We start from the raw sequence: 126,515 nt of genomic DNA, 5'->3' as shown, positions 1-126,515 counted from the left end.
GTGACAAACTTGGAGATATGATTTCAAACTCGACAGTGAAACTCATTACCCCAGATCAGTAGCTCCCAACTATTTGTACCTGGTGGCACAACTACAGTCAAAGTTATGTGATATGATCTCAAAATGTAAAAGTTTTTCCTGATTTACACATGATCTGCCTCGAGAGAATATCAGACAAAAATCATGAAAGCCTTGAGATCAAGTGTAACAATCCATCTCTGTGGCTCATAATTCCTTGTGTGTGTGTTCTAATTGGCCTCACAGGCTTGTATTTTGCATTTCATATAATGTGTTTTTTACTCGAATCATTTTTGTACCACTTCTTGAGTTATGCTGTTTAGTCCTGAATATCGTTGCAGTTGTAGTGTATAGTCAAGTTTATTTTCTAATTCCCACTTTTATGCATATTGCAGATGTAAATTAATTCTTGGTGAGATGAGGACATAACGACATGTCAAACATGTTTAAAAGTTTATTTCAGTTATGTTGTATTTTTTTTGTGTGATAAAAATAAAATATGTCAAACCCCTTGAAGTTACTTTATTTTGTATGTCTGTGGTAAAAAAACAAAAAAAATTGTAGCAAATGGGCCCAACACAATAAAGGATAATAACAGATAAAAGTGACCACAACAATTCTGAAGAGGATGTGCTTTTAGACAAAGTCAATATGCAAAAAATTACAGCTGTTGCTACAACATAACCATAACTATGTATGCGAAAAAACGTTTTAATAAAAATGTTCTCTTTTGGTGATAAAATGTAAAATATCATGACCATATGCTCTTGGCTTATGCCGATAGAGCACTTTACTGGAGGCACCTTGCTGTGAATTGCACAAAGCTCACTGCTTGCGGTTTGAGCACTTTGGCAAGATTGGTAGTGGTGCCATTTTTGGAGCTTGGGTTCCACAAATCAGAAAACGTCACACGGAGGTATATTTCTTTTTGGCCATACCCAGTGTACCTACTGCACTGAGGAGACTGGAAGGCTAAAACGCCCTTCCAGCCAGCCTCCGGCACTGTCTGCAGTGATAACCATATTAGATACCATATTCATGAATATGTTATGTGGAAATAAATGTTGGAGGCCTAGGCTATATATATCATAATAGCCTTAATTGCCTAACATTCTCATATCAACCAACAGAAGAAATGTAACAGTTTTGTCAAAGTTTGTCAACTACAAAAGACCCTAAACATTTGTATAAAGCCTTTGAAATTCGAATTTCCAAATTCTATAAATTTTGCTTGATTATACAGAAAAATAGGATTTTATGACATAGTCCAGGAGTCACCAAACTACGGCCCGCAAACTGATTTTATCTGGTCCGCCACATGTTGCGGAAATAACAGCTGCACTACAACTGTTAAGGCAAAAAGTTACCAAACTTTTTGTAAAGGACTCACATTGCTGTTGAGCTACACGCAACCTGCTAATGATTTTTCCATATTGTTTCTTCTTTTGACATTACAAACTTTTTGTTAAAAACACCAATGTTTCATCAGTGTAATGTTTTTTGGGTGCAACCTAGTTCGTACCCTGAAAAGATCGAGAGAAAAAATTAAAAAAAGCCGAAGTCGCTGATCGCAGTTTAATAGCACAAAGCCGAAGTCGTTGATCAGAGTTTCCGCAAACAACTCGAGGGTTAGGGTTAGCGGAAACTGCGGAAAAATATTTGCGGAAACTGCAATCAGCGAGGGTTAGAGAGCATAGATTACTCGATGGTTAGCGTTAGGTAAGCGAAAGCTGCGGTTAGCGAAAACTACGAAAAAATGTTTGCGAAAACTGCGATCAGCGAGGGTTAGGGTTAGAGCATAGATTACTCTATGGTTAGAGTTAGGGTAAAAGATAGCAGAAACTGCGGAAAAATGTGTGCGGAAACTGCGATCAGCGAGGGTTAGGGTTAGAGCATAGATAACTCTAAGGTTAGGGTAAGGGTTAGCGGAAACTGCGGTTAGCGGAAACTACGGAAAAATGTTTGCAAAAACTGCGATCAGCGAGGGTTAGAGCATAGATTAGTCTATGGTAGAGTTAGGGTTAGCAGAAAGTGCAGAAAAATGTTTGCGGAAACTGCAATCAGCGAGGGTTAGCGTTAGGATGAGTGTTACGGTTAGGGTTAGCGGAAACTGCAATCAGCGACTTCGGCTTTGTGCTATCTTTTTCTCGATCTTTTCAGGGGAAAAATTTTAAAATGTTTGCGGAAACTGCAATCAGCGACTTCCGCTTTTTTTAATTTTTTCTCTTGATCTTTTCAGGGTACGAACTGAGGGTACAAACTGTTCAGGGTACGAACTAGGTTGCATCCATGTTTTTTCAAGAGCACGATGCCCTGTAGTGTAGGCCTATCACAGCAGGGAATAACTTTTCCAGCAACCTTTCGATTTTCATCACAACTTTGCTATTCCACCGCCGACTTTGTTATTTATTGTGCTCAAATTCAAGTCAATGGAGGTTCTAAATAGCTGTATATCTTTTCGCAATTTGCATCCGGCCCGCAGCTGTTGATCTCGCAGCAATCCGGCCCTGAGAGAAAAAAAGTTTGGTGACCCCTGACATATTCTGATACGCCAAAGAAGGACATGTATAAAGTATCATCTAAATCAGTAATTAGTTGGCAATGGTAATTCTAACCAATGCAATTATCTTAAAGTGAAAATGCTTACTAATATTGTTGCCAAACAAAGTTGCCCTAGGTAACCTTAAAACTAAAGATCATGACACTTGTTTGATAGATAATGGGACAAAAATATTTAACAAATGATCCAAGCGGGAAAATTCACGCTTAAAATTATTTGATTGAAGTAATTTATGATTGCCATTGTAAGTTTCTATACTGATAATCATAACCCTGCTTCCACAAAAGATGCAGCATAAACAGCGTGTGCAAGCACTATAGCAACAGCACTCCTCTAGTGGCTAAAGTTTATACAACAATAAAAATTTGCAAAGTAAAACGAGTTGACCAAAATGTCACAGATCGATGAAAAGTCTTAAACTTATGAAGGGTAACAATAAAAATATTGACAAAGTTTCTACTGATAGCCAGAAACAAGAAAATCAAATGCATTGCAGATTATCACTTTCTATTGATCGAAAGAGTGAGCTATTTATCTTTAAACTGAAAAGTCGATTTCGAAAACCGAAAGTCTTGCTTTTGTAGCCTATATTTTGGAAGTTGGATGAAGGTTTGGTTTTGAAGGTGCAGAGCAGTCTTCAAACGTTAAAGCTAATAAATTAAACTTTACCAAGATGCTAGATGGACAACCGGCTACCATTCCAAAGTTAGATAGTAGCCTAAGCCTAGCCTAGTAGTAGTAGCCTACGTAGTTCTTCTGCTTCGTGGTAGAGAGCGCTTGAAAAATACTAAAAAGGGAAGTCGATTTAAACAGCTTGAAGGCATGCGATTGCATCGTGGCAACAAAACTCTATTTGGGAGCAGAAAACGCAATAACTGTTCGTGTTGGCTATAGCCTACTCGTTTGCTGCTTTCAGATGTCTGCAATTATAGTGTCAAGTAACCTGTAGGCTACCTGTATCAAAAGCCTTTACAAGTATGCGAAACTACCAGGAATAACCTATCAAGGCTTTGTCAGTCCGAGGATAAAAGCTTAAAACCAACCAACAATGCAGCCTGCTGTAGGCTACATATTGCCACAATGGACAGTGGACACTATAAATGTATCATCATTTGTTAATAAGTTAGGCTATTGTCCCAGATTTTAGAAAAGGGTTGTTCGTGACTTCTTCAGCTGGCGACATATTGTTTCATCAGCTCTTGACGAATTGCCATTAGGCTATGTGATTGCTGCCCATCAAAAATGCCTTTTTATTTTGATAAATACAGGAATTTGACAGTTTCTTTGGAACAGTAGGTTCACAAATTTTAATTTAATCAGCTCCAACATGATCAGCAACGTAACTAGAAAAAAATTTAAGGGGGGCAATCGTCATTCAAAAAGAATTATAAATAGTATTAAAACATATTTTTTGGGAAGGCCGATTACTCCCCGTTGCTACATCTCTGAACTTGATAATTGCGTTTTTTATTGCGTTCGTAACCATTATCCAGGGCAGTATTTTTCAACCTTTTTTGAGCCACGGAACACTTTATGCATTAAAATAATCTGACGGAACACTAAACGAAATTTTATAATGATACAATAAAATAAACAACACAACAACAATTCATTTACTTTTTGCCAGTGCGATATCTGGGTTTGTTTGGATGATCACAAAGTTGATATTCGTGCAGAAATTGCAGAAAACAAACGCAAAGCTGTTGTGATTTTCGACCAGTATTAAATTTGGGAAAGATTTCACTGTTCTACACCGAGAAATATGAAGAGTTACATGTACAAAATGTCAATCTCAGTGTATTTTACTCACTCAGTGTGAACTTGTGCCTGTTTGGAGAAACAAAGAGCTGATACCATAGGCGCCGATTTTTCAAAAAACCTTGGGGGGCGAGAAAGGTGATGACGTCATAACCATAACGCTATTTTACTCAATTAAAATAGTCTTTGATTAAGCTTAGTGTCTTGTTTATATTGACACCTAGGTCCTAGGTCGCAAACCGAATTTATTAGAACCGCTGCTTGAAACGATTAGTTTTACGCATGCTGTACGCCTAGTCGTAAAAATTTTGATATTGTTAGCTCATAATTGGAACAGTTGGAAAACAAGCCGATTCATATCCTTTTCGTGCGAGTGAATAACAACGATCAAGACAGTGAAGTTATCGAAATAAAACGCAAAAAATCATGATCTCAAGTAGAGTAGAAACCCGCTATCAGTTTTATTAACCTCGTTTTGCTAATGACTTATTTTCAAAGCGCTAACAACGACAAAGTGTTTTCTGTTTTTTATCAAAAGTCTTTACTCTTTATAGTCTTTTATCGAATACCGTATATACTCGAGTATAAATCGAGATTTTCGCAAGTGATTTTCACCTCAAAAAGACAGGTTCAACTTATACACAGGACAAGCTGTTGTCTCCAGCTCGGCAGTTTTCAAAATTTTTGCTGGGGCGAAATCATTGTCGACGTAGATTACGGAGTGTGTAACGGCGTAGTCGTCGGCTGAAGTCAAAATTTTGAATACGTTTATTTGCAGTCATTCAAACTTAAGTTTCAAATTTAATGATTACTTGTCAATTCTAAACCTTATGCAATGTTAAGCAATATGCAAAGCTCACGAGACAAAACCAGCGGAAAGAGCTGTTTTAAGAGATCAATTTTTTTATTTTTGCGTGTAGGATATAACTTAATCGTTTTTATTACGTAACATTCCATGATCGTTGAAGTCGATGTCAAACCTTAGCGGCCGCATAAAACAATGATGTCAGTTGGCTTGGTGATAATAGCGGTAAGAGGCGTCGTTAAGGCAGGCAATATCTGCGACCAAAACCATTGAACACCTTTTCTTTTATCGGTTTTCGATTTAATTCTCACACATTGCGAACAAAACAATGCGTTCTGTTGAATCATTGATCTCACAGCGGGAAGACCTCGTTGAAAATAGCGCGTCTAATTTAGTTGGTTTAGTTAATATTGCAGTGAAGAGTTACGTGACTATTCCAGCAGCGTAAGTTACTCTACCATCTACTTTGAAATTTCCATACCGTATGAGAAAGCCAGCTGCTGTTTTGCGGGCAAAAGCAACGTAGGCTATTTTTCGCTTTCGGTATTCCCTAAGTCCGTTTAAATGATCTAAATCGCTTTTGCGAAGTGTTTTATCTTTGAAACAACACTTGTAATCAGGGCCGGATTAGGCTGATGGGGGGCCCGGGGCACTTTTAGATCGGGGGCCCCCGTGCAAAAAAAATTTTCGCGCCCACGGCGCGAAAAACCACCTTTACGTCTACAATAGCATTAATCCAGCGCTGCACAGCATTTTGCAGAAACTTCAAAGGCTGAAAGAAAAAAATTAACACAAAATCACATTTTTTCCACGTAGGGGGGCCCTTCAAAAGTCGGGGGGGCCGGGGCACCTGCCCCCTTTGCCCTCCCCTAAATCCGGGCCTGCTTGTAATAACCATTTTTCTTGCCCCTCAACCATAAATTTACGGGGGGCGCCGCCCCTTCCGGAAGTCGGCGCGTATGGCTGATATCCTGGCAGAAATTGAAGAAAGACACACACGAAGCTCTTCCTCAACAGCTTTCAGTCGCTCTCTGTTTTTAGTTTTCATGGCAGTCAGGCTCGAGAAGCTCACCTCACACAGATATACCGTGGAAAATGGGAGCAATGTCACAATAGCTTTGTTTGCCAGAATGGGGAACTCCTTGGCAACAGTCAACCAAAAACTGTCCAAAGGCAGATCAGCAAAGCTTAGCTCCAGACTACGATTTTGGCTCAGTTCGGTTAGTTCCTCCTGCAAAGTCATGTTCTTTTCCAAAAACTGCCCGATAGCTCAATTGGTTAGCGCGTCACTTCTGGAACGAAGAAACTTCAAGATCAAGCGGCGCTGTTTCGACTCTCGGGGTGTGCGCTTGAGCAACGCACGTTAAGGACTGCTCTCCATTCAGCGGCATCTAATGGATGGAATAGTTCCCCGGCAACAAGACTTTAACAATCGGAAACTTCACTCTGTCAATCTCGGTGACCGGCCCGCGAAATTTTTTTTTCCACGAGATTTCTGTCTCATTGATTCTAGGCACTCTAAAAGTAAGATTTTCCAAAAGTGTTTTGAGAGATTGGTTGATTCAGATTGCGAAATAACTATTTGCCAATGAAATTCTGCAATGATAATAAAATATAAGCTTTCCCTAACCCTACTTTTTTTTGAAAAGCTCTTGTGCACGCAAAATTAATTTAAAGAAAAAAAAAGTTTGACTTTGACGGGCGTCGAACCCTCGTTCGCACGAACACTAGGCAGAGGATGAAACCACTGAACCAACCGTGCCAACGAAAAATGTTGCATTCACACGGTTTTAATACAAACTTTTACCAAAATATGTAAATGAGACAGAAATCTCGTGGGAAAAAAAATTTCGCGACCGGGCCTGCGTCAGTGATTCAAAGCCTCTACAAGTATGAGAAACTGCCAGGATTAAGCTCTGCAAGAAGCTTTCCCAGTCCGAGGATAAAGATTCAATCAATCAAAACTGCTGAGCTGTATGGGTCCCTAACCCAGTCAAGACTATCAGTCACTACTGCAGCACGTACACTCGACAATGGTATATTATTTGCAGATAATAATTAGCCTAATTGGTTTTCAAAAATATTTTTTAGACCAATTAGGTGAAATTGGATAATTTCACACGGCACACTAGTGTGCCGCGGCACAGTGGTTGAAAAACACTGATCTAGGGCTACCACTGCATTTCAACAGCAATGTTTTAACCCGAAGAGCATGTTGGTGACATTTTTTTCACAAACAGCGATTGTTTATATCAGGCTACAATAGTGTTTGGTCAATGGCTCACTTGTTTGAAAACCTGGAGCAGCTTTCGATGAAATAGCAGAAAGTAGGGGCAGATCCAGCAAGTAGTTTTAGGGGGAGATTTCCGATCTTGCAAACACACCTCGAATAGCAAGAGTTTCAATAAGTTTCTTGTCTTAATCGTGTGTAACTATAAGCTTCATAAAACCAAAACATCTGCACGATATTTTTATGGAACTATTCATCAACCCAAAGTATCCGTTTAGGGAACGTTCAAATATTACGTAACGCTTTTTTTCCGAATTTTTAACCCCCCCTCCCCCATGTAACGCCAACGTAACGCTTTTTTCAATCCCCCCCTCCCCCATGTAACGCTTTTTCACTACGAATTCAGCACAAAAAACTACCATTTCGTACTCGAAAGCGTTACGTAACGTTTTGCTTGAACCCCCCCCTTCCGATGTGACGCTAACGTAACGCTTTGCATAAACCCCCCCCTCCCCCTCGAAGGCGTTACGTAATATTTGAACGTTCCCTTAGCGCACGCCGAAATCATCTCTTCAGCACTTCTTAGACACAACTGTGATAGCACAGATCAACACCTTCTTAGAAAAACTTAGTCACTTCCAAGGCCGTTGAGAGGATATTGTGGGCCAGGTACAAATTATATCCTTGGGTCCCAAACTAGAACCTTTACAAGAAAAACGCACTATCCAAATGAGCTACGCTGTAGTTTCTTTATGCTTTCAGGCCCGTAAAATTATCCCGGGTCAGGGTGAAAAAGTTCCTTCTAATCCAGAACATTTGCAGCCTGACAAGCGCTAAAATGCAACTGCTACAGGTACTCAAACGTTCAACTGTATTTGAAAACATCTGACGCATTCAAGAAACATTTCCGCGATTAAAACTGTCGATTTTTAAGTTTGCATTGCCGTTGAATAAAATTGCTCAGGTCGCAATCTCGTCCATTGGCTACGAGACTCCATCTGTTTCTATAGAACACAGCACATGAAGTTGCTACGCAAGCGAAAAACGCTTGAAATGTCCTGACAACACAGCAGCATGACTAGTTTTGGAAATATAAACTTTAAAACGACATCTTTTGACATCTGTGCAACGGTTGTTGAATTCGTCATCTTTTTTTGAAGCCGTACTTTTTTCTTTCATAGAAGAGATCTGTTTTCGCACTTCCTAAGTTAACGATTTTCGGACAACCATCACGCTGAAAAACATTAAACAGTGTGACATTAAAATACATTTTTCACGATTACACCATATACAATATTATACATTATACATTTACATGCAGTGGTGGCCTTAAGGTTTTGCGGGCCCTGGACAAAAAGTAATATGAGGGCCCCCTACAACCCGGTATCGACAAATTAAAGTACGCAAACTCAAATAATCATAAATCACAATACGGTAACACAAAAAGAAATTAACATGATACAACAACAAACAGCAATGGTAAGCGAGAAAGGTGTATTTCATGCGGTGACATCTTTACATCACTCTGATGCTATGTTGTAGGCCTACCACCACACCCAGTGCCCTCCGAGTCCTACACCACCCATCTACGGCACTTACACAAAATGCACCTTTCTAGCTTTTATTGCGGCAAACTCTTAAATAAGAGAAGCATTGTCCAATATTTTGTCGCTGTTGTGCTCAATTGAAACAACAACTAGTCCAATCAAGCGTTCTTGGCTCATTGTAGAGCGAAGGTAATTTTTTATCAACTTTAGTTTAGAAAATGATCTTTCCCCCAAAGCTACAGTAACTGGCACAGTAAGAAATAGTCTTGGTAACAAACATAAGTTAGGGTACACAACATTCAGTTTGTTTTGATACAGATCTACTGTAGAACAGAGAGAACTGTGGTTTCTTTTGTTTTCAATGGTGAAATGTGAAGCTCTGCACTTCAGTGGATATGGATAAAATATGGTGGAAAAGTTTAAGTTAGCCTACTGCTTTCTGCTAGTGCTTAATGTAAAATTTATTTGTACACATTTTGGATAAGCGTGGGCCCCATAAACTTGCGAGCCCTGGACGGTCGCCCAGCCCAAAGGCCACCCTTGTTTACATGTTGGCAATGAACATTATCTTTTTGGCTCATACTTAGTTCAGAAGATTGACTGAAAGGCCTTAATCAAAGTCAAAACTAAGCGTAGCCTATATCAAATTAATGGTCAGTAATTCTTGCAACAACTGATCAATGAAAAATATTTATCTACAAAAAAAAAACAATTTTGAAGCTTGACTTTGACAACTTTATATTCAAATAAAAGCCTTGAACCACCAACGCAGACTCGATCAAGAAAGTTGTAAGTTTGCGTTTAAAATTTCCGCTTGCAATAAAAGAAATGGTGTCAGTAAATTATTTTGTTTAAAACAAACTGTGGGATGCAAAATTGCCCTTTCAAATATTTCTGCATTATATGTCGAGATTCTATTTAGGTCGCTTGGTATACCTGTCTTTCTTAGAGCAGGAAGTTTATTTATTGAATTAATAAAGCTCATTTTTTGCATTCCTATTCAAATAAATTTCCACACATAGTAAGATTTTGAAAATGACAGCACCTGATTCTGATGGAATGTGCAGTCAAACCGATCGTAAAAGAATGTAGCCTAGGCCTACTGTGTATTTTCCCAATATTACTACCAGCTAGTAGGCTATGTAAAACTCAGACTTGATATTTAACACTGTACTTACATCCTTTTCTTGAATAGTGCACTCTTTACAGTAGTATGCATCGGACACTCCAGGACCACCACATATAACGCAACGACCCTGAAAAAATGCAAAATTTAAATCCTTCTAATTTATTTGTTTGCATTAGACTCAAGATGGTTCATATTACCAGTGGCGGCTCGTGCCATGGGGCTGCAGCACCACCTAGAAAGAGAAGAGGGAAAATATGTTTTCCTCTGTGTTTGTCCGACCCGGCTACTTTTTTCACTTAAGAATTGCGGATCAAAAATTAAAATATTAAAAGTTTCGTTTGGCAACACCGATTTTGGGCAAACTTCTTTGCAGCCCGAGATTCTGGATTTCAAGCGTTCTGATTGGCTCAAAATTATCCTTGAAGCTACACCTCATTTGGTATTTTACAGCAAATTTTGAATCTGTTGGGGCTACATAGAAAACAGCCCCACCTAACCGAATAACTTTACAGACTTTTTAAAGTTAAATTTTATCTCGCAGAGTAGCGATGAGCCATGAATGTAGAAGTGTTAGCTGTTAGGGTATTCAACAGGTTATAGGAAGTGCTAGTCCAGCCTAGGGCATCTCAAAATCACTTGAACCTTGTATGCAACGGCTAGGCTAGTCAAGACTAAGCTCAATACTCATAGGCGCCGACTTTTCAAAAAACCTTGGGGGGCGAGAAAGGTGATGACGTCATAACCATAACGCTATTTTACTCAGTTAAAATAGTCTTTGATTAAGCTTAGTGTCTTGTTTATATTGAAACCTAGGTCGCAAACCGAATTTATTAGAACCGCTGCTTGAAACGATTAGTTTTACGCATGCTGCACACCTAGTCGTAAAAATTTTGATATTGTTAGCTCATAACTGGAACAGTTGGAAAACAAGCCGATTCATTTCCTTTTTGTGCGAGTGAATAACGATGATCAAGACAGGAAATAAAACGCAAAAAAAAATCACGATCTCAAGCAGGGTGGAAACCCGCTATGAGTTTTATTAACCTCGTTTTGCTAATTACTTACCTTCAAAGCGTTTACAACGGCGAAGTGTTTTCTCTTATGTTTTTATCGAAAGTCTTTATAGTCTTTTATCGAATCCCGTATATACTCGAGTATAAGTCGAGATGTTTACAAGTGATTTTCACTTCAAAAAGACAGGTTCAACTTATACACGGGACAAGCTCGGCAGTTTTCAAAATGAACACACTTTTGCTGTGGCAAAATCATTGCCAACGTAGATTACGGAGTGTGTAATGGCGTCGGTGGAACTAAAAGTTTTGAATACGATTATATACGATTATTTGCAGTGATTCAAACTTAATTTTCAAATTTATTGATTTCTATCAATTTTAAACTTTATGCACTTGTTGAGTAATATACAAAGCTCACGAGACAAAACAGCGGAAAGAGCTATTTTAAGAGATCAATTTTTTTATTTTTGCGTGTAGGATATAATCGTTCTAATTATGTTTATCGTAAATCGTTATATTTATTATCGTTATACATAATCGTTTATCGTTCTAATTATGTTTTATTACGTAGCATTCCATGATCGTGGAAGTCGATGTTAAACCTTAGCGGCCGCATAAAACAATGATGTCAGGTTAGCTAGGTGATAATAGCGGTAGGAGACGATTGTTAATGCAAGCAATATCTGCGACCAAGACCATTAAACACCTTTTCTTTTATCAGTTTTCGATTTAATTCTCACACATCGCGAAAAAAACAATGCGTTCTGTTGAATCATAATTGATCTCACAGCGGGAAGACCTCGTTGAAAATAGCGCGTCTAATTTAGTTGGTTTTCTTAATATTGCAGTGAATAGTTACGTGACTATTCCAGCAGCGTAAGTTACTCTACCAACTACTTTGAAATTTCCATACCGTATGAGAAAGCCATGCGATCAGCTGCGGTTTTGCGGGCAAGAGCAACGTAGGCTATATTTCGCTTTCGTCATTCTTTATGTCCGTTTAAAATTTAAATGATCTAAATCTCTTTCGCGAAGTGTTTTATCTTTGAAACACCACTTGTAATAACCATTTTTGTTGCCCCTCAACCATAAATTTACGGGGGGCGCCGCCCCCCGGAAGTCGGCGCGTATGTCAATACTAGTAAAGTTTGTTTCCAAAGCAATACTGTTAGTTTTTTTTAATTACAGCTTAGGAATACATCAACTTTTCAACAAAGTTTGAATGCATTTTTTCAAAGTTTGAGGTAAAAACATGCTCAGTCCGGAGTCTGCTGAAGGCGAACAACTTCGCGGAGAGGTCTGGGAGGAGGCCCCCCAGACCTCTCCGCGAAGTTGTTCGCCTTCAGCAGACTCCGGACTACTTATTGCAGCCCCACTGCTCACAAACAGCACCAGCCACCACTGCATATTACAATCACTACTAAAAAGTAAAAACAAAGCAATACTCAACTTGAAAAAGCTGAGTCATAATGTACCATATTATACAAAAATGGATAGTAACAATCCGTTCGCATTAGTTCATAAATCCATTGGTGGAAAGATAACTGACAACGTGTTACAAACCGATATATTATTTTATGAATTAGAGCTTGAAACGTTGTGGTATTGTTATCAATGAAAGCAGAAGTGATGCTGCATCGCCTCTGCAGATGAAACAACATTTTGCAACAATTATTGTATCAAACATGCAAGCCTTACTGCAAGATAAAAGATAGTTACACCATAGTTAACAGGCATATAAAAGCATACAACAAGAATGAAACAACACATTTTTAACGACAATAGAACATTTAGAAACTGTCCTCTGAGAAGCATGATGAGAGGTTGGGAGACATATCAGCATTGACTTTATTAATTAATTGAGTAACGCCTTCTGTGTGTTCATGAATGTGATAATTTGAAAGTTAAAACTTCAGTGTAAGAAATGTTTTAGCGATTATATGTGTACCTGGTAAGATCCATAATTGCATTCATCACAAATACGGACCAAAGTGCATGGCCGCACATAGGAATCACATATTACACATTTGCCATCACCTGCCAATAATACCAAATTGAAAGTAAAACTTTAATTAAAGTAAAATTAAAATACTCTCCATTCATAGACATCTAGTGCATGGAATAAATTACACACAACAACACTTCAACATGCGGAAACTTCACTCTGTCAGTCTTAGTAACTGGACATGCATCAGTGGTTCAAAGCCTCTACAAGTATGTGAAACTGCCAGAATTAAACTCCCAAAGAACTTTCTCAGTCAGAAGACACAGATTCCCATAATTTATCCAATACAAAGAATTTACAGATTTAGCTTTAAAATAAGCCTAACATTGAAAATCACCAACCACATTTCAAAACAAACATTTAAACAAAATAACTTACACTTTTCACATAGTCTTCCAATAGCTGCAAAAAATATACACTTTAGGGCTTAAATGGTAACTTAGTGCAACAATTTGACAAAAACAAAAAATGAAGGTAAATGTATTATTTTTAGATGCAATTTTTTTAAATTACAGACACATAAAATGTAGTAATATAACTTTAAGGCTCTATCATTTTTTTAAAATTTAATTTGACTGCTCCTGTTAAAAATGTGTAAGCAACCACCAACTTTGACAGAACAGCAATGCATGTCATGGAGGGATTTAATTTGGCTGCACTAGCACTGTAAGTGATATCTCTGACGAACGCAATCTCAACAACAGACACAAGTTTCAACAACATAGTCACAGCGGGTTTGGGTAAGAAGTTATTTGGTTATGGTGGCATATATAAGGGTCGTGTCATTCAGACCACGTCATCATGTCATGTAAATTTACCATTCTTAAAGGCTTGATAACTGAGCATTGGACCACCTTCACCTTTGTATGAAGGGGGGAGGGTTAATCCTATTATCAAATTTAGCCTTGATTTTAGAATACATTTTTTTTTAAATTTCCATCCAAAACTCTGCAAATATAAGTATGCGTAATGAAACACGTATGCATCATAGCCTACTGCTAAAGCAAAATAATTGAAAAGCTAAACTACAGCCAACCTAATAAGTACAATGTAATTGTAGACCCTAGAAATATAATAAAACTTTTCCAATTGACAAAACTTAAGTTCATGTTGTTAACTATCTTACCAACACCAGGTTGTTTCCGGCAGAAGATCAAGTCGGGATGATGCTTTGCCATGTTGCTTATCACAGCAAAAGTTTTTACAGGAAATAAGAATAGACAACAATTGCTTAAAATAAAAGAATTTATCAGTGACTAAAAATATTTGAGATAAATTTGATTATTCAATATTTATGTTCTAACACAATATTCAACTGGTAATGCTAGGATATAAATGTATAGCGGCAATGAAATAATGCCATAAACACATTGCAAAAATCTGAGCAATAAGAATGCACATTGTGTATAAACAAAGCAAGCAATTAGACATAAATTCTGCTAAGTATTTTGAGAAAAGTATTAGAAAGTTTGAGCTAAGAAAATATACTAATAAATTGTAACAAATCATTATGTCATGGACAAGACTATTGATCAGTTTTGCTGTTGTGGGCTACTACCGTACCTGAGGGGCAGACCTTGCCTTTGTAGTTTATTGTTACATAGGCTACCGTAACTGTACGGTACTCATTATTAACATTACACAGTTGCAATAGATTATGTTGCGCCTTTAGCAGCATGATCATAACTTATTCTTATAGACAAAATAATCTAATTCAGCTCAATACTGCGGGTTCACTGTGGCAACAGCGATTTTTTATATGCTTTTAGAACACAATTCCATGGCCCAGTTAAATGGCGAGTGCAATGAGGCGGTGATAGACTTTCCAGGATGCAACCTAGTTTGCACCCAACAGTTGGTACCCTGAAAAGACTGAGAAAAAATTAAAAAAACCGAAGTCGCTGATCGCAGTTTCTGCAAACATTTTAAAATTTTCCTTCTGAAAAGATTGAGAGAAAAAATAGCACAAAACCAAAGTCGCTGATCGCAGTTTCCGCAAACAAACAAAAACTCTCAGGATCATTACCGGAAATTTTAAAATGTTTGCGGAAACTCCGATCTCAACCCTAACCCTTTTAAAATGATTGCGGAAACTGCGATCAGCGACTTTAGCAATAACCGCAAATGTTAAAATGTTTGCGGAAACTGCGGAAAAAACGGAAACGGCGATCAGCGACTTAGGATTTGTTCTATTTTTAACTTTCGATATTTTCAGTTTGTTTGTTTGCGGAAACTCCGATCAGTGACTTTGGCTTTTTTTAATTTTTTCTCTCGATCTTTTCCTAACCCTAACCCTTTTAAAATGTTTGCGGAAACTGCGATCAGCGACTTTGGCAAACTCTTAGGATCATTACCGGAAATTAAAAAAAAAAACATTTACAAAATTAAGTGTATTAAGTCATATGGGGTAAATAAAAACAAACGGGTAGTTGGGGTAAAAAAAAAACAACCCCATTATAGCCCCACCAAAGTCTTGTAGATTACTTTGCAACATGTCAGTTTGAAGACACATACATGTACTTTGAAAAATCTCTAGCAGCTCTAGGTAGACTTTATTACTTATTTAGGGAAATTCTTTGAGGGAAGGTCACCAAATGCAGATAGGGAAAAAGTTTTTGGCTTTGATAGAAAAGTTTATCAGCATTCATATACTACAAACTGCAAATCATAGAAACTGTTCCTACATAATGATGTATGGTTACTTTGTGTGACAGCATATATAACACTTTAAATTTCTTTGTTGTATATGAAATATAACATTGTTTTTTTTTACCCCAAATCAATACATTGAAATGGGCAAAAAAAACAATGTTTTTTTTATCCCGCTTTGTTTTTTTACCCCATGTTTAATTTGCACTTGTTCAGATCGTTTAGGAAGTATATATAGCAATATGCCCAGGTGTTACAAACAAAAGCCTTAGAAGCTATTTACTGAGCAGAGCATCAAAAATGCTATAAAAGAGGTTCTAGAAGATGATACAAAAGTGTATAAAACTGCTGCCAAATACCACATGTCAACAAGTATGCTGAGAAAGAGGGTGTTAGAAGTAAAGGGAGAGTTTGAAAGAAGGGCACAGGTTAGATTATGTTCTAGTTGCTAAAAACATCCTTGATGGTTGAATTACTGGTAACTGTTTTAATAAAATTTGGTTTGATATTTCTGTTGAAATGAAAAAAACTATTTAAAATTATATTTTAAGGGCCGGAAGAACGTTTTGTCACCTGAAGTGGAAGAAAATCTGGCTCACTGTTTGAGAAAAATGGCTGAACTAGGATTTGGACCTACTCTGCAGGAAATGCAAGCAATAGTACAAGACTACATAACTGCGAATGAAATTGCTACACCATTTATAAGTTTGATGCCAGGATATGATTGGGCTAAATCGTTTATGCAAAGACATAAGCTAACACTCAAAAAAGGTGGAATGATGCAGCTAGCTCGGAAGAATGTAACAGCTGATCCTTTTGTCATATATGGGTTCTTTAGAATGTTAGAAAAAGAAGCAAGAAAATTACAGATTTTGGACCGGCCAGAATGCTTCTGGAATGTGGATGAATCTGGGTTTCCGACTGATCCATCTAAATGCAAAACAATTGGATCAGTTGGAAAGAAAACTATCAGAGTGACATGTGGGGCAAATCGAGAAAATACCACCATTCTGGCAGTGTGTTGCGCTGATGGTACTGCCCATGACCTTCTTGTGATTTTCAAAGGAAAAAACTTGCAAAGCACATGGAGGGGAGGGCATGCACTTCCCAACACTTTTTATGGAATCAATGAGTCTGGTTGGATCACACGTGACATATTTCATGATTGGTTCAAAGAGTTTGTGAAGAGAACCCAACATATCCGCCCTCTTCTTCTCACTTTTGATGGCCACATGTCACACATGTCCTTATCAACTATTGAATTAGCAACTCAAAACAATATATCTCTTGTAAAGCTGCCAGCTCATTGCACTGATGTACTACAACCTCTGGATGTAGCTTGCTTCAGTCCACTGAAATGTTACTACCAAGTAGCATTGACAGAGCGAGTACACAGGACAGGTGCACGAGAGCCTCTGAGAAAAGCAGAATTTGTTGATCTTCTGTGTAGCATATGGCCAAAAGGAATGAGCGAAAAAAACATTAAAGCAGGGTTTCTTGCAACTGGTGTTTTTCCCGTAAATGCTGACAAATACAAAGTATCAAGGCTAGACAAAATCAAACTTGCATCAGGCCTCGAAATTCCGGCGGTCATGACCTCCGGAATGACCTCGAATGTCTGCAGAAGCCGACTCATTGGTCGGTCATAAATGACCGCCGCAAAATTCTTGACAAAAATAGAGCTAATGCAGCAAAAACATATTTTAAATTTGAATTGTTACAATTGTTTGTTTAACGCGAACAAATACGGAGCTGAAGCAATAATAGTACAAGCAATTGCTTTAAAGATCACATTAGAGTGGCGTGGTTAACGGGGTCTGCTACTATTCGGTGAGTCCGATTCGGTGAGTCTGATTCGGTGAGTTCCTAACCTCTAACCCCTAACCCTAAAACGGCAATGATAATTAGGCCACGGTACCCAATAATTAAAAAAAAAATTGAAAAAATCCCCCGTTAAGGGATCGGACTCACCGAATCGGACTCACCGAAACGGGCCATTCCGTGGTTAACGAGCTGATGGCAAAAGTAGCCAATTTTACATCATTTTAACGCCTTGCAATGTTGCCTTGAAATAAAGCTGTCTGAACTTTTCGGCAGGATATTATGTATTCTAATTTTAACAATGAGGATTATTGCGTTACATTGATCGTTTGTTAAAAAGAAACGTCACAGAGAAGCAAGTCTCAGCTGGGTTCCGCACGTGCTCAGGCGAATGTGGCGACCTTATTCACGCTGATACTAATAGAAATAGAATTTCTGCACAGAAGGGAGGGTGTTAGACTAAAACACTATTGTGTTAGTTAGTTAACACTAACACTATTGAGGGCTAACACTATTGAGTCACTAATGCGCATTTGTCTGGACGGTCCTGAGCTGGAGATTTACGACCCCGCGTTGGCAGTAATCGCTTGGCACAACGATTCTATAATGCGAAAACCACGGAATATGTGATCGTAGTTGCTTTTGTAATAAGGAAATTTGGATTGTTGTTTTCAATTGTGTTTATTGCGTCATTACACGACTGTCATTAACGCACTGATTTATTTGCAAGCGATCTGCTCCAGTATACTTCAGGGTCGGTTAATTAAGCCATCAACCATTGCAGAGTTATTCTGTTGTAGAAAATCTTCTACAAACACGACTACACAATACTGTAGTGTGATTTTGTGCAAAATCTACATGCAAAAAACATGTCCAGTTGAGATATTAAATGTCCGCTGAAAGGGCCAGTCCGGTAGGACATGCTTGACCGCCGGAAAAAAGTACAAATTTCGAGGCCTGTTGTCATACAAAAAGTGGGAGGAGCAAGATTTTCCTTCGGAACAAGACGGTTCTCCAATTTTGCATCCTAGTACTTCAATATCTGTGGATTTTGAGTGCTCTGATCAGGATGTTAACCAAGATCCACTGCATGAATCTGAATCTGATGTAAATTCCTCTTTTGTTTCCAGTGTGTCAACTGCCATCGATTCCATTCCCACATTCTCAACATCATCAGCATTAGAAAAAAATGAAAATGACCTGTCATATTTGATCAAAAAAATTCAAGCATTTGCCCCGCCAGGTATGCGATATGTTGTGCAACTAAGGAAACAGAAACCTCACTAGAAGCTGTTATCAAATCACGTGGTAGAACAAAAAAATCAGGCTCACTTAAGAAGAGAAGGAAAATTTCTATGCATAGTGCAATACTGACAGATGAAGATTTCAGAAGGAAAATTGTAGAAAAGGAGACTCAAAAATCGAAAAAGGTACAGAAGAAAGCAGTTAAAAAGAAGGTGGTGAAGAGAATCATTTCAGACAGCGAGAGTGAAGAATTGTTAAAGGATATACAGGAAACTGATGATAAAGAGGATAAACAAGAGAGAGCAGACAAAACAAGCAACAAGAAGCACGACATTGTTATATCAGAACAACACATAGGAAAGTTTTTTGCTGTTTTTTGGAGCAGTCCCAAATGCTACTATTGGGGCAAAGTTCTGAAGGTCTTTTTTGATGATGAAGAAGATGACATGGCTGAATCTGTGGAATTTCAGTTTCTTCACAAGAAAGAACAGACGTCCGATCCATGCCGCATGCTGTGGGATTGGCCGACTACACCTGACAAAGATATTATTTCAGTAAAGTACTGCTTTTTTGGACCAGAACAGCCTGTGCTTACAGATGCCATGAGAGGGAAATCATTCTTCAAGTTTTCTTGTGAAACAAGTGCCTCCAGAAAGTTTGCTGCAATTAGCAAGTTTGGCTTGTAATAACTAGATAACCTATTCTACTGGTGTTTACTATTCAAGCTGTTATATAATTAATTATATATATATACTTCCATAGGCGCCGACTTTTATTTTTGCACGGGGTGGCGGATAGCACAATATGGCAACCTAAAAATTTCCAAACTGCATGTTTTTGTTTGATTTTTACTAAGCGTGTTTCGTAGATGCTATTGCCTTTTCACACCTGATTTGCAGCTCGATAATTTACAAAGCAACTTTAAAACAAAGCACAGGAAGTATGTCGTGAATTTTATTGCTACGTTGCTGCTCTGACACTTAACATTTGGCAAAAGTATTTTTGCGAACAGCAGCTCTGTCAATCCAACTGTTAATCAACTGGTCAAGTTGTAACCGTGAAGCTTCAGCTTGATAAACATTTAAAATTAGGACGTGGTTCAATCGCTGTTGCGTCATGGTAGATCGCAAGTAGGTTTTTATGCGCCTGAGTGCACTAAACGATCGCTCCGCCTCGCAGGTGGTGGAAGGCAACGATAAGTATATTTTCACAATGCAGACCACGTTTGGAAGCATTAATGAAATTGTTTCATTGCTTGCAAATAGATCAAGCAGTTGCGACATAATTGAAACAAAAATCTGTTTTTGCTGTTGAAAACTTTCCAGCTGTTGCAATTCCAGACGCAGAAATGTTAGGTTTATGTCATCTTTATATGTGGCAGCGACATTTTCAAAAGCAGCTCTGTTCTCTTCCGATGCTTCATCCTTGAAAAGCAGAACTGTTTCCATGTCATTATCGTTTTCATGTCCTGCTGTGAATAATGTGACAAAAGTGAAGAAGAACACTGTTTAAATACGTCTAAATAAATGCTTTGCGAGTAAGCATTTACGGTAGAAAAAAAAAAAAAAAAAAAAAACGGTTGCTGTTGCTGGTCATCGAAAGATCTTGCAGTACGTCCACCACGGCCACGCGGCAAAGATGGCAACTGCAAACCCATATCAACAGCTGATTTTTTACATGCTTCGAACAACGCAGATGCCTCACTTTATGTTGCTGCATTCCAAGAAACCGTTGATGATACGGCTTCCAGTAATTCACGTACCTTTCCAACATTGATCCCACGTTTCTGAACAGCGATATGTACAGGGCTTAAAATAAGCAAAAGCTTTTGCAGGACACGCAAGGAAAAGTAAACGTCGAAACTCTCCATGGATAAAACATGGCTAGTGGCATTGTTTCGAGTGACAGCATCCATGCCATCTTCTTTCGATGTGGTGTCAAGCCAATCTAGTATGGCCTCATACTGGTCAAGAAAAGCATTTACGCTGGGAGCAGCTTTTGGAAAATTGCATTTTTTTAATGAAATTTGAAAATGGATAATTGGATATTCATTTAGGGGGTGGAGTTATCAATCATCGAGATAATTTTATTTCCAAGTATTTTATAGCTGGCATAATTTATAGCGATATTATGAGCAGTTTAAAAATTTTCAAAAAAGATTTTTGAGGGAGGCAATGGAAAGATCGTATTTTATTGATTAATAAATCCCATTGTAAACCTAACAAATGTAACAATGACTTATGACAAATAAAACGATCGCAACAACAAGGAAAAAACTCGTAGCCACGTGTTGCGTAATCTTCACGTAGCTTGCTTGATGTTACGCGAGTATCATGCTTGCGACAAAACAATCATTTTCTTCGCAATACTGTATTGGTTCACTTCTTGCTTTACGTTGACTTGAAGCGAAAACCAATGACCAAAAAAAGATTTAAACGTCCGTTCAAATTACATTTATTTGCAGTAAGTAATGTAGCCTAAACGGGGTGGCTGCCACCCCGCCACAGCGGTTACGGGGTGGCGTGGCCACCCCGTAACCCCGTAAGTCGGCGCCAGTGATACTTCTTTGAAATAAGTAACGCTAACAAACTATTCTTCAAAGAAGTCACTTATAATGTTACCTTTGTGAAAGAAGTTGCTAATGTAACAATGTTCAGCTTGAGTAGTAAACATCAGTAGAACAGGTTTTCAAGTTGCGATGGATCCTGGTGTACAATTTGACTCATTTTTGGCTTGTAATGTTATTGGACATAAGTCATGATGTACCGTAGTGGACACTTCGGCTGAACAAGTTTGCTGCTTTTTTCTGCATGCTTCTTGTTATTGTTGTTTCTGTTATGTTCTTTCCTTCAGGCACACTTTTCCACGCATATATTAGCCTAGCATCACACTATGGTGATTTGTAATGCTGTAGCATGTACAGTAGTTTATTGTTTTTTACTCATAATGAAAGCACCATGATTTGATGATGTGATTCTCATGTTTTGATGTTTCATTTTGTGCACCATTAATATAACAAATTTAGAGAAAAAGTTGTACTGCTAGCATTGATATCATCATACTTACACATTTAACAGGTTTAGAGCATAGAAACATGTGAGGATTATGCTTTATCAAGCTTTGTTTTTATTTACCCCAGCTATGTTTTTTATTACCCCTTTTACTGGGTAAAAAAAAACAAAGAAATTTTAACCACTAACAAGCAATTATTGAATTTTTTTTTTAAATTTCTAATGTGATTGGAAGCTACATGAGTGGACTTATATTACCCCAGAATATCATGACCTCATTGGAAAAAACATGGATTTGGTGACAAAGTTTTATTATTTTTTTTTTTTTTACCCCATATGACTTATATTTTAACAAATTTCAGCACCAACTACACTATATTCAATCAGTGCTACCACCTACCCTTACTCAAGTCAATACTCCAGCAGTGGCAATGTGATTGTGGCTGTGGCAATGGCAGTGGTCCCATCCACAAATTTAAAAAAAAACCTAGATTTTATCTAAAAAAAACCCAGATTGGCTGAAAAAAACCCAGATGTTTATAATATACCGTAGCTATTAGAAAAGCTTCGAGATGTCTACTAGACTTTCTGCAATCTTTAAATTTTGTACCACCCATTGACTATTCAAATATACCGTATTTCATTCTACAACACTTACTTTCTGCAAGTCTTTTTGTCTTTGGAGTCGTTTTTCATAACATTGATCGCAAACAGTCAAACACCCTCTATTACTTCGTTCACCAATTTTATTTTAAGTTTCCAGGTATGACAGTTTTGTCCCACTCTTTTCATGGCCTGTTTTGCTATCAACAAATCTTCCACAAAGCTAGCAATTGAACCAAAACTAGTCTAGTGGTACGATACGGTACTCACTCGTTACTCAAACTGAAAACTGAATGCTTTACTTGTGATCAGGAGGGGAAGCTAGCCTATAGCTTTCAAATTAGACAGAATTTACTTTAGATAGGCTATATTTTGTAGCAAAATAATTACCGGTACTTAGAATGGTTAATTCAGCTCGCGATTCCTATAATTTTATGCAAAATCAATAGATATTTAAGAAAAGTTAAAAATGCTGAAAAAACCCGGATATGAACGTTTTATAAAAAAAAAACTTAAAAACCCAGACGGGTAGCAAAAAACCCAGATCTGGGTTTAAAAACCCAGGAATGGGAGCCCTGCTGTGTGGCATGCGAACGCAATCGCATCAACCACGAAATGAAGTGCTGCAAAGTGCAAAGTTGCCAGACGGCGCAAAATAAATTTTCTGCTGTCGCTTTGAAAATTCTCTTCATGCATTCTCATTTCAACAACCTTTTTCATTGCGGCGCGTCTTTGAAATAAAAATATTTTTGCCCAGGTAAAAATCAGTATTGTCATGTCAAACTTTTTCTGCGCTTTTTTTACTCGAAACTTTAAGATGTGCTTGTAGCAATTAACTTAACTTATCAGCCCATACCTACCTGTAATACTAAATCTAGAGCCGCATTGCTGCGCCCGAAATGATCCGAGAACGAGGTCTGGGCTTTTTATTACATACAGTAGAACTCGGTTAATCCGGATTCGGTTAATCCGGATCTTCGCTTAATCCGGATAAAACTGGAAGTACAAATGATTTGTAATCTTTTTCTTGAGAAACATCTTTGGATTATGCGGATTATTTAATCCGGATCTTCGCCTATTCCGGACAAAAGTTGCGCTTTCTCTATCGCTTTATCCGGATTTGCCCGATTTTTCGCAAGTTTTCAATAGAAACTCGTCTTCGGTAACTGTTTTCAAAAGTTTTGAGTGACTACAGATTATTCCGACACGCATGTCTGAAGATGTAACTTTTGCCAGTGTGTTCTTGCGTTAGACGCAAAGTCTACAAAAAATACATTCATTTTACATGCATAGGCTACTGCATTTCAAAAGAACTCTATCCCCGGGTCGCTAATGTGGTGATCGCGCGCCTCGGAATTGGCAGATAACCACACTAATGCGTTTAGTTTCGGTCATTTTTACCGATACCCTTCTATCTAGGCACAGTCTCTATAGAGACTGTGATCTAGGTAACGTCAGGCTTGATAGAACCGTCATCGGTTAATCCGGATCTTCGCCTAATCCGGATGGAATCGCCGGTCAAATCGAATCCGGATTTACCGAGTTCTACTGATATATGATTTTATTGTCACCACATTAACTTAAGATTGCAATCGTCTTTCCACAACAGAACATAATTCAAATTAGCCTATAAGTTGAAACCCAGGAAACTGCACACTGAACGTTGACTGACGGAGCCAGAAATAATATCACTACTGTACCGAATTATCATATTAAAGTGAGCTGCACCAAAATTAAGCCATATGCCTAGCCTACTGGGTGAGGCAAAATTATACCGTACTCTAACACACTCTCTATACCAAAAACAACCTGTTTGTTGAATAGAAGGCCAGAACGCGATACAACTTAGGCTACATAGTCGCTGAGGCATCCAGCATCTGTAGGCTATAACGTTGAAGAGACGAAAAACTACGTAGCCTATATGTGATTGAAGCTGCCGGTTGCAAGAATGCGTTTAGCTTATTGGCATGCGAATTCTTGAGGCACGCAAATTCCTAAACACGCTTCAGAATCATGAAGCACAACTGCACAATTACTTGAATTCCTGGGTAGCGTTACATAAAAGAAAAACAATTGCACGACGGTAACAAACGTTGAAAAGACCTAAGCAGAAACGCAGGGCACTACAGTGCGCAAAAATTTGACTTGCACAAGAGTTCGACCGATATATGGGTTCATGTTCTTCACAGAGCGATGTCAAACAGAGGTCCTTTCGAGTCTCACTGATCTTCTTACCTCGGTCACGCCGCCGAAAAAAATTTTGCGTTTTACTCATTTTTTCAGCACTTGATTTCGCCTCAACTTAATTTTCTCTCAACACGCAAATCAGTCCAATCACCTGCCTATTCTCTTCAATTCTCATTTTGAGACGCTGCATTCCTTACCTGCAACTCGCCTTTTATCGAAGTAGATTTCATTACTGAGTACTTTCAGCCTAAATCAATAGTAAAACTTTGTCAAATAATGCTGTAACAGAGAGGAGAAAATAAGAAAAACGCACTATCCAAATAGGCGCTACGCTGTGGTTTTTTCATGTTTTCGGCTCGTAAAATTATCTCGGGTCAGGGTGAAAAAGTTCCTTCTAATCTAGAACATTTGCAGCCTGACAAGCACTAAAATGCAACTGCTACAGGTAGGCCTACTCAAATGTTCAACTGTATTTGAAAACATCTGACGCATTTAAGAAACATTTTGGCGATTAAAACTGTCGATTTTTAAGTTTGCATTGCCGTTGAATAAAATTGTTCAGGTTGGAATCTCGGCTACTGGCCACGAGACTCCATCTGTTTCCACAGAACACAGCACATGAAGTTGCTACGCAAGCGAAGAACGCTCGAAGTGTCTTCACAACAGAGCAGAGTAACTAGTTCTGGAACACCATTTTCATGAATCATGAGTTGCCGAAACAAAAAAATTACAAGCTTCTCACAGACTGTTGAATGCATTTTTTGTATTCTGAATTTGAATGTGCAGTAGGCCTATTCTTTGAATAAAATACTTTTCAGCAACCTTCTTCATTAATTAAATTAGTTTAGTGTAAAAAGAAATATTAAAGGCTAGAAAGCTTATTACTTGTGAAAGTTTAGTTTATCCACCAAGACCTAGATTAAAGTATTAATGTAAACGAGTTTTTAACAAACTGAATTTATAGGAAGGAAATTTAGATTTGAATATCGACTAAAAGGGTCCACCGAATAAAAAAGGTTGGGAACCGCTGGCATAGCAATAATAGATGGTCTGCAATATAGGCTGACACTGTACAGTATAGAACAGGCGTAGGCTAAGCCTAATAAACACCGGCCTAATGACCGACCGTTTGATCATAAAATGCTAGAAATATAATTATTAGTAGTTAAAGGGCGGGGAAACCCAAATTCACTTTTTGCGAGTTTTTTGTTTCAGCGTGATGTCATTGTGTACAACATGCGTTTTAGCAAAAAAAAAATCCAAATTTTGTTTCCCTCGTCTCGCTAAGGCCGCTTTTGTTTGATACCCGTTTGCGAGGTCTCGTGCGCATCAAGCTGTGATTCTGTTCGCTGTGACGTCACAAGGTACATATAAATAGTTGTGGCCAAAAGTTTAAGACCAGACTTGATTTATGACGATTTTTGCATTATTTCAAAATACTGCATCATATATTGTTTCAGTTGCATCATCTTTATGCATCATCTTATATCTGATGCAGTATTTTGAAGTAATGCAAAAATCGTCATAAATCAAGTCTGGTCTTAAACTTTTGGCCACAACTATATGTACCTTGTGACGTCACAGCGAACAGAATCACAGCTTGATGCGCAACGAGACCTCGCAAACGGGTATCAAACAAAAGCGGCCCTAGCGAGACGAGGGCAAAAAAATTTGGGATTTTTTTATTGCTAAAACGCATGTTGTACACAATGACATCACGCTGAAACAAAAAACTCGCAAAGTTAATTTGGGTTTCCCCGCCCTTTAAAATTGTAGAGGAAGCCATTGCCCCCTGGCTACGCCTATGGGAGAGCCTTTAGCACAGCGCATGATGAAACGCGCCCATGGATTAGCTACTGCTGGAAGCGCCATAACCTACTTTGCTAATGAAAAAGTGGAAGATCAAGCAAAGGTGCTCTAACTTTCCATATCTAGGCCTAATGAGTGAAGTAGTTTGCAGGCAACAATCAATCAGCGGAAACTTCACTTTGTCAAGCTTTGTGAGAAGTTTGCGTCAGTGGCTCCTAAGTTTCTACAAGTAGCCTATTCGAAGCTGCCACTGCCAGGAATATCCCAGCCAGCAAGCCTATATGGGCCCCACATGGGGACCCATATGGGCTGATGTACGGGCCCCATGTGAGATGCCCATATGGGGCCCATACACATTGTGTCCGCGGGCATCACATTGCCCCCATATAGGCTGCCCATATTCATTTATGGGTTTCATGTGGGTTGCTCACACTCAAACCACAAATCTAATATGGGCTGCCCATATGTAACCCATAAATCTAATACAGGCTGCCCATATGTATATCAGGTATATAACTGCAGACAGATGCCAAAGTGCCAAACTGCAAGCAATGAACTTTGCGCAATGCATAGCAAGGTGCCCCCAGTAAAGTGCTCAATCGGCGTAAGCCAAGAGCGTCAACTGCAGACAGTGTTTTTTTTTTTTCACGATGATGAACTGTTTTATTTTGATCAACAACGCACGAGTAGGTATATAAGTCCATGTGACATTTTCCTATTTGTGGTACGTAAGCACAAAAAATAGTACTACTGCTAACCTTGCCAAAGTGCTCCAACTGCAAGCAGTGAGCTTTGCGCAATGCATAGCAAGGTGCCTCCAGTAATTTTGCTTGTTCAATTTCATTTTGTGTTTGTTTAAAAGATCAACAAAAGTCGTTTGAGACAACTAAAAAGTCTCAAAGTCTAGACAAATGCTGATCGAGGTGTATATCATATTAGTATGGGTTGCCCACAAACCTTTGAATCACTGTGTGGGTAGCCCATGGTCTGCCCATAAAAAATGTGGGCAGTCCATGGTCTGCGCATAAAAAATGTGGGCAGCCCATGGCCTGCCCATGAAAAATGTGGGTAGCCCATGGTCTGCCCATAAAAAATGTGGGCAGCCCATGGTCTGCCCATAAAAAATGTGGGCAGCCCATGGCCTGCCCATGAAAAATGTAGGTAGCCCATGATCTGCCCATAAAAAATGTGGGCTGCCCATGTTCTGCCCATAAAAAATGTGGGCAGCCCATGGTCTGCCCATAAACAAAGTGGGCAGCCCATGGTCTGCCCATAAACAAAGTGGGAAGCCCATCAATATTTCATGCTTAGCCCATGATCAATAATTTTATGTGGCTAAATTTCTTAAAATGCATTTATATGATCACGCATTTGAAGATTGGAAGTTTTATATTCCACCTTGTCATTTAGCAACACATTCTGCAAGAAAGCCCATATTGGGCGCATATGGCAAAAACAAAAAAACCCACATAAAACCCACATGCCCATTAAAATAGTATATGGGGCCCATATGGGCTTGCTGGCTGGGATCCAACTAACCTCTAAAGAGTGTTTTCCAGTCCAAGTAAGATTCAAGCAACGGATCAAATGACACAAAAGTAGTTGACCGTAAAGTCGCCGTATTTTAATCAGTAGGCTATTGAACCAGAACAAAAGACCATTTAGCTCAGTAGTTACGTGCCCGGCTCAAGATCTCGCGGCGCTGGTTCGACTCTCGGGGTGTGCGCTTGAGCAACGCATCTCAGGACTGCTCTCCATTCAGCGGCATCTAATGGATGGAGTAGTTCCCCGGCAACAAGACTTCAAGATTTGGAAAACTTCACCCTGCGTCAAAAGCCTCTACAAGTATGCGAAACTACCAGGAATAACCTATCAAGGCTTTTTCAGTCCGAAGATAAAGATTCAAAATAAACCAAACAAGAATTGTGATAACGGATCCAATTGATTTTTTAAGCTACTTTTATTTGTATGAGGCTGCCATACGAAACTGTCTACCAGCTTAGTGGCCGAGTGGTTTCACCTTCGGCTCTGGTGCTGGTAGATCAGAGATCGATTTAAGGTCGGGTAAAAACAAAGACTTTAAAAACGGTATCGATTGTATTCTTTCTTGTATAATGCAGTGAGAATATATCGGGTAATAATGTGATAACAACGTAAACCAGATATAAAATTAAACACGAGTCCTGTCAAAGACTTTAGTTGTTGTAGAGCGACAATAAATAAAACCATAACATTAGCCTACTATTATTACGAAACTAGTTAAGTTAATTTATTTTGTTTTAACAACGCTATAGAGGAAGGCAGGACAAAACGGACATGTGCTTTTTTTTACAAAACTACTGATAATTTTTTTTTATCTATCTTCTAAAACTAAGCATATTTGAACGAATATTCCACACAAAAAAGTGGAAATTTTCGTGTCACACTCGGTGGCAAAGAGGATGAAGTCGTTTTCTCAGCTCTTTGTTACAAAAATTTGTTCACATGTGATGAAATTTAGGTATTTTTTTGAAAAATTCTGCTGCGCTGTTAGTTTTGAACATTGATGGACAATGGCTAACTGCCCTCCAATTAATAGCTATTTTATTCGAGATGCTATTGTAGGGTAATAACTGGGGATGATCTACGTAGGCTAAAAGCCTACTTGCACACAAAATTAAATTTCAAGACTTGAGTTCAGGCTAACGATGTCTTTAGAGTAACAAAGCATTTATTAGCGGTTTAAAAAAAATTGTTTCATCCTAAAACTTGAGCCAAGAAAAAGCCTGAAGACACCATTAACACAGGACAAGTAGCCTTGGCCTGGATGCATATTAAACAAACAAGTTGCAATATAAAATAATTCTTGAGTAAATTGAACACGATTGTCAAAGAAAGCTAGATAAACAAAAACAGTGCAATTCAACTAGACCACAGCTTTAGCAAAGTGAAGGCGGATGGTTTTAACTCAAATTTGCATAACACACCACAACTAGAAAGTGCATACTACTAACTAAAAAAAAACGTTTAAGTTATGTAGAAAAATTGATAGAAAAATCGCATAAATTTTACAATCTACAAAATAAAGAATCGCAACATATAAGAATCTAAGCAAGAATACTATACTATAAAGCAGTAAGATGCTTTAAAACTACTTGGTTATAAGTTAATAGACCACACGGCATGCCGGCATTGCGAGCTTGCAAGTAGCGAGACAGAACGAAGGTTAACTTCGACCTACATATTCTCATAATCTGCCATTGGCCCACTAGAATTAAAACTGAACTTCACTAGAAAAGATCATAGCCTACTACTAAATTAACTCAGCACAGTAATCTAAAACATAAGAATACACAATATTTTAAGAAAACATTTGCGAGTGACAATTTAAAAGCACAAGATTGTTAACATGGAAATTGCCAGTCATTTGATTAACTGAGAAAGCTGATACGCTCTTAGTGAATATTTGAAGTGCTTCTTTGTGAAAATAGATATGCACAGCCTACCATATAGACTACAGCACTAGCAAATATTGTACTTCAAAAACAATACTGCAGATTATGGGGGGTTTCTGATGCATAGACACAAGATAGACAGTGTTGAGATCACGATTTCTCAACAAATGCGCCATGATCGTTTTGACAAATTCTAAGCTGAAGAAGATGATGTCTTGGTCTCTCTGGAAATATAAGAGTTCTGAATTTAGCTTCAATCTATTGAGGGTAGAGTAGGCTAACAGGTAGAAATCAAACTAGACAACCTCCTTTAAAATCGTACCCAAAGGTTGAAAAAGTTGCCTGACCATGACCAATTACTTATCTGCCTCGATAGCTCAGTTGGTTAGCGCTTGACTTCGTAAACGAAGAAGCTTCAAGATCAAGCGGCGCTGGTTCGACTTTCGGGGTGTGCGCTTAAGCAATGTACGTTAAGGACTGCTCTGCGTTCAGCAGCATCTTCTAATGGATGGAATAATTCCTCGGCAACAAGACTTCAACAATCGGAAACTTCACTCTGTCAATCTCGGTGACCGGGCGTGTGTCAGTGATTCAAAGCTTCTACAAGTATGCGAAACTGCCAAGATTAAGGTTTTGAAGAAGTTTTCCCAGTTCGAGAACAAAGATTCAATCAATCAAACTATTGAGGGAGGTTTTCAGAGACCTTTTCACTAACCTGAAGTTTCTGACAACGAACCATCGTTTCTCTTTTTCTGCTTCTGCTTTGTCTGTGTCGGGTAATGAGTATCTTCGCTGCTTTCTTTTACGGTTGTCGGGAGGAACAGATTGCTCCATTACCTGCAAGAAAGAGGAATTTCCATGTAGCCGTTTTCCTTATAAAAAGTCGAGTGAATCAGATTAAATCAACGCGTATAAGTCAAAGCACATAGAAGTTTATTAAATCAAATATAGTTATTACTATCTGAATCCTTAACAGCCTGTTTCACCTTTAACGGATCATCAGAAGGGTCTTATTCAAATAGAATCAAATAAAAGTTTATTACATTTTCTCAATGCGCTTACCAAGACAATTTTCGCCCACTGCCTCTGCCACTCCCATCTAGTTTCAGCTATTTTGTTGAAGGTATTTCCCATCATAGCAATTAAGACATTGATAAGCAAAACCGTCACTAACACCATGTACACAACGAAAAGAATCTGAAACATCAATAGGGTTGCAATTATATTGTTGAGCATATAAATGCACAAAAAGAATATGTTACAAAAGTAGTAGCCTAAGCTAGGCCTACTAGTCTATAGTCAGTGGCGGCTCGTGGCCTTTGGTGATGGGGGTGCTGCAAATTTTGTTGGTAAGTATGACGTAATAATGTAACACAAACAGACGAGCGCCGAAGGCGCGAGCTTCCTAGGGTGGTCTGGGGGCATGCCCCCCCAGACAATTTTGCACATTTATATGCTCTAAAACAGGGGTGTGCAACCTTTTTTACAGGAGGGCCAGATATAAACAACTGGGTGAAACCGAGGGCCGCATGTTTATTTGACATATGATTTCTAGTAGTTGCAGGCACAAAAAAGTAGTTTTTTGTTATTCATATGGTATTATTAGGGGATCTCCTTGCAGAAATAATAAGTTAAGACGTATAAATTTCTGAAGAAAACTGCTATTTAAATCTATTGTCACACAGTCTTTAAACGAGTTCAGTGAGAAGTTTGCAGCTGGCTTCTTTCCTCCACGGATTTTTCCAAATTTACTTCAATGGAAGTGCTAGCAATAACGCGAATTATTCGAAGTCCATTTTCCAAGTGTTCGTCTGTCAGAACCGATCGATAGGGAGATTTTATGACGCCCATTTTAGAAAAAATTGTTCGCACAAATACGTTGAGCTAAAAAGAGCCATTTTTGAAGCCATGAACTTTTTCAAATGTGGAAAGTCATCTTGGTTGAGATGTTTTCGGTAAAAATCGCCAAGATTCATTTCTAAATACTTTGCTTTCAAATCCGTTTTCTCTTGAAGATCAATCAGTTCAAGTTGGATATCACCTGGTGCTTTGTCAATGTCTGTGTTGAATGCCGAAGAGAATATACCAAACAAATGTTCATGAGATTTAAAGTCCTTGAAACGAGCCAAAAATTCATAGGCCTACAACAATTTTTCAAGTTGGTCTGCAAATTCAGTTTTCTTCTCAGGATGCATTCCATGGTCTCTCAAAGTTGGAAAGTGGAAAATATTTCCTGTCTGTATGTGGCTTTCCAAAGTCGTAATTTGTTCATAAAGCCTTTTATGTGATCATACATCTCATTCGCATACTGTTTTTTTGCTGCAGTCTTGCATTGAGTTCATTCAATTGTTTTGTTTTGCCCTTTTCAATTGCCACTTTTTCAATTTTTTTTTCTTCCAATGCCTCTACTTTTTTACTTCTAATTTTAACAAATTTTCTATTTTGACTGGTTCAACAAATTTGGCAAAGAATGGGCCGCTAGGCTGAAGTTGTTCTGATCCAACTGCTTGTAGGCCTATAGGCTAGGCCTACATTAGGCAACTGCTAAATTTGACGCAAGCCGGCTCTACAAAAGGTCTAAAGCAAGAGATCAAATAAAAAGGCGACAAAGCCAGAGACAATAGCAGGGCTCCACCTCTGATCTTTTGACGTTCCAAATAATTAAATACAACGGATTAGCGGTGGCCGGTGGGAAATTTCTAAAATGGTTAACAGAAGGTGCGAAATTACAATAATCCACTCCACAATGAATTGTTCAGATGTACCAGACTAAATTAAATTATAAACACGTTTCGCGGGCCGCACACAATTCAAAATTGGTACATCTTCGCGGGCCGCACAATTTTTCTTCGCGGGCCACATTTGGCCCGCGGGCCGCACGTTGCACACCCCTGCTCTAAAATGCTATTCCTGGTGTTTTCAGGACAAAAAATAACAATTTTGAGCAGTTGAAAATGTGGACTTTTAGAACTTGAAATAAAAAAAATTGCTTTTTCTTAAAGGTTGGTGCAAAATAAGAAATCTGAATAGATGGAAACATTTTGCTCACAATATGAATATCAGTCAATCATTTTATTTTTTGTCATTAACGTGTCTGAGACCAAAAAAATACTACTAACTACAATAGTCGATATAGGTCTACCAGCACGTTAATGAATGGGAAAAGGTGGCAAAACCTTGAAAGGTTTAAAACGTGCCCGAATAGAAAATCATGTAGTAGGCTATGTCTAGTTAGCACGGCCACAAAACCCAAAAAACAAACAGTAAAAAATAAAACATAAACAAGCACACATGTAGTAATGAATGACAGCCTAATGAAAAGTGTTGTGGATTGAATTTGCCAGTTCCAATATTGATGTGGATGAGCAGTCATAATAATAATAATAGGATGGAGAAAGAAAACCGGACATAAAGAAACCCATTCTTAAGCAAAAGCTCGTTTCGATGTGGCCCAGGAGAGCAGATGTTGAGCTCTTTCTATGGTCCGACTGCACACCACACAGTAGCCTACGACGATTGAGGTTTGAGATCCGGTTTAAGTTATTGTTTCTTGTCCTGGTGGGTGATGGAATGGATGACTGGTAGATGATGATGTCCTGATGGTGTTAATGAAACTCTCATCTCCTTTGGTGTCGTGTTAGTTATGGAGTGTTGCGTTTGCTATTAATATCTACAAACATAAAAGTACAGCACATTCAGCACAAGCAGTCAATATTATTGTTAGGTAGGCCTAATCTTTTGTAAAGTATTTCGGATTTCAACTGGAATCTTTGTAAGAATGCAAAAACAGCCTTTCTACGTTGTCTTTCTATTGCGTAGGCCTATCCGTTTTGTGAACAAAAAGTGACTTTGTATCACTCTTTCTAATTGAAGAAGGAAATTCGTTCCATGTTTTTGCACCTGTGAATTCTATTGAATGCTGAGTTACAAGCGTTTTTGAGAAGTATGGAGTGTTTAGAGAATCATTATCATGGTTCTTGTAGCCTACACAGGCTGTGAACCTCTTTAACATATTTAAAACGGTTGGAGAAGCAATCTGGTAGTAAATTGTTGTGAAATTTAAACACGAAAATACCAATTTCCAGTTTGAACACAATTGCTCAATTGACATCGGGATCTTGCTACAACTATCATTGTTGGGACAAAAAATACGATGAATTCAAAACAGACTCTTTCTCCTAATTTACAAGTAACAAGGAAGTGTCCAACATGAGAGTGACAATCTAGCCTATACAATATACATTGGTTAAAATTATTTGCAGTATCATATATATAATATACATATGAGCACTGTTTAGTAAATAGTTACCAGTTTTAACAAATTAGATATAGGCTATTAATAGGCCTAACCCGAAACATTAAAAGATTAATTAATCAGTACATACTTAACTTTAGGATGTCTTCTGAAGATTTTATTATGTGTGTCTGTGAATAAATAAATACAAAACTATTGCCATTGATTGTCTACACATTTCTTTTCCCAAATTGGTGTTTTGCATCATTGACGAGTTGAACTCTCCGCTAAGTAGTGAGTTACTCAGTCAAGGCCATGGATGATCCAGCAGAGTTTTTCTTTTGCTAAATACAAAATTTCTTGTGGATTGCCTGACAAATTTTATTATGATGGGTTATTTCATTACTATGAATAACAAATAAACAAAAGACACAAAGTTCCTACAGTGCATGCTGCACATGCACTATGCAGGCTTTAACTAGGGTGGATACAACTTAGGTAAACAGTGGGATAAACTACAAAACATAAGTTACTTACAAATAAACTGCTCCATATCAACTGAAACCAAGCTTATTTATAGACAAAATCCATTTCTTCTTGTTTTCTTTTGAGCAAAAAGGTAAATGACTTTGTCGTTAATGTCTGGGAGACGAAAATTTTTTTCTCCATTGAAATGATGGCAAGAGCATTTAGTGATTAGAGCCTTTCTTGATTGATGGTACTCCTCAGAAAAGTTTTGATTCTTTTTAATGTTGAAAAGCAGCGTTCAGGCACTGCTGTGGTCATAGGAATGGTCAGGAGGATTTATACCAGTTTGGAAATTTCACTGAGAGCATCATTTAAATTACTTTTCTGAATAAATGTCAATACAGTAGAATTCGCCTATAACGGCTTCGTTTATAACGTCAATTCGCCTATTACGTCACATTTCGCTCGGTCCCGGCAGAATTCCTATCTTTTACGTACATTGTAGTTCGGCTACAACATCATCGCCTATAACGTCAATTCGCATATAACAGCACCCTTTATTGGTCCCCAGACGTCTTTTGTTCGTTTATAACGTCACTTCAAGCCATCACCTTCACCACGAACGGTCAGTCTTTTAATCCAGTTAGCGCTGCTGCTTGCAGAATGTCTTCCTTTATTTTGCTACGTCGTTCGCAGCAAGGACTTTAATTAACCGAATTAACTTTTTTCCCGCGTGAAAAACTATCACGTGTAAAAAGCAGCTCTACAGCAGCTGACCTTTAAACTGAAAGCAACAGTTGAACGTTCAGTAACTGTATAAACTATGTAACGAGCCATATTGCACAAATTTCCTGTACCTTTCGCTGTAGGTTATTTGTTTTAAACAATTTCTTTGTTTACTGTATTGTCTGCGTGACTTTTGTCAGTTTGGTGGTACACAGTAAACCTGACTGGATTATACACCTCTTTCTTTAATCAAAAGACAGTTTTGGAATAGTTTGCGGTAGTTATCGTCTATAACGTCAATTCGGCTATAACGTCAGTTTTTGCAATCCCCTAGAGGTGCCGTTATAGGCGAATTCTACTGTAATTCAAATAACGCAGAATATTCATGCATGTCCGACCTGCTGCAGAATACTGCAAGTTCAGTTTCAAACTTTTCTTTTTCTATGATGATGGGATATGCTTCAACGTTGAACAATTTTGCAGCTACTAATTGTTTGGTGAAGGAATATCTAGCCATTATGTCAACGCATATGCAGTCACACACCTCCTTTGCTTCAGCCATAAGTGTTTTTGAAGAATTCTCACAGTACTTTTGAGTTTCTTATCACAGAAATTGCACTTTTGAAATTGCTTATATATTCATGTACTTTCAACACATCAATATCTCGAAATTGCATTTGGTTCATTGGTTGAAAATCACTTCAATATTATTTGATGAAACAGCTGCAACCAATAGAGCAATTTTTCGTCGGTAAGTTAATGCAAAATACCTGTTGCTTCTGAAATGGCTTGATCAGTAGTTAATGAAGACTGTATTTCATCAAGGCAGAATTTTAAGGGTTCCAAATGTTCATGAACTTTATTAACTGTTTGTATATGAAAGTTCACATTGACAGCACCACGTTGCAGCCTCCCATGTCATTTTATTGCTACGTAAGTTATGAAGGTGAAAAAGCACTGCTGTGCTTGCAACACCATTATCATTATTATAACCTATCCTCCTACCAGTCTACAACTTGCTGCACAAGTAGACTAGCACTTATAAACCATCAACACACAGCCTGAAAATAACAATGCGATGTGGAATTAATGTAAATATGGCAGACCCTGCTCAGCAAAATGCTGATAAAAAATCTAGCCAATTAAGAAGTTGCGTTGTTCTTACAGCTACACCCCTAGATTTTTGACCTTAACTTATTATCGCAAGTAAACAATGAACCAAGCTTAAATTTAATTAAGAACGATAAAGATAACCTAGTCTCATCATCAATCAAGTTTATTTCGGCATAGCTCCACATTCATTTTCAATGTACACATCAGGAGATATAACAAATAGCTTTTTTTATATGGAAGCTACACATTAGTCTAACCATGTAAAAGCATCAGTCGCAGCCACCTAACATTGTGCTTGAAAACGATAAAGTATACTTGCAACAATAGCTAGCCTGACAGGCAACTGCAAAATTTGCAGTTCGGAATTGTGCAGTTTTAAAGCAACCTCAGCCAAATATGACGTCACCATTCCTGTTTGTTCTTCTTTTATAAGATCGCAACTGCAGAGTTTGCAGTTCAGAGCAGTCCAAATATAAAACTTGAAAAATCATAATAATTTATAAAATTCAGAAATTATGAAACTTCTAGTCGGTAGGATCTATAAAGAAAAAAAAAAAACGTGAAATTAATAAAAAAAAAAATTCTGAAATGTGCAGGGGGTGCTGCAGTTCTGCAGTTTCTATAGACGAGCCGCCACTGTCTATAGTTACTTGCAATTCTTCATCTTTAGAAACGCTCTATTTCTATTGCGCAAGCGATTTAAAGAAGACACAGCAAAATGAAAATGGCACAAGTAGCCTAATAACCGCAAACTATAAAAAATATATTTTGAGTTCTTACTGCCAAGGTTTGATGAGTCTAAAGGTGGATTCACAGTAGATGCGATTATCGTGCGGTCAGAGTTACCAGATTCTGAAGAGCGTTATACGAAATAATAATAAAAATATACCAAATTTAAAACCAACTGGTTTTATATTTGAAAAGTTGAAATTTGATGACCTATGAATCAAACACAGATTGTACTCTCAGAATGTGCAATTTTAAGATATTCTTTTCAAAATTTTCTGGGGGAGGCCTCCCGGACCCCTGGATGCTTTGTTTTCGACGCCTCGTTGGCGGACGTACTGACATGCACAAAGATTTGTTATTCGATCTGATAGTGATATATATCAAAATTAGCCAAAAAGCCTTTTTTCTCTCAAGTTAGAAATTTGACATTATTCAGACAGTTGAAATGTGTAAAACGTAGTTTTTGCATGTACTTTTTGTTTGTTTGGTATAAACTTGGTGCAAATTATTTGTGTTTATTGTGTTTTGCATAATTGTGTTTTTCGCCAAAAAAACAAATAAACTGAACTGGAGTAATATTTTTAGGTTTTCATTATTATTGTATGTTTTTCATTACTATATTTGGTATATATTGCTTTTTAGTATCTCGCAACCCTGGCTCGCCAGCAGCCCTTAGCCGCATGAACTGTGAACCGCGCTTTAGCAATTAGGCAGGGAAAAAATAAGGAAGCAATGAAAAGAGCAGCAAGATGACAGCTTCAGGTAAGCACCAATTTTTATCCACCAAGCTCAACCTACACAAGTTGATGTATAACATTGGTTTACAAAAACAATCCCTTAGTAGGTCTACTGCAGCTGCATTGTTTTGATAACAACTTGAGTACCCTAGTAAGACACTTGCGCGAGTGCAACACTACGATTCATAATAATCTATGTGGCAACTCTTTTCAGAAAATAAATATCAAAAATTTGCAAGATTCAATATGCCAATTAAGTGTTTAATAAATTGCGCAACGTTTCTGTAAGAGTATGGCCACCAGTTGCGCATTGACTGATTTCAATAAAAACATGTCTGAACCAGTAAACTAACCTTTGCTGCGTTTGGGTTTCTGGTCTGATCGAAGTCACTGTACAAGTCTCCAAACTCGCCAAGGGTAATAATAAACATTCCCAGCACAGAGAGGAAGGGGTAAGAGAACAAAGGATGGTCAACCCCTCGAAACAGGACGTACATAGCTGAAACCAAACCACGCAGAAGTTTCCTTAAATGATGGTCGTCGCCGGTTGGTCAACTAGAGCTACACATTTTCATGATTCGAAGTCACTCAGTCAGTCATCGTTACCAGTTTTACACAGTAGTATTTATCTGATGAATTGACTTCACCTTGTGAAAATCCCATAAGAAAAATGAGGTAAATGACCAGAAATATGAAGAGATCTCCTTTGATCATGTTGTAGATTGCCACAATGAATGGCCCGACGAGCTTGAATCCTCTGCAAATCATTAAGAAAGTGCCGTTTAAACACTTACAACTTCTTGAACCAACTTCACAATGAAGATATTAACGACCTGTTTCAGCCTGATGCTGCGAGTTCGCTGTGGTAATAGCGAATTGCACTAACAATTCTTGAACCAAATTGCAACAAATCTCAGTCATCATTTGTTGGCGTCTCAAGATTCTAGGGCAAGTCTACTTCGTTTCACAACTTTTTTCCTGTTTTCCTTGCAACAAGCAATAAGAATTCAGTTTAAAATTTGTAAATTATATTTTTGTATTCATTCAACTCTCTCTATCGCTCTCCACTTGGCTTTAAAGAAGCCTGGTCTTCATCTCGAAACATTAGGGTAGACCAGTTGTCTGGAGTGACCCCTCCATTTATCTTCATCATTGGCATCTTAGAGAGAAATGGAGGAATCACTGTAAACAACTGGTTGACCCATTTAACAACGTTTTATAACAAATGTTATAATGAAATGAAACAACTCGTTTTCAGCAGTAACGATATCACTCACCTGCAGAAGAAAAAGAGGTAGGGAATGCAAGTGAAGATTGCGAAAGTCAAAATGACATTTTCCGCGACAACAGAGCAAGCAAACCTGCATGGTATGACAGCTAGAACTAAGACGCAAGAGATGAGAAGACTTCCTTTCATCGGAGCGTTGACAATTGTGTGCAAGAATATGGGGAAACCCTGCAAAAATCAAGACGCATTTAAACAAATGTTTTTCCTCTACAAGTTTCAAGCCTAGTCCAGATGCCCTCACTTGCAGTGAAAAGCTATCACATCAAATCCCATTCTATACACATTACACATAGATACACACAGCTGCAAGCAAACAAAAGGCATTGTGTAAAGAGTTGTATATAGGACTATCAGTTTGGTAGATAATTCTGATATGACAAATTGGAAATATAGTATGTGACAATATAAATGACCTTTGGTTTCAGCGGGTATCGTGTTGATGTCTCGTGGTTGATGTCTCGCATAGTATTGTGTTGATGTCTCGCATAGATTAGTGAAACAAAAATTATATGGCAACGCCATTCAAGTACAAATCTTTGAAATAAAATCAAAACTTTTTCTTTATTCATTCACTTATTCTCTCACCTCATCTTTAACTTCGAGACTAGCTAGTATAAGATAAAGGATTGCTCCTATAACAGTCAGTATCTCACAAACAAATCGAGCAATTTGTGACCCATCGGATGCTGCTAGCAGATAGCAATCGTCAACTGGAGTTGTGATATTCTCCGAGCCCGTATTCAGAACGATACGAGGCTGAACAACATGGTGGCATAAATAGTGTATTTTGTATCAGATTTGAGATAACAATTTTCTTTTCGAAGCAATATTATTTGTTTTAATTTTGTTCGATTCAAATTCAATTTCATTGAAAAAAATTTCATCTCGTTTCAATTAAAAAAAAGTTCGTTTCGAACAGGCGTAGCCTACAATGTATCAAATACAAAGGTTGATAGTAACAGTCAGTTCTTACCAGCTAGTGCATTCATTTATTGGTAAACAAGTAACAAAGTTTTACAAACTAGAATACTTTTTCACCGACAAAAGCTTGAACTGTGATGAAATTATTATTAACGAAAGCGAAGCTGATGCTGCATTGACTCTGCAGCTGAATTAGTGTTTGGCTATGAAGCTGTTCGGCAACAATGACTGTATCACGCATGACAGCGATGAAATATGGCTATAGCAACTTTCTTGGAGAACATCGGGCTACCTACACAAAAGTACGGAGTATTTAAAGAAATAAGCAGCAATAATGCGAATTATGCTCAATGCTCCTTGACTTACCTGTGGAGGTTGTAAAAAAACTGCGGCTACAAACAGTCCAAGGAACAGGAAAAATGAAAATGCTCTTTGGTAGAACTTAATCTTGGCGTATTGCTTCCACTTTTCGTGAAGTAACTGGTACAACAATCCATCCAGCATTGACAGATGCTCGCTTGTTTCAGCATTTAAGATGATGCTCAGTGCACTGTTTGTATTGATGCTGCCATCTTTTGGATTTATCTAGAAAAGACGTAAAACTGTCACAAAATATTAGTCGCTTGTTAAATTGCGCGCGCACTGTACATATGCTCACGGCCTCTGGTTATTGCGTAAGGCTATCGCAATGAGCAAAATGGTTACATTTCTTCACGTAACTCTAACATAGCTCTATGACGCAAGTCTTCCGTTGTCTTTTGTACAATGATGTGATTTTCTCACAACGTGTCTTGATTTGACACTGCATCAAATATACAATACCATGGTTCACTATTACCATCAACCAACAATATTGAAGCTGAAAAACGACATAGGTTATATTGTGCGAGTGCGTTTGTTTTGGCAATAATCATGGACTTGCTGGACTGAAAAAATTGTAAAGCACCATAAAAAAATCCGGTGTGCAGACGACGTGGCACTACGTCAACGAAAGAGAAGAAGCGGAGAGAAGAAGAGGAAAAGAGCAGTTCGACGAAAAGTAAGAACAGATTGGCAAAGTCGAAGAAGATCTTCCTGGTGTCAGCACTACCTGTGACTACTCACTATAGAACAGCGAGACATTGGAAGTGGCCGAAATGAAGATGCTACGCTTTTCTTTCCACATAACGACAAAAGCTAATATCAAAAAGGGAAAAGGTAAGAAAGAAGATGGATGTGGGAAGCCGGCGAAAGAAGCTTTTAAAACAAGTTTGTGTTGAAAATGGCATTTTAAGGAAACACAATGATTACGTGATACTATTGAGTAACTGATAATGGGAAAGAGAAAAGATCTAAAAAAAGAAGAGACTGCATAAGAAGTATGAAATTTGTGAGATTGAAGGAAAAAGATGCGCATAATAGATCATTCAAGAAATCGAAAATCAGCACCATCCACCTCACATCGCAAAAACAAAGCCGGAAGAAGATCTCTGCTATGCATTGTGGGAAACTGGAGCAGCAAATAGCTATCCGAATGACAAGGTTGTCATTGTTGTTTTTTAACCACAGCGGTTCAGAGGATCGGCGAGTACTTGAACAAGAAGCGCCACGTGACATAGAACACAATGCACAACAGATTCAGTTCAACTAACCGTATCGATATCTGAAAGAGGATAATGAGCACATGTGACGTCACCAAACACCCAAGCAACTTTACGTTTCAACTCGAGAATGTGATTCAACATGTCTTTGTTGGCTAGCTTGGCTGAGAGCGTTAAGGGAGTTAAACCCTGCCTGAAAAACACACAGCTGTCAGTTTATGCAACGAAATGATTGTTTCAACTGTCTTTACTAGAGGTTTTACATTGGGGAAATAAAAACTTATTAAAACTTTGTAAAGGAGGAGTAAGTTTGTTTTCAGTGCTTCAGCATTATCTTATTACTTGCTGCAACTGAATAATTGTTAAACAGGCGATCACAAGACAACAATAGAATTGTGAAAGTGGTTGAAATGGCTGACGGCAGTGATCATGATAAAAATATTCTCTTTGGAGAAGTGAAGTCACTTGTTTAAAAGTGAAGTCAAGTGGAATAATTCTCCATTGTTGCAACAAACTAACATTGTCAGAGTGCTTTATTTGAAAATGAAAGGAAGAATTAGGCCGTTGTAGTACAAGCGAATCCTTCACTTCAAACCTATAATTTTGGAACTTACTTGTTGCGAGCTTCCAGCAGCTTGCTTCGCTTGTCACCAGCGTTATCATAACATAAATCAAACATTTCCTGAAAGCAAAAAGTTTGAAATTATGAAAGCGATAGTATTGTGAAGCAGTGTTTTCAAAGATTCCAAAGTTTACCTTATTGCGTTTGTGCGAAAATAGATAACAGTCATAAATAGCTTTACCACACTAAACACAATGGTTAGAATAGGAGTTTTTATGATGCGATACTAAAATTGCCTATTAATATCTAATGACAAAAAGATTTCATTGAATCACTGGTTATTCGTATATGGACAACAAGCAAAGTGCGCGATCTTCACAAAAAAAAAACATATCAGTGGCGAGAGTCAAACCCATAGTGGTAATTCAACTGTATTTACCACACAATGGTAAATACAATTGAATTCCTTTGAGAAAGCATACCGTAAACCAGGGCTACTCAACTAATGTTAGCAAAGGTCCATTTTGACAAGTTAAATATTTTTGCGGTCCGGTGAATATTTCATATGCACCCACGGAAATTAAACAGCCTACGAGCACCGAAACACTTTTCAGGTAGTATGTAACACGACTTGGATTTTTATTTGACACAAACAAAAAAATAAGAAAGGAAAAATGTATTGTGTTTCTTTGTAGTGTAGCTGTGTGGATCGCACATCAGAGAAGACGGCAAAGCGTTGGGGGGTCTGGGGGCGAAGCCACCAGCTCCTTGGATAATCACAAAAACTTGCTTTTCCCTAATGGAAATCTGTTTAAAGAGGTCCTAAAATATGGCAGCGAGATTATTCTTCCAGAAGCCCGAGGTCCACCTTAAACACCCATAAGGTCCGGATTCGGACTGCGGTCCACCAGTTGAGTAGCCCTGCCGTAAACCATTTTATCACATAGCATCAAACAAGATGCAAACGTGAGTTGGAAATGGTTATGGTTATGAAAATGCCTATGATTGAATAAACGTGGTTGAAGCTTCATAAAACGAGTCAAGTGAACCCGTTACCATATTTTTGTGGATGACCATCAGGTGTAAGACGTTATTCCCATTATTGTCTTGAGCCAGCAAATCAGCGTCACTTTGTAACAAGAGTCGAACGAAATTGTCCTGATTAGAGCAAGCGGCAAAGGACAACGGGTATTCTCCCCAATAAACCAACCTGACAACAGAAAGATTGAAAATTACATTGCATTTGCAACATTGATTGCAAGTGAAACACAAAACAACTTCGCTAAAAGCAGCCTAGGTCTACACTCCTTAGAAAGTGTACCTATGTCAGACAGTAAACAACTTGAAGAGTTGTTTGGTGGTAAAAAACTAAAAAATTGCAAGTAAAATGTTGCTAATAGCTCGAAGCTGCAGGGGTTCGTCTGACTCTCTTCAGGAGCTATCGTCAGAATAAAATAAACCTAAATGTAGTGAAGTTTTTATAGTAGAAAAAAAATGAATTGTAAATTTGGCTAATTAGAATCCTTTGTTAATCTTCTGATAAGCCAAATACATATTTCGTTTCCCTTCTACTATAAAAACTTCACTACATTTATGTTTACTTTAGTGATGAACTACCAAAATCACTGCCCGGTTACAATAGGGTTAGGTCTACCGACTAGGGTTCCAAATACATTATCTAGTTTATCAAAGGTCGATTAGATTGCTAACTAGGCCTTCATCATAGAGTAGCCTATGCAGCGACTAAGATAAACTCCAACATCCTTAGCCTACACGTTATAACAAAAAATTCCATTGCATTGCAAGTACGTAGGCTAAAGCATTTTCCTACGCTTTGTAATCAGTTTCTCGAGGAACTTCAATGATTTCAGAAGTTTCGGAGTCACGTCTTCGCAACTGTTGATCATTGGGGCAGAAAAATTTCCCACAGCATCTCTCATTGAGGTTTAAGCCAACCTGTCATGAAAGAACATAAACCGTGTCTGCTGATGTCAACATATGACTGCACAGTCACACACTTTCGTTCATTTCAGCATAGTTTGTCAAGATAATCAGTTATTCGGCGTTTCTCTGAGTGTGATTTTTGCACAAAAATATATCTTCAAAACATATTCGTAAATTTATAACGAAAGCGTATAATAAGTTACCAGATTAAAAGTGCTTAAATAAACCACATTGTGGCCTAAGAAATAGTCTGGCATGTAGGACCATGACTGTATGTCTACTTCTATGTAGGACCATGACTGTATGACAATAAATTAAAACTCAATATGACAATAAATGGGTTTGCTCCATAGCCTGGATTTGAACTAGGGTCAAATTATCTGTCCATTTTATTATGGGCAGATTTTTGTCACTGGATGCATTTTAAGAAGTAGTCTGGCATGCAGATTGCAAGACCATGACTTTATGTCTACCTATGACAATATACTAAAACTCAAAATGCATCCAGTGGCAAAAATCTGCCCATAAAAAAAATACTGTAGAAAGATAAATTTACCCTAGTTCAAATCCAGGCTTTGGAGCAAAGTAGTTCAGTAGCAGTAGGACCGAGTGAATGGGTAGAGTGCAGACAACAACAGTTTAACCACAAGCAATAATTTTAAACAATTAGTTTGTTTTGATCTGACTACGATTCTTAAAGGCATCTACAAGCACACACAGTTTCCGAGAATAAGTTTGTGAAGAGATTTCGTAGTCCTTTCACAGACAGTAAAATCCGTCATTCCTACATTAATTCAATGAAGAAATGACGGATTTGCTGTCTGGGTTGATACGTATTCAATGATACAATTAAGCACAACACTAACAAAACAAGTACTGCATCAGATCAATCCCATTAGTGGTTAAGCATCCGATTTGTACAGGAAAAAAACTCCAAATCAAGCGACTCTGGTTCGGCTCTCGGGGTGTGCGCTTGAACAACGCATTTCAGGACTGCTCTCCATTCAGCGGCATCTTAGTGAGTGGAATAATTCACAGGCAATAACAAGAGGAAACTTCACTCTGTCAATCTTGATAACTGGCCCTGCGTCAGTAGTTCAAAGCCTCTACAAGTATGCGAAACCATTGAAAGAACCTATCAGAGGCTTTGTCAGTCCGAGAATAAAGATTCAAACCAACCAATCATACCTCTTTTCCTTTCGTAAGTATCAATTTTAACAGCTTCATATTCTCATTGGCAATAGCCATGTGTAGAATGTTCTCGCCATAATATTCATCACCGAGATAGATATCATGTACTGAAATAACAATTATGATGGTGAGTTCTTTGGGTTTTCGGAGTGCGACACGTCACCAAAACGTTAAACACTATAAACTCTTACCGATGATGAATTCAGCAGATGTTGAAACAATGCAAAAATGGAAAACTTTGCTGACTGGGTAGATAGCCTCAGTTTTATTGATACAAACTTCATTTCGGTGTTTAAAATATTCAGTATTCTACTTTCGAAGATCCTAAGCTTCGGAATTGCTGAGCAGACGCACGTGATGTGGTGTTTCACCTAATGTATCTCGATACCATATAGTTGAAATGTTGAAATTAGTTTTGCAATAAACTCACTTGAATTGTCATGACATTTCTTTCAAAAGGATTTCCTGATTACAAAAAAATTGAAAACCACTAATTTAATCCAACTATTTTTAACCATTTCTAGAAATAAAACATAAACTTAAAGACAAAGCCATAAATATCAGGTCACACAAACGATCAGCAGTTGCACGATGCCATCTAGCTTGCTCGAAAAAGATTTGCCTCCTTAGCCTTTTGACAGCTTTGTCTGACGCAAATAATAGTTATGCTTCCTCTCACTAATGCTTAAGTAACAGAACTTACACAAGTTAGGGTAGACATTAATGATTTCTTGCGCAAGAAGATTATGAACTTCGGAATTGTTGAGCAGACAAACATGGAGTGGTGTTTCACCCAATGCACCTCGACGATCGATTTTCCAACAACATTTTCTTTTCCCTGTTGGCACCAACATATATCAGCTTCATTTCTGATTATTGCAACGCAATTACCAATTACGATGAATATAGAACAGAACAAAAGTCGTAAAAAAGGTTTTCGTTTATAGCTTACTGTTGCAGGCTATGTTTAGGCTACTTTCGGGTCTTTAAAGAAATCTCTTTAAGAACATGACTGATGACTATTGCATATTCACATACTGTACCTGATCCAGTGTAAGTAAAACGAGAATTTGAAGAGGCATTGTTGGATTGCCATAATGTTATCAAACCAAGGCTTTTTTCTTCTTTCTTCAAATCTCTGTTTTTCCTCTCCTTGTGCCGTTGCTCAACTAAAACTTTCACAGGAATATCATCTCCATATCCATTATTGTAAATGTAGTCTTTGAACTCTTTTCTGAAAGTGAAAGAAAATGACGATAATTGTAGGTTATGTTAGAGGTAATAAATTCACAGATTGTATTTGGTCATTCACATATATTTCGTTTAGAAAGCAGTATAGTGGGGTTCCCAGGCACTCAGTCATTTCAACTTGATGCAAAAGTTTTGTTTTCTGTACCAGTTTGAAAGTAAAGACCTATAAAACAATTTTGGTTCGAGTGTCAAGCTGTCAGATAAAAAAAAAAAAAAATCCGCCAAAATTCAAGATGGCGCCTAATTTCCAGATTTTTTCACATTATGCTTGGTAACTTTTGTTCTATTGAACCTAGAATGGTGGTTGTGGTCTCTAGACGTAGGTTTGTATGTATGAGTAATTCGATAAAAATAAAATAAACATGATTGGAGGACAGAGTGGTGATTTAGGAATCTATGTCAATGTTACGTTCACTGTTCGCACCCTTATTATATCATTGTTTTTTAGTTTCTAAATCGGAAGTCGATGTCTAAGTAACTCCGACTCATAGCAAGGAAAACAAATTATTTCCTTTGTTTCTAGCATTTAAAGAGAATGTCCCCATTGATTGATAACCCCTGTGGATAATTTGTGCCATAAACAGAGTTTTTTTTAGGCAACTGACCTCAACTGACTGCCCTCAACGACGAGCTACGTAATGCCCATATTGTGTTGTTATTTGTGAACGCCGCTTCGTTTGGTCGTTTATTTGTGCGTCAGCAAAATCTTACATTTTCTCGACTCTGTGTTTCTTGACGTTGAACCAACGTAGTTAGAAGTTTGCGCTAGCAAAGACAGCTTCTACCTTTTGAGCATCGGTTCTCCGTAAAGCTGTTTTGGATCACGACACTGCATTCAGGTTTGATAGCTCATTTCCCAATGGTTGCGAAGAATCATCTGTTCCACAACGTATGAAGTATTTTTTCGTCAACTCCTCGAAGAACCCAAATCATTACCAGTACAAGAGACTTCCAGAAAGATTCTCTCTGTGAGTCAGTTGGCCATGTTAAATATGACTTTTCCTTCTGCGAACTTGAATTGTGAGCCTCCATTTGCAGTGTTTCTGGCCCTGAAATTGCATTCCCAAACAAGAAGCAGGAAGCTGGTACAACTGCTACACAGTTTGGCTCTGAGCGTGTCATATAAGAAAGTCCTCAGCATTGAATCTAAATTTGCACCTAGGCGATTGCAGATCATGCAAGGAACAACACTGATATAGTTTGTCCTACAAACTTACGTCAGGGCATTTTCACGGTGGCAGCTCTGGATAACTTGGATCACAATCCCACGTCACGCACTGCAAGCTCATCATTTCATGAAACTGATATTTCAATATTTCAATTTCCTTCATCACAGACGCCTGGGTTGCACCAAGAATATCTACAAATCAATTCACAGAAAACAGGAACCCGCAACAGTGAACCCATTCTGCCTCGTTCGTATACGTTTGTACCACCAGTGGGCCGAAATCTTGTTCACCAACCTTCGAGAAAAGATCCGCAACTAGTGATAACGAGTTCATTCGATGAGGAGAAACATCACGAACAGGCATGGATGGCTGCAGTAAATAACATCCTATTGATGGATTGCGATGCAGAAATGCACACTCCAGCGATGTGGTCTTCCTACCACGCTGCTCGATCAGATTCTGTTGGACAACCGGAAAAATGCATTAAAGCCCTCTTGCCACTTTTCCACGAAAAAGCCACCACTCCAGATAGGATTCGACATGGAATGGAACTGGTGAAAAAGACAACTGAGCACCTCAACCCACACCAAGTCCCTGTGTTGGTAGTGGATCAACCACTCTATGACATCGCCAAAAAAATGCAGTGGACCTTCCTTGACATTTTTGGGGAAGAAAAGAATTGTGATTATGCTAGGTGGGCTCCACATTGAGATGGCTTTGTGGAGCACCATGGGAGATCTTCTGCGTGGATCTGGATGGCCTGAAACCCTGAGAAAATCTTGGCTAGTGAAGACAGAAGCAGCAGCCACAGCTTTTCTGAAAGCATCCAATGCAATGAGAACAAGATATGGCCATCAAGTTACTGTAGTGGTACTTAACAGCCTTCTAAAACGAGCATACGAAGACAGTGGAACCGAGATGGCTCTTGAGGATTGGGTCATTGTAGCTTCCCAACAGAGTCCAACGTTCAAATTCTGGCTACTCATACACAAGTACCGACAGATCATATTCATGTTCATCCGGGCACATTGGGAGAGGAAGTTAGAACTCATGGTTAATACCTTGCAGAAACTTGCGCCTCTGTTCTTTGCTCTAGACCACCACAATTACGCAAGGTGGATTCCAATCTTTATCCGAGACCTGGAAGGTCTTCTACTTAGCATCCAGGAAGAATTTAATATGGGACACTGGGCAATAACTCAAAGCAATCACCGTTTCTCATCACTTACCTATCGATCAAGCACACGAGCAAGCCAACAAAAGGGTGAAAGGAGTTGGTGGCATTATTGGTCTCACTGAGAATCGTGACACGTTGGAACGCTTGATATTGACTGGCCCAGAAATCAGCCGTGTCATCGAGGAGTTCAGTGATGTAAATGCTCACGACAATGATGAAGAAGAACTCCCTTATCATGAAGAAGGATGTGCATCTCAGCACCGATTTCTACGCCATGTTAAAGACCTGATGGAGGTGTTGCTGAGCAGTGGGAATCCTTTTGAGGAGTTCAGTGGAGACATGGTTATATTAGATGAAAAGATGTGTGAATCGGCGGTTGCTGCTGTATCTGTCCATAAAGTCGAGTCTTTAGGACAAGAGCAGTACAATAACTTCAGACAGAATGTGCTTGACTCCAATGACACACGTTTTACAGCGCCGATCAAACGCAACAACTTAGTGTTCTATCATGAGAAGAACACACAAAAAAAGTCAGCAATTAAGCTGAAAATGCAGCACTTTAAACGTCACGCAGAGCTTTTTGGGCAAGCTTTTCTTGTATAAGACAGCCGCGGGGAGAACTTGGAGAAGTTTTTTCAGCACGAATCTTCCCTATACCCACCTGCGTTGTCTTCTAAAGGGTCCATCAACTCTTGTACCAAGTCAGATTTGCTGGTATATATCACGGAAGCCAGTGCAAGTAGCGCAATTTCTGTCGACGAGGAGTTACTTGCGCCAGATGTTTACGACTTCATTATTATTGACGGTGGAGTACTAATACACTCACTTCCTGGTACAACTGTCCAAGGCAAGACATTTGATTCATACTTCGACAAGGTATTTTGCCCAAGAGTTCGCCATGACTTGAACCGATCGACAAGAGTAGACATTTTCTGGGACCAGTATCGTGCACTGACGATCAAAAGAGGCACAAGGGAAAAACGAGAAACAGGCATCCGACAGCGCATATCTGGTACTGCCAAAATCCCAAGAAAGTGGCAGAAGTTTCTAGCGAATGTTGATAACAAGAAGGAACTGTTCACATTCCTGTCGAAGATAACGGAAGAAGAGTTCCCAAATGACAAGAATGTCTACATCACTGCAGGTGATCAAGTCCACCATGTTGGGAACGGTCCACCAATGAATCAATGCAACCATGAGGAAGCTGAGACGCGTGTCTTAGTACATCTCCTCCACACCCCCAATCTTCGTTAATTGGGATGGTGTATACTGGAGACACAGATGTTGTGGTAATCCTTCTGAGCAACTTTCATCACATAAAGGCTCTGAACCCGGCAGCAGACATTTGGATCTCATTCAAAGCGGGAAAGAGAACCAAAATGATCTCCCTTAATACTATTGCCATAAACCTAGGCACGACAATACGCAAAGCCATGGCCCTTTTCCATGCATTCACTGGATCAGACAGCACTTCTTCCTTCAAGTTCAAGGGTGAGCGATCCTGCTGCACGTTGATGCACGAAGTTCCATCCCTTATGGAGCAATTTGCAACTATTGCCGACACTCTATTCCAAACATCCCCAAGATTGAAGGAAGTGGCAAAAAGCTTTGTCTGTAGACTGTACTCAAATGAGGACAATGATGTTGACCTTGTCCGAATGAAGTTGTTCTCACAGACAACTAGGGACGTGGAGAGAATTCCCCCAACTAGTGATGCTTTGGATCAACATCTTAAAAGAAGTGTCTTCCAAGCAAGCATCTGGGCAACAGCCTACATGTCCAAGATGCCTGTCATCAACCCAATTGACCATGGGTGGAAGGAAGAGGACGGCAAGCTGCTTCCCATTTGGACCACGCTGCCCTCATCAAGGATGTTTTCCATCTAGATGTGAAGTGCACTTGCACAATTACCTGCCCTCGGTGCAAATGCGTAAAGACTAAGTTAAAATGCACGCGCCAGTGCAAGTGCACATGCAAGAAATAGCTGGACTACACAACAATTTTCAATATTGACATGTATATAAAATGTACAATTATTTCAATATACGAGCCTTCCTTAATTTATTAGCCATTTTCTTATTGAATGTATTGCTTCGAAGAGTTTTTCAAGCAATTTTGCAAGCCTTCTGTTGTGATTAGTTTGCTTTATGACCCTAAACCAGGGATTGGCAACCTTTTGAACGCAGCCTGCCAGTTTTCGAATTATGTGGCTATGTGCTAATGTTAATGACTTATTTGCGTGCTAAACATCTTTTTGGTGCGGACAGTTTTGCCTTAACTGCTCTAATCTAAACTATACGAGCTGAATCTGTATTGATGTACAAATTTTGCATTCTTGTGTGCCTTCGACTAACTGTCTGGTCTGCTCTGCATTGCTTCCCTATTTCGCAGTCATTCGTACTTCTAACGCAGAACTAACAAGATTGTTACACATTTATTTGGAAGTTAACTCAATATAAGAAAACATATTGCTCCAATCGTGTTTATTTTATTTTAATTGAATTACTCATACATGCAAACCTAGGTTTCGAGACCAAAATCACCATTCTAGGTTCAATAGTATAAAAGTTACGAAGCATAATGTGAAAAAATCTGGAAATTGGCAGCCATCTTGGATTTTGGCGGCGATTTTGTTTTTCTTCATCTGACAGCTTGACACTCGAACCAGAATTGTTCCATAGGCCCTTACCTTCAATTTGGTACTAAGAACAAAACTTTTGCATCAAGTTGAAATGAAATTGAAAAAATGCATTGGCAGGGAACCCCAGTAGTAAGTTTATAAATGGCTAGGGACCTCTTCCGCAGATATATGCTATATAGTTTGAACAGTTTCATGCTCTTCAATTGCTATGTTCTCAACTTTTTCATTTTTGCACAGGCTTCCCTTAACAATAGATCGGAAATCGTCCGCCCCGTTAGCTCAGTAGTTATGCTGCCGACTCAAGATCACGTGGCGCTGGTTCGGCTCTTGGGGTGTGCGCTTGAGAAACGCATTTCAAGACTGCACTCTCCATTCAGCGGCACCTAGGGGATGGAATAATTTTCTGGCAACATCTCTTTAACAATCGGAAAACTTCACTCTGCCACACTCGGTAACTGGCCCTGCATCAAAAGCCTCTACAAGTATGCGAAACTACCAGAAAAAAACTATCAAGGCTTTGTTAGTTTGAGGATGAAGATTCAAAACTAAACCAGAAGCAGTAGTTAAGCATGCTCTCATAAAATAAACTTGTCATCTCTATGGTCTTGGATGACTGCCAATACATTTCGGGAGGGATTAAGGGCTCTAAAATCCATAGGCCTAAGTGATTTCAAAAGTTGGAATTTCTTTACAAATTCAATAAAAATTGCAATACATTGCAAAAGCAACTCGTTGGACAATGTAATACGGTATTGGCTGGGATAGTGCAGGGCAAGGCAAATAAATAAACAAAATATAAATGACAAAAACAAAATATTCTGACAAGATCAAGCAAATTACAGACTGAAAAACATGCCAGAACTATTACTGAAAACAAAAGACCGAACAAAATGGAGAAAGTTTGTACTTGTAGCCTAAGGGAGACCATAGCTGATCAATCTGTTGAAGAAGTGTTTCTTGGATAACTGCCCCTAAAACCAGGGCAGAATTATGAGCTTTACAAGCCATAATTGATTTCAAAATCTGATACATCTCTAAAAATTACATGAAAGTTCAGGAAAGAAAAATTAATATGGAGGTTATATTTTTATATTATATATAATTGCCAATTCAACACTAAATTCTCTGCATACTGCCAGAGCAGTAAATAAAAACATAATATTTACCTATCATAATAAAATAGTTTCTCAGAAATATGAAGTAGGCTAAAACTTGTGGGAGTATACAATACATCCATTTTTTAATGGCCAGGGTATGTGCAAATCTTGCTGAAACATACACTCTTAAATTAAACATCAGAGTAAAATGTAGATAATATATAATATCTTGTGATAAAATGTAGTTATTGTGTACTCACTGAAAACATAGGCTACAATGCTTTAAATTAAATGTAAGTCTCACAAAAGTGCATGTTTAAAATGTTAGAGGCATTTAATAGAAACTTACCGTATTGCCTCATGGAGATCAGCAACATTTTTGGTGTTGAATGCTTTGGCAGCTGCTTCCACTAAGCGCCCACGTTTCTTTGAGTTGAATGTAGGGGGCTGAACTAACTAAGTTATAAAAAACATATTCAATTAATTTAACAATCAATACAACAATGACCTATTTCAGTATTGTGCCACAACTTAAAGTTGCATATTCATGCATTTTTAAGACTCAAATCTCCCACTGAATTACATGTTGTAGAAAATTTTTAATCACAAGACAGCAATAGATTTTACAGCAAGCTGCTGCAAAGCACCATCTTAAATTTTAATTAAAAGGAGTTATTCATAAATCAGGTCTCTTGTGGCATTTGAAAATACAGTACACATGTTTACATAAAAAAGAGGCCCAGCAATATGAACAAAACTAGACTTGGTTTAAAATGCTATCATTTGTGTGTGAACTCTGCTCATTTTTGTAATGCTTATCATAGAATGCACTATTTTCAAATATAACAACATGAAAAACACGCAGCATATATAGAGATAGCAGTTATAATATGGTACACATCTAAACTTTATAATACAGAAGAACTTAAACCAAAAGAAGATACTATAAAACAATATTTAGCACAATCGCAATATCTCCAGAAAAAATTAAAAAATAATCATAGAAAATTAAAACAAAACTAGCATTTTTTGTTTCTTTTTGTAACATTTCAACATAATAGCCCTATCAATAAAGCAAGGAATCATTCAAATATGTAAAAATAAAAATTATGTGTATGTAAAGATTTTTGTATACTTGTGATGCAACAAAGCAAACTCTTAACCAAAGCTCAACCATTCAAATGCAGCACAGGTTAGTTCTTTACTTTCACGCAAAAATTGAAGTTGCTCCATAGTAACTAATCCCCTTTGTTCAGCCAACCACTAAGCTGCTAGTTAAGTTTACGAAGTTCTCATGGATGTAATTTGTTATCAAACTTACCGCATATATTTCCGACAAAGTTTCTGCTTGAGCAATTATACCACTACCAACTGCAGCAACATCATCTGCAGACGGTGTGATTTGTTGAATAAAATTTCCCATTTTATTGCATGTGGCATAAGGTAGCAATAACAGCACTTGACAAACTGCCGATTTATAATCACAATATGTAAAACATAGTTCACAGTACCTTGGCCTGCAAAGGAAAGTATTCAAAGTATCATAAGCAAAGAATGCAAGCAAACAGAACATTCATTACAAGGCATAAAAATTGCAAACATTTTAAGCTACATATCTATCCAGTTCTTGTCAAGATTTTTAAAACAGTAGCAATTGTATTAGCTTTGATTTATAATAACGGTTTATGTACTAATAGCCTAATCATAAACATCATATATTTAATTCTTCATTTTCAGACAAGGCCAATGAGCAAGTGATGCTTTATCCAACTGCAACTATAGAAAATGCAGCTTAGAAAGTTCACCAATCATTTTTTTAGTATTTTGAAAAATCAGAAACATTAGATCTTCATCCTGTTGATGAACAAGTATTTTTTGTATCACTCTTTTTGATGCACTTTTGTTTTTCTAATTAAGCTTCTTTTTTCACAAATAATTACTTTGAACTTAAAGCTAATTGAATTTTTACATTGCATTTAATCAATCTCCAACAATGCCAAACATTGTCACTGCATAGTATCACATTAGCCACCTCTAAACCATATGGCCTAATTCAATATAATGTTCATCAATCATTTTATTTTTCATTATTAACGTGTCTGGGACAAAAAAGATACTAACTACTAAAATCGATGTAGACCTACCAGCACGTTAATGAACAGGGAAAAGGTGGCAAAACCTTGAAAAGTTTAAAACATGCCTGAATGGAAAATCATGTTTTAGGCTATATGTCAGTAGTTAGCACGGCCACAAAACCCAAAAAACAAATAGCAAAAAAATAAAACAAAAACAGAGAGAAGCACACATGTATTAATGAATGACAGCCTAATGAAAATTGTTGTAAATTGAATTTGCTTGTTTCAATATTGATGTGGATGAGCAGTCATAATAATAATAATAGGATGGAGAAAGAAAACCGGACATAAAAGAAACCCATTCTCAGGCAAAAGCCAGTTTCGATGTGGCCCAGGAGAGCAGGTGTTGAGCTCTTTCTATGGTCAGACTGCACATCACACAGTAGCCTACGACAATTGAGGTTTGAGATCCAGTTTAAGTTATTGTTTCTTGTCCTGGTGGGTGATGGAATGGATGAAATGGATGTTAGCCAATTTAGTGCTGATATGCATTGATGGTAGCAACAAGCCTCGTTGTGCTGCATCTGTGATGCTAAGCATAAGATTGCCGACCACATAACTTTCAAGTAACCTATGATGACATAGTAATGGCTTAAAGAATACGCAACTTTTAAATGAGTCAAGTAACGTAAGACTGTAGTGACTGTTTAACATCTTTCAGCTAACCTCTCACAACAAAAAGAAAACTTTGTGATTTCAATTTAATGACAATGTAAAAAAATAATATTAAAACACAAATAATTAGGCCTACCTAAATAGCAACAACATTAGGGACAGTACATTATGGGATGCGCAACTCTGTTGTTACACCAACATTAGAAGGGTCAATTGACAATTTGACATTTTTTACGCTTTGCTGCTGGCTTACTTTCAACTAAAAATCTTAAATTACTTTAAAACCAATTTCACTCTGCTTATATAGGCCTAACACATAAAAAGTACCGTACATTATTTTGTGAATCAGAAAAAAAGTAACCCTTCTAGTGTTGCGGATAAGCCAAAAGCAGATGTAGTTTCACATCCCTATAATCTACAATTCAACAACATTCCTGAAACATGGCAATGTTAACCAAAAGCACTAAAAATTCAATCAAAAACCAATTAATTGGGCACCACAGGCCATATTCTAGCCAAAGAGCTGTATAATGCATGCATCTGAGGCAGATGTAGTGCAGAAAAAGGTATGATACCAGATGCAGTTATTGTTCTTAATTTGAATAAGTTAACTGAATTTGAATAAAAGTGGAAAAAACTCCATAAATACATTTTATTACATACTAAACCTGACTGGCAATAGCTAATATTCATCAATAGTGTTCTTAATGTTCGCAATTTATTTGTAGCATGACTGCAGGTCGAGCCATTATGGTAGAACACAATAATAGGAGAAAGATATACATGGTAGAACACAATAATAGGAGAAAGATTTAAAGCATCGTTTGTAACCAAAGAGATGACTATTCAGAGTTGCCACTTTTAAAATGCTGTGGAAGAAAAAACTAAACTAGCACATTGTAGCTCCTGCGAGCTTTATATGCGTCGTTTCTGCGTTTTCTAACGTCGTTATTAGATCTGGAATCTGGTTAATTCTGCAGACTTATAGTCCATTTCTGCGTTTTTCACGGTGTCCTTACTTTCTTTCACAACTCTCCGCCGGTCCGCCCCGTTAGCTCAGTGGTTACGCGCTCAGCTCAACGCATTTTCAGGACTGCTCTCTATTCAGCGGCATCTAGTGAATGGAATAATTCACCGGCAACAACACTTCAACAATCGGAAGCTTCACTTTGTCAATCTCGGTAACCGGCCCTGCGTCAAGAGCCTCTACAAGTGTGCGGAACTAGCAGGAATAACCAATCAAGGCTTTATCAGTCCTAGGATAAAGATTCAAAACCAACCAACCTCCAAGGATTAAAAATCCACACAATGCTTGGTCGCCTTATGTAGTCACATTTATGACTGCAGTATTTGTTCCAACATCAAATTTACATTAGATTCATTCAAAATAATTCGCAACTGTCAATCAGAGTTTGAAACTAAAATTCATGAGGCACTCCAAATAAAGCAGCACAACCCCATGCTCAATAAACAATTATTCGCTGAAGGGACATCTTTTTGTTGAATTTGTATTAGATTACGTTTGTTTTATGTTGCTTTTTTCCTTGGTTGCCTTTATGTTTTTCCGCTCACTACACTATCTTGTCTCAAGACCACACTCCCGCATAGTTTATGACAGATTGTGACCACCTTTTGTGTTTGTTCGTCAGTTATTGCTTGTACGCAGGTCAATGCAGTTTTATTTAATTTCAGTCATTTATTATTAACATTTCACGAATATTTGTTTTTTTTTCAGATGAATTAAGGTATTTGTTAGATTTTCAACAGGTCCTTGAAAGGCCTGCCTTTCGTTTTACCGCATTACTCTCGTTAATTTGTGTATTCGCCACCTAGCGTCGTTTCCCCTTCATTGTTATGTTATCGCTCTTTGCAAATGGCAACACTCACCACGAGATTGTCTATGGAACTTTCGAGACGTTTTCGTTTTTGCTGCTAGTTTGCCAGCTAGCCGAACTTGTTAGTTACTGTAGTTTGTGACTGAAAGTTGATTGATTGATGTTTATGCTTTGTTAGCTGCTTCTCTGTTATGTATTTCTACAGGACTTAAGTTTGACAAGTGCTATGGTAATACTTATTTGCGTGTAGGCTGAATTCCATATTTGCAGCTTGCTATCTCTCAAAGTTCAACTTACTGGTGAGCGTACTTGTGATGTAATAATGTTTTGTATAACTGAATGTTGACTGTCTACCGTAAACAAACGTAACGTATCTCTGATGTGCGTAAATTGTTGTTAGGCTAATACTTCAAACTTAAATATTGCAGAGTCAATCACTATAGAATCCTTCGCGTACAAGTGCATCATTTGGCATTACTGATCCGGTCATACTACCGGTATGTTTGTTATTCTGAATTGTATGATCAATTGATTTGTGTCGTGAATTGTGGATTCATGTTCACTACTGAATTATTGACCAATAATTTGTCAGCCTAATGGAAATTAATTCTCGTAAACCGATCTTAACTAGGCCAAGTGAATTGCCACGTTTCTTTGTTTTTTAATGATTATTGGCCTAGCGTTATGGTTGTACGGTACGGTAGCCTACGTAACAATTGTGTAAGGTAACATCGCGAATTTATTTATTCAGTGCGTCATTGGCCAACCTGTGGAACTTGTGTACCGTACAGTGGATTGAGAACTGTTTGTCAACAAATTTGGTACGTTTATCAGTTCGACTGTTGTGCTTGCTGAATTGTGACTAGTGTCTTATGTTGTGTTATTTCTTGACAGAAAAACCGTATAAACTTCATTGCTGCGAAGCAGTCATTGGAAACCGAGTGATTTCTTCAAGTTGGCGTGCTTTAACAGTGCTCAGTCCTGCCGGGTGGATTAGGAAAATCGTGACGTCACCGGCGCAATTAACTACCGCACCTGTTGTGTTCGCGTCGCACACAACATCGTTTTTCAAATTTGGCATCAAAGCTTAACCATCTTTGAACTGAAGCTGATTTCGTCAATTGTACCGAACTGCTGATCTTCACCAACCTGACGATCAAATTTGCGTTTACTTACCTAGTTCCCATCAGTGTCACGTGACATCTCTCATTTGCTGAAGTTAGCTTATGCTGTTACGAAGCGGATTTGCATACACAGTTATGGATTCCAAAGCCGAAGCTATTCAACAAGCAGCTGTTACTTTGAGAGACAGCTACAAGCGTGGTGAACAACTGATGAGCAAACGTGAAAACCTCACAGAAGTACAGACTATCCTGTTAGAAATTGACAAAAATTATGCCTCTTTAATGGCGCTTTGTGTCGATGTTCCTGACAATGAACAAATTCCAGGAGGTCTTTCAAGCAAACGGGATTACATTCAAGGTAAAGAAGAATTTGCTGATAGAGCCAAACAGTGGTTCACGGAATGCGAGAGGACAGACACTAAAACTCCTCCACTACGCTCACATCACTCGTCCTTGCGTACTCATTCTCACCGCTCCAAATCCGGAAGCATTCGTTCATCGAGTACAATGTATAGTTTGCGTCAACGTGAAGCACATGCCAAATTGGAACTAGCTCGTTTGACAAAAGAACAGAATGATGCCAGGCGACGAGAGGAAGAAGAACTAGTTCGCATGGAACAGGAGAAAGCTCAGATGGAACAGGATAAAGCTCGCTTGTTCGCTCAGTTGGAACAGGATAAAGCTCGCTTTGAACGTGAGAGAGCCGAAGCTGAAGACCTGCGTCAAATTAAAGCTGCTGAAACTGAAGCCGCACTCTGGCAAGATGATTCTTCTTCGATTATTATCAATGTTGGATCAATGACACCCGTACGATTGCCACAGCAAACCTTCACTCACAAAGACACACACCTGGAACCTCTGCGTCATGGCGATGAGCGGCACAAACAAGAACCAACTGCAACGTCTGCAAGAATGCCAGACCAAAAGGTAAATTACCCTTGTTATTATACTAGCCGACAACCTGATCTTTCAGAACGACTTTTACCTAAACCAGATGTTAAGAAATTCTTTGGTGACCCGCTCGATTTCTGGGCTTTCTGGCACCGTTTTAAGTCCCATATTTCTGATTGGTTGACACCCGACAGGAAGATGTCTTACCTCATGCAGCACTGCTGTGATGCAGTCTGTGAACAAATAAGGCACCTTGCCGACAGCAGCGAAGGTCACAACTGCTATGATGAAGCGTGGGAAGAATTGAAACGGAGGTATGGCCAACCTCACGTTATTGCGCATGCTTGCGAGGAACGCTTGAGAGCTGTTACCAGAATTTCTCACCACGAACCCGAACAATTGGAGAAGTTGTCCGTCCTGTTGAAAAGATGTTGTTCATCATTGAGCTCAAACACCGAAGCTTCGAACTTGGATACCGTGCAGTTTATCACCTGCCTTGCGAATAAGCTGCCAGTGTCTTTGAAAGAAAAGTGGGTAATTGAAGCTCTGAAAATCAATGATGACACTGGAAAAGTGGCTGGATTCCAACACTTTGCTGACTTCATAACAAACGAATCTAGGATTGCCAATTCAATCTATGGCGTGAAACTCTTTTCATCAAATGTCGACAAACTTAACAAGCCTGACACCAAAGGGAAACAAAAGGCTTCACTGTTTAACGTAGTGACAAAACCTACTGAACGATCCGGACAGCTCCGAATTGGCAACAAGCGACTCATACAATGTATCCTGTGCGATAGTACACATTATTTGCAACACTGCAAAGAGTTCAAAGCCAAATCGGTCACTGAACGTGAGCAATTTGTAAGGAAGAACAAATTGTGCTTAAACTGTCTTGGACCAGATCACATACGTGCCGACTGCAGAAGCCGAGGTAAATGCACTGAATGCGGAAGCTCATCACATCATTCTCTTTTACATCGGTACTTGGTCACAACTGGAGAACACGTCCAGAGACGACACCCTAACCCCATTGCTAATAGAAGAAATGATGGCCAGCCAGATGATCCCGTAAGAAGACCATCAGAAAGGAACACAAATGAAGTTGTAGAAACCTTCCATTCCAGAACAAGCAACTCGGCAACTTACTTGGACATCGTTCCCGTACGTGTGACAGGAGAAGGAAAGGTAATACATACTTATGCTCTCCTAGATTCTGGTTCAAACCGCACCTTTTGTGAACAAAAACTTGTAGAGATGCTTGAACTGAAACCTGAGCCATCTGGTGACTTCCAGGTGCAAACACTGTCTTCGAGTGGACCATATTCCTTCAGTTCTTCAACTGTAGCGTTGAAAGTTCTACCAGTAGTTGGCGGCGAAGTGCAAGAACTGACAGATGTGATCGTCGTTGACAAGATACCTACCAAGCCAACTCCAGCGCCTTCTCCGGAGTATCTGCAAACGCACAAGCACCTCCAAGGCATTGACTTGAAGCAACTGGACCATGGTACAGTTACACTGTTGATCGGAAATGACCATGCTGTCTCCCACCGATGCATTGAAAGCCGCTTTGCGCCTAACCCGAAGCAAGGACCTGATGCAGTCAGGACACCCTTAGGCTGGTTGCTTAGAGGTACTCGACCAAAGGAGACAGGCTTAGGCAATTTCGATACTGAATCCGACATTTCAAATTTTCTTGTCCGTGGCATGAAGTGGCCCACCGATGTAGAAGGCTTGTCTGATTTAATAATCACTGATGAAGGAGAAACGTTTTCTCCAACAGCTGACACTGACCTTTATGATAAGGAAGGTCTGATGAATCTTCTACGAACCCACAAGGAACTGCTAGAATTTGGGTTTAATTTCTCGAGGGAAGATCCCATAGCTTATGACATGATGTCTCGTCATCTCGAACATGTAGACGGCCATTATCGCTTACCATTGCTATGGCGTAATGACACCGTCGAGCTTCCAGACAGCCGTGACATGGCTCTACGACGACTAGACAGCCTGAAGAAACGCCTACAACGTGACAGCGCTCTTCATGAAAGGTATACAACACAAATGCAAATCACCTTGGACAAGGGCTATGCTGAGATCATTCCTCAAGACGAAGTCAACAATGACTGCCGCAAGTGGTACATACCTCACCATCCTGTACTTAACCCAAAGAAACCAGACAAACTTCGTATAGTCTACGACTGCGCTGCAACGTCATGCGGAAGGTCACTAAACGACTTTCTGATGAAAGGCCCAGATCTCATGAACTCTCTTGTTGGCGTCCTGCTGAGATTCCGCAAAGGACGTATAGCCATAATTTCAGACGTGGAGGCAATGTTTTACCAAGTCAGGATCTCACCGCGTGACCGCGATGCCATGAGATTCTTTTGGTGGCCAAACGGAGACCTATCCAAAGATCCTTCGGCTTATCGGATGAAAGTGCACATTTTCGGTGCAAAGTCGTCCCCCAGTTGTGCAACATTTTGCTTGCGCGAAACTGCTAGAGAGCACGGGAAGTACTTCGACCCGCATATTGCTGAAGTGGTGATGAAAAATTTCTACGTTGATGACTGCTTGGTGACGGTTGAAAGCGAAGAAGCAGGAATCAAATTGGTCCATGATTTACGAAAGCTTCTCGGTATGGGTGGCTTCAGACTAACAAAGTGGTTATCCACCAGTGAGAAGCTAATGAAGATGCTCCCCGATGAAGAAAAATCAAAGGCAATGCTTAACTTGTTGCCCTCAGAAAGCCCAAGAGAGCGCGTCTTGGGTATAAACTGGGACGTTACAAGCGATGAGTTCCAGTTCACAGTTGACTTACCAGAAGATCCCCCAACAAAGAGGAAGATGCTGTCTATAACCAACTCCCTCTATGACCCACTTGGATTTGTCTCACCTGTCATACTTGAGGCAAGGCTCATTTACAGCGATGTTTGCCAGAAGAAGCTGGGATGGGATGAGGCGGTCGATGAATCTAATCTGAAGAGATGGATTGCCTGGAGGAACAGTTTGCTCCACCTGAGAGACATCAGGATTCCTCGTTGCTACAAGCTGAAAGTCAGCGGCCCGCCTCCTCAAGTGCAGCTTCACTTTTTTTCTGACGCCTCTTCAGTTGCCCGGGGTGCAGTTTGCTACCTGCGATCCATACTACCTGACTCGAGCGTAATCTGTAGTCTTGTGATGGGGAAATCACTTCTTCCAGGTCCGGGCAGACATACGATTCCACGCCTTGAACTGGAAGCGGCATTGGATGCTGTTAATCTCTCCCGTGTTGTGAAGCAAGAGTTAGAGTTACCTGATTGTCCATGTTTATATTGGACAGACTCTATGATTGTGCTGCAGAGCCTGCTGGCTGACAGCAAAAGGTTCCCTACCTTTTCACGAAACCGATTGCAAAAAATCTTGAACCATACCAAAGTGTATGATTGGCATCATGTCGACACGAAGCAGAACCCTGCTGACCAAGCTTCAAGGGGCATGACGGCCAAAGCCTTGATGAATTCTGGGATGTGGCTCAATGGTCCAGATTTTCTGAGGAAACCTCCAGAAGAATGGCCCAATCAAACTGCTCAGAAACCACAATTTGAAGATATCTTTGCTGCTTACAAACCAAAGAGGAAAATCGAAACCTTTACCATTTCTACAACTGAAAGCCAAGGAACAAACAGGCTAATCTCCTACTTCTCATCTCTGCGCCGACTGAAACTATCAGTAGCCTGGTTCCTGAGATTCAAATCGTACTTACTGATGCGCATGAAGAACGAAACCCAGATTACACTGAAAGGACCAATCAGTGTGCCAGAACTTGATGAGGCAGAACTTGAGTTAATCAAATACGAGCAGCGTCAGAGTTTTCCTGCCTGGATCAAATCTCTATCCAAAGGAGAACACCCAAACATGCCCAAATCCAAGAGGATCCCACTCGAAAAACTCAGCCTTGTCCTAATGAAAGATGTTCTACGTGTTGGCGGAAGAATCGACAGAGCCGACTTACCGTTCGAAACGCGACATCCTGCTATCATAGCTCCAGAGCGCCACTTAACGGACTTGATAATTGAACATTGTCATACTAACGAATCGAAGCACATGGGTGAAAGCCATACACTGAACAATATTAACCAAAAATACTGGATAGTTAATGCCAAAGTTGCGGTTAAAAACGTACTTGCAAGATGCCTGCCTTGCCGACGAAGGACCGCAAAACCTAGACAACAGCTCATGGCAGAACTGCCAGAAGCAAGGTTACAAATGTCACAGCCACCATTCTCACAGACTGGCGTTGACTTTTTTGGGCCGCTGAATGTCCGAAACAGACGAAGTGACATTAAGAGATACGGCTGCCTTTTCACATGTCTCACAACTAGAGCCATTCACTTGGAAGTGGCACCAGACCTGACAACTGGCGCATTCATAAATGCCCTACGGCGTTTCATAGCTCGCAGAGGCCCCATCAAGAAAATCTTCTCTGACAATGGAACCAACTTTGTGGGTTGTGAAAGAATCTTGAAGCAAGCCATCGATGAGTGGAATCAGAACCAGATCCACCAGAGCCTTCGACAACAAGGAATAGAATGGTCATTCAACCCCCCAACAGCCAGCCATATGGGCGGAGCCTGGGAGAGAATGATTCGCACAGTACGTCAAATTCTTATGAACATCTTACCAAAACAACCACTCGATGATGACACATTGCACACATTACTTCTTGAAGTAGAAGACATCGTCAATTCAAGACCACTCACCGATGTGAAACTGGAAGTTGATGGCGACTTACCCCTGACACCTAACCACTTGTTGAAGTTGAATTCTTCATCGAATTTACTGCCAATGTTAAGCTGCGACAGAGATGGCTACCGACCAAGTGATCGATACCGCCATGTGCAGTTTCTGGCAGACACCTTTTGGAAGCAGTGGGTTAAGGAATACCCACGATCTGTGATGTCAAGAGCAAAATGGCTTCACAAAAAGGAGAATGTCCGAAGAGGAGACTGTTACGGCCAATCTCTGTACAAATCAAACGTCATATAAAACCGTTCAAGTCTACTGAATATTACGTCATGGAAGTTGCTAGAAAATGTGCCAAAATTGCACCAGCGTTCATAAGAATTGTGTCAAACCTGTCAGACCTGTTTGGGCCTGTTTAAACAGGAAATATTACATCAGCTTTAAACACCTGTTGGAATGACTTCATAATTGTCTTTCATTATTGCGTCACAGTACTGCATACGTGAATTTGAGATATTGCTATCTATTCTGGTCATTCGTAAAATGATTGTTTGAAAGTTGGCCGCACTTTTAACTGTTGGCTTAGTGCTTGCTAGCTGGACAAAGGTTCCGTCTTTTATCCAAGTAATCTGTTCTGTAGTGACAGTTTTCAGTGGTGTACGCGTTGCACCCCCTCGTTTTTGGTAGCCGTGGGCTAATTTTTACAGAAATACACTGTTTGAAAAGAAGTTCAAGTGTGTGTTTCTTCGGTCATTATATGCAGACGAAAGGATCCGGGAACTTTAAGTTACAATTTTCCCACGAAGAAATTATGGTTTACCGCTGTGACCATAAAAAATAAAAGACGGTTCTCTGTCTAGTGTTTGGCACAGAAGCACTTAGAAGCAAAAAAAAATAAAAGACGAAGTTAGTTAGTTGGTAGGCCAAGAAGCACTTAGAAGCAAAGAAATAATAAAAGAAGATCTTGTTGGTTGGTAGTCTAAAGAAGCAAAGAAAATTAAAGACATTTCTTCTCAGTTTGGTACAAAAAAAAAAATAACTTTGACATTCATTGGCAAGAAAGAAGATTAAAGGCAATCCATCTGTGCTTGAAGATTCAAGTGGAAGAATCCAAGCAAGTTTTGTGGACGTTTGGACTTCACATACTCGTACAGCTACGGTATCGTGCATTTAAATTCTTTTTTGTATTTTTACGGTCTTTGCAGTTAAGTTTTTTATAACTACTGTAATTTTGTGTGTTTGTGTAACTTAATTTTTTAATTGTTAAATTTAGCCCTAACATTTAATATGTCTACACTCGGTGGTGACAGGGACTCGACCGCCGTCGACTCGACTGAGTTTAAGCCTGATGATGTTCTTTGCGGTCGGGCAGGCCATTCTGGGGAGGGACCCATTAACGATGAGGCTAAGTCAGTTCGAGAGGCCCGGCATCTTAGACGGGATATTTTGACTCAAATTGGGAAACTTTCTGTAGCCCTAGGTTCTTTGAGTGATAAGCAGGAACTGTTAATTTTTAGATCTAAGTTATCTACTTTAGAAGAGGAATTACGGCATTTCCATGCTCTTTTGAGTAAAATTGTTAACTCTGCAATCTTGGCAGAACTTCGTGATAGGGTAGATCCCGAATTTAACTCGTTAAAAAATAACTTCGAACAAAAAGAAAGTGAGTTCTCAGATAGGTTGGATGCTGACATACATCCTGAGGATAGCGCCTCAAATGTAAGCACTAGGATGTCTGAGAGCTCGTCACGGATAGTTGCACAAATTAACCTACAGTTAAGACGAGAGGAGCTCCAGATCCAAGCTGAGGCCGAAGCAAGAGCTGCTGAGGCCATCGCAAGAGCTGAAGCCATACGAGCTGAGGCTGCCGCGAGAGCTGAGGCCGACGCGAGAGCTGCTGAAGCCATACGAGCTGAGGCTGCCGCAAGAGCTGAGGCCGACGCGAGAGCTGCTGAGGCCGCACGAGCAGAGGCTGCCGCGAGAGCTGAGGCCGAAGCGAGAGCTGCTGAGGCCGCCGCGAGAGCCGAAGCTAGAGCTGCTGAGTTCGCACTCAAAGACGCTCAGTTGAGGGCCGAACAACGTAAAGAGGTAGTTTTAGCTGAATATCGTTCTGAGTTGGGCTCCCGGCGTAGTTCTAGGAAGGGCTCTTCTAGGCATTCCAGAAGTGAACATCAATCACAGTTTAATTTACCTAACCTTTTCCAGACGCCTGTTCAATCCGTAAGTGGACCTGTACAATCCACATGTTTTCCAGCTGTTTCAGGAGGTCTCGGGGCCGCGGCTAAGGGTCTTCCGAAGGCTGTAGAGCCAAGGCCTGCAAATTACAACCGAACTCCTCCCCCAGAGCGTACAGGTCACGGGGCCGCCATTAGCAGTAATGCTTTGCCCCCTTCACAGTTTTCAGCGCCGCTAGTTTTTGATCGCCCAGCTACACGTAATTTGGGTGGTTGTGAGAGGCGTATCGCGTCTCCTGATTTTAACGTGTGTGAGGATCGTGATCGGGCTGTGCATGTGACTGAGCCCACTCAGCCCCTTAAGGGATATAGCTTGTCTTCTCCCGCTAAATCGAGTTCTCAACAGCAGGATTGCTTTTTTGAATACCAAAATAGTAGGACGTTCTTCGATAAGGCGGCCTTGATTGGTTACGATGGCAATAATATGCCATTTGTCTTCTTTAAAAATCGTGTTATGGCCTTGATGGCAGCTTCGCCCTTTAAGGGAACTCGTTTGACTTTGTTGCAAGCAGCTTGTGTTAGAACAGCTGCACAAACGATTGCTAATTTGGTTTCTGACACTCCTGGCTTGTCAGAGGAAGACAGGATAGAAATGTCGTTAGCTCGCTTGTCCCAACGTTTTGGAGTTCGTGGAGGTCTTTTCGCAGAACCAGAAATTAGAAAGTATCGCTATGGTAGCAAATTGACTTCTATCTCTTCCAGTGATTTGAAAGAGTTTAAAGATGAATTGTCGCAGTGTTTGCTTTACGCGAAAGCTTATGGTCAGCGTGATAAATTAGAAGGACGTTTTGTTTTGGATTTGGCTAAGCGACTCCCGTTTGACGCTAAGCAGCGTTATCTTGACTTTTTAGGTGATCAGTATGGTAGCACTGAGGAACCTACTTTTCAGAGTTTGTTTGATTTTGTAGTACGGGAGGAAACGCGCAAGTCGACTGATTTTAGCATTATGCTAATGGGCGATTCTGGTGAGTCGCAGCATTTTAAAAAGTTTGGCAAAGGAAAATTGCCTTCATGTCCGGTTAGGCAGACGTCGGTAAAACCCCATGATAATGTGATTTCAGGGAGTTCGCAGTACTCGACTGCTGTTGGCGCACCGCGCGGCGGTGTGGCCAGACATAGTGACATACCGGCGTGTTTTTGTTGTTCGTCACGTGGTCAAGTTGAATATCATTTTTTGTCTAATTGTAAAGAATTTTTGCGCTTGACACCTAAACGTCGGAGAGATGTCATTGTGAAAGCTGGAAAATGCTTGAACTGTTTGCGCCAGCATATAGTTAGAGACTGTAATCATGCAAACAACTGTCGTAAGTGTGGACCTACCAACGATAGGAAACACTATTTTCTTCTGCATGATTTTTATGTGACGTCACGTGATTCTCTGGATTTGGTCGGTAAAGATGATGCTGGTGCCAGAGTTCCTGTGCGTAATGTTAAGATTGGAAATGTTAAAGCAGCCTTTAACCGCGTTACTGCTGCTCGTGTTTTGAATCCAATGACTGGCAAATCGAAGTTGGTGTATTGTCAGCATGATCCTGGTTCGCAGTTGACCTTTGTTTCGAGTGACTTGGTGTGCGAACTTGGTCTTAAACCGTATGATAAAGCGTCGTTTAAAATGGATACTCTGGCTGGTCAGAAACCTACTTGTGCTGACCTTGTTAAACTCAACATCCAGTCGTTAGAGACAGATGAACTGTTTTGTGATATAACCTCGGTGGTTAACCCAGCTTGGGCTGACGATGTTAAGACTTTACCACATAAGCAGGATTTAAGTAGTTTCCGTCATTTTCATGACGTGAACATGTTTCATTTGAATGATTGTAGTACTGTAGATGTACTGATTGGCAATGACAACGCTTATTTGATGTGGGCAAAAGAAGAACGTGTTGGTGAAAATCGCAGTGAACCGCATGCTTTACTCACTCCTCTCGGTTGGTTGGCTTGTGGTGGTAAGTCACCCTTAGTTGAAAGCGTTGCTAAAGTGTGCAGAGTGCAGACGTCTTCAGAGTCGGATGTCATCTCTGGCTTTCAGCGTAAAATTGAGTCTCGCGATATGGAAATAGCAGACCTGAATAAAGTCATTCAGGATTTGACTTTGCAAAATGAAACCTGTGAATTGTCACGCAATGATATTTTGGCTAGAGAACTTGTCGAACCGAATATTGAGTTGAAAGATGGTCGATTTGAGATACCTGTTCCGTTGAAGGAAGATATTGATCTACCTAACAATTTTGTGTTGGCGTCAGATAGAGCTGCTGCTTTAAGAAAGAAGGCTTTAAAACAACCTGAACTTCGTGATTTCCTTACTGACACCATGAAAGATCTTAAATCTAATGGCTATATTGAGCGTGCTGGTGAAGCAGGAAATGTCAAGGGATTTGAATGGTATTTACCATACTTTGTGACGTCACAATTAAAAAAGCGCATTGTTTACGATGGCAAGTCTGAATTTCGAGGAACTTGTGTTAATGATGTAATGTTTTCGGGTCCTGACTTGTTAAACCCTCTGGTAGATGTCTTGGCTAGATTTCGGCTTGGTAGATTTGGTCTCATGGCTGATGTGACTAAATGCTTCTTTCAAATAAAGTTACCTGAGTCGCAAAGGGATTTGTTTCGCATATTGTGGTTTGAAGATGATGACCTTGAAAGTGGAAAGATTGTACCATTTCGTTTTTGTGTACACCCTTGGGGAATAAAGAGTAGCCCGTATATCGCTTGCTTGGCTATAAAGAAAATGATCGAGCAGAATCCCAGCAGTGCTGGTGAATTGACTCTCTGCAATATTGCAAATAATATGTACATGGATGATTTTATATTTTCGGCTGATAGCTTAGAGGAAGCTCAGCAAATCACTCATGAATCAATTGCTTTGTTTGATAGCCGTGGGTTTAAACTTGTTAAGTGGAGTGCTAACAAGGAGTCTATGATTGTCTTGTCAAATTTGGATAATGAGATGCTTTCACCTTTGATTCGTGACATTGACTTTCAGACTGAAAATATGACTTTGCCATCAGCGAAGACATTGGGTTGTGTGTGGCAAACCGAGTCTGACGAGATGCGTATCGCATGTTCCTTAAAGCCCTTAGCTAAACACACGCGCCGAAGTATGCTCAGTCAGCTTGGACAAAATTTTGATCCGCTAGGCTTTGGAGCGCCATTTTTTCTAAAAGCACGCCTTATACTTCAGCAATTGGCGATAGACAAGTTTGATTGGGACACCGAGGTCCCTGATAGCTTTGTTAAAGAGTGGGAGTCGTGGCTTCGCTCTTTGGACCTGCTTAAGGATTTTTCGTTACCGAGATGGTATTTTGCAAACTCTGGTGTGTGCAGTCCTGATGATATTGTTTCATATCAATTGCATGGGTTTAGTGATGCTTCGAATCAAGCTTTCTCTTCTGTTGTTTACTTACGTAGACTGGTTAACGGAGTTCCGAGTGTGTCTTTCGTTCTGGGTAAATCTACCATTGTTGTAAAAAATCAGTTTTCTTGGCCGATAGCTAGGAAAGAGCTTGTTGCCGCTTTGAATACAGCAAGACTCGTGAAGCAGGCCTACGAGGCATTGAAGATGCCCGACTGCAGTAAGTATTTTTGGTGTGATTCTCGGACTGTGTTGCAGTGGGTTAAGAACCCTGATTTACGTTTGAATAAGTTTATTACGCGTCGAGTTGAGCATATTTTATTGTTGTCTGGAGCCCAGGATTGGCGTTTTTGCCCTACCGATATGAACCCAGCTGATGTTGGCACAAGGCCAAATCTTATTACAAAGAAAGAGTCTTGAGAGTTGTGGTTAAATGGTTCTAGTCTTCTCTATCAGTGTGAAGAAATTCCATCTGTAGAAAACCCCACTCCAGTACCTGTCCATAGCCTATATCTTCGTGACGAAGAGGGGTCGCTTGACGTTGCACAGGGTGGCCTTCACAGATTGATCGAGGCCGCACCTTCTTTGTATGTTATGAAAAAGAGAATTGCTTATTTGGTTGCTTTTGTTGAATTTTTGTGCTGTAAAACGAGAAAGCGTAGCTTTATGAAGCCAAAACTGGACGCCTCTTATCTTAATAGAGCCTTAGACTTAACTGTGAAGTTTGTTCAGAAGAGCGTGTATGGCGATGTGTTACATTTAATGACCAAACGATCGCCGGATGCACTTGAGGAAGTGATAAAGCGGGGTAGTGTTGGCGCTTCGCAACGTGAGAAGGAACGCTTGAAGGAATTGCGTTCACTTAAAAAGTACAGACCTTGTGTAGATGATGCTGGTGTAATCCGCATTGAAGGGCGCTTAAGTAATTCTCCCGAGATTTCTCTAGAAGCAAAGCATCCGATTGTTTTGCCTTCGAAGCACCCCTTCACTAGGCTTGTTGTACTGTCGCATCATAATCGAAATGCGCACTGTGGAGTACAGCACACTTTGTTGTCTACGCGACAGAAGTTTTGGATCGCTAATGGTAATGCTTCCGTGAAGAGGTATCTTAATGATTGTGGTGTATGTGCGATTGAGAAAGCTCGGCCTATAAGGCAGCTCATGTCTGATTTACCTTTGTCTCGCACAACTGCCCATAGGAAACCCTTTTTTGATTGCGGCTTAGACTATCTTGGACCATTGACCTTTGTTGAAGGTAGGAGTCACAAAAAAGCTTGGGGACTCTTATTCACATGTATGGCATCTCGCGCTATTCATGTTGAGCTGGTCACGTCATTGTCGCTGAGTGATTTTTTACTTGCCTTTACAAGGTTTACAGATTTACGTGGGCAGGTTAATGCTATCTATTCCGATAATGGAAGTACCTTTCAGGCAGCATCTAAGAAGTTACCCGAGTTGATAGAATCAGCTGAATTTCACAACGCCCTGAGACAGAGAGAGATAAACTGGGAATTTATACCTCCGTATGCTCCGGCGCAAGGTGGCGCCTGGGAGGCAATGGTAAAACAATTTAAAATCACATTTTTTCACATTTTGGACTCTTCAATTCGTAAGCCCAATTTTATTGAACTGCTTACGTACACAGGCAGTGCCGTTCGGATCGTGAACGAACGCCCTTTGGTACCTTTGAGTGACGACCCTAGGGATTTTACTGTCATCACTCCTGCCTCACTTTTGACCCCATACTTAGACCCATACTGTGCTGTTGGGCAACCACATGATCGTGACCAATTAAGAAGGGATTATCGGTTCAATTTGTCACTTTCTCAGCAGTTTTGGAATAAATGGATCGATTTTTACTTGCCAGGTCTTCAGGGCCGGAAAAAATGGCTAAAAATGGCCGAGAATTTGGAGCCTGGTCAACTTGTAGTGGTAGGTTCTCTCCAAGACATTGGTAAACGTGGGAAGTATCAACTTGGGAGGGTGCATGAGGTAGTTCCACAAATTAGGAAAGGGAAGCCTGTGGTTCGTAGAGCCAAAGTTGCCGTCTGCAACTATGATGAGAGTACGGGGAAAGTAAAAGTAGACTACGTGTTGAGGGATATTTCGTGCCTCGCCCCCGTAAAGAACACCTAAGTGTTAGGGTTTGAGCCTGGTTTTGTCTGCGGTGGCCGACCCTTGTCTGAGCCCGGAACAGTCGGTTATTATCGCAACTATTGTATATAGCGTCATTTTAGCGTGTACCTTAGGGTGTTTCATTTTTTCACCATTTTTGAAATTCAAAATGCCTGGGGTCCCATCTGGTGGTATTTGGGGAAAAAAGTTTACACTCTTAATTTTTTTCAATTATGACGTCATATTGAGGTGGTCCACGAGGTTTGAAATTTTTTGGCCTCAAAATCTCGAAATTTGGCCGTATCTCCGGAACCGCTCACCATAGATCGACAAAATTAGTATCAAAATGAGCAGAAGGGTCGGTTTCCTATACCTGATGTATAGAATATTAAGGTCTATCTGCTTCAGAAAAAAAGTTATTTCAAAAAATCTGATTTTCAGTCTATTTTCTCCTGATGAACAGAGATCAGGTGATCAAGATAAAAGTTTTTCTGTATTTTTCCACTCTTGGAAGCTGTTATTGCGTAATAATAGTTGGTGTTAAGGTTCCAGTACTAGGCTTGTCTAGTCTTGCTATCTGGTAAAGCAAAGCCCCATCTTGCATTGCTCCGGGACTCTTCTTGGCGCCGTCCACAAAAGAAATGACATGGGAAAGATATATTTCGTTTATGTGGAACATGCATTAAAGGGTATGAATATCATGACCAACTTCATCATTAAAATAATTGACGAGTCTGGACTTTTTTCCTGTGTTGAGAGTAGTCGTATCAGCCATGACTGAATATACTTGGGATAGGTGAACTCTGCAAGCCTCCTGGATGATGGTGCCAAAAATCAGTTCTGCAGTGACCGACACACTGTTGGAAAAAGATTTAGCAGCAAGCACACTTTCGTGCTTCATACCATTATCAAAAAGTTGGCCCAAGAAAACGTATCGATCTATTTTATCGACAACGCGCCCATCATAACATAACTGCATGGCAGAAGCTGAGTTGAGAAGGTTCTTACTTTCCATCAGAGACTTTTCTCTCGTTTTTGTCGTTGGCGGTATACTGTCGAAGGTGATGCAGCATTGCAGCTACTTGATCTTTTCCAAGAACCGAGCTCATAAGATCTGACTGCTGGCGTACCGAAGTCATCCTACGATCAGCAAGTGCACAACTTCTATCATTTATGGAAAAAGAATGTACTTTCTTGTACACTTTTCCCCAAACAGCTGGTTTCAGAGGCTCGTATTCCTTATCATCTTCCCAATTCATATCACCATCAGAGTAGCTTTCGCTACTGTGTAGACATCTAACTACTTCATTTCTTTTTCTCTGTTTCAAACATAGTAGTGCCGATGCTTTGGCAGATTGTATGCCAGAAGTGCTAGGTTTCTCTGTTTGCTCAGCCCTGGAAGACCAGCTTTGTTCTATATGCCAGCTACATCTTTCAGCAGTTCATCTTCCAAATCTTTGAAATGGGGTATTTTCTTCAAAAACTTAGGAAGTTTCGGCTACTTTCTTCAAGTAAAAATAGTGACTGACTATATCTGAATTAAGGGGAAGCACATTTCTCTCCAATTCCTTGAAGTTTTGCATCGACTTACTAATACCTGACCTTAATGCCATAATGACACTTAATCTAAAGCAGGTGAGCAGCATACCTCTTCCTCAACGGTTACATTAATATTGTAATAGTAATACCTTCAAATTACCATTTCATCTCTTGCAAAACGAACAAGGACTATTATTACTCAATAGCAGCTTCCAAGATGGAAAAATACAGAAAAATTTCTTATCTTGATCACCTGAAATCTGTTCATCAGGAGAAAACAGACTGAAAATCAGATTTTTTGAAATAACTTTTTTTCTGAAGCACATAGACCTTAATATTCTCTATATCAGGTATAGGAAACCGACCCTTCTGCGCATTTTGATACTAATTTTGTCGATCTATGATAAGTGGTTCCTGAGATACGGCCAAATTTCGAGATTTTGACTCCCAAAAATTTCAAACCTCGTGGACCACCTCAATATGACGTCATAATTGAAAAAAATTTGGGGTGTAAACTTTTCCCCCCAAATACCACCAGATGGGACCCCAGGCATTTTGAATTTCAAAAATGGTGAAAAAATGAAACACCCTAGTGTACCTATGGTACCAATTTCATGTATCGTCGTGTTTATTCTTATTGCTGTTCATTCTTTGCATGCCCTTTGTATTTGCGTATTAACTTAAACGTGAGTGATTCAAACAATTTGTGTATCATGTGTTTTTATTCATTGGCTCACGATTGTCCTTCAATTCTTTTTTAGTTATGCCATGTTAGACTGTCATAACTAGGGGCCGCTATGTTACGGCCAATCTCTGTACAAATCAAACGTCATATAAAACCGTTCAAGTCTACTGAATATTACGTCATGGAAGTTGCTAGAAAATGTGCCAAAATTGCACCAGCGTTCATAAGAATTGTGTCAAACCTGTCAGACCTGTTTGGGCCTGTTTAAACAGGAAATATTACATCAGCTTTAAACACCTGTTGGAATGACTTCATAATTGTCTTTCATTATTGCGTCACAGTACTGCATACGTGAATTTGAGATATTGCTATCTATTCTGGTCATTCGTAAAATGATTGTTTGAAAGTTGGCCGCACTTTTAACTGTTGGCTTAGTGCTTGCTAGCTGGACAAAGGTTCCGTCTTTTATCCAAGTAATCTGTTCTGTAGTGACAGTTTTCAGTGGTGTACGCGTTGCACCCCCTCGTTTTTGGTAGCCGTGGGCTAATTTTTACAGAAATACACTGTTTGAAAAGAAGTTCAAGTGTGTGTTTCTTCGGTCATTATATGCAGACGAAAGGATCCGGGAACTTTAAGTTACAATTTTCCCACGAAGAAATTATGGTTTACCGCTGTGACCAGAGACATCGTCCTTTTGATTGATGACTCTGCTCCCAGACAACGATGGCCACTAGGCAGAGTAATTGAAACATTTCCTGATCGTCACGGCGTTGTTCGTTCCGTAGAAGTGAAGACTGCAACCGGATCTCTGAAGAGACCAATATCCAAACTTTGTGTAATTGTCCAAAGGGAAGAAGACGATCCAGATGAAGATGAGACACCAATAGACACCGTTGAGATTTTGCTGGAAGATCAGAGCGATGAGGAAGAGACTAAAGACTGAACTGTTACATAACAATAGACTGTTGAAAAACTTTTATTCATGAAAAGAATGACCCAGTTTGGCCCTTCTTTGGCCCGGGAGTGTTAGATTTTCAACAGGTCCTTGAAAGGCCTGCCTTTCGTTTTACCGCATTACTCCCGTTAATTTGTGTATTCGCCACCTAGCGTCGTTTCCCCTTCATTGTTATGTTATCGCTCTTTGCAAATGGCAACACTCACCACGAGATTGTCTATGGAACTTTCGAGACGTTTTCGTTTTTGCTGCTAGTTTGCCAGCTAGCCGAACTTGTTAGTTACTGTAGTTTGTGACTGAAAGTTGATTGATTGATGTTTATGCTTTGTTAGCTGCTTCTCTGTTATGTATTTCTACAGGACTTAAGTTTGACAAGTGCTATGGTAATACTTATTTGCGTGTAGGCTGAATTCCATATTTGCAGCTTGCTATCTCTCAAAGTTCAACTTACTGGTGAGCGTACTTGTGATGTAATAATGTTTTGTATAACTGAATGTTGACTGTCTACCGTAAACAAACGTAACGTATCTCTGATGTGCGTAAATTGTTGTTAGGCTAATACTTCAAACTTAAATATTGCAGAGTCAATCACTATAGAATCCTTCGCGTACAAGTGCATCATTTGGCATTACTGATCCGGTCATACTACCGGTATGTTTGTTATTCTGAATTGTATGATCAATTGATTTGTGTCGTGAATTGTGGATTCATGTTCACTACTGAATTATTGACCAATAATTTGTCAGCCTAATGGAAATTAATTCTCGTAAACCGATCTTAACTAGGCCAAGTGAATTGCCACGTTTCTTTGTTTTTTAATGATTATTGGCCTAGCGTTATGGTTGTACGGTACGGTAGCCTACGTAACAATTGTGTAAGGTAACATCGCGAATTTATTTATTCAGTGCGTCATTGGCCAACCTGTGGAACTTGTGTACCGTACAGTGGATTGAGAACTGTTTGTCAACAAATTTGGTACGTTTATCAGTTCGACTGTTGTGCTTGCTGAATTGTGACTAGTGTCTTATGTTGTGTTATTTCTTGACAGAAAAACCGTATAAACTTCATTGCTGCGAAGCAGTCATTGGAAACCGAGTGATTTCTTCAAGTTGGCGTGCTTTAACAGTGCTCAGTCCTGCCGGGTGGATTAGGAAAATCGTGACGTCACCGGCGCAATTAACTACCGCACCTGTTGTGTTCGCGTCGCACACAACAGTATTTATCTGATGAGGGCAGCAAGTTTTGCCGAAAACGTTTGAAGTTATGTAGCTATTTTATTTTATGTAGGCTAGGCCTATTATTATTTGAATTACGGTATGCAATTCAATCTTATAAAGCTGTTATCAATTATCTGTCTATGGTTTTCAAAAAGTATCTTTCTACCAAAGCTCAGTGGCGTAGCCAAGGGGGGGGGGGGGTTGGGAGTTACAACCCCCCCTTTGGCACGCGTGTGACGTCACGATATTGAGAATGATGCTCTCTGTCTCTTTAGGTGTCTCTAAAACAAAGTTTGCCTAATTTTAAACGAAACTGCATTAAAAGAGCGAGTTTTGCCAATACCAAGCATTCAAATATCTGAGCCAGGAATTAGCAACAAGAAAAAATAGAAACTTAGCTTTATTTCCGAAAAATGCCGAAGAAAAGATGATCTCATTTTTTTGCTCTGCCACCGGACAGCACCATTTTACAGGAATTTTTATACACACATTTTTATTGAAAATGCTTTCAGAATGTACCAAATTCAAAGTAATTTTTCAAAATTTTCTCGGGGGATTCCCCCAGACCCGCCGCCGCTGGGTGTCGTCTTAATACAACACACCGTCAACCCCCCCCCCCCCCCCTTTCAAAATTCCTGGCTACGCCACTGCCAAAGCTATACTTCAACAATCGGAAATTTAACTCTGTCAATCTCGGTAACCGGCCCTGCGTCAAAAGCCTCTACAAGTATGCGAAACTACCACGAATAACCTATCAAGGCTTTGTCAGTTCGAGGATAAAGATTCAGATTTACCTAGATGTAGCAGAGGAGCACGTGAAAGATAGGCCTGAAAGTTTTTGGGTGAGAATAACATACCAAATTACTTTTTAGAATTGAAATAATTTCATATTCAACAGCATACGTGTGGCAAACATCCAACAAACTTTGTAAGCCACACAAATTAGGCGAGATGCAGCAAATGTCATCAACAAACATTAGATGATTTAAAAGAGTTCCCGAAATAGCAACCAACTTTTGGTTTATTGAGATCAAAAGAAAGCTGATCAATGATTAATAACAAGCCAGTTGAGAATCTGAAAAAACAGGATTGTCTGGTTAAAGGTTCTCAATTTTTTCGGAGATAATATTTTTAGATCTTTTTAACATGTAGAAATCTTGTGAGTTTACAAACCGATTTCAAATTGTACTAAAAATTTGAACATCTGGTAACACTGGCGCTGGCAAAATTTGTCCAAAACAGCATAACCTACCAGTGATGCAAGCCGCGCCGCGCCGCGTGCGCGGCCGCTTATGACTTTTTCGCCGCGTACCGCGCCGCGCTGCGTGGAAAGTTGAAATGAAAAAGCCGCGCCGCGCCGCTTGCGGCGTAAACTTTCAAGAAATTAAACTTTTGTAAACGTAACTTTCAACTTTTCAAGAAAATCAGTTATGAAACTTCAAATTTAAATTGGAAACACTAATCAGTTTTTTTTTCGGAAACCCTAAGCTGGAAAGCTCAAAGCTATGCAAATGGCTTGCAGTTGACAACAGTGTTGTCAGATTGGGCGATTTATCTGCAATTGGGCTACTTTTAGTTGGGCTTGGCGCCAAAAAATGTTGGTTTGCGACTTGCGCTTTTTTGGGCTACTTTCAGTCTCTGATTTGGCGCGAGACGGCGCCTAAATTTGGCAGAATTTTAAGTTGTTTGACAGTGAATTTTGAGTTGGCAGTACTGAATAATTGGTAGAATCCGACCAGCCTTTGAAAATGTTGGTAAAGTTTCGGTTTATTACGGAAAAAATGACGTTATTTTTTTGATTCGGCATGAGGATTGATTTTACTGCTGACCATTAGCAGCTTTAACTGTTGTTACAGCAATGCTGTATTCATTTTCATCCGGGAGAATGGAAGGACTGACTGGCGAGTGGCGAAAGCGAAATTGCACTTGTATCGAATATCGGAAATTATAGGGTAGTTATGATCTTGGTTTAGTACCGTACCATAATTTTTGAAGCTTTTATTGGTGTCTAAGCTATAAATTAAAGTGGGAAAAATTGAATGTCAGTGGAGAAACTTACTGAATGTAAACTGGTCTTCCTTGTATGATTAAAAAACAATGATAGATTTTTGTATTTTTTGTACCAAGGTGTACGAGTTTAGAAATGCTGCAGGGGAGTATAAATTTAGAGAAGTTGCTCAATTGGCACTAACAATGTAGCCTATACCAATCAGCAATGCATTACGGTAGTTGAGCGAGCCTTTTCGAGAGTTTCTGCAATCAAAACCAAACCGCGAAATCGTATCGGACTTCAACTTTTGTCAGCGATTGTGAGGATCAGAACTTTGCTGCAACAATTGGAAAAATGCTGTTTGATCCCCGGTCATCAATGCGGAAGCATGACAGCTCTATATATGAAAATGAAGCTTCAGCAGTGATGATAGAATTTTGTTGGGTGTTGATTCTTGGTAGTTCATCTGAGTTGACGGGCTTATGCTATGCATTAGCATCTACTATGGAACCATTTGTATCTTGAATTTGAAAATAGGAATTTGTATGAAGTCTGTATAGCATTGGCTCGTCTAAGTTTTTTTCTATTGAACAATACTTGATTCAATATTGAACATTGTATATACTTATTGTATGTTGTATTAATGTAGGCTATGTATTTTGTATCTACACAATCAGCATGATGGACAAAGATGTTGCTTTGTCCATGACTCTTGGGGGCATGCCCAAAAACCCCCCTAGAAAGCCTGCGCCTTCGTTGCTCAACCGTCGACGTCGCGACGGCAAATTGGGCTACTTTTAAGTTGCTTTGGCGCATTTTTGGGCTCTTTTTTTAAAAAAAATCTGGCAACACTGGTTGACAAGGTTTTTGAGGCTGGCTTGTGAGGAAGCTGTACGAGTGTTTTTGGTTAATAGCCTAGCTCAGTGGTTCCCAACTCGTTTTAAAGGCGACCCATTCTAAAACAAAATTCAATTTGGTAAAATCTTGCGACCCAAGCAAATTGTCGTAATATTTTAAAAGCCATACAAGATTGTGTTGCAAACAAACAGCACTACAAAAGCAGTAACTTTTTCCGAAAATAATATGTTTATCAAATCACTAATGAGAAGACTGTGCTGGCTTGCTGTCAGTGAGTTTTTGAAATCGAGGCGTTATATGTTGCTTAGGCATAGCCGCATGTCGGCTTTAACTTCCAGCCGGTTTTGCTGTTCAGTTTTCAATACACACATGGCGCTAAATCCAATCTTACAAAGCCAAGTTGTTGCAAATGGAATCTGTTTTTGAATCCCTAATTGTGAAACTGTGGGATACACTTTGTACATGAAAGCCCAAAGATGGATGTTTGCAGAATCTTTGAGGTATTTGTCTTTGAAGGACGCAAAAGAAATACGGTTTGCTACTTCTGTCGTTATGTCCATAAACTGTTCTGCAACATGGGTGGAAAGTTGAGGCAGATCTTTTCGAACAAATGGATCAATTATCCAATCATTTTGGTTATTAAGTGTTAGAGATTCTCTATAGTAGTGCACAAACTTTTTGGCAAACTGTTCCAGGTGTCTAATTATCGTTTGCTTAATATCAACTTCATTGCCACAGATATATTGCGTTAGCTGAGGAAATATATCGTACTCATCTCTGGTGACATAACTTTTCCAGAATATGAGTTTTTTGTGGTAACCAGAAATTTTTGCGGCATGATCTATCACCGTAAAACCGTTGCCTTGCATACATAAATTTAGACAATTCAGAGAGTCAAATATATCGCAAGGTAAGCAACTTTTGCCTTGAAATCTTCTTGCAAAAACTTCTCGACTAATTTTACACAGTTCTGTTGTCTCAGGAAAATAGCAATCTCTTCTCGCAAATTACAAACTCGCTTCAGGACACGACCTCGCGACAACAATTGCACTTCTGTGTGCAACAGCAATGCTTGATAATAATAATCAGAATCCACAAAGACGAAAACAAATGCCCATTTAGTGGACTTGTTTTGATGAAGTTTACACACTTCACATCATTCAACACTTCGTGCAGCTCTTGAGACAGCTTTTTTGCAGCAAAGGCCTCTCTGTGGAGAAAGCAATAAGTCCATACAGCACTTGGGGCTTTGTCTTTGATGCGTTTTACCACACCAGACTATGCGTGGTCCAACGTGTGGAAAACTTTGTCATAGTTTGTCCGACATAGCGTTCGTGACATATAGTGCACGTTACAATATATATCCCGTAACTTTGTCAAGTTAATTTATGTTTGAGACTGAAATTTTTGTTGGGTTTACATTTAATAATAATAATAACAATAATAAAAGCGAAAATTGTTAAAACTTCTTGCACTACGATCATGCTACAAAGCTTTCCGATGTCTCGACATGAAACGCTTCATGACTTGTGTTTATATTTTCCAGTTTTGTGATCGATCTCATCACGTTTTAAATTTTTTTTATTGTTATTTTTTTCGCCCAAGATACAATATGCCTGAAAAACAAGCGACCCAAAAAAATTATCAGGCGACCCAACTTTGGGTCGCGACCCATGAGTTGGGAACCACTGGCCTAGCTGATAAGCTCAGTTACCAGGCTATAGGCCTAGCGCAACTACCGCATTAGTTACTGTAACAGTTAGCCTAGTGAGTTCAGGCTATAAGTTTTACTCTTGACATCTTGTCTGTCTGTGTTGTGTGTAGTTCATACAGCCACTGACATTAAAATTGCATTATTGCTTACAAAAACTGTTCAAAAGTCCTGATACTGGATCCAGGAACATTTTATTTGAAAAAGCATGATGTCTTAGAACTTAGATGCATTGCTGGTAAGAGAATATGATCTGGTTAGCCTAGTTATTATAGTGCACAACTCAGGGCCGGATTAAGGTTTTATGGGGCCCTGGGCTGAGCTGAGTGGGGGCCCTTATCAAGTGACATTTTTCGCTAAAAAGGTTATCGATCAATGACGATAAAAGCATTTCTCATCAGCAAGGGGGCTCCGCCTCCAAACCCCGAGTTGTGTGTATTGTGTAGTTGGTACTGTGCTTTTGCTGCGATTGGGATCGAAAAAAGCGAACAGGAACATTATTTTTAGAACAAAATGACATAACCTAATTTGTTTAATGCTGACTTTATTAGAGGGGCGCAAGCTCTTAAACTTACCCGAGCGACGCCACTATTCTCTGGTTGTCTTTTTAAAAGCAAAACCAATCACTTTAGAGCAGATCAACAAACGTGTCCGTTTGTGAGATAGGCTATCACTGTTCACAGTGAACTCGATCCTTTCTCCGCAATTTTCAGTGGCAACATTTTCAATACAAATTGCTTATAGGCTATAGGCGATTACACTGGTTAACAGAACTTTTCTTGCATGGAATTTTTCAATGGATTTAAGGTAATTTGGGGGCGCTGAATCCGAATCTGGTGTTAGTTTTTGCTCATCACATCACGTTTTTGAGATATAAACACTTTTTTTAATTGATATTTTTACCGGTTTAAGTGATAAAATTTATGTTGCGTTTAAGCACCCGTAGCCGAAATGGAATAATGTTTGCAATGGGAGGCAGCTGTTCCCTTAAGAATGCTTTTCCAAAACTATTTTTGTGATTGCACCTTTTTCGATCATTATTGACTGCAGTATACAAACACTAAATAAATGAAGTATTATTTATAAATATATATATTTGAAAAAGTACAATTTGAAGCATTGTGCTCATCACAGGTAAGACATCACCGAAAAGCTGATTTTTTCTTAGTTATTTGTCTTTCTCACATAATTGAATTTGCAGATTTAAACTAAACATATGCAAGCAAAGGTAATGCTGTCACCTAAAAACCATTTGCGTAATGCTGTAAAAATCCAAAGCATATCTTGGTACAAACAAACGCAGTCACGTTAAGACATCAAAAATTTCTTTTTGTAGCTGATCTCTTATGAACTGCATCAGGGACATCTCTCATCAAGCCCCAGCAGTAATTTGCCATCATGTTGCAATTCCATCAACCTTGGTAACGTTCTTCCATCACTTTGATGTCCTGATGGAAACGCTCGCCCTGCTCCTCACTAACGTCGCCAAGGTTCTCTGGAAACTCGCTCAGGTGGCTGTGCAAGTAGTGAACTTTAATGCTCATCCTACTCCCAAGTTCGTGCAGGCTGATGAGAAGCTCCTGCACCATCTCTCTGTAATTGTCAGCTTTCTTATTCCCAAGAAGTTATGAACCACATTAGTAAATGCATTCCAAGCTCGAGCCTCGATGGTGGCCATGGTAGTCACGAAGTGCTGGTTCTTGAGCAACGTTCTAACCTGACGCCCATCAAATATCCCTGCTTTTTTCTTCTCATAGCTAAGGCCAGGAAATTTTGAGCTGATGTAGCCAAAACAGTCCCCAGAATGATCAAGTGCTTTGACAAACTGCTTCATTAGTCCAAGTTTGATGTGCAAAGGTGGTAGAGTGATCTTTTCCCGATCAACCAGCGGGTTGTTTATGATATTCTCCAGGTGTCATCTTATTTCTTGGTGGCCATTCTTTTCTTACCCAATGTTCTTCGTTGGCTCTGCTATCCCAATAGCATAAAAGCAAGGATACTTTGTGTGACCTCCTTGTTGTCCCAATAAGCAATCACCATTTAAGATCCACGCAGATCAACCACTGGTGATTGCAGTATTTTAATCTTTCTAGCACAACCTTGATGTTTGCGTAGTTCTCCTTGAGGGAGACAGATTGTCTTATAGGTATGGATACATACTTATAGGACATTAAGGAGCAAGGCACATTGTAGGCTTCTTTTCGAGCTGTCAATAAAAAGTCTCCAGTCACTTGAATGATATGCAGGTAAACCCATAGAAAGAAGAAGCCCCTCAACATCTGTGCAGTGAACAAGTTGACCGTCCGAGTGGAAGTACTTTCTCAATTTGGCCCCTCTGTTCCGATAAAGTGAAACGCTTGTACCGGTTTTGAGAAGATGTTTCTCCTGCAGCCTGGAAGCTAGCAGTTCAGCAGATTGCTTTGACAAATTTAAATCTCGGATAAGATCGTTTAACCCTATCTTAATACGACACGGGGTTTTATGAGGACGCCCCCCTCTATTAGTGAAATATTTCACAGAAGGAAATATGCTAGAAATGTGAAATTTCTTGACTTTTAGTATTTATTATTTGCAAATTTTCTAAACCTAAACTGGTCATTTTTCTACCTTCCTGCTTTTCACAATAAGCATTTCGTCTCAGGTGACTAGACATTTTCGTGCAATGGTAGTTATATAAATGTTAATGCTAGTGCTATATAAATATTAGTGCAATTACTTTGAAGTGTAAAAACGTTCAAAAATGCCTTATGTTAATGAGCAAAAGTGATTTTTTATTTAGTTTAGTTATAATTCAAAAATTTGAATTTTGAAGCGATTTTCGGGAAATTAGAATAAAAACCGACTTTCTGACGCTTTTTCATCTCAAACACTTTATTTCAATAAATTTTTTGAGTAAAAATTTAATTTTTATAGGCATAATACACATGACTATTATCTTTTAAAATATTTTGGCTCTGTAATTTTCATAGCTCCCGTTATTAGCGATTAATTAGCACGGGGCTAAGATAGCCCGTGACGTGCTTTCCACGTATGAAAACAGCTCGTATCAAGATAGGGTTAATTATGGCTGGCTATACAGAGAAACTCGATCAGTATCCCATGCTTCATCTGCTTTATCCTCTTCTTCTCCATAAGAACTGGATGAAGGCGTGGAAGAAGTCAACTCATCCTCATCAGAGCCTGGGAGATCGGTGAAAATGGGTACGGGTATTTCATCACTGTGAGAAACCAGTCGTATAGCAGATGGTATGCTGATTGCTGGGGTATTGCAAGTGATGCTTGTTTTTCTTATGAAATCTCTACAAGGCAGAAGTAGCCGTCATCCACGTGGTTTTGCGGTTCTCTCCAAACCATTGGCACACTAAATTTGACTTTAGCATTTTTTCCTTGAGACCAGTGTTTCGACACAAGTTGTGCCGACTTGATGAGGCGCCCAATTTTTGTCCTGGTCACCAAGTGGTACTCCGAAATAAGAAAGGTAGCCTATACTCTTTTGATAAAAGTATTGATGTAAGTCTTTGAGTTTGTAAAATGAAGCAATTGGCAATTGCTGACGCCAAGTCCAAAGACTGGCCATGGCTCAATATGGCCTACTACAGGCGCGGTAGTTTCGGGGGTTATTTAACGATTTCTCGGCGGCCATGGCCGCGATGGCCTCCGGGAGCTTAGTGGCCTGTGTGTGGTGTCAAACTCGTAAGTGAATGAGCAACTTTTACGTAATTCATCAGTATGCAACATGTAGATTGCAAAAAAACGTGATGTGATAGAGGAAATCTGAGCTCAGATTCGGATTCAGCACCCCAAAATTACCCTAAATCAGTTCTCAAAGCCCATGCAAGAAAAAAAAAAAAAAATTATGTGGACCAGTGTTATTGATATACCTACTGTATGATAACATGTTCATTTTGTGCAATACTGTAGCCTACTGTTCAAAACAAACAATTTTGCCCCAAGAAAATTGTGAGGAAAAAAACCTGGTTAATTTTCAACAGTATTTCTTCAGAAAAGATTCGTTTTCTGGTTGAAAAGCAAATTTAGCAATGGCAATAAACTTTTAGTGCTTGGTGTGAATGGTGTCGAATTCTTCACAATACTGTTGAGATACAGAGCGATCAAAGTAAGCTTAATCGTTTCACAAAAAAACTAAACGTTTGTTTTTGGCCGCAACTTTATGTATGAACTGTGAATTGTTTGTCAGCTTCACACGATAAAAACAGAATCATATTCGTAGGAGTATAGGCCATAAATCAAAAATGAAACTGCAAACTGGTAGGCGGTACCGGTAGTCATTTTGTTTGCTGCCCTAGAAAATTGTTCATATCAACTCAAAATGGACACTTTCTTGCTTTTCTCCTGGCAAAATCGCTGATCAATTCTTCAAAATTCAATGAATCCAAAATATCGTGTTCAATGCTTAGAAGCGAAAGATTCGAAACTCGCTCTTGCCGCGAAGAATTTCGAACTTCGTTTTTGATTCTCTTTAATTTTGAAAAAGATCTTTCTCCACTGCAGTTGGAGACCATCATACATTCGTAGAGCAAAGAAGACATTGGGCCGCAAGCCGTGTTTCCAATATTGAAATTATTTTTTTTAAAAAAATTTGTACCATTTCCGGATATGAAAGTAGCAAATAAATATGTTTTTTGTTAAAAAAATTGAATAACTGGGGCGGGGCAGGGGTGCTGCGGCACCGCAGCACATATGGGCGAGCCGCCCCTGCTTGTTTGAAATACGAATTAAAGCAGCAATCTCCAGCTGTGCAACTAAAAAAATTAATAGATTTTTTTCTTTGAGGTGGGGGCCCCCAAAAGTGGGGGCCCTAGGCTTCAGCCCAGTCCGCCACCCCCTTAATCCGGCACTGGCACAACTGTACCGATAGGTTACCGGTACCAGTTATATGCCCTGGGTGCTTTTTGCCACAATTGACTTTCTAAAAAATAACGCGTAAAACATTTTTTGAAAATTTTGTAATTTGCGGTGTGCGGTGCAGTGTCAAAGTTTCAGATAAATTGCGGTGTGCGGTGCGGTGTGCGGATAGATGATTCAGTTGCGGTGCGGTGTGCGGATAAAAATTTTGGGTTCGCTGCATCTCTATAACCTACTGCTACAGGCTACGGCCTAGGGCAGGGATGTCCAACCTTTTATCATGGTGGGTCGCATTGTTACTTGAAATAATTTAATGGGCCGCAGAACCTACCGGTATTAAATTTCAAGAAAAATCGGTACATAAAGAAACAATTAAAAAGCATTAATTTCATCTTTGAAAATAGGAACAAATAACACTAGGCTACACGTGCTTTAACTCTTCTAGTCTTATAGTTATGTATAATCCTGATGCTCTCATATTATACTATTACTGCGCCCCTAAAAGCTGACTGGTACAGTTTAATTAGGCTAAGATTCAAAGTTTAAAATACTACTTGGAGTGCAAATGACTGGCGGGCTGCACAAAAATCTCAAGCGGGCTGCACTGTGGCCCGCATGCCGCAGGTTGGACATCCTCGGCCTAGGGGAACAAAGTGGTAAAAATGTGGCTCTTGATTCTGTTTGCTTTCATTTGATTGTGTGTCTGAAAATACATTGAATGGAGAATCACAAAAGCAGAAATGAAGAGAAAATTCTTCTTTAAAGTTATTTTGCAGTCATTAGGCTATGTGTTTATCTTGACGTTGTTGAACATCTGGCAACACTTCTTTCAAGAGTCGCCCCTCGCCATTGAGTCAATGGCGAGCCAGATTGGCCTTTTTACGGCCAACTTTGTCAAATTTGGCCTTTTTTGAAGTGGTTTGGCCGACAAATTTTTGTTTGGCCTTTTGGCTTTTTTTTGGCCTTTTTTAAATTTCCTTTGGTGAGTTGGCCTTTTTTGAAAATTAAAGTCTGGCAACCCTTCCATTGGCATGGGACGACATTGGTGGCAACCACATGACATTTTGATCTTGATTGTTTTAATTGCATTTTCGGAGCTCATATAGCCTACAAGTCTCCCCTGGTCATAAATGCTATGACGTGAATATGCGTCAAAGATAGGAATCGCTCATGGTATATGGATTGAAGTGTGTGAATAGTACGATAATTAAAGCAAAGGTAAAGTAGTTTCACTCTATTATGTTTGGTGGATTCCAATATATGACATTTAGTATTTTTCACCAGGGCGGAGCCTTGTGCATCAACTCCACATTTTCCTTGCATGAGGTTGATAAGACCACAGTTTCTTTTCATTTTCTAAAAATTACTGTTGGACAAACTACGTACGGTAGGCTACTGTAGAAGTTTTAGCAAAACTATTTAGATTAGAACTACTGTACAATTAGATTAGAGTAAACAAGTTTTCACCAAGTTAGATTAGAATCACTGACGTTTCATTCTAATTCATTGAATTAGACTACTAGAATTATCTAGTTGTCAGAGTTTGTATGATACATTATAATTACAATAGTGGTCGACTACAATGAAGTAACCATATAAAAAACACCTGAGCGACAACATAGAAGACAGAGCATAATTGTTATTTTAGATATCAAAGAACATGGCAATGTTGTCATTTTTTTCAAATCTTACTGAGTATAGTTGGATTTTTGTTGGAATGATTACATTCATGTGTCTTTATTTGTGGTATCGGAGACCCAACAATTTTCCTCCTGGGCCAAGAGGCATTCCCATTGCTGGAGCTTTTCCTTTTATGGGAAAATATCCAGAGCGGCAGATGAAGAAGTGGAGTAAAAAATATGGACCTGTTATGTCTGTTCGATTAGGTTTGAAAGATGTTGTTGTACTAAATGATTTTCAATCCATTCATCAGGTAAATAATGTAACATGTTTACAACCATAAAGCTCAATTTTGTTTCTTTTTATTATTTGAAAGAAATTAAATGTTCATTGGATACACATTTTTTCTTACCTTTAGACTTTCTGCTTTTTTTAACAGTATAACTACTTCAAGTTTAAATTTTTCCTTATTCTTGTAAGACATAATTTTTTAAAAATTAATTCATACTGTTTTATTGCATAACAAAGAAAAGGTAACTTTAACATAACTGATATTTTTTGTTTAGTTTAAAAACAATTCATGGACTAGAACATAACTGAAGTTTTTTACTTAAGATGCTTAATTAAAACTCACAGAGTTATTTTCTTGGTGCACTTTTAAGCACATTTACAAATCAAAATACAAGTACATTTCCTCAGATTTGGGAAATAAGAATGTACAATACCGGTATAATAGCCTACTCCAGTAGCAGTATAGGTTGATCCTGTGTACATACGCGCCGACTTCCGGGGGGGCCGGGGGGCGGCGCCCCCCGTAAATTTATGGTTGAGGGGCAACAAAAATGTCTATTACAAGTGGTGTTTCAAAGATAAAATACTTCGCGAAAAAGATTTAGATCATTTAAACGGATTTAAAGAATGCCGAAAGCGAAAAACAGCCTAACGTTGCTCTTGACTGCAAAACAGCAGCTGATCGCATGGCTTTCTCTGGAACGTGAATTACTGAGATGCGCACGTTCACAGTCACACACTGCTTATCTTCCCGTGCGTGAGGAGCAACTTCCAAGTCAAAACGCGTGGTAGCAAAAAAGCGAATGCGAGGTTGAATGTTTATTCTCATTTCACGAGTTATCCAAGCGTCCATTAGATTTTTTTGTGACTTCAAACATGAAATCGATTTTAGCAAACTTTATCGAGTTGAAACTACGACACAACGAACAATTACGTGAATACAGCTTAAAGAAAAAATGCATTTTTCAAAACTGTCATCCGTGTTTTGCTTCAATAAGCATAAGCACTATCTTGATGTAAATATTGTGAAAATATATACATCTCATACACTCATCTATATGAAATATGACACTCCTGCACTACCGTGTACCCTATACTCGAGTATAAGTTAGGTCAATCTCGTATACGTCGAACCCCTACTTTTGAGCCGAAAATTGGTATTATTTCCTTCACCCGTGTATAAGTCGAATAGCTTATTCCGACACTACCATTCGATGGTTCATCTAAGAATTGGGATTGACATGAGGTATGGAAATTTCAAAGTAGATCGTAGTGTGTAACTTACGCTGCTGGAATAGGCACGTAACTATTCACGGCAATATTAAGTAAACCAACTAAATTAGACGCGCTATTTTCAACGAGGTCTTCCCGCCGTGAGATCAATCATGATTCAACAGAACGCATTGTTTTGTTCGCAATATGTGAGAATTAAATTGAAAACCGATAAAAGAAAAGGTGTTTAATGAGCTTGGTCGCAGGTATTGCCTGCATTAACGACTTCTTTTACCACTATTATCACCTAACCAACCTGACATCATTGTTTTATGCGGCCGCTAAGGTGTGACATCGACTTCAACGGTCATGGAATGTTACGTAATAAGAACGATTATATCTTACACGCAAAAATAAAAAAGTCAATCTCTTAAAACAGCTCTTTCCGCTGTTTTGTCTCGTGAGCTTTGCATATTGCTCAACAAGTGCATAAAGTTTAGAATTGACAAGAAATTATTAAAATTGAAAATTAAGGTTGAATCACTGCAAATAAACGTATTCAAAACTTTGCTTCCGCCGACGCCATTTCACCTTCCGTAATCTACGTCGGCAATTTCCCGCAGCAAAAATGCGTTCATTTTGTAAACTGCCTGGAAAAAAACAGCTTGTTCCGTGTATAAGTTCAACTGTCTTTTTGAGGTGAACATCACTTGCGAACATTTCGACCTATACTCGACAGTATTCGACTATAAAGACTTTCGATAAAAAACAAGAGAAAACACTTCGCCGTTGTTTACGCTTTGAAGGTAAGTAATTAGCAAAACGAGGTTAATAAAACTGATAGCGGGTTTTCACTCTGCTTGAGATCATGATTTTTTGCGTTTTATTTCGATAACTTCACTGTCTTGATCGTTGTTATGCCCTCGCAGGAAAGGAAATTAATCGGCTTGTTTTCCAACTGTTCCAATTATGACCTAACAATATCAATTTTTTTACGTCTAGGCGTCCTGCATGTGTAAAACTAATCGTTTCAAGCAGCGGTTTTAATAAATTCGGTTTGCAACCTAGGTGTCAGAATAAACAAGACAGTAAGCTTAATCAAAGACTATTTTAATTGAGTAAAATAGCGTTACGGTTATGACGTCATCATCTTTCTCGCCCCCCAAGGTTTTTTGAAAAGTCGGCGCCTATGCCTGTGTATTTGTCAAACCCCTACTTTTGAGCTGAAAATTGGCGGTATTTCTTTCTGGATGCACTTTGTACCCCCATTTTGTACCTTGAAAAGATTGAGAGAAAACATGGAACAAAGTCGAAGTCGCTGATCAGAGTTTCCGCAAACTTTTCCCCTGAAAAGATTAAGAGAAAAAATAGAACAAAGCTGAAGTCGCTGATCGGAGTTTCCGCAAACATTTTAAAATTTTCCTCTTGAATTAATCATTGAATTTACATGGGCCACCACAAAATAAGTGTGATTTTTTTTCTTTGTAATTTTGTCTAGAAATATTAGTTGGAAGTGAATATGTAAGTCATTGCAATGTGGCAGCTCGTGATCATTTGTGATGGAGGGGCTACAATCTAAATTCGATTGTGTATTGACCGGTGATGATCCTAAGAGTTTTAACTGTTACATAGCCTATAGCTTAGCTATAAAACACTGTCATTCACCTACGTTGCGTTACCAATGCTACTACAGCTAGAAAATTCCGATGCAATTGTCCTACTGTCTTGCTTCTTTCCGGTTACGATAGGCTACGTCACAATGAGCAAGAGACATTCGAAGAGGCTGTCATGCAATTGCAATACAGCCCACGATTCACATTTTTATTGAAACAATGCATATTTGAATAGCGAAAGAAGGAAAACCTAGTTAGAGTAAGCCAAACAACAATAATAAAACTGCAGTCTAGCATCGAGAGGAAGAAATTGAAGTTCAGTTAATTTTGAAATGTTTGCAAAAACTCCGATCAGCGACTTGTAGGTGCTGATAGTTAACGATAAAAAAGCTCAAAGAGTATCAGTCCACGACTCCACATTAGCAAATTACACTGACAATCAACTCGCATAATTAGAATTAATAATTAATTTAATTAGATTTAGTGGTAATAATATAACTGCAGTCTAGCATTTAGAGGTGAAATGTTTGCGGCAACTCCAACCAGCAACTTCGGCTTTTTGATGTGTTTGCTGAAACTCCGATCAGCCACTTCGAGTTTGTTCTATTTTTTTCTCGATCTTTCTAGGTTACGAAATAGGTTGCACCCTTTCCTTCTGGGTGGAAGTCAAATAGCTTATTCCCGACACTACCATTCGAAGGTTTATCTAAGTATTGGCATTGTCATACGGTGAGAAAATTTCAAAGTAGAGGGTAGAGAAAGTTACGCTGCTGAAATAGTCACATAATGTGAAGAAAGGCGTTCTTCCCGGCTATCAGCACAAGGCTGATTACTCACTAGCACAGCGAGCTGCAGTGACGCTTCGCTAACCAGAACGGTGTAGCTTCCACGCCAGCCATTGAGACCTCCAATTAAACGTTTAAGTTATTTTGGCAGCCGATTGTAGCATCGAATAGACAGCGATAGACACGTGTTTCGCCCATGAGGCTGGGCTCATCAGTATCGCACCGTATTCTTGCCACTTGAGTAATCGACCGCCGCTTTACCAGTCAGTTTAACTCTTATCTTTGTGGAAAGAAAGAGCCAACAAAACCAGCAGGTGCCAGGGGTAGGTCAATGTGAAGAAAGGCGTTCTTCCCGGCTATCAGCACAAGGCTGATTACTCACTAGCACAGCGAGCTGCAGTGACGCTTCGCTAACCAGAACGGTGTAGCTTCCACGCCAGCCATTGAGATAGATATGTTTGATGATGTCTGATGAGCCCAGCCTCATGGGCGAAACACGTGTCTATCGCTGTCTATTCGATGCTACAATCGGCTGCCAAAATAACTTAGTCACATAATATTATTCACGGCAATAATAAGTAAACCAAGTAAGTTACACTCGCTATTGTCAACAGGGTTTTCCGCTGTGATATCAATCATGATTCAACAGAACACATTGTTTTGTTATCAGATGCATGAGAATCGAAATCCGCTCATTAACACATGAAAATTAGCACTTGGCCTTCCTGTATTTAATGGTCTTGGTCGCAGATATTGCCTGCATTAACGACATAATAGGAACGACTACATCCTACATGCAAAAATAAAAATATTGATTGCTTAAAATAGCTCTTTTTTCTGTTTTGTCTCGTGAGCTTTGCATATTGCTCAACAAGTGTGTAAAGTTTAGAATGGACAAGAAATCATTAAGTTTGAATCACTACAAATAAACGTATTCAAACCTTTTACTTCGGCCGACGGCCGACGCCATTTCACAATCCATAATCTATGTCTCCAATGATTTTGTCGCAGCAAAAATGCGATCATTTTGAAAACTGCCCAGCTAGACTGAACAGCTTGTCCCGTGTTTAGGTCGAACCTGTCTTTTTGAGGTGAAAATCACTTGCGAATATCTCGAATTATACTCGAGTATATATATACAGTATTATAACAAAAAAACAATGAAAACTATTAATACTACAAAAAGTGCTCAATGCCAAGCAAAAAGGCAAAGCAGAGCGAATTAAATCAAATGTAGTTATTACTATCTGAAGCCTTTACAAATTGTTTCACCTAACGGATCATCAGAAGGTCTTATTCAAATAGAATCTATTTATAATAAAATAAAATAATATAATCAAATAGATTCTATTTGAATAAGACCTTCTGATGATCCGTTAGGTGAAACAATTTGTAAAGGCTTCAGATAGTAATAACTACATTTGATTTTATACAGTATTATATGTAGTTTTAACTTAACTTTTTTTAACGTTGCAGGCTTTTGTAAAGCAGCATAGCATATTTTCTGGAAGACCACAATTTCCTTTCTTGCAACAAATCACTGAGGGAAATGGGATTGTTTTTGTAGATAATACTGATTCTTGGAAAAGGCAAAGAAAATTTGGACTTATGACTCTTCGGGGGTATGCAACACATTCAGTATCATACTAAAGTTACACATGTTTTAAAACTTTTATTTTTAATGTTGTCATCACTAGCTCAACAATTGTCATTATGTATATTTACAAACTTTGATGTACTGGTGGTGCCCAGTTACTCCGATTAGTTTCAGATGCATTGTATTTTTATGTTGAGTGATCAAAACATTGTATGCTCATGAACTGGGACGAGATTTATCAAACTGTTGTTCCTTTTTATTTTTTCTAACTGTTATTTTGTAACTTGATGATTTTGTTTAAAAATTAATAAAACGGTAATCAAAAAGAGCATTTCAAAATGTAAAGGGAACCTCTAAAGCTGACGCTTTTTCTCCTACAAATGAAGAGCTTGTTTCCAAAACCGCTTACATCCACTTTCGGTGATTTCGAGAAAACCACGAAAAACGTTTGTGACAGTTTCGCTTGGTAAATGTAATGCGCTTTTGATTTTTAACGATGTATAACTACCTACTGAATTGAGCCATGACGTTTGTCCAGATCTAAGGAATATTAGAAGGCTTAGAATCGCCTTTTTATAAAATTAGAAATGTGGATATAAGCGGTTTTGGAAATAAACTGGAGAATAAAAATTGCCAGAATGACAGAAACCAATTTTTGAAACCATTTTTCCAAGCTGACCACCACTAATTCATCACCACAATCCAAATCCACTTTAAACAAAGCAAAAAAACACAGTTATAAAGCTCAAGAAGGCTACTAAGCAGTCTAAGCACCGTTGGTAGCTGCAACAATAGGCTGCAAGCCTATAACAGTGCTTATCAGTGTTGCCAGATAGTAGATGCTTCAAACTACCAAACACATTTCAAATTTTGCCAAACTGACCAGAAACTGACTGTCAACTCACCAAAAATGTTTGCCAAAATTCTGCCAACTCAAAATTTTACTGCCAAACAACATAAAACTCTGCCACATCTCGAATTTGGTAGTGAAATTTGCCAAATAGTAACATTGCTGCTTATCACAAAACGATGACGAAAACGGTTTAACAATCAGCGATATGTCACGTGATACAATGGCTTAATATGATTGGTTAATTGTGGATACAAGTGGTTTTGGAAACAAAGTGTGATGGCGCGTAAGCGGTTTTGGAAGAAAACGCAATTTTTAGTGTCGAATTTGAAGCAGAAAGAGAAGGTTTTGGAAAAAAAGGAATTGATAGTAGGTACCTATGGTAATACTCTACCTACTGATACTCTAAACTCAATTTTGGTAAAAGTGGCGCCTAAGCGATTTTGGAAACAAGCTCTTCATATCAGGTCTATGCCTTTTGTCGGAATGGCCCGATTCGGTGAGTCCGATTCGGTGAGTTTTGGGGGGTTTTTGGGTGTTTGGGTTTTTGGGTTTTTGGGGGTTTGGGTTTTGTGGGGGTTTTGGGTTTTGTGGAAGTTTTGGGTTTTTTTGGGGGTTTTGGGTTTGAGGTTAGGGGGTTTGGGGTTAGGGGTTTTAATTAGGCTACGGTACCCGATAATTTACAAAAAAAAATTCAAAAAAATCATCGAATAGGGCTCTCACCGAAAAAGGCTCTCACCGAATCGGACTCACCGAATAGTAGCAGACCCGCCTTTTGTTTGGTGAGATTTTTATCACTTACAAACGCTGACATTTTTGCACTGCATAATACCATCAGCATGTCATTTTTAACAACTTGGTTGTCTTGTTGGTATATGGACCAACAATATCATCAACTTAAATTTGTGAATTTAGTTACAACGTTTCAAATAACCCCTCTTCTAACATGCTAACTTAAAATAGTGTAAAAAAGCTGCCTAAAAACTTCCAAAACTGCTTTTGCATTTTTAAACAGAAGTTCTAAAGGCTAAAGATATTCAGAAATTGATGTGAGGTTTGTGGAAAAGGTGACTTGTAGCGCCCTGCGTTTCTACTTAAGTTTTTTCAACGTTTGTTACCGTCATGAAATTGTCATTCTTTTGCATATATGTAACGCTACTCAGGAATTCAAGCAGTTGTGGTTCTGGGGCGTGATTGGGAATTTGCGTGCCTCTCAAGAATTCGCATGCCAATAAGCTGAACGCATTCTTGCAACCGGCAGTTTCAATCGCATATAATTTACATAGTTTTTCGTTTCTTCAACGTTATAGCCTACAGATGCTGGATGCCTCAACTCGCGTTCCGACTCGCGTTCTGGCCTTCAATTCAACACAGAGAGTATTATTTTTGGTGTAGAGAGTATGTCAGAGTACGGTATGATTTGGTACAGTGGTGATATTACTTCTGGCTCTGTCAGTCAACGTTCAGTGTGCAGTTTCCTGGGTTGAACTTATGATTTGAATTATGTTCTATTGTGGAAAGACGATTGCAATCTTTTCAGTTATGTGGTGACAATAAAATCATATATGTAATAAAGAAGCACAGACATCGTTCTCGGATCATTTCTGCCGCATTGTTGTGCCCGAAATGTCGCTGTAGATTCAGTATTACAGCTAGGTATGGGCACTCAGATAAGTTAAGTTGCCTGCTGTCCGCTACATGACTCATAAAGAAATGGTGGGGAGAATGGACAAAATAAAGCTATATATTGTTTACAAGTCACCTTTTTTTATGGGTAATGGAAAAAATATAACTGTGCATAGCATACAGCGGCTGATCCATTAGATGTGAGTGCAGAGATGATAAGCAAATGGAGAACTGGGGGGTTGAAGTGATACTGCAACTTTACTTGTTAGTATTGGACGGAATGGCCCGATTCGGTGAGTCCGATTCGGTGAATCCGATTCGGTGAGAGCCTTTTTCGGTGAGAGCCCTATTCGCTTGGGTTGGGGGGTTTTGGGTTGGGGGTTTTGGGTTTCAAACAAAAATTCAAAAAAAAAACACAAAAACCCCCAACCCCAAAAACCCCCTATCCCCAAACCCCTTACCCCTATCTCCTAACCCTATAACGGCAATGATAATTAGGCTACGGCACGCAATAATTTAAAAAAAAAAACTCACCGAATAGGGCTCTCACCGAAAAAGGCTCTCACCGAATCGGGGGTTACCTTACACTTTGAGTTTGCCAGATATTTCTGATTATTAGTAAGATTTCTCTGCAAACGTGTTCTTTAAGATTAAAAAGTAAGAAATGAATTAGTGGCGCCTGCAATCTGCATGTATATTTTGAAATGCAAAATTACTGCCGCCACCCAACTTCAAGTGCTCCAATAATGAGGATGAGGACTGTTCTGATGATGAATTATGGAAAATAATCCAACTGGTGACCACTGACCCATGTTAATAGTCAACCTCCTTTGTCGCTTGTCTCCATTGTTTTATTAGTTTGTTCATGTGTTTTGTTGCACAGGGTCTATTACGATGATTTATCCATGTCTTGATTATTTTAGAAAAGGTATTTCAATGAAATAAAAGCGCAGATTTGTTCAAAAATTTACACAGATTGTTGGACGTTGGTGCAGAAAAAAAAACAATCGTTTTGTTTCATTTAGTTTAAAACAAGCGCAAAAAATGACTTCCATCACTAATTCTGTCATTCATCACTAATTGTGTCATTCAGGCCTATCTATGGATGGCATTGTTTGTGTTTACATGATCATTCGGACCATGGCATAAAGTCGTGTATCCAATTTTCCTGGATCTTATGTTGCACTGCATTTGAATTATATCCTCAAAGTGGATCTTTTCAGATAATAATTTTTTCACACCAGTTGAGTGCAAAATGGCGTTTGCAAAAACCAACTTCATCTCAACGTGGTGCAGATGTGGAAACGCTGGAACATATATCCAGTAGGCTGATGAGGCTCTGGTGAAGCTAGTAGGGCCATTCACCCGCTAGTGGAAAATTACAATTAAAAAACGTCAAACGTATTTTTCAGATGTTATGACTTGCGTAAATGTACATAAAATAAAAACAGAGAGAGACTGTTCACCAGGCATTTTATAATAAAAGTAATTTGCGTTCTTCTGGTCACCAGAAGTCACCAGAAGAACGCAAATTACTTTTATTGTACATAAAATATTAAATGCATAAGATGTAATTCAATTTTGTACAATCTATGCTAGTTCAAATATAACGTTTGTACTAACAGGAAGCTTTTCAGGTTTGGCGTAGGCAAAAGAAACATGGAGAATAAAATTCTGGAAGAAGCTTCTTACATGAATGAAGCCATTAGAAACAAAAATGGAAAACCATTTGATATTTCTGTAAGAAAAAGTTAATGCGCACCTTTATGCTTATGATGAGTTTCGTTTTTTCTTTTACAGTAAAATTCCAGTCACTGTTTTGCAAATACGTTTCAAGTATATTTTTAGTTTTATCCAGATGGTGTAATACTCGCTTTGTATAATTATTGATTACAATTTTTTTCATAATTTATTATGGAATACACAACATTTTGATGCAACCGATTTGTTGAAGAGACATACATCTCACCGTGAGATTATTTGACGCGCCTTCTACTACGTACAAGAACATCTATTGAGCATATCATGCTTTGTACAGATACTTTTGCTTACTAATTCTATATATAACAGTTTTTGTTGTAACGCGAAAGATATCCAATTTTTTTAAGAAGACAAGCCGCAATCATAGAATAGAATATGTTGATTATGTAGCATTTTTGTGTGTATGTGGCTTGTGTATTTGATTCAAGCATGTATGTATGTAAGATAACTTTTGTGTTACAGCAAACTTATGTTCAAAAAAAAAAAAAACAGAAGCCGTGCAGTGTGCACACGCAAAAATGCTTCATGAATAATGAACCAACACATTCTATGTTTGTTTGCAGCTTGTACTGACTTGTTTGAAAAAATTGGACAACTGTTGCGTCATAACAATTATCTAGTGAAAAAGTTGTGCTGGAATTTCAACACTGATAAACAAAAATATCTGCACAATGTAAAATAGAATAGAATTGTCGTGAAATAGTCTCTCGGTGAGATGTCTCTGTGACAGATCGTCTACGTTCAATTGTCTCGCATCAAGTCGGCGCGGCAGAGTGTCCTGATCTCTTTAGTTTGTATGCATATATTTCAACTGCCTCAGCATAAAGTAAGTCTTATAGCCTTTTTTACTTCAGCATCTCCTTCGTAATGCTGCTTCAAACAACATTTGTAGTGTTATTTTTGGAAAGCGCTTTCAGTATGATGATGAACGTTTCAAGGAAATCATTTATAGACTTAATCGAAGGTAAGATTAAGTTAAATGGCCTCAGTGAAAGAGCTACAACAGTGGTCAAAGGACAACCTGTCTAACAAAACCTCTGTGAACAGATATGTCTATGTCGTGCGATCGAATTCTAACTTCGTGTTTCGCTTTCCTTATGTTTTATCTGGCAGTAGCGCTTTTGTGCAAACGTTTTCGGTTATACAACATGTTAGCCTTTATCAAGCATCTGAATTAGCCTATTGTACGTAACTTTTTTGCATCATTTTTATTGTTACTAATATTATGATCGAATATTTTTACAGTGTCGACGACCCAATTTCTAGTTTTGTCAGCACAGTTTTAACCTTTTTGCCGTTTCTAATGTACATTCCACCATTTTCGTTTTACAATGGATATGTAATGGACGATGTTAAAGTTGTCTTGAGTAAGTATGTGTACTCGTAATTTGACCTATGCATATATATGACGTTTATGTTAGCTTGGTGACATACTTTTTAACTGACAGCTTTTTACCTTACTGAAGCGGCAAAGTTGTTGAGGAAATTGAACTGTAGCTTAAGCTGGAAATTTGAGATTTTATGGCCACGTTTTGCAGAATATTATTAATACAATCAATTATACTGTGTTTCAGTGGTTATTTCCCTTTTTCAGCAGCGACCTAAAGTTAGTGTATTCACTGATTCTTTAACAGTACATGACATCTGGGCGAATCTCTCTTGGGCAACGACCCAAGTGGGTGACGGACCATGTTGGCGACGGCCAAAGTGGGCAACTATGGCGAAAGTTTAGCCGTTCGGAACGGTAGTGACTGCTGACCTATATAATTTATCTAGTTGCTTTGCGGTTGACTCGGCCAGATGTCGTGTGCCGATTCTGTAAGCTTATGGGTTCATAAAGTGGGTTTTCCCAGTTACCAAACTTGTTTTTTCTACTTTGTTTCATCGTCTAGCGACGTTGTACAAAAGAAGATTGTACTCTCCACTACAATTCCTCACCAAAAGAAGTAATTCAAAATGAAGTGAGGTAGCAACAAAGAAATTTAGGTCGAAACGAAACAACCATTTTTTTACTTCGGACGCCTCGAGTTCTTTCTATCCTTTTTGCACTCATAACCGCATACCAAAACTTGTGGTACTTCGCTACTTATACATGTATGAACATCAGCATTTGCCTCCTTGGCTTTTCGTTCTTTGCTTTGCTGAATTTTTCATACGTTTTTGTATTTGATTTATGGAGACATCTGATCTTCGCACCTTGCTGTTTATTTTTCATTAAATTCAGTTTCATGGTAAACACAAACTGTGTTCTCCCTTTAGGTTTGCTTTTATTTGTATGTCAATGATCATTTGACTGGTTGAATTTTTTGCGCTTTGTTTATAAAACTTATTTGATTATAATGGCAGGCTCTTAAACTTATCTACACATGCTAGTGTTTTAATCTTTAAGCTTCATGCTGCAGTGAATAGGTTTTTCTTTTCTTTTTTGTGCACGTTATTGTTTTTAAGACAATTATTATTTCTATTTTTTTCTTTTTAATCACCATGTTTCGGTTTCTTGCCTTGGATTCATATGTCATTGTTGTTTGTTTTTCATAGTATTTTGCAAATCATCTTAAATGAAGCTGTGTTGTTTTTCTCGTAGCTTTCATGTACTTCAGACTAGGTTTATGCTAAACGGTACTACTTTCTTATCATATAACACGTGTAGCCTACTGTTGTCTTAATTGTTTGTACTGCCTCAGATTGGAATTTTTATTTTTTATTTAATACCAACTAGTATTGATTGAAAAACCTTCGGCTTTGAATTGATTAAAGATTTATCATTATATTACAATACTGCAATCAAAATAAATTCGTTTGATATAAACTAGCTTGAATATTGAGTATATCATTGTCTAGTACTAGTTTGTGTCATTTAGAAACAATTAGTATGATTAAAAATTGTGCCCAACTAAACTTAGCAAAAAATTGTTATAAGGTATAAAAATGACATAAAATAAAAAAAAAACATAAAAAATGCCTTGCCGCCTTGGTTTGATTATAAAATCTTAAAAATGTTGCAGTTTCTGAGTAAGACCCCTTTACATATCATTCTTGATTTCAAATAATAGTGAGCAAATTCGAGGAAAGATATTTTATGTAGCTTGTGGTGAAGATTTATGTTGACTTAAAATACAAAAATATTCATGCACCAATACTCAAAGGTATACAGCATAACACAATAGCAAGCTTGCGATAAACACCTAATTGTTTCTAGAGATGCTTCGTGAAATAGTCAAAGAGCATGAGGATACGTTTCATGCTGGAGACATTAGAGATTTCATCGATGCGTTCATTGTGGAAATAAAGAAAAAGGAAGACCCCGGCTTTTCAGTATGGTGCTTGGTGCAGCTATTAACTTGATTTAGTTGTTAAACTGGTATTGTTTAAAAAGAAAATTATTACCGGTGCCTTGTCTTTAGCATCTGCAACTGTTGCATTTTGTGCGAGATCTATTTGTTGCTGGAACTGATACAACGGCGAGCACATTATACTGGAGCCTCTTATGCTTACTTCATCATCCCGAAGCACAAGAAAAAGTATACAAAGAAGTTGTAGAAGTAGTGGGTAAGTGTGGTCATTATTTTGGATAAATAAATGAAGAATTCTGTTACATCCGTCTACATTCATTGGCTTTATTTCATATGTTTAGGCCGAAATGGAGTCGTTTCTATGTCTAACAGACCATGTCTGCCTTATGTAAATGCCTTTGTGGAAGAAACGTATCGCTTTCGTACCTTGGTGCCATTAGGGCTTACTCACAAAGCTAGTGAAGATGTGGATTTCCAAGGGTACTTTATTCCAAAAGGAACTATGGTAAATTCAATCGAACGTAACGTGCTAATTAATAACTATGTATCCAACAAAGGTTATTGATGAAAATTGAATGAGGCTGTTCACCAGGCATTAAATTAAATAATATGAAATGTTCTACTGGTGCAAATTAAACTAAACTATCACAAGATGTATACAGTGACAATCTGCTTTTATTCCGACGTTTCGTCAATCAGGTAGTCACTACCTGGTCTAGCCCCCTGAAGAAGTCAGTCGTCTGATTGACGAAACGTCGGAATAAAAGCAGATTGTCACTGTATACATCTTGTGATAGTTTAGCTTAATTTGCACCAGTAAAACATCTCATATTATTTAAAGGTTATTGATGCTAGTTATAAAACTTGCCGAAAATTATATCAAGAGTTTTTCATGCTACAAAGCTGGTGAATACAATTTTTCCATCTGAAAACTAAAAAGTATTTTTCTATTTTTTGTTGAATCAAGATGTGACATTATGATATGCTTGATAAGCTTTGGGTTTCGGTCTTTAAACTTTTCATCCCCACACGGGTAGACAAAATATTATAAATACTTCATATGTTTCAGGTATCGTCCAACCTGTGGGCGGTCCATAACGACGAAGCTATGTGGGAGGAACCGGAAAAGTTCCGCCCGGAACGTTTCCTTGACGAAAGGGGGAACTTTGTTCATTCCAATCACGTGTTAGCATTTTCAGTGGGGTCGCGTCATTGCTTGGGTGAGCAACTAGCCCGGGCGGAAATCTTTATTTTCTTTGTCTCAATGATTCAGAAGTTCCAATTTCTTCCTGATCCAGCTGCAAATAAACTTCCGGACATCGAAAGTGGATCAAACGGACTCACTTTTGTTCCGCATCCATATGAACTTGTCGCCAAGGAACGTTAAAATTTTCGCTTCACCGTCCCTTCATTTTCGCTTCACCGATTCATCCCTGTATCTGTTGTAAGAAAAATTTTCCTGTTGTCTGCACCGGTACATCCACCGACGTGGAAATATGGCAAAGATCACTTTAGTCTAGATAAGAGAGAGAAAAACTTACTCTTCGTATATCATGAGTAGGCTGCTGTTTTTCAATTACTTAATGTTATAATATGGCTGCTATTTTAAGAAAGTATTCATGTCTTGATTTTCTTCAAGTTTTTGTATTATTTTGAAGTCTTTATCAGTGAGTGAAATTTAATTGTAACTTGAGACTTAACCATCTTCTGTGCTCTGAAGAATAAGACCTGCATTGTTGTCGCAATTTATCACTTTTTTGCGTTAATACTTTCTATTTTAGCTTATGTTGCAACTATGTACTTGAGGTTTATGATATACAGTTGGAAGAGCTTAGGCTTTCAAACGTGACATGGTCCTTGAGCAACAGCAGGTTTCTTTCTTTCTTCAAGTGATAAATCGTGTATGTTTCTAACCCAAAGTCAATGTGTTACACATTCAAAATTTTACTTTTTCCCAATGAAATAAATCTTAAATAGATTGTTTATTTTATTATGTTATAAAAAAAAGTTAACCGCTGTTTTGTATCAGAGATGTAATTTATAGTTTACAGAAAAACTTGTAAAATGTGCTGAAGTAGTGTAGTCTTTTGCATACATCTCAGATTTTCATAAGTTTACAGTTAATTTCAGTCACTTTTTGAGTGACGACTTTAGTGGGTTCTGCTGCATGTAATATTTTGTTTACGCCGTTATTCACGCTATCGAGAATTTGTTCATTTTTAAGGATTTGTTGATGTAAATACTTTGCAAAATTGACTTGAAGTAAAGAAGCAAGATTACCAAGGTACCACGCTGCCCAAACAGATCTTCATAGAAATTTTAGGCCTTGCACGTTTCCCCGTTTCTTGTTCATTATTTGCTGGCATTTCTCATGTACTGTACAGTACTGCCGTAACTATTGCGTACCTTTTGGTTTCACACACCTTGGTGATAACCAAAACAGCTGATTTTTGTTTTTCTAAGTTACCTTTTTTACTGATGTTTTATGAGGTGTTGAAAGCACTTGGCTGATGTGTAAATATTCCATTCTTATATGTTACTTTTGCGCTTCCTGCATACAAATATGACTGAAGATTGGTATTCATTTGGAAGCTAATCATAAATATGTTGAATATATTGACTAAGCTTTGTTTTGTGTATTACAGGTATTGTGTAAAATTCATTCAAATGTTTTTGTAATGGGTTGGTGGAATACACAGCGAAAGGAAATCGTATACAACAGACTTCATGCCACTGCTGTATATGCTCTTGTAGGAGTGACATTTTATTCTGGATATCTTCTGTACAAGAACATTCAACGAGTGAAGCAAGAAAATTACTTGAGAAAGCAGGAATTTGTTGAAGGGGAACTGCCTCAAAAATAAAGCCGTGGTTGTCATTAACTGAAATACTATAAAGATAGTTTTGTGCTAAGAAAACTCAAAATTATGGATCACATAGAAGATATGCGTACCAGAGTGACTTTAAATGAACATGGATTGTCCAATGTTCATACTTCTGATTATCCTGAAAATTACACCGGTTACAACGATGCCTGGGACTTTCAGAAGTTCAAGCGCAATTTTCATATTGACATTGTTGATATGAACAACGAAGAAATGCAATTTGACATGGTTGGCATAGATGCATCAATTGCAAACGCTTTTCGCCGCATCTTATTGTCAGAAGTGCCAACCATGGCAATTGAAAAAGTTTACATGTATAATAATACCAGCGTGATCCAGGACGAAGTGCTGGCTCATCGTCTAGGGTTGATTCCTTTGAACGTTGATGCTCGCTGGTTCGAATTTTGTCAAGACCCTAATAATGAAGAAGGTACTCCAGAAGACACATTGGAGTTGGAATTGAAAGTGAAGTGCAAAAAAAATCCCACGGCTCCGAAAGAAGCTAACGACCCTAGCCTGTTGTATGAAAATCACAAAGTCTATTCCGGGGACATTAAATGGATTCCGTTAGGGAATCAAAAAGATCTGGTGACAGTGAAGCCTGTCCATGATGACATTTTGATAGCCAAGTTGAGACCCGGACATGAAATTGATCTAAAAATGCACGCCGTAAAAGGTCTTGGAAAAGACCATGCTAAGTTCTCGCCAGTTGCCACAGCGTCTTACAGACTTCTTCCAGAGATAACTTTACTCAAACCAATATTTGGTCAAGACGCTTTAGACCTCCAGAAATGTTTCTCTCCTGGAGTTATTGATGTTGTTGAAAATGATTTTGGCCAGAATGAAGCCAAAGTAGTTGATGCGAGAAAAGATACTTGCAGTAGAGAAGTCAAAAGACACGTGCATTTGAAAGATCTTGTAAAACTGAGTAAAGTGAAAGACCATTTCATATTTTCTATCGAGTCGACTGTGGGATTGGGACCAGATGTTTTGATGGCTGAAGCAGTAAAGGTGATGATGGGAAAGTGTCGTATGTTTCTAAGAGAATTAGACAAGACACAGCAACCAATGTATACGGAATAGATTTTTTTAATTGTAATGGAACCACATTGGCTGTTTTTGTTTTGTAGAATTTCAATCTTGTGTTTACTGAAGTAGGGTGTTTAATCGTGTTTCAACAATTTTTTTATTAGTTGATGGCAGCACACTTCCAAAAAATTGAAGTTTGAATAAAAACCCCACTTAAAAAATTCTTGGATAAAAAAGAATCAAATTTTGTTGTCTATCAAGGAAAAAAAAAAAGTTGCTTATGGTTGTTCTGATTGGATAACTTAGAAAACTAAAATAATGATGAAGGAATTGATTAGATTAAATTTACTCATGCATTATGACATCTTGTGCTTTTTAGAAGGCCTGATACAGTCTAATCCCGCTGATTGCATTTTGGATTATTACAGAATCTGTTCTTGCTGAATCGTTTTTCGTTCCATTCAGCTGTCTGTGCTGTTATTGCATTGTGCCGTGTGTCATCACAATGGTCGCCAAATAAAATAATTGAATGATCGTTGTTATTGTAACCACTCTTGTTACTGAGCTAGTTTTGTTCTGTACAAGCAGACACACAGGAAGTGAACACCTCCTTAATAAGATTGACAACGACAAATGCCTGCATACGCGAATGTGTTTCTTGTATTTATGTGTCCTGCCAAAAACAGCCGCTTCTCATGAGAAGTGTCGAACCACGGTCATCACTGCTCGGCTATGTATAAGGGGGTATGTTAAAATACAAATTTTGATTACATACTCTGAGTACCGCCCCAAATAACGCCACTAATGAGTACCTGAGTACCCCCCAAATAATACATAGTATATAGCCTACTATGTAGACGATATGTGCAAAACGTGACTAGTAGGAGACTTTGGACTTGCGCACGTTGTGAGGATTATAGAAAACTCTGACCTCATTGGTTAGTAGTGGTCTGTACCATTTAAAAACAATAATAATTGGTGTGATTACAATCAACGATGATACGGACATCGCTTGGTTCTTTATCTTGTCACGACGTAATCGTATAATTAAAAAACGCCTCTAAACTGGCCCACAGTATTAGAATAACAAGCTAGTATGCCAACTATACAGTACGTGACAGGTTGCAGATTACAAACCATCAAAATCTTGTGTTTCTTTTTTGACCATATAAAAATTTTCATAATACAAATCAACTACGGCAAGCAATCAATAACCCCAACTAAACCTGCTGCGGGCAAAATCGAATGAAACTAATAAAAAGAAAAATCCAAATACCAGTAGTTTGTTAATTTAGATGCTAAGTCCTTTGTTTTGGCATAATTACGAAATAAAATCAGATTCGTTTTAAATTCAAAATTCTTGTTGGCCAGAAAGTTGCACTGACAAATCAATCACATGCTTGAAATGTAGATGAGTAGTCAAGCCTTTTTTGGACCAATTCATGTAGTTGCAAACTTGGTACTCCATCTCCATTAAGCTTGGTGTAACATGATCTCACTGATTAGTTGCGCTTTAATGTTGCTCACAAAGGTATGAAGCACGTTACAAGCGTCGTTTTGAAACATTAACTAAAGTTAATTGTTCTTGTTGTAACAAGATACCGATACTTTGGTTGTAACAACATTTAAAGTACAATGTGTGAGGTGTAAACTTTTTACTGCTATATGTTAGTTATTCGTGTTTCATGAATTATAAGCTAAGAAAAGGAAGAGACAAGAAGAGCCTTGTTTGATTTTGGGTTGTGAACACTACTTTTATCTAAGTCTTTAGCGATAATTTTTTTTTGTCAGACTATGTAAATAAAAATTAGGTCATCAGGAGTATACTTTAAGAGTCAAAGTGTTATTCAAAAACAGGATTAGGATTTTTGAAATAGAAAGACTAAGTGAAATAATTATTAAATAAACTAGGAAAGTATGAAGACTTTGGAAACTGGATCAAACTATGCTGGAGTGGGTGATGGTTTTGTGAAACTGCATTCCAGATATGTTTGAGGCTCAGCGGGTCTTAGCATAAAAAACAATTAACTTTCTATCATTTGTGTTAGTTCGGTGAAGAACTAAAAATGCAAGCTGCTGGGTACGTTACATGTTTATAAATTATGTTCTTGCTGCCTATAACTTCATAAGCAAAAAAACATTAGGCAACTCGTTCTCAGACATATTCAAAGAAAGTGCAATATTGTGGATGGGGCACTCTCTCAATGGAACCCATATGTGGTGCAAAAGCCAACAGATGTAGTCTTATGTGGGCTACAAAGTAGTATGATAGTCTAAGGATAGTTGAGCGTGCAAACCCGTTTTTGAGATGTATGTGATTTTACAGTATTTGGATCGATAACAATAATCATTGTTACTTTATGGCTCCAAAAGTAATGACGTCACGCGTGCTTCAGAGGAGGGTTGATCCAAAAAACATATCACTGGTGATTTAAAAGTACCTTCAGGTCTTTCGCTGCCATCCTTGTTGTGCGAATTATTTGTGTTTTGTATATTTTTGTTTTTTTATTTTTCTCCAACAAAACAAAAATAAACTGAACTGAACTATCGAAATCGGATACTTCTCTACTTTTTTGGGAGACTATCGAAATCGGATATTTCTCTACTGTTTTGTTTGACCATCGATATCGATTTATTCCCTACTTTTTTCAATATCGACTTGCAATCCTGAGCAGTTGGTAGTAGTAATGGTAATACTAGTATTAATTTGAATTGGTTATGAGGAAACTCTTCAGAACCAAACATTTTGTCAAAAATGCCAATGAACTGCAGGCTATTTTTCGTTTTTATTTTCTCTCAACCTTTCTTCTTCTATTTCTGCTACTTCTTCATCTGTGCATGAGTTCGTTTTGATGTTACTGCTGTGAGGCATGCAACATAATTTGTTTGTGTATAGTTGTGCACGCATGCCTGTGTAGTGTGTACGTAGCCTAACCCTAATCATGCTATTAGGTAAGAAAGCAAATGGACTTAATTATGCTCAAAAACATTTTCGTAAAAAATGAGTTTCAATTATTCTTCGTCTGGTGGCGCAAGTGATCTATTGGTGTGGAAGCTTGATATGCGTTTGAATGTGTTATGAACCGAACAAGAGCTATGTTATGAACGTTGGCGTATAGGATTTATTCTGTCTTTAACGTAGTCACTAGTCAAGGATCATTTCAATATATTTCGTTTAATGCATACATTAAGCAGAATCATTTAAAGACATGCTTACGTCATTTACGACAATTAAAAACAAAACAAGAGCAGAATACCGGTAACCAAAAAATAACAAATAACCATAACATGAGACATTTTTTTTATGAAAAGATTATTCAAAATTTGTAAATTTAAATGCTGAAAGTCGTGGAACATATTCATAATTCGTTCTTTTCTGGAAATATAGAAGTCCTTTGTTTCTTCTTGACACTCATGGAAGAAAAGCGATGTAAAAAAAGTTTCATGGTATCTTGGCATTTTCTTAATATGTTTGTCTGATGACGATATTCCATTTATAAAAATTCAGTCAGACGTTACACAGCAGCTAAAGATAGACGGGTGTTGCGTCGAGTAGCCTACCCATAACCTAGCAACAACGTCTAACGATGTTGAACCATAACAGCTTTATCCATGTGAAAATAACTTACATTGCTCGACAGCTAAGCCATTACAAAAATTATTATCAATAGGCTGCCCAGGGATATGTATCTCTGTAGGCTACCAAGTTTTAATAAAAGTTGATAGTAGGCTTGATAAACAAAACCATACAGCCTAATTGCAAAAAAATGCTAGGAACAAAAATTGAACCAGGCCATATACAATTTCACTACATTCAAACTACGCATAAATTGTAGTATAAGACAATTCATTTGTTTTTAAAGTAGACTTATGAAGTAATAAACATAAGCTCACAAAATCATTGCCGATTGCTTTATATTTTTACTTACTAGCCTATTTTAAAAGCCAATTTTCACAGCCTAGTTTAAAAGCAAAATATGTGAAATATTTTGTTTCTTCCGCCTTGAGCATGGTGCTGTGTACGACCAAACAAAAATGAGAGCTAAGCAACAAAACATGGACCCGAAGATTGTCCTTCTTGCTTTCTGGTTTAGCTTACCTCATCCAAAATCTTCATCATCATTATTCTTTGGACTTAAGTTTTCACACAATACGACAAAAGTTTCGCTAATTCAGATTACGCCAATGCATCAACATATCGGCTTTGTTAAAGTTACGGCTGATAATTAATGAAAAGAACAGAATTAGATTTACAAAAGACTGAGGCAGCACAAAGACTGTGGCTTATAGAGTGTCCATATAGCTATGCGAAAGTTCACTGACATTGGAAAGCGTAAAGCAACTTCCTTAGAAAAGCTTGAAGACTTTGTTATAGTTTTTTGAAGGAACATAGCAGAACAGTTGTAATCTTGTCAATGAAAGCTTTGTGTGGTTGACAGAGTAAGTTTAGTCTATACTGCGTAATAACGCCTTATGGCCTCATGAAAGACTGTTTACTCTTATGTGTATTGCCAATGTACACAAAACTTCATAACCGTGACTTTAATGACAAAAATCTTGCAATAAACATGAATTTAGTTTAAAGCGAAAATAAAAGTGCGTCAGTTTTACATTTGAGAACGTTTAACTAAACAACGTTAAACGAAGTAAAACTTCTATATGAGATTTACATGATGAAAAGACATAACTATGTGTGCTCTACCGCTGAACAAATTGTAAATAACCTACTCTACAGTCTACATCCTCTCAAGTAGCTTATTGAAAGTGAAAAGGCTACCACGTAAATCATGTCAAGAAAAGGTAGACGTTAGATGCAGTCTACAGCGACAAAGGACAAGGCCAGAAAAAAGTAAGCCCACTAAGGGTTGTTATAAAACCAAGTTTAGTCTATTAACTTAAAAAAAAACTTGAAGATATTTAGAATGTATGAATAGAAGCTGGATACAATTTTTGTATGCCTCTTGGTTAGACTGAAAGAGTGTAATATATCCAAAAGAAGTTATGTCAGTTCCATTACTTACTTAGCAAAGATATTAGGCTATTAAACGGAGGTCAACTGTTGACAATTTTAGTTGTGCATGCATTCATGCAGCCAGCTAAAGGTTAAAAATTTTATAAAAAGGTTGTGTAAAATTTATAAAGAAATTATATAAAGTCTTATAGCTGTAGCTATCGAGAAAAAATTATATTGTTTGCTATATAATCGTAGAAGACTAAACAAGGTATGTGAATAAACAGACAGATAGCGTGGGGGATTTTTTACAATGATGTGGTCCACTGTTGTTTAGAAAGATCAATACTGTATGATATATCTATCTGAACATCGCTTTGTCTCGGTAGTTACTGAACAGCACTAAAATTTAGAGATAAGTGAAATAGAAATAACTTGAGTTGTATATTAGAGTACAAATAAGGCCAGAAGTAGATACACTGAAAGATATGAAGAAAGTGTTTAAATAAGTGGATTAAGTGATGCTGCTTAGGTATTTTTATTCAAGATCACATTGTCAGAATTATTTTCTATGCAGTATAATTGTAGTCTTAAAACAGTCTGCATTAAATGTCAAGTCTATGACATACTTCAGGCCATTTCAATAGGCTACATATTTGAGAAGATAATACGAGACCAAGGAACTTTCAGAAATATTTGATAAAACTACCATTCAACGTTTTATAGGCAGAGAAAACTTTTTCTCGAACTGTAGAAAATTTCATGATCAGATCACCGCTTCAATGCGTGAGGAACAGAAATAAGATCTGATCATGAAATTTTCTACAGTTCGAGAAAAAGTTTTCTCTGCCTATAAAACGTTGAATGGTAGTTTTATCAAATATATTTGAGAAGCTCTTTCTGAGAAGCTCTTTGAAACAAAAAATAAAACTTATTTTCAACTTTCAACTAGGCCTATTTATAATCACACAAATTTTCATACATTAATCGATCAGCATTCTTGATGCTTCAGAACCATTAAAGAAGTGAAAGTTCATCAAGCCTATTGTAGTTGACAGCACGCTGACAGATTCAAAGCACAATTACGATGACATATGAAATATACAACAACATTTGACCACTATGATGAAGTTACAAGTTTCTGGCAGACGGCCTTTGGAAAGAAGATCATCCACCACAAAAGGTTGGTTTCTAAACCTCGTCGTCATTGTGACATTTTTCACAGATTCGTTTTTTATTTCATGAGAGCTTAGCCAAAAACAACAGTCTTTCAATAGACTAAGCTGCAATCGAAGCCGAATAAAAGAAAAATTTAAATTCTCGGTTGATTGTATCAATATACCGCTCAACAATTTATCATGCTACAGAGTGTGAAAATAAATTTGTTGTGTTTCAATATTATATTCATCATCTTGTCTTCTTTATTATAAGCAATACAAATTCTATACTCGGCTGTTCTGTTGCAGCCAACAATTAACCAACCAAACATTCTCAGTTGCATGGCTACATAACCAATAAAGTGACATCAAATGATGTCACGAGGACGTAATATTGCACTTCACTGGATCATGGGATGATCCAAAACGAGACAGATTTTGAGACATAAAACACAAAAGGCTTAAAAAAGTACACAAGCAAAACCAGTTTTCAAAACAACTTTCAATGGTGTTATCACAAAAGCATAATCTTTTGCTGAACATGATGATAATACAGTGAGTGGTTGCTTTGAGTACGTACTGGTAATAGCTTACGTTCTTTTTGATTACTGTATTTCCAATATTCGATGGATTTATTTCAAATACTAAGTAGGCTACAATTTAAAAAGTACCGTACAATTTATTTAAAATACTTGAGCACTGTATAACAAGGGCGATATTCTTTCAGTCTACATCGGTCAATCACCAACAAACAAAAATTATTTAAAATACAGCTTACTCGTTCAATAACATTCAAATATTTTAACAATATCACGTGTATGTGACAATGTGGGAAAAGTTTGGTAGACTTTTTAACATTGATTGTGGCATGACACATGAATGGGTTTGTGTGTGTGCTCAGCTTGTATTGGCCTTCAACTTATTGAGGCTGGTTTATTGTCAATGCTGTAGTATTTCAGCTAAATGCCCCAGACAGCAAAATGTGTCTGCGGACGTTGAATCAATGTAAAAATGACACAATTTGCTGTCTGGGGCGCTGTCGGAGTTCCCACTTCTTTTATTGTTGTTTGGTTTACTTTTCTTTCTCAACCGGTGGCGTTCTTTGTTTCTGTTGATCTCTGTTATTTCAAGGTATCAGGCACTTGATTTGTCATTTTTGCTTTGATAACTGGCCAAAGCAATTCCTTTTATTCTTCCTTGATATTTGACTTACGACCAAGTTTGCAGCGTCAAGAACCTCAAATTTGATTTGGCAAAACGATGTTGTAATATTGTTCGTTAAAAATATTATTATAAAAATCTACAACTACAAAATAAAAAATAGAGGATTTTTTGATGTTAATATAGCAGTGTATCAACGTCTGTGCAGGATATGCGTGTATTTTAGGCATATAGTTCATTAGAATTCACTACATGATGGCTGCACTAGCCGGGCAATATCACCATCATACCCAAAGCGCTGCATCTCCAACTTCTGGTGTGGCAGTTAAACCCATCACACCTAAATCGGGGGAACGGGCCAGACATGTTCGGTTTTCTCCTTCTCTGGCACCCAATGAAATATCACGAATTGAAGATCAAAATCTTCTGCATGTTGGTGAGTTTGTGAAATCTCGACATTCTTTGATTAGGTATATTGGTACAATTTTGATTGTTTTCATTGTAGCCTATGTGCACTTGTGCAGCCTATACTGTTATTCCATTATACAAGTGCTGTTTTTGAGATAACATTACAACATTGACTGCAGTGCTTTTCAAATCTTTTTTTTACGATGCAGTGCTCAAATCTGGATGATTTTGCGGCACAAATTTTTTCTGATCTTGCAATTAAAGTTGCTTGTTAAAACCCAGCTAGCAAAATTGGTACTTTTTACGCTGATTCGTCAGCAGACGTTGAATCGATGTAAAAATGAAAGGTTTTGTTGTCTGGGTAGCTGGGAACACGCTGTATGGGAGAATGTCGAGCCACACATTTCGGGAAAGCGTGATACGTTCGATAAATGGTGTCATTTAAAAAAAAAAACATTTATAGGCCTACGGTGTATTTTGTTCTCTGGTTTTCATTTCAACCATTTATTTGGACATATCATCTTATTTTTAACATAGGCCAATGCATTTTAGAAAAACAGAAAATATAAAGGAAACTTCACTCCGATGGAGGGCGTGCGCCTGCCTACGCTTGCTGGTTATAGCCAATTGGTTGTCACTTGCAGTAACGTTGACAGGGAGATCCAGAGGGTACTTTTGGACCTGGGCTCAAGATAATTTTAAGGGGCCGGGAACCTTTCCAAGGGGCCCGGAAGCATGAAGAAACCACATTCTTCAAATAGAATGTCTTTTTCTTATAAATGTCCTGATTTGAGGCCCAAGCATATCATTGGTACTGGGCCCAAAATATCCTCTCAATGGCCCCAGTCACTTGTCAGTTGGTGCCGGTCTGGCGAGGCTGTTTGCAAGTTGTAGCCTACGCTTGCCAGCCTTCTGTATTTGGTCTGATATGATGAATTGTGAGTACCTTTTTGTACTCCTTCTGTGACCACAAAAGGAAAAACACACCGACTTCTGTTTGTTGAGTACGTTTGTTGCCTGGTTAGCACATCACTGTACGAGATGACAAATAATGTTATTCTAGAATTTAAGAGATGAGAGGCACCAGTGAAACCACTCATAAAGTTAAGCCATCCTTAAGTTACCTGATTGCTTGTTTACCAAAGCGTGCAGTTACACAAAATCGCGCGCGCAGACTTTCTTTCTGAGTGCTCTTTGCGGCACTTCACTCAGCTTGACTGTTGCTATGGGCACTGACCAGCTCCAGAGTTTACAACCTATATCAGCCTTTCTTAAGCTTTTAAGACTCAAGCCGAGGCCAAGCACATCTGCAAACACATCTTGAAAGTCTAGCAACCACCTAACTGTCGCTAACACCGGACTACGACAGAGTAGGCCTATATTGCTTTAATGAAGATGATTCATGATCATTGATCAGTAGCGTTAACAGGGAGGTCCAGAGAATAATTTTGAACTCGCCCGGAATGATTTCAGAGACCCGTAACCCCTAACCATACCAAGGGGGGCCGAGAACTTGAAGAAATTATCTCGTATACTTTGGATGTGGTGCATTTTTCTTAGAAGTGTCTGGATTTGGGGCCCGAGGATTTCATTGGTACCGGCCTAAATTATGCTATTCACGCTATTGTTCATGGTTGACATTTCACTGTAATGCTAGCCTTGCTAGGTATTTAGCACTTTACAGTAACCCCTAAACTTATAACATTGATTTCAGCACCTCGGTTGAGAAACGTTAGCCTGTTTGACCAACAGTTCAAAAATTTAAAAACTTTCTTTTCAGAGGTCTACCACTCTAGTAGGCTGCAGTGGAAATTTCTTTTTTTATTAATAAATTGTTGAAATTTATTCTTTAGCTTTGAGTTGTAAAACTTTGCACGTTATTGCAATATTAAAATTATATTGCAATAACTTATGTACATTTGGGCTAAGAGATTTACAGTAAAACTGTCTTTTAGCCTATACGGTACATTGTTCGGCCTGAAACAGCCTGTCAACAAAAATATTTCTTCTTATAAACCCTCCGAAGCAAGTTGGTTGTTCTGAACAGGGATTTGTCAATTAACAATCAATTGGCTTGATTTTGTAGAAAATGGTAGCCTAATGTTTAAGTTAATCTAACACAATTTTGTTTTAGAAATTGATTTATCAAAGTAAAAAAATCAGCACTGCAGTAGTGGCCTCCATGTGACGTGGATGTTATTTACGTCAGCTAACCTCATTTTTTCAGCCTTTTTTGAAACGGAATTTAAACAAACAAAACTAAGTATCAAATTTCCTTAAAAAGATCTAATGCAGGTTTTCTCAATAAACTTATTGCCTCTTATTGTCGTATCCATTCCAAGCATAGGCCGATGGTTGAGGATTCAGACTAAGGATCAGCGGACGGGAAGGCAAAGAAACCAATCTTCGTGTCAAACCTGCACTTTTTCGAGTTTTGTACCAGGGGTCTCACAACTCGGCTATGCAAACGACGGCAATTGGTTTTGACGGATAAAACGATAATAAAATTATAACAAAATTGTGTTTTAAAATAGGCCTAATAGGCCAATATTTTGCCAGATAATTCATAGTGCACAAACTTTCAGCAAAATTATATCGCACAATGATTTTTTTTAATGATTTTCTTTGCAAATTATTTTGAAGAGGTGTCCGAAAGTTTATATCAAAGCAGTAGGCCTACTGCTGGTAAATGCTTTTGGGCGTCGTCGTTCAACTCATCGTTGTTTATTGATTTCTATTGACAAGTTTCAAATGTCAATTTCTTTTGTTTCAAATCAGATTGTTCCATCCCAGTTTAGTTTACCACCAAACAATAAATCAAACAACCTTTTGTAAATAAAGTTTTAACAAAAGAAGCCTTTGTATTAGTTTATGAACAGTATAAAATACAAGGATCAGAACATAGCCTACACTAAATATACTGTAGCTCGTTGCTACTTTCCTAAACACCTCGACAGCATATCTTACCCTTATTGGGATTCTCCAATGTTTTTCTTTTTCAAATACTATCAAAACATATGTATAAGGTACCAAATGGTGCCCAATAAATTTTATCAAAACAAGATTGCCTTTATTGTTGTAATTTATGTGGTCGAAACGAAGTTTAGCCTACTTATTGCTTTCCAATTTATCCGTAAGCTTTTATTTGAGTTCGGCACCAAAATTCACGAAGCATTACTTCTAACCCAGGGCTCAACAGGCAGTTGTTTGCCCACGGAGCCTCGTATGGCTTAACGATTTTCAACTAAATTACTTTCTGGCATTCTTTATTTGAGTTTTTAGTTTTAGTTACAAAGTAGTTTTGTTGTTTCTTTTTTGAAATGCTTTTGTTTTGTTGCCTAATCTTTTCTTTGTTATTTCATGTTTGAAGAATGCAAGTTTCCATCTTTGAACCCGCTTTTCGGCGTAATACTGTACTGTATATTCTCTAGCATTTCGTGTTTAAATGTAAATCAATTTTTTTGAAAGCTTGGCAAGGGCTATTTGCATAGCCAAAAACGTTCGCATTTTTTATTTTTCTTTGTATTTAAGCGATATCCTGATGAATGTGTTGCGCTTAGTTTCGTTTGCAGAACAAAATATTCAAAATTCGTGGAATGTTCGAGATAGGCCTAGTACTGTTTTGACATTGCAACATAGCATACAAGACAGCATGGCGTTTAAAGTTTAATAATTTTACGTATCGAAAGTAAATGAAACCATCCTTTGTTTGGTATGCATAGCTGGTTATTGAATTTGAACTTTCATATATCGGTTTTAACTTGTATTTCGCCAAACTTATATTGGCTGCTGACCTGCTGTGGTCTGCTGACGTGTGTCAATGATTACCTGTTGATTGTTCACTACATATAAAACATCAACACATAACAATAACCCGTCTCAAGTTTTGCGTTGTAATTTGCTTCATTAATGTTTACCATCGACTTTTTCCGGCTCAAGTCATATTCTGTCGCTTTGATGAAGAAATATGTAAAATAGGACCACATATCTTACCAACATCACTGTATCATCTGATAACTCTTCAACTTGCTGATTAATTTTTAATAGATGTGTTACTGACGGTCAAACCCGAGATAAGCTTTATTTGCATCGTCTAAAAAGGCTCTAATAAGCCATGTGTATTTCTAATGTGTTCATTCAGCTTTATTGGTTACTTGTAAGCTTGAATCAGTGTGAAAACGTTCTGTTTCAAATTCACAACTAAACGAAATGTTTTGAAGTATTTTCAATTTTTTCTTTGTAACATGTAGCCTAGGCTTATTGGGCATAGCCTATCAATTAGTTTTAATTTAATCGTTAAATGTTTAGTTGTAAGTAAATAAAAAATATTTATACGATTGTTTGTCATTTGTTTTTATTAACGTGTCAATCAAACTAAACAACTAAAAATTTAGCTCATAGGCTATGTCAAAAAGAATTCGTGATAATGCTTTCTTTCCACAGTATCTGGTGAACCTCATCGCCGTTCTGTTCCCAACATCCATGGAACATCTCCACCAGCAAGAAAAACTTTCGCTCAGATTGCGAAAGGGACGAGGAGAGCGTCAATGTTTGGAAGAAACTTCAACCTTGCGACCACAATTGCCAAACCTGTGACGTGTATCCCGGTATGTTTGTGGGGGTTTTCGAGTAAAACGTGTAGGCTATTGTCATATACTGTAGTTTTAAGGTCTCGTTATCAACAACATAAAAATATATCGCAACCTTAGTAGTTCCAGTTTAAGGATAACCTTGTTATGATTATTTCTTATGTTTCAGCCAATTGTAAAGTTTCGTCGTGGTGCCAGAATTGTTCGCCTTTTGTGCATGGTTTGCCTTGCTTGTAAAAAGTAAGTGGTTTACAGAAACAAATCTGCTTCAACTCAATCGATAGGTTGCTGACTGTCGCAATATTTTTTTTGGATTCATTCTGAGGTTAATTTTTTTTATCTAAATCTTATCTGTAACACCTATGCAGATTAAATAACTTGCTCTTGGGGTGTTGCTAAAAAATTTACCCTGAGCAGTGAGCAGCATATTTTTTTTCATAAAGTAAAAATATGAGTAGGCCTAATTGACTAACGTTGTTGGCCTAGGCTACTTGTTGATGTTATAGATACAGCAGCAGTACTGCAGTTTTAAATGTGACAACATTACAATTTTTTTAACTTTTGAGGAACATCAAGGTTACATTCTGCTCTTTACTTTTCCAGAAGTTTAAGTTATTCCGTGTCCCAAAACAGCTGGGTGGCTTTGAAAGAAGCGCTCTTGCGGGAAAGTGATGTTAGCAAAGAGCAAGAAAAAGAGAAGAAAGGTTCAAAGTAGAAAAAAATATTCTCTAACTTCTTCCCTGGAAACATAGAAATATGCTCGCACAATTATAGATGAACATTTTGAATAGATTGTGAATCACAAAACTTTGTCGCTACCTACGCTGTGCGTAGGCTATACATCTATATACTTGCTACCACATTTTACAATTTTCATTGTATGGGCAAAAGTAACATAATTGGTTTATTGATATGGCGCTTGAGCACAATCAATTATATAATTGAAAATATGATAATGAAGAGTGGCTTTCGTAGACCTATCTATGCTGCGTTTAAGCTTCACCATGGCCACCTGGAGATGCGGCCTGATTTGTCACATTTTGCAAATTTTGATTACAGCTACTGCTAGTGCTTGACTGAAATTTTTTGAGATGTTTTTACTTTTTGCTGTTTCCAAATGACATAAAACTTTTTTGTTGCCTTGGGGAAGCAGTAGCAAATGAGAAAAACTAAGTTGAAAAACGCAAAATCAGACTGTTATTGAAAATTAACAGTCTGACTAAAATCCTCGAAATCAAATTTTCTTTGTTTTTCAACATGTGAAGATGTTAAAACCTATTGTGTCATCTGGGGAAAAGAATAAAGAAAGGGTAAAAATCTAAGTTTTAGAAAAATTTATTTAAACGTTCGCCCAAAGTTAGAAAAACCTGGAAATTTCTGCAAAATGTGACAAATCAGGCCGTATATTTAGGTGGCCATGGCTTCACGGTAATGGTTGTGGTAGCAAAACATGTAAAAATTGACAATAGGCTATTTTCCTTGGCCGATTTTTCCAATTGTATAATTAGGCCTATTACGTAAAAAAAATAAATTGTGTGCACAGTGACTTGTGATGCACTTTGCGTGCGAGATACACTGCAATTTAAAGTTGAAATATTGTGTTTACACGGTTGATTTTGATAGGATTAAACACAGAAGATCCGGAGTTAACGTTCGACTTGAGCAAGTTTAAAAAGATATCGAAAGATCATGACGAGATGCCACTAAAGATCAAAGAGCTTTTGAGAAAAAAAGTAGAAGAACGCACAATCGAAGAAAATTCAAATGTAAGCTTTAAAATACAAATTATTGCGAAATAATAACTAAAACATTGCGACCTACACCGATTATTATCGTAAAAATGTATTCATAGATCTGTTATTAGTGCAACGCAAGAGCTCCGTCTTAACCAAACGTAGCTTACTGTAGGGCTTTAGTAATTCGTGTATATTTCATGTATCTCACAGATAATGCGAAGCATGCAAAAGCTAGAGGTTTTTGCCCGCTATCCTATTTCAGTGCAAAAGCGCTTGTGCGCAAAAGCTTGGCTGGAAAATTTTGATGCAAATCGAGTGATTTTAAGAGGAGGACACAGTGCAAACTGCTTTTATTTTATCATCAGTGGAAGATGTAAGTCCATTGCCATTTCGGCTTGATATTAAAATTTAATGCAAAACAGTGTCGGCTGCATAGCCGAGTGGTGAGAGCCCTGGAACGGCAATCGACAGTCGACAGAACCTGGAACGGCAATCGACAGTCGACAGAACCAGGTCGCGGGTTCGACACCTCTCAAAGAGCATGCTTCTGTGTCTTTGGCAGGATACTTAAAGGCATGCCTGAAGGTGGACATGAAGATTGGCTTCCTTGCTTTCCCGTCCACTTAACTTAAATCTTCAACCACCACGTGTAAGCCTGAATACGACCGAATTTAAAACAGGAAACTGATAGAACTGGCATTAACCTATGCAGCATTTTTTTTGTGGCAAACGCTTTCCCAAGTCCATATCAACCGTAGCCTACTCCGTACAGACAGTACACACTGCCTAATTAATTATCTTGCTACTACGGGAAACAACCTCATCCAAAGCGAACACAATGATTGCAAAAATTATCAAATTACTCAGTATCTAACGGTTTTATATCAATTAGTGGTGTCAAATGAAGAAGAAGATCAAGGCCATACAGTGACTACTCTGTTGAAGCGAGGAGACAAGTTTGGAGAGGAAGAGCTAGCACTTGGAAGCAAAAGAAAAGCAACCGTTATGAGCCAGGATGACGTTGAGCTGTTCGTTATACATATAGATGTATGTATGGTATTCTATTTAATATGTTTTTATGATCATTTTTATTAGTTTAACTATAGGCTTGGTTTTATGACACAGAATAGACATTGTAACTTCATTAATAACTTCACCTTTGAGTACACCTATTAACTATTACTTAAATTGATATGTTTATTGTACTTCCGCAATCTATCAGTAAAATATTTTTTAGGATTATAGAGATATTTGCTTGCGAAAAGGTGACAAAGATTTTCACAATCTGCAAATTTGCAAAACGAATCCTGTTTTTAACCACTGGCCGATACAAAAGTTGATTGACAACCCTGCGTCGTGGACCATGCAAAATTATAAATCAGGTAGCCTACCGGCTTGAAGTAGACTACAAAATTGCGCAAATAAACTCAAATAGATTACGCATGCTTAATTATGTGTAGGCTACACAAACCTGCTGTGCTAATTCAAATTTAGCAGCCTACACTTTTCTAGAAACATAACCTGCGAGTGTTTATACAGCTTGCTTTATGTAGGTATATTTTTAACACTAGTAAAAGTAATACCCTACATCTTTTACTTGCTTTCCAACACAAAAACAATCCTTCTGGCTCTTATTTAAAACCACAATTTTTCAAAAGGTTCGCTGATCGTCGAAGACAGTTCTAGAACTGAGTGGGTCTACGTAATCAAATCTGGACAATGTAAAGTCTTGAAGTGCATGAAGCCGAGAGAACCCGAAAATGATCCGTCACAGGTCAAACGATTTCTCGCAAAACAAGCCAGAGACAAATTAATCAAAGAAATCGAATCGAACAATGTACAAACTGCTTCTAAATTATACGGTATGCGTCTCAGCTATCTTACATATCAAAATATTTTTATGTAGCCTAATTTCTATCATCTTTTCATGGTAAGGTTGCCTAAAGATGGTCCAGTTGTTGATTCCAAGTGTCCGGGATGAGTGAATAAGGTTCTTATTCAACCCTTCTTTCGGCATTAAGGAGAGTAGGGTGGCCAAGTCCTTTCTATCGGTCGCTATTTCTTCAGCAACTATGCCCAACCAATTTTTTATACCCTGGGTGGAGGTGAGCTGTGTTTATCAACAGCCAGCTTAAGCCGGGTGTCGAACCAGGCTTAAATTATTGAAAAGCCAAAACTCTATCCGCTTAACCACTCCTTTACCATTATTGAACAGATTAAACGTGAGTGGACCATGATTGTGAGCCTTTCGACCGGGGTAAAGGAGGCAGTTAACACGGCCTGTCCAGACGGATCAACCATGCGTTTAATTTATCCCGGAAAAGTGGAAAATATATATATATGTACCTGTAGACGTACAACATGCAAAATTATGTGACCTATTAGAACCATCAAAACAGACCTTGGATAACTTAGTTTCAAGGCATTAAAGACATTTCTGTTGCATTAAAACAGGAGATGATGACGACGGATCAAGGTTAGCTCCTTCTTCAACTTTTTTTACTACACCCTTATCAAGACCTCAAACCTTTGACAATCCTGATCCTGCCGCTCAGGCTGCTCTCCGGGTAAAGCAATTTTTAAACCGAGACGTTTGTCTGTGCCGGTTATAATTCAGTAATTTTGCACTTATCTAGATAAAAATATAAGTATTTCTATTTGAATGAGTGTTGTGCCTGATGATTACACCTAGAATGAAACTTTAGGTAGCGCATGACTTAGCCAGTTTAGTTTTTTTGTAAAAAATATATTTATAATAAATAATATATTTATCGACATGCTTTGCTTTGTGTTTGAAAATACAGTCAACAAAGTTCTAATTTATATAGCGTAGACTAGGCCTATAGTCAACACAGATCTAACTTATCCTACGCTAATTTAATCTACGCTGCATCATAAGACCTCAAATTAGTGTGAAGACATTGAGATTGCTGATATTGCAAATACCCAAGTAGCTTTGTAAACAATATATTGTGAAATGTGAAACATTATTTTACCCAATAACAAATATAGACATGCCAGTTGCATGGGCAAGTGGTAAAAGCCTTTGTGGTATTCGAAATAGCGTCTGTGCGATATCGCTTGAGCACCAGCTCTGTGTGGAAATTTACCTAATGAAATGCATGCAAGTGGGCACTAAAATTGCCTTTCCGCTTTTATCTACACTAGACCTACAGTGCATCTTTATCCACTTAGTGTGAGCTTAAGAACAAGATAGAACAAACTAACTGCTATTTTATTCACAGGAAGCAAATCGCATACAAACAGCACCAAACACAGCAAACTTTCCTTTCTTGTCGTCGCTGTATGGGACTGGGCTGGATCAAGTTGCATACGTAGCATTGGAAACACTAAGCGCTGGAGACAGTTTTGTACGTAATTTTTAATTAGGTTTTCAAGAACGATTGTGTGTTTAAGCTAGAGCTGCGTACTCGGTCGATATTTATAATGAGTTCAAATTAAATTTGGCAGTTTTGGACATTAAGCTGTAGCCTACAAACGCTATGGAGTAAAATTCAAGCAAACGCAATTTAGGCTGCTCAAGCAAAAGATTGAAACAAAGTTTGCCTTAATAAAGTTTGGAGAATTGGTGCCTATTTACCAAAGACATATTTTATAGTGTTAAAACGTTTACAATTACAGGGATTCCTTGCTGTCTTGCCTAAAGAGCAACGTGGTACCAGCGTCAGTTTGATCAGTTGTGGAGCAGAAGTAATTCAAATCAACAAGAAATTTTTTCAAAAATTTGCTGATGAAACGGTGTACAGCTTGATCAACATGAAGGTAAACCTAAAATTGACTCAAGAAAGTTGAATTTAAAATCTAAAGTTTTAAAAAGCGGATTTGTGATTTCGCTTTTAGTTGAGAAGTTTGTCCGCCAAATTGATCGATGCTGTTCCACTGATGGTAGTTTAGCTTATTATCATGTTTTCAATAAGCATAAGCATTAAGTTAGCTATCACACAAAAATTTCACAAATGTGTTGCTTTTCAGTTTCCTCCCTTTCCAAAGCAGAACGATATCCTAAAGAACTTGAAGCAATCGTTTGACTGGAAAGACTACAAAAGACGAACGACTGAGGACGCTCTCGGGCACCTTTTCCGAACGCAACACAAGCCATAGCTTCGCAAAACAAAAAATAAAACATCGAGAATAAAATACAGTTATTAACTTAATCGTTCAATAGAATATGACGTTAAGCATGGCAGGGGCTTTCATCAAATATATTTTCTAGGTGCTCACCAGTTCGGCGTATCCTTTCTTAGAAATGCTAATCTTAATGCCATTAAATGGAAGCTGGTAAATTTGGAAAAATAGAAACATGTAACACCGATGTCTGCACATTTAGGTTTACCAAGGTGAGATGTAGATCGACAGATTTTTTTTCTAAAAATGATTGATGAAATAAATTGATAACTAACCAGAAATAGGAACAGCGGCAAGGTGATATAAAACCGCTACCGAATGTAACGCCATTCTTTCTTCACAGTCATAGTTATCTCAACAACTGCGGCTTGTTGTGTTTTGTTTGTTTAAATAGCCTATTGTTTACAGAAGATTTTTTATGATTAAATTATTTAATCCAGTTTTAGAGATATTAAAACTTTGCCAACGCTTTTATTTTGTGTATATTTTTGAAAAGCACTGTGATCTCATAATAATTTAGCATGATATTAAAACATTATTTTGTTAGTTGAATTACTGCAAATCGTTTTTTACATGACTGGTTATGTCATTTGTAATAAATTGTCAAACTACTTTGGTCACTTTCAGTCAGGGAATTGGATGGGATGGAAGGCATATTTTGCGATTGAAGATTGAAAATGTCAAAGATAGAATGGGATGGAAGATTTGGATGATAGAATGGAAGGCAGTCTTCCATCATCCATCTCCTCAATTTCATCATTAGCTTGCTAGCCTAACACGGTTTAAAACATAAAAAAATGTTAAAATAACTTGAGTAAATGTTGCCGTTGATTATGTTTCTTGAATTAAACTTAATTCGATTTTCGGTTGGTATTGAACCAACGCGAGTGTTGCCGGAGGGTTGTTCGAAAACGGGAAGCCTACAACATTCACATTGAAACAAGCATCCTCGTAAGTAGCCTATCTTACTTTCACTTCACTCATTTAAATGCATTAAATCGCTCTTGAATCATTCTATTTGTGTGAAAATGTGTGCGTGTGTGTGAAACTTAAACAATCAATCAAATAGTTTGAGAAACAATATCATTATGTGGCAGCAAGCAGAGCGCTTTGAAAACCAAAGTGCTAACTGTGATAATAATAACGAATCAATCAATCAAGTTTATTTTTAGTATAGCTTCACATAGCCTATACTGGCATGACTACTGTAGCCTACATTTGACAAAAGTCCGAGACAAAACTATACTAGGCTATATCAAATCATGACCAAACACACAGCCTACCTATTATTATCCACATATCGAAGCTACAACTGGGAGGCACCAAAAAAAACATGCGCTTATATAAGACAAGGTGCCACCACAATATAAATAAAACGATACGGTAGAATAGAAAGTAAGCGTGCCCCGCTACAAACTCTAAACACACACGGGACAGAAATCACCGTGAAAACAGGACACATAAGCGCAGCCAGGGATGAAGGAACCATTTTAAAAGTAGGTAGGCCCAAAGGCGTACCAGTCAAAGTTAATCAAACTTCTGGGGGGCTTCGCCCCCCAGACCCCCCATAACATTGCTGCATTCCTAATACTTCAAATCGTTTCAACATTGTGTTTTCATGATTGCCTTTTGTATCCTACCAACCAGCGAAACATTTCCTTTTTTTGGGCCAAACAAATTACAAAATTGTTAAATTGCTCTATAGTGTTGTACAAAATATGGCGATGTACACACAAATAAAAAGGCCAAATACACACACAGTTATAATACCAACCTGGGTGAAATAATCTGCAGCATTAGCCTACACAGTAGGCCTACGTGCATCACGGTGCATGTACTGCATAATATGCAATGAAAGCCTATCATTGTTTTAACCTTAGAGTACAATTAGATTGATTTATAGATTACTCCAGCAATCACACGCAACCACACCCATACGTGCTGCCCATCAACAGTGGGCTCAACAGAAAAGCTTGAAGATTAGATTTCATCATTGAGCTATCAAAGATAACACAGGCAAGAAATTTTTTTTTTAAAGGCACGGCATGTTAGAGTCATTTTAGGGTATTTCGAGGCCCCTGATTCCGAAAATGCACTTGTTTTTTCGAATTGGCTCTAGTTTTTGAGATAGCCTACAGCAAAAACTTTTTTTTTTTGCAATTTTGAGCCCCAATAGATTTAACGTCGTGTCGTTTATTACACAGACAAAACTGAAAGTAATCCCAGGCACATTTCTGAGTTGTATAAACGTTATTTGGAACCAATCACGTTGATTACAACCCAAACAAACGGCTATTTAACGTTTACTGGCCTAGTAACAATCAAAATACGACGTGAAGCAAGCCTTAGGATACAAGATGTAAAATATACAACGTGTGCTTTGCGTTAATATATTTGTTGACTTCAACAGTAGCCTATCAGACTTACTAACTATAAGCTACTAAGTACAAACAAAAGACATAGGCCTACAGTGTTTTGCTTAACAAACTAGACGAATAAGCAAAACAAAGCCATCAATGAACAAACGCAATTCTTTATTATGGTAGGCTTACCATAGCCTACTGAGCGACACCCATCAAGGTACGAAGGCCATTTATATAATTACAGAATACAAAGTTGTGTTCTTCAATAAAGTAGCTGCTTAAAATTTTATCCTTGTTACGGAAGAACGTAGCCTAATCTTGGTTCGAAATTCAATTCCTGGTAGTATCGAAAATTCAAAAAAACTACGTGCATTTTACGAATCAGGGCCCCTGAAATACTCTAAAATGACTCTCATCTTTTGTGCCAAATTTTTTTTGTTGGCCTGTGCAATCAAGCTATAGTGTGTATCAAATCAGTAAAGATCTGTAATTTGCCGTTTTCGCTACCTTTTCAAAGAAATTTGGCTTTCAAAAGTGGGTGGGCCAGGCCCACCCAGAAAATAAAGTAGGTGGGCCCAGGCCCACGAGGCCCACGTCGTGGTTCCTCCATCCCTGAGCGCAGCCAATCCTACGCTCCACCAACCTGCAAAAAACATATTAACGATAGGCTATACACTGGGAGGCATCAAAAAAACAAACAGTCATCTGGACTAAATGATATGCCCCTGATGTTTCACATGAATTGACAAAGCACTTAAAACAGCCACTACAACGCATTCCATCTTGTTGCGATCTTTGTATAACAAGTATTGAAGTTGCACCAAAACAAGACTACATAGGTCTATATGCTGCAGGTCTTTCTAGTTTAACTTCGAACACCAGAACCTATAATCCTTAAACAAATAGGCAATAGCCTACTGATGTTAAATGTTTAGCTCAAATTTACTGTATAGGCTATTAAGCTAGGCTACTTGTGACATATAGAAAAAAAATTACAGATAGATGAACACACAATAGGTTTGCAGTTTGCTCAATGGCTGTTCAGATCATATCAAAATAGACTAATTTGATAAGATATAAAGAGTCACTGAGCAAATCAAGCCTGTGGTTTATATTGTCTAAAAAAAATTGAACACCTAAAAAAGTGGACACCGTAAGCCACTGTAGCCTATATCACGCAAGCTTTTTCAAGCGAAACCCTAGGCATCTTCTTGAGGCCCACAAGCCAGGGGCGCCGGAACGGTTTTTGACTGGGAGCAGGGCCGGATTAACCATTAGGCTAATAAGGCTATAGACCTAGCCTTAGGCCTTGGGAAAAATTCGGCCCTCAATTTTTGTAAGGCTGATAGTGATAGGCTACAGATCCAGTACCAGTAGCCTACAGTACAGTTTTTGCTTAAAAACGAATGACTGAGTCAATACATATGAAGAGCCCATTTCCAAAACTACGTAGGCTCAACTTTTACCGAAATTGAGCAGGGCTTTTCATCCTTTGGGGTCGCGAGCCGTTTATCGGAGGTTTGCGAGGCGCTTGAAATTCCAATGCATTGTTTTCAATTCTTTTTTGCCAGAAAAGACTAAAAACTGTGTTTTTTTCGCAATCGCCCATTCCTCATACTTGAGGTTATTATATCGTTTAAGCTTTTAGATCAGTGGTTTCCAACCTTTTTTTAGCTGTTACTCTAATCTCCACCCTGAAGTGAGCGAATTACCCCCACGATCAATTTTCAAAAACAAAGATGTTTATTGCTATGTATTTCAAAGGGCTAACTATGACAATCAAAATGTAATACAATATTGAATACAAGATAAAAATGCATGGTAAACATTCAATGCGAAGGTTGGGCCTGGACTTCAGCCGCCAGCTTTGTAATTCTGGGCTTTGTGGTACTGAGGGCGATTCCTGAGTCGCTTTTAACATCCAGGCGATTGCGCTTCTT

The 126,515-nt window shown here is 38.4% G+C and overlaps 6 protein-coding genes across 8 annotated transcripts; 4 read left to right on the top strand and 2 right to left on the bottom strand.

The window, feature by feature from the left end:
• Positions 1-8,225: 8,225 nt before the first annotated feature.
• Positions 8,226-22,518, bottom strand: LOC145779476 (PHD finger-like domain-containing protein 5A). 2 transcript variants are annotated; one of them, XM_082591076.1, is made up of 6 exons: positions 22,450-22,518; positions 14,192-14,295; positions 13,444-13,467; positions 13,009-13,097; positions 10,097-10,174; positions 8,226-8,605 (listed from the first exon to the last, which is right to left on the bottom strand). In XM_082591076.1, exons 1-6 carry the CDS (start codon positions 22,485-22,487, stop codon positions 8,516-8,518), a joined length of 423 nt encoding a protein of 140 aa, XP_082447202.1. In that variant the 5' UTR covers positions 22,488-22,518; the 3' UTR covers positions 8,226-8,515. The 2 variants fall into 2 exon arrangements, with proteins under 2 accessions (XP_082447202.1, XP_082447203.1); XM_082591077.1 differs by lacking the exon at positions 22,450-22,518 and adding an exon at positions 22,192-22,311.
• Positions 22,519-29,043: 6,525 nt separating this feature from the next.
• LOC145779422 (transient receptor potential cation channel subfamily V member 6-like) lies at positions 29,044-54,159 on the bottom strand. Its single transcript, XM_082591008.1, has 17 exons — positions 53,974-54,159; positions 53,002-53,108; positions 46,361-46,551; positions 46,021-46,155; positions 45,315-45,424; positions 44,014-44,138; positions 43,239-43,392; positions 42,235-42,302; positions 41,672-41,813; positions 40,407-40,625; positions 39,705-39,875; positions 39,109-39,287; positions 38,479-38,588; positions 38,185-38,330; positions 30,887-31,021; positions 30,540-30,661; positions 29,044-30,048 (listed from the first exon to the last, which is right to left on the bottom strand). Exons 1-17 carry the CDS (start codon positions 54,073-54,075, stop codon positions 30,018-30,020), a joined length of 2,247 nt encoding a protein of 748 aa, XP_082447134.1. The 5' UTR covers positions 54,076-54,159; the 3' UTR covers positions 29,044-30,017.
• Positions 54,160-58,496: 4,337 nt separating this feature from the next.
• LOC145780277 (uncharacterized) lies at positions 58,497-74,848 on the top strand. Its single transcript, XM_082591980.1, has 2 exons — positions 58,497-64,258; positions 74,623-74,848. Exons 1-2 carry the CDS (start codon positions 58,497-58,499, stop codon positions 74,846-74,848), a joined length of 5,988 nt encoding a protein of 1,995 aa, XP_082448106.1.
• Positions 74,849-86,849: 12,001 nt separating this feature from the next.
• On the top strand, positions 86,850-102,795 carry LOC145779233 (cytochrome P450 2C4-like). Its single transcript, XM_082590770.1, has 9 exons — positions 86,850-87,435; positions 92,500-92,645; positions 96,734-96,836; positions 97,712-97,821; positions 98,103-98,224; positions 100,057-100,172; positions 100,262-100,406; positions 100,492-100,655; positions 101,220-102,795. Exons 1-9 carry the CDS (start codon positions 87,163-87,165, stop codon positions 101,535-101,537), a joined length of 1,497 nt encoding a protein of 498 aa, XP_082446896.1. The 5' UTR covers positions 86,850-87,162; the 3' UTR covers positions 101,538-102,795.
• Positions 101,572-104,599, top strand: LOC145779234 (DNA-directed RNA polymerases I and III subunit RPAC1-like). Its single transcript, XM_082590771.1, has one exon. The coding sequence runs from the start codon at positions 103,078-103,080 to the stop codon at positions 104,116-104,118; it is 1,041 nt and encodes a 346-aa protein (XP_082446897.1). The 5' UTR covers positions 101,572-103,077; the 3' UTR covers positions 104,119-104,599.
• A 5,381-nt stretch (positions 104,600-109,980) lies between these two features.
• Positions 109,981-123,077, top strand: LOC145779756 (cyclic nucleotide-binding domain-containing protein 2-like). Of its 2 annotated transcripts, none has more exons than XM_082591396.1 (13): positions 109,981-110,198; positions 116,185-116,348; positions 116,500-116,570; positions 116,934-117,034; positions 117,954-118,096; positions 118,277-118,439; positions 118,959-119,113; positions 119,304-119,448; positions 119,725-119,928; positions 120,524-120,633; positions 121,312-121,437; positions 121,709-121,849; positions 122,060-123,077. In XM_082591396.1, the coding sequence occupies exons 1-13, from the start codon at positions 110,138-110,140 to the stop codon at positions 122,186-122,188; spliced, it is 1,713 nt and encodes a 570-aa protein (XP_082447522.1). In that variant the 5' UTR covers positions 109,981-110,137; the 3' UTR covers positions 122,189-123,077. The 2 variants fall into 2 exon arrangements, with proteins under 2 accessions (XP_082447522.1, XP_082447521.1); XM_082591395.1 differs by having other exon boundaries at positions 120,521-120,633.
• The last annotated feature ends 3,438 nt before the right edge of the window (positions 123,078-126,515 follow it).

The sequence above is a fragment of the Aplidium turbinatum genome, chromosome 11, assembly GCF_918807975.1.
Source record: "Aplidium turbinatum chromosome 11, kaAplTurb1.1, whole genome shotgun sequence".
Taxonomy (NCBI): Eukaryota; Metazoa; Chordata; class Ascidiacea; order Aplousobranchia; family Polyclinidae; genus Aplidium; species Aplidium turbinatum.
The sequence above is the reverse complement of the archived record's forward strand: the minus strand, read 5'-3'. Positions and strand labels throughout refer to the sequence as shown.

Bases quoted from the DNA above. Each gene is read 5' to 3' on its own strand.
- LOC145779476 (XM_082591076.1), bottom strand. From the start codon at position 22,487: ATGAAAAACGACTCCAAAGACAAAAAGACTTGCAGAAA. The intron at 13,098-13,443 runs GTAAGTTATTTT...TATTATTGGCAG, and splicing joins TGGAAGACTATGTGAAAAGT to GTGATGGCAAATGTGTAATA. The intron at 8,606-10,096 runs GTAAGTACAGTG...AATGTTTTTCAG, and splicing joins GCACTATTCAAGAAAAGGAT to CGTGATGGTTGTCCGAAAAT.
- LOC145779422 (XM_082591008.1), bottom strand. From the start codon at position 54,075: ATGGGAAATTTTATTCAACAAATCACACCGTCTGCAGATGATGTTGCT. The intron at 41,814-42,234 runs GTAAGTTCCAAA...TGTGTTTTTCAG, and splicing joins CTGCTGGAAGCTCGCAACAA to GCAGGGTTTAACTCCCTTAA. The intron at 30,049-30,539 runs GTTAGTGAAAAG...TTATATTTCCAG, and splicing joins TTCGTTGTCAGAAACTTCAG to AGAGACCAAGACATCATCTT.
- LOC145780277 (XM_082591980.1), top strand. From the start codon at position 58,497: ATGGATTCCAAAGCCGAAGCTATTCAACAAGCAGCTGTTACTTTGAGA. The intron at 64,259-74,622 runs GTACAAATCAAA...CTCTGCTCCCAG, and splicing joins GACTGTTACGGCCAATCTCT to ACAACGATGGCCACTAGGCA.
- LOC145779233 (XM_082590770.1), top strand. From the start codon at position 87,163: ATGGCAATGTTGTCATTTTTTTCAAATCTTACTGAGTATAGTTGGATT. The intron at 92,646-96,733 runs GTATGCAACACA...GAAGCTTTTCAG, and splicing joins GGACTTATGACTCTTCGGGG to GTTTGGCGTAGGCAAAAGAA. The intron at 98,225-100,056 runs GTAAGTATGTGT...AATTGTTTCTAG, and splicing joins CGATGTTAAAGTTGTCTTGA to AGATGCTTCGTGAAATAGTC.
- LOC145779234 (XM_082590771.1), top strand. From the start codon at position 103,078: ATGGATCACATAGAAGATATGCGTACCAGAGTGACTTTAAATGAACAT.
- LOC145779756 (XM_082591395.1), top strand. From the start codon at position 110,138: ATGATGAAGTTACAAGTTTCTGGCAGACGGCCTTTGGAAAGAAGATCA. The intron at 119,449-119,724 runs GTAGCCTACCGG...ATTTTTCAAAAG, and splicing joins CATGCAAAATTATAAATCAG to GTTCGCTGATCGTCGAAGAC. The intron at 121,438-121,708 runs GTACGTAATTTT...TTACAATTACAG, and splicing joins TAAGCGCTGGAGACAGTTTT to GGATTCCTTGCTGTCTTGCC.